The following is a 143,054-nucleotide window of genomic DNA, read 5'->3' as shown; positions in this document are numbered from 1 at the left end:
AAGATCATTCCTCCCTAAGGCAAACCCACCCAGAGGGACCTCAGGATGCAACTCACTCACCTTTGGGGAGACTAGGGAAACCACCCTCAGAGGGACTCCTTAAGAATGGCTAAGGAACCCTTCAGTAAGCGGTATGGGCCATGTCCTAGGTGGCTTGGCTAGCGGCTCTGAGTTCTCTCAAAGGGTTGTTAGTGAAGTCTGGGCCTGCTGTTCTAAGGGGTAAATTCTCCCCTCGCTAGGGATTTATGAGGTTTCCGCCCATTGTCTTGGCTGATCAGAACAGAGCACTGAGCATTCAATGTGGGAGCCTGCTCAGGGCAAGCCTGGCTAATTAAAGCAGTTAAGCATTAGGATGTTTCCCTCGCCTCAGACTCATCCCAATTAGTCAACTGATTTTAGAAATAAGCAAACTCTTCTCCACTGCTGCAGGTTCTCCCCAGACTCTGGATTAGTCAAAGGATTGAAATGCAAATATTAAGTTCTCCCTCCTCAGCCCCTATCCTGGCTAACCAACACTGATGCAAAGAGACTCATCACCCTCTTCCCTGCCCACCCCGACCTCGATGTGCAGAGCCCCTGCCTGACCTAAGATTCAACCAGTTGATGTAAAGACAAATAGACCCTGCTTCCCATTCCTCCAGCCCCAGCAGGTGCTGCCAGCTAGGAAGTAAGAACAAGCCCTTCTATGACGGGGAGGCGCTGGGTAGTGGGGAGCAGGATGGAAGTGCCAGGTGCTCCCAGTTTGGTTTTCAGTGTTGGAGTCATGTGGACCCAAAACCTGCAGTGAGGGGCTCCCAATCCGACACCCCCTATTCACAGGGGTTGCGGGACAGTCTCCAGATCAGAGTTTTACACTGATCTTCTCCATCAAGAGCCAGGCCAGACCCTCTGCTCCAAGCACCATCCACTTGTCCCCAGTTTCAGGGAAGTTTGGACCCCACCTTTTGTGCTCAGGCTTGTCTCAGAGAAACCTCCGTGAGAAGCTCAGGGGAAAGCAATGCATTTCGGTGGCATCAAACTGGCTGGTCTCAGGCAGACCTTTCCCCTCATGCCCCTTCTCTCTGCAGCCTTCTGTACCCAGAGAAGGAGCACTGGCTTCTGGGCAAGCCAGAGCTAGAAACCCCTCACTTTTAGGAGTTTTACATTCAGACACAGGGTAGGAAAAAATCTAGGGCTGAATCCTCAGCTGCTCCAAGTTCACCCTCCCTCTAGCTGAGTGGGGCAAGGCAAAGATGGTTCTAAACCAACTTTCTATTGCCTTCAGCCTTAGGGCTGAACAGGTCCTGGGCATTAGAGATGTAGGCATTGGCCTGCTCTAACCTATGCTGGCAGGACTGTTCTGCCAGGGATCTTTGGAGCACAGTTGCATTCTAGCTCTGCCCCGACACGCCGCCTCCTTACCCCCAACACGACCTCGATGCCAGAGCTAAGCGGGGGAGTAAAGGTTCCCCAGCACTGGGGTGAAGCCTCAGCTACATGATTGTAAGCACCTGGCAATTCCCCCTGCACTCTTGGAATGGCACAGAGGAGATTACACTGGGGCCAAGGTCCCTTAGTGTTTTCTTCTGTCCCTGCTAAGGAAAAGCTGCTTTAGCAAAGCAGGGTGATGGCCAAAGGTACGAGGCCACCCCATTGGCAAACTGCTCGGGGGAGGAGGAGACACATGCTGCGGCCGTGAGCAACGTCCAGCAGAGTCGTTGTGGCAGGACAACGGCGGGAAGGAGTCCGTTTTCCCCGGGAATCCGCTGCTGGGCTCCAGCCAAGAACACTCTGTTATCGATAGAGGAAGCAAAGTTCAGCAGAACCTTCCCCGGCGCTCTTGCTGTTATTTACTGAGCTATCCAGCCAGCGGAATGCAGTCAACATAAGCCCAGGCTGGTTACACCAGCAAGTGAGCTGCAGGAGGGCATGGCCTGACGGAGAGGAGCTGGGATGGGGGAGAAGGAGAGGGAGCCCAGGCAGGGAAGAGGAGGCCACTAGGTAAGAGAGATCCAGAGAATACAGACATATATAATGTGACACCAAACCAGGGATGTCCCAGGATGCACTTGTCTCTTACAGGAGTATCTAAAGAACAAATGCCTGAGCAGCACTCAAATCCTCTCCCCCTATTTGCCACAGGGGAGCAGGGGGCTATTGCTTCCTCTCCCGAATGGTGGCAGGGCTGGCGCTGGTCTCTCCCTCCAGCAGATGGGGCAGTTCCCGAGTGCCTGGGCAATGTGGTTTGGGAGCCATGTGCCCCAGGGTTCTAATCATGGCTCTGCCAGTGACCTGCTGAGCGACCGTGAGCCAATCACTTAGCCTCTGTGAGCCAAATCCATTCGGATCAGGAGCGTTTCATTGGGGATGAGTTTGGCCTTTGGAGCCTGTTTCTTCCTGTGAAGAACGAGGCACTTCCTGTGCCTCGATTTGGAAGGGGAAGGGTTCTATATCGAGTAGGTGCAGCTGGCACCTACTCTCCGCTGCTGAGTCTCCGAGGGCAGAGATAATCCTGCATCTACTGCTTACACACAGTGAAACGCATTCCCACCTAGACTGCAACAAACCTGTGGCCCGCCTGACTTCACGATTGTCAGTAGGCAGGACACCACTGGGAACATCGTGCGCAGCAGTGGGACGAGAGCTTGGCTCCGCTTGCTCCAAGAGCATGGGACCTCACCACTTGAGCAAAAGGGGAAGGTCAACTAGCTGTTAGCAGGTTAGGACCTATGATCCACAGTTGAACAGTCCCGACTCCATCCAGTAGAGGGCAGTGGTGCAAAATAGCCAGACGCTTGCAATAAACGCACAGAGACACGTACACCTTGCACATGGCAGTGAGACACATGTTCGCATAGACTGTGCCTATTACTCTGTATGCAAGACTGCAAGCATGCCCTTACCTGTGTGCGCATCACCAAATGCATTGGTGGACCTTCATAAACCATGCTTGCGTTTTGCAAAGGCTAGATTCTAGCGCGTTGCCACTGGATAACACTGTTGGCGAGAACCCTGCAGGATCTGTCTCCTGTCCCCTGAGTGCTTCAAGGTAACATTTTCTCACCGGTTTTACTGTGTATGTAGACCTGGAATTTGACAGGCAGGAAGGAAAAAAAAAAAAAAAAAGGGACTGTTCTGATGGCAAGAAATCAAACATCCCTCTGCACCCCTGACCTTCATTGTCTTAAAAATGAGACAACTCTGCTACTGAGAAAACCTGATAAGAATTGTCAACAGTGACCAGTGTGGCTGCTGCTAGCCCAGGTCATGGTGCTGCAGGGTTAGCGAGCTTTCTGCTGAGTGCTAACAGCCTTCTTACAGCAAGCTCTGCCATGGTTTATTTATCTGCTTTATCTTATCCTGTACGACCCAGCAGCCTGGTTCTCTCCCCTCATTCCACCTTCATGGATAAAATGGCTGGCATTCTAAAGCGTGGGTTGTTTCTGGCTTTTCTAAGACATACTCCACACTCAGATCTTCTGCGCGGATCCAGTGCCCTGTCTCAAACCATGGGCAAGCAGGGCTGGACAAAACAGTTTGGATACAGTATCACTCTCTTCTGCCTTCCCGCTGGGTGCAGATATGCCCACCTCTAGCTCATCTTTCCTCTGTCACAGCATAGGAATTGCTCTGTGGTGCCCTCATCATATCCACTCTGAAAGCAGGCATGCCTGGGAATGCCATCACATAGCAGGGCTGGCATGGCTACACCATTCCCTCCAGTGTCATTAGACAGTGCGAACACATGGTTTGATGGTACGGTGCCCTTGGCGATGGTGGAACAGGATCTACTGAGTTGGAGAGGACAAGATCCTAGGAGCCAGCTGAGATTGCTGCAATGATCCTCCTCACTCAGTGGCCTTTCTTTCCTCCATTCTGCAGGGATCTTGAGTGCTGGCTCCTTGGGCATCAGAATCCACTGACTGGAGGGAAGCAAACCTCTGGCCAAGTGATGAGCGGCCCAGTCATGTAAAAATAACACACTTCCCACAAAACCCAGCAAGATATATGAAGTGCCAACAACTGAGAGGGGCGATAAGCCCTTGGCAGAGCTGAGCAAGATAGGGAGCCTCAGATATAGGCCCTGCAGTGTGGGTGTTAGTGGAACACTCTATCAAATTAATAAAGCTCCATCATTTTCAGAGGGCAGTTACAGCCCCAGAAGGGAAAGCAGCAAAGTTACAGAAAAACTGAGCAAGGGCCGGGAGAGGCGAGAAAGTCTCTCTTCATGGCACCGTAGGCAATGCAGGTTTGATTGGGCTGCAAGGGTAATGGACTGAGTGTATGTGTGTGTGTGTGCGCGCACACCACTATCCCCTACTGGGTGGAATGTCTGATCTGTACCGCACCAAGCACACTGGGCACTTAGTGGATTATTATTAGCAGTGGTAACAGTTGATGTGAATGGGAGGATTTCTGGAGAGATGTCACAGCAGAAAGTCTCTCAACTGGGTGGCTGATTACAAAGGAGAAACGGAGTGACAGAGGATTTCAGAAATGGCTTTAGATACCAAAGCAGCAGAGGGATTATTTAGGGGCGGGGTACAAGAATAATAGGATGATATTGAAAAAAAGGTTGAATATCAGGAAAAACTTCCCGACGGGGAGGTGTGCCAGAGTGAGTGAAGAATCTCCCAGGAGAAGTGGTGGAAGCCTCATGGCTTAGGGCATTTAAAAATAGACCAAGCCCTTCAGAGAAAATTGCTGTCCAGCCCTCAGGGCCTGCCCCTGAGCCCACTGAAGTCTTTCTATCGACTGCAGTGCAGTCTAGATGACCTGCTGTATCTGTAGCCCTCATCCTCACGTGTTCTGAACATCTCCCATGTGTTCAGCCTGCTAATACCCCTGCAAGGTAGAGAAGCATTGTCCTGTTATATAGGGGAGTCTGGCGCACAGAGAGATGGAGTAACGTGCTCAGGAACACACACAAAGTCTGTGGCGGGGCTGGGAATTAAGCCCAGTACCACTGAGTCCTAGCCCAAGGCCGTCCTTCCTTGCGTGAGTCCCTGAACACAGATGCTAGACTTGATGGGAGATGCATGACAAAACAGGCGTTCTAAAGTACTCTGGCTCCTTGCTAAGATGGGAACTGGTTCACTTTCCATCTCCATCCTTCCACCTCTAGCCTGGGTTATGCCAAGTACAGTCATTCCACACCCATGGGGCAGATCCTCAGCTGGTGAAAATGGACTCCATTGATTTGGATGGAGCTATGCTGATGTACACCAGCACAGGATCTGGCTCATACTTCTGGTGCCATTTGGCATAGCAATGACTCAAAACCCCAGGCCAACCCATGTGACCCACAGTCATAGACTTTAAGGCCAGAATGAACCTAGTCTGACCCTCTGTATAACACAGGGCAGAGAATCCCACCCACGAATGAACCCAATAACATGTGCTTGACGAAAGCATAGCAGGGTTCTGCACAATTAGTAGAGCGGATACCCCATTATTGCCACGTGTGGGCAAAGTTACCCATCAGTCCAACCCATACTTAGACTAGATATACCAGGGGGATTTGGCTGTTGAGTCACTATTTAAAGTCCAGGGTAGTGGGGCTGGATTGTAGTCTGCTTTAGAACTTCAAACAATGTAATTAAGGCAAAAGCTTAACTGAGTGTGCTAATTTGACAGCTGGCAATTTGCTCAGGCTAGAGAAACTGTTTACATTCACCTTCCACTGTGTTTGGTTTCTGATATGAGCAGAACAGAAGGCGATGCTGTGGGTGTTTTGTTCTCATCAGGTTTATGGGGGGTTCCTATGAGAAAGAGAGAGATAGGGACCGAAACCCTGCCAGGAACACGGGCAGTGCTGATTTTTCCCCTGTTAGCTTTAATGCAACTCAAATAAAAAGAGTGATTTAAAAGTCTTGTAATAAAATAACTCAAACAGAAGCAAATCAGCACAGCGCTTTACAGTCAAGGGCTTGGTGTTGTGTTATGTAGGATCTATGATTACACTCCTTTGTTTGCCTAGTACTCATGGGTGAATTGTTCACAAATAACAGGTGAGTGTATTCAAGTCTGAAAAGGGACCCAAGTCTGGGATTAAAGCAAGAGGGCTCTAGGGTCATTCCTGGCTCCCTAGGTGACCTTGGGTAAGCTTCTCGTACCCATAACTCGAGCTGAGATGAGTAGCACCTTATGCTGCAGACAGTCCCCAGTGAAGTCAGTGGTGACAGGTGAAGCTGTAGAATGTAAGAGTATTGGAATCTGGTCCTCAGTGTCCCTGCCACTTAGCATTCCCAGATGTAAATCAGTGATAATAAGAAACTGTGGGGGCAAGTCTGATATTAGCCTGGGAGCAGACCTGCATTAAATTCCTGGCTCTGCCACACACTCCCTGTGTGACCTTGGTCAAGCCATTGAGCAGCTTTGTGCCTCAGTGCCCCATCTGTACAATGAGGATAACAGCACTGCCCTGCCACAGAGGGGTGGGTCAGGATAACATGGAAGATTGTGAGAGCTCAGATGCTAAGGTAACAGGGCTGCCCTAGATAGATAGATAGATGGATCCAAGCTTACATATCAAAGATTTACAAACCTTAACCTACATGGAGATCTTTTTATTTCTAATTTCAGGGAGCATTGTTTTTTGGTTAACCTTGTTCCTTAAACATCCTCAGCATCCTCTCTGCAGTGTTATGAGCCCAAACGCAACAGTACTGGGCCAGTGCATAAGCACCAGCGACATGAAACCAGCCGGATGCAGATATGAAATTAACCAGCTGGGTGTCAGTGTCCCAGCTGGGTGAAGTGCAGAAGATAAACACGCAGCATCAGTGGTGAAAGGTAAAGTTAGATGATGAAAATGTTCAAGGGATGTGCCTGGCGTATTCAACAGACATCAATGCAGAAGTGATTGGAACTGTTCAGAAGGTGACAATTGCTCCTCATGTCCCAGATGTTCAAAGATAGGCCAGGCCCCGCTTGTTATTTTGGTTGCCTAGACACATCTGACAGGGAAGCATCTGACAGATTGCAGTGAAGTCATATTTGCAATTGCACTCACTCATGGCATCAGTGGACTTGCCCCAGAGAATGGGCCAGGTCAGCACTGAATGACTGAGGAGTGAATCATGCAACACCCTCTTTATCTGGCCCCATCCTCTGGATTGCTGCCCTGCCAGTGTTCGCTCCAGTAGGTTGTGCCGGGGGGGGATATGGAGCCGGCAGAGTGCCATGCGGTGATTCCTTGCTGTTTCCCAAAGTGTGGGAAAAGTGTAATCATTCCAAACAATCAGAAACCAAACGTGCCAGCAACAAGCAATCAGCCGGTGAGGAATTCAGATGTGCATTCCAAAGGAGGGATGACAGAGTGGGCGTTGGCTGCGGCGGCTGGGAGCTTGGACCGTAGCTCTGGAACGTGCTCCAGTTTGTTCTCCCCTGTTGAATCCTCCGTACGGCTGCTGAGTACGGAGGGGGGGTGCAGTGCCTGGGTGGGGCTGGGAGATGGGCAGTTTAGAGGAAAACAGGAGCATAGCTAGGACGTCTCCTCCCTTCTTCCCGGTAAACTAGGACACCTGGTTATCCAAGGAGAGTCAGCATCGGGACCGAGGCCACCAATGCTAGAGGCCTCTGCATCCTGTTTGTTACAGCACTGTGGAGCTGTGTCCAGGCCAGAGCTTCTGCAGCACCGCCATGCGTGCGCCCCCCACACTCTCCAGGCTGCTGGCCCGTACTGGCGCAAGTGCGTTCAGGGGAAATCTGGCTTTCCCATAGTGCCTCAGGAAGGGGACAGAGCTGCCATTGAGCAGGTCCACAGAGCACCTCCAGCAACCTTTGGGGCATGGCCCTGTGGGACATTCGCTGCACGGAAGGGGAACGGAGGAGGACTAGCTAAACAGGTTATGAAGCAATGGTTGGAGGTGGGCGGTCCCGTTTACACCGCAGATAGCCTGGGCCATTGGCAGGGCGAGCAGCAAACTCCTGCTGTGACAGTTCCTAACCGGGCTCCCAAAAAGAGCCGTCATCGCCCCTCATGTCACCCAGACCAACAGCACAGATGCTGTGCCACGGTGCTAAGCCCCTTTTATCTCGGGAAGCTGCCACCCTTGCCCGTCCCATGGCCTAAGCAGGCGTGAGTGCGGGGCCATTGCTATCCCATCATGCAAAGCACGATGACTATCACAGACAGCCCCGCCCGCTGTACATATGCCCAGCTTTGGTCACTGTGAGAATGCATCCTCTGTGGGAGGGAAGGCGGAGACCAAGAGCCATTCCTGGGGATTGGATCAGGGGCCCGGGTGGGCGCCACAGGCCTGCAAACCTTCGAGGAGGGGTCAGGGAGCTCGCTTGGTCTCCACAGGGCTCATGGTGTGCAGTCTCAGCCCCTCGCTTCTCCGAGCATTAAACTCAAATGAACAACAACGAGCATCTTTTGTGCAACGTTGCCCCCCTGGCTGTTTGTGGATCCCTCCTCCTCCTCTCTCCTCTGTCACGTGGGGCCGTCCAATGGGCAGTGGCTCATTTCAAAGACACAAAATTAGGGCTACATGGCTACAGTGTGCCGTGTGCAGCGTGCCATCTTTCACTCATCGCTTCAGGCAGAGCAGCCAGCCGGGAGCTAGCCGCGTGCAATTGTTCACTGATGCTTTTCTTTGAAGCTCTCATTCATCCTCCAAGGTCTGCATTGATTGGGGACTCCAGGAAAGCATCTGCCTTCCTCCGCCTTCATCAATGACTTTCCCACATTAATCCACCTCTTCCCTTGATAACCACACTAATTACTCTCCGCTAAGTTGACTTCAGAAGATCAGTGGAGGCTGGGAAGATCAACATGTTCCATGTTCTGGCAGCATCTTAAAGCTACAGAAGAGCCCTGTCAGCAAATGGTCCTTTGGTGAAGGACAGGATTGGGCATACCTTATAGATGGGGAGAAAGGTATGTGTGCCTTGTGGAGCTAGCTAGGGTATTCAAAGGGGCATCATTTGAGCAGAGGAAAGACAATCTTGTGGTTAAGGCACTAAACAAGGATGCAGGAGATCTGGGAGGGGAATACAGATTCCTCACTGCATACAGACCTTGAGAATCGTTCAGTCACTGACAGCGTCACTTTGCCCACTGTAAACTGGGGATAATCTTCCTTTGGCTACTGAGATGGCAAGTTCTTTGGAACAGGGATTGTCCTTTAGGTCTGTCGAGACCAGAGTTTTTGGGCCCAACTTTACCACACCTTGAGGGGAGGTCTGGTGTGGCGATGGTTTTAAGAAAGTTACGGATTTGGTATTCCCGTTAGACGTGAGGAAGCCAGTTTCTTGTGCTATTTCTGTACATTGAGCAAAGCATCGGCTTCCAGGCAGATTAAGGAAAACAAGAGGAAGGAGCAAAAGTAAAGTCTCCAGGAAAGGGCACGGTGGTGTCTCTCTCCTTGGAATATGCTCCTGCCATTCTGAGGACAAAATGGCTGATGAGCTCTGAACTAAGGAAGAATTCTTAGAAATGTAAAGGTGCAGTAGACAGAGAAGAAAAAGCATCACAAGTTACAGAAGCTACATACCCCATATTTCTCTCTGTCTTTATTTACTCATGCATGATTGCGACATGGACTCCGCTGTGTGCCATCTGCTGAAAGCAGGCAATGTTGATCACACCGTGTTTGCTGGGTCTGTGCTGAATAATATAGGCGGGGTTTTGTGTGGGTGACGGACCTGCATGTCAGAGCTGAGCTGTACAGGACCATTGGGCTGCTCTACAAACAAATCACTTCAAAGCTTTTGGCTTGGTAAATACTGCCTGCATATCAACCCTGCCACTAGGGCAAACTTCCCTTTGCCTGGATTTCCCTCCAGCCTGAAAGGCTGAGATGTCGCTTGACAGCTGATACCTACAGAGTTAAAGGGTCTAATTCTCCCCCTCCTGCACCTTGTGCAGCTATCTTCACCTGAGCAAGATGGGGGTTAAAAGGCTGTGTTTGTACAGCTCCTAGCACAATGGGATCCTAGCCCACGACTGGAACTCCTGGGGCTATAGGAATACAAATACCCAGGCTATATTACACCCACTTTGCACAGGTGTCAATAACCAGACCTGCCTCAGAAAGAATCAGGGGCCAAGTCTCGTAATGTAGAGAATTACTGATACAGCGAGGGACAGTTCAGTCTCCTGGGCTCATTCAACCCTTGGCCTTTCCCTTTCATGGTGACTGCTGTGACGTAGCCACTTATCCATGGGGAAAACAGAGACCCACAAAACTCATTTCACAGCAAAGACCCATCAGGTGGTGTCAAGGCACCTTTCTCAGAGGCAGTATGGTCTAGTGGATACAGCACTGGACTGGGGCTGAGGAAACCTGAGCTGTGTTCCTGGCTCTGCCACTGGCCTGCTGGGTATCCTTGGTTAAGTCACTTCCCATCTCTGCTTCCCCTTCCACCTTTGTCTGTCTTGTTTATTTAGCCGGTGAGATCTTCAGCTGTGTGTACATACAGCGCCTAACGTAATGGGCCCCGATCTCAGTTGAGGTGCTATTGCAATACAAATAATAATAATTTTGAATCAAGAGCGCCATCCAGGAGGGTTAACTCTTATGAGAGGAGACCTCTGTCCAACAGCTGAATGTGAGCTCCCAGCTGCGGCCAAAAAGGCTGATGCGATCCCGGGCTGCATAAACAGGGGAAACTCAAGTAGGAGTAGAGAGGTTATTTTACCTCTGCACTTGGCCCTGGAATATTGTGTCCAGTTCTGGTGTCCAATTTCAAGAAAGACGTTGAAAAATTGGAGAGGGTTCGGAGAAGCACCGCAAGAATGAATAAGGGATTAGCCAGGATGGGCAGGGATGGTGTCTCTAGCCTCTGTTTGCCAGCAGCTGGAAATGGGCGACAGGGGATGGATCCCTTGGTGATACCGGTTCTCAGTGCCGGCTTGAGGTTTTTTGCCGTCCCAAGCTCCGAGAGCGCAACTGCCCAAGCGGAAAAGAAAAGGGGGGGCCGGAACGCCGCCCCTGGAATTGTGCAGCCCCAAGCACGTGCTGGCTTTGCTGGTGCCTGGAGCCGGTCCTGCCTTTCTGTTCACTCCCTCTGGGGCACCTGGCATTGGCCACTGTCGGAAGACAGGACACTGGGCTAAATGGACCATTGGTCTGACCCAGTAGGGCCTGTCTTATGTTCTTAAAGGATTAGAAAACATGCGTCAAGGAGCTCAATCTATTTAGCTCAAGAGGAGGTTAAGGGGTGACTTGGTCACAGTCTATAGGTACCTACATGGGGCACAAATATTTAATAATAGGCTCTTCAGTCTAGCAGAGAAAGGTATAACATGGACCAATAGCAGGAAGTTGAAGCTAGATACATTCAGAATGGAAATAAGGTGTAAATTTTTAACAGTGAGAGTAATTAACCAAAAAGAAAAGGAGTACTTGTGGCACCTTAGAGACTAACCAATTTATTTGAGCATAAGCTTTCGTGAGCTACAGCTCACTTCATCAGATGCATACTGTGGAAAGTACAGAAGAAGTTTTTATACACACAATAATTAATCACCCATTTTTTCATGGTTTGTGTGTATAAAAACTTCTTCTGTACTTTCCACAGTATGCATCTGATGAAGTGAGCTGTAGCTCACGAAAGCTTATGCTCAAATAAATTGGTTAGTCTCTAAGGTGCCACAAGTACTCATTTTCTTTTTGCAAATACAGACTAACACGGCTGTTACTCTGAAACCAGTAATTAACCATTGGAACAACTTACCAAGGGTCATGGCGGATTCTCCACCACTGGCCATTTAAAATCAAGATGGGATGTTTTTCTAACAGATCTCATCTAGGAATTATTGTGGGGGAAGTTCTGTGTTATCCAGGAGGTCAGACTAGACAATCACAATGGTCCCTTCTGGCCTTGGACTCTATGAATCCTGGATTAACCATCTTGTCATCTTCCACCTTTCCCTGAAACCTTTTCCTTTTCCCCACACTATGTCAATCACTGGTGCCAGAGATGGAAGCAGCCATTCCCGCCTGGGCATTTCCCTGCCCTACCCCCCATCCCTACTCGCCTTCAAACGAAAACAACTCTAGCTTGATAAAGCCCCTACCCGGTAACACAATTAGTCCTTTGTTTTCCTGTGGCAGCAAGATAGCGTTGGTGAGAGCCCCTCGCCCGGCACTTCCCCTTGGGCCTCCGGCTCCCTCCTGCTTTGTTCGGCTGCTGCATTGTTTGGGCGAGAGCGAGCAAGGAGTGACTGGAAAAGGCCAAGCGCTCTGCAAGTAGCCGTTGGCTTTACGGAGCTGCCATCTTGGCTTCCCCAGCTGAGCAGCCGGCGCTCCTCGCACCTCGCCTGCTCCCTCCCGGCCTGCCAGCCTCTGTGAAGCAAGCCTGGGAAATCGCCCCTTTGTGCCACTCGTGCTTTCGAGCCGGGTTGAAAATAATTAGGTCAGGTGGCTGGGTCACCCCGCGGGACTTTTAGGTCATGTTCCTCCCACCCGCCCTACCAAAAAGCCCCTTTTGTTCTGTCAAACGGGCTGTTTCCAGGAGGTTTGGGTGACTCAGCTGAGCTTTACCAGGCCCACTTTGAGCCCCTGTGAACTGCCTCAGAGCAACAATCCTCTCTGCCCAGCCCGTGGGCAGCAGCCACCCCCCGCCGTGTGCGCCAAAGCCAGGGCTGCAGAAGGCTCTGAACACAGCACAGCTGCCTTCAGTGGGGTTGCTCCTGATTTACACTGGTGTAATGATGGGAGGAGCAGGCCCCCCTTGTCCTGGGAAGCTGCTTCCCCCAGGGAGGGGGGTGTCTCACCAGGTCTGTAGGGGGCAAGTGGCAAAGGAGTTATAACCTTTGTTTTAAACATTGTCAATTCATATTTTAAATATAAACAATAATACCAAGAACCCATTCAAATGCTTCAGGTTCTAGCCTCTGGGGCAGCTACCGATCAGTTTCATTTAGTGGCGGACTGTGAATGACACAATGAACGACAGGCCGGAAGACTTTATTTAAAATAAGAGAATTAGTTCAAGCAAGCAGGCATTGCAACCTAATCTCATGCTGCATTTTGCACTCCCCTTCCAAGGCGAACGGGGCACCCGGGGGATCACTCCCTGGGTGGAAGAATGAGAATAGAATCCTTTCTCTAGCGGTACCTCGATGGTGGATGAGTGTGCTAATCTAAATTAGTGTACGACCCTGGTTATAATCCTTTATAATAGAACCCCCTAATTAATTAGCAGCAAGCCTGCCTTTTACCATATCTATATTTCTGTTACCCTCAGTAAAATACCTTTTACTCCCTCGTTGGCTGTTTAATATTAACCCTCACCTTAGTTATCAGCAGCATAAATGCCATTCCAATAACTATCAACATAGAGAGCATTCATCCTCAACATTCACATTTTGTTGAAAACTCTTATGAAAACCAGGTAGAACCAAGCATGTTTACAACATGTCCCGGGGAGATGTCTTCACTTATCTCTAACTTGCATCTTAGCTATCTCACTTCCGTTCACCCACAATTGACCAGGTCTCACTATTGTCCAGCCTAAATGTAAGGCAACCCCCACTCCTCCCCCATTCTCTACTTCCATTTCAGCACATTTCAAGTTAACGTAAATAAACACCACTTTTATAGGCTGAGCCCGTCTGGTGGATGCCCCAGCTAAGCCCTCCTCAATGGAAAAGACAAATCCTGCCAAGTTACTCTGTTCCTTAATAACCACATGGCTGCCAAGCAAGCTGGGTCTATTGAGGGATAGGCTGTGACACTGAATTGTCCCCATATGTCTGTAGGAACAGCCTTGCTAGATCTGACCAGTGGTCCATCTAGCCCAGTGGCCTGTCTCTGACAGTGGCCAGCACCAGCTGCTTCAGAGGAAGGTGCAGGAAATTCCACACTGGACAGTTATGGAATAACCTAGCCCTGGAACAGGTGGCGTTATGCAGCTAGGGGCACTGGCTGTGCCAATGGATGGTGCAGGGGGAAAGCACCTGCTGTGTTGATGCGTGTGTCATGTGGCGAGGGGAGCGCTATATGCTAACACCTCCGTTGGTCCTGCCAACTGAATGTCAACAGGGTGATGGAAGTACCAGTGGTGAAGGGAAAGAGATCCTGGCCCCCGCACCCAACCCTGCTTTGCACCTAGGTCTTAGCTGATGCTTCACCCATGTTTAATTCAAGCAGAAGTGCAGTGGAAACTCCAGCCCCTTTCCCTTCCAAGCAGGCTCCCAACTCACAGATGGGGACTATGGAGGGATGGAAATCAGACAGGCGTGTTACCGTGGATCAGCGTTACTGAGAGTCAGTGCCATTAGCCTCCTCCTGGACTAATTCCCACCACTCTGGCTTTAGGAGAAGATTTGCAGTGCGGGGTGGGGAGAAGCACTCGATTGCTAGGCAGAAAAATTGCTTTCTGGAAACAGGGGACTGCTCCTTTTTGGTGCCTCCAGGTATTCCCCATCCTGACTCCTGCGACAGGCAGCTATAGTCTGGCCTTCAGATCCAGGAACTGAATCAACAGGGGCCCTTGGCTAAATGTGTCCCAACTCCAGTGCTGAGCAACGTGCTCCATGGCTCATTGTTGCCCTCCTCCACTCCAGTGGCGGCTGCTGCATTTCTGTTGTAACTGTGTCATGCGAAGAGCTTTGGAATCCTTAGACACCCAGTACTATAATGACTTAGATGGGGAAACTGAGTCACAGAGCAGTGAAAGTAACTTGCCCAAGGTCACCCAGTGGTGACCAGAGATGGGAATAGAAGCCAGGCATCCTGCATCCCAGTCTGTTGTGCAGACCACTAGCTAACACTTCCTACTCAGACAGTAAGCTCTTGTTCCTGTGGTTAAGGTGATATGTAAAATATCAGAGACACTCCTGGATTTAAAAGATGAGAGAGCTGCTTCAAAACTGTGGTCTCCAGTTTGAAAAGTTTCTCCGGGCAGCTCCCCAGAGCAGCTCTGCGATAGGCAGGATGGGGAGATTTTTTTGAGCTTGTTCAGGTGGGGCAGGAAACTGAGACGCCCGAAACTTTCAAATCCATCCTTGGCCGTGCACAATCATTGTTTAAGCCACACTGCCATCTAATGGCCACTAATACCATGGCCACACAGAGCTCTGCCCAATCTTTCTGGGCGACGTCTGCACTAGGCTCTCTTTTGCTCCAAATTTCCTACTCTTGTTCTCCCCAGCGCAGGTTCATAAGTGGTAACAAGCAGCGGGTGTGCTAATGTAGACAGGCCTCCGGGCAGCCGCCGGCATTTTAAGCCCGCTTTGGACTAATGCTGCTCAAGGCAGGGCTCATCTACGATGAGGCTCCCCGGGCTGCTATTATAACTCACTAGCAAGTGGGTGTTATGCATTCTCCTCTGTGGCTGATCCCCACAGAGAATGTGAGTCTGTTACTGCCACAGTTAGGGAGCCTTGATTCCTTAGCTCAAGCTATAGCTGCTCCTGCTTTTAGCTCTGGAAATCCCTCTTTCCATCCCCGGCGTGTTGCCAGAATGGCAGCTGTCGCACTGCCCCAGGTGGAGTTGCATTGATGGAAACTGTAGCCTAATGCAGCCAGGGCTCCTGAAGTTGACGGCAGCCTCCATGTCTCTTTCCCAGAATTCAGATCCCAGTAGATCGAGTGACTTGTCAGTGCCATGCTGACGGTGGACTCTTTGGAGCAGGGGCTAGACTTTTGTTCTGGGCTTGTATAGCCCCAAGCCCCTCGGGGTCCTTGTGTCTGACTGGGTCTCTCAGATGCTATCGCAATACAAATACCGAATGCCAACGGTCTCTCTCTCCTGTACACTTGCACCGAAGGCAGCTCCCCCGAGCTCTCCCGGGGGAGCCTACAATTACAAACCTGTGTCTGAAAGCAGAAAGAGATTGGCCCATCAGCTGTCCCCAAGTTGGACTAAATCACCCCGGAATCCCTTCTGTCATTTCTGGAACCAGTGATGGCTGGTTGGGTGACCCCAGCTTGGGCTGTGCCACGTTTCTTTAGTCTGGGTCTCCTTTGCCACGCAGGTGTCACAGCCCAGCCACTCCTTGCTGCATGAAAGCACCAGCTCATCAGGTCTGCATGAGACACTAGGGCTCAGATCCTCAGTTAGGAGCCTAAGGACCTTTGAGGATCTGGGTCTAGCAGCCTAAAACAGGTGAAGCCAAGAGTCAATGAGATATGAGCCAATAGGGGGTGTCTGTTTGAACTGCCAGTGCTCTGATTGTAAACATTAGGCCCAGTGCTGTCTTCCTTGTGCACCTAACCCTGACCTCCACAGCCAAAGGCGTAAGGGACTCAGAATCATGCCCACTGCCCGTGAAAAGCAGCTGCCTGCCTGGCAGAATGGGCAAAAATTCTCAGACTCCTGCTGTGTGTTGGAACTGCACACTAGGGGGAAGCAGGTAGCCAGAAATTCTTGAGAGATGCAGTGGAAAGAAAGATCTGGTGTGAGATAGCTGTTGGGGTGAAAGAACGGGATAGCCTAGGGGAGAGACACATTCACTAGCTTGTAGGTGGGGTACAATTTTGCAGAAATCATTGGGGAAAATGCCTTGCTTTCTGCAGACATATTTGGATCAGATGCAATGGGCCAGATCCCCAGCAGGGGTATATGGGTGATCGCTCTATAGAAGTCAACAGAACTATATTGATTTACCTCAGTTGAAGATCCGGTCCTAAATTTCACGTGGAGAAAACGATCTAATCCATCTCCCTGCCCCCGCAGGGTTTCCTAGGACATTTTCTAGTGGTGGGAACATCATTCCTTCTCTTTGCATCGTTTCCCTTCTGTCCCTTTGCTAACACCTCTCTGTCCTTTTTCCCCATGGCTGTCCCTCCCACTTCTCGCCTTGCCCCCCACTGCCTCAGAGCCAGGCTTAGATTAAAGTGCACGGTGGCTTAGAGTTCTTTCAGAGCCAGTGGCTATTTATAATACATCTGAGAGGGCCTTGGGACTCATACTCACCAAATTAAAATCAAATTTGCAGCTCATATGCAAACATAATGTATCCTTATCCGAAGATTGTACTGGTTTGCAACGCAAATAAACAGTAACACATGGCTGAGCCTGGAAAAGTAATAACCTCGTTCAAAACCCAGAATCAAAGCCAGGAGTCAAAGCGTGTGGAGGGTTTTTAAAGTGAAGTAGTCAAACTCAAATGCAATGACCATGCTGGATAGTTTAGACCCAGGGCCATATCCCGAGCAGGTATTGAAGCTACACTGATCAACATCACATGAGGAGCTAGTCCCCAATATTTAGGTTTTCTACAGACTTTTAAAAAAGGTTTTGCAAAAGCTACTCTGAATGGAACTGTCTTCGTGACTAAAAACAATGTCAAGAGAATTCTTTCAAAATAATCATGTTCCCTGCTGTATTTTGCAGCCCAAACATTGCAGCATTGTGCTAGGGCATGAGAACCTGAAAGTGTGAAATTGACTGAAATAGACTTAAAAGTCTGATATTTGTCAGAGGTGCAGGGCATCACCAAACTCCTACTGAAGTCAAAGGGAACTGCAGGTTCTTCGACTCTGTCATAAGTACCTGTAAAGCTCCTGTCCCATCTGATTGCCTCCTAACAACCCTGTGAGGTAGGGCAGTGTTAGCATCACCATTTTATAGATGGGGGAACTGAGGCACAGGGAAGCTAAGTGACTTGCCTAAGGTCACACAGGAAGTCTGTGATGGACCAGGCCATTGCACCCATGTCTTGTCGTTCCCAGCATAGCACACGGACCATTGGGCCATCGTCCCCATTCTTCTTAAGCACCTTCCATCCTAGGTGTGGCCTGCGAGCCAAGCTCCTGGGTTTCTGTGATGCAGCGTGTCCGACTCCATCTTCACCATCTGGACGGGGGGCCACTCACGGAGACTGCAGGGCCCATCTCTCTTTGGTCCTTCCGCGCCCAGGAGGAGGCTAATGGTAGAACCCAGTTTGCAGGGTCAGATACACTCAGTGCAGGCAGGGACCATCTCGACAGTTAAGGAGGCTGCTCTAACGTACCCCAGGGGCCAGACAGCCCCCGCCCCCCACCAGCTCCGGAATACAGGGAGGGCAAAGGTGGCTGAAAGCCATCTTAACCTCGCTGCCCCATCCCTAGCATGAGCACCAGGAATGGATTAAATGAGCCCCAGGCCCCTGCTCTGAATTCTTCCATACCCAGTGTGTGGCCAGGCCTGAGACAATCTTGGCCGTTCGGAGCTGGCCACTACGGACAGCAGCTAGAGGAGGGAACAGCGCAAGTGACGCGGCTGCCTCGTCCCCGGGGAAGGTGGAATTCAGCCCCCAATTCCCCGAGTGGTGAAAGGTGCTGGACTGAGCGCCCTGGAGCCCTGGCTCCACACCACAGGAACGGCACCAGAGCAAGCTTCTGAGCCAAAGGCCCAGATGGGCCATGTCGGAAGGTGAGAGCATATGCGGAGCAGAGCTGGATTGGGGCTCACCCCACCCCCTGCTTTTCCATCCCGCTTCAACCTGCATCTAACCCATGGTGTGTGACAGCATCATACCCCAGGGGCACAGGGGACTCTATGTAGTGATATCTAGTGGTTAGAGCAATGGACTGGGAGCCAGGACTCCTAGGATCTATGCCTGGCTCTGCTTGATGTGTGACATCGGCAAATCACCTCATCTCCCTGTCCCTCGGATTGCCCATCTGTAAAATGGGGATAATGATGCTTAGCCACCCTGCAGGGGAGCTGTGAACCCCACATGTGCAGAGGGCATTGCGGTCACCAGAGGGAACAAAATAGAAGAGAGCAAAGTATCATGGTCTGGGCACCTTTCTTACTCTCTGTGTGCTGGCTGCCATTATTAATGTTAGGGGCCTTGGCTACTGAATATAATAAAGGTAAAGGGCTCTGGTGATAGGAATGAATAAAAACAGGAATCAGTTCAAGATCTGATCTATTATTATATTTACTGTGTAGCACCCAGAGGCCCCAACCGGGATGAAAGTCCTATTGTGCTAGGTTCTTATAGACACAAAATGCACCCAAATGGTTTACAGTGTAAACTGACAAGACACCCCCCACACACACACACACTCTTTGCCACAGATCTCCCCCAGCTCTAAAAATGACTCTCCCCAATGAGCTGGAACAGGAAATTAGGGGGTAAGTTGAGCCCCTTTCTGTTCCTAATGAAATCGGTTGATTAAAATGCCTCCAGGGGAATATAAAGATGAGGCATGATGAATAATAGTTTCTTCTAAGACGGAGTTCTCAAGGGTTGCCCTTAAGAGATGGGGCCCTTCCTAAGGGGTCTGAACGGATCTATGGATCTACACTTTGCCTAGCTCTCCTCCTCCATCAGCTGGAAATAGGCAGCAACAGCCTTGGGAAGGCTGGAAGCTACTGCTTGGGCATTGCTGTCCCTACCCCGCTGCGGCTCCAGTCCAGCAGCGTATCCTTCACGGCGGCATGAGAGAGGTGGGAGAGCTTGCTGCCTATGACTCTTGGCTGGGCTGCAGGCATTGTTATATGCGCTACAGATGGCGAGGATTAACTCTACACGTCACTATAGCCATAAAGGGAGAGGAGGAAAGCCGTTGACAGAACACAGATGGTAGCGATAAGGCCTAAAACGCTTGCTATTGCCTTAATGATCACTCCCATAGCGGGTGGTTTTCTGTCAAGATGATGGGCACACAGCTGTGCCGACCTGCATGGGCAGCTCTCTATTATCTGGGTACCAGAGCAACTTGTTCAGGAGAATGTCTTCCTTTCCGATTGACAATACCATGGATGTGATGTACTGGTCACGTCACCGGTTCCTTCCTACTCAGAGGCTCTGAAAGCCTTTGTGATGGGTACCCTGGAAAGTCTCTCTCTTTCCAAGGGTTAACACAACAAACTAGGTTTCAAACTCTGGCTTAGGACCCAGGTGCACGCAAGTTTGGTGAGCCCAATGGTGGATGTTAAGTCACATCACAAAGTTGTTGTGCTTGGAGTAAAACAGAGCGAGTCCAGAGAGGAATCAGGAAAATAAGTGCCTTGGAAGAAAGCTTAGCTGAACGGACTGGCATGAGCAAAGTGAAAAGCAACCAGTTCCAATTCTAGATAGCACCAGAGAAAGTCCACTCGCAAGGTACGGAGTGGCAACTCGCTCAACCAATGAAACACCAGCTCAAAGCATTGCATCATCAGAGCAGCTCTCATTGGCTGAGCATAGGACGGGCTTACTTAGGCACCTCTATCAAACTGTCAGACCATCCAGCATTATTGTGGGGTGTGCGCAGGAGAAACCCAGGGCTGGTGTCACAGATGCATGGGGTCCCAGCACTCATCTGCCATGTGGTTGGCTCTTGCACAATGCAATTAGCCTCTCATTTCCCTGCCCCTTAAATTCACCCACAGGAAAAAAATACGAGCAAAATTCTGTCTCTGTCCTGGTCTTTGTTCTTCCCATCTCTTTCAAGGCACCCTGCAGCTCTAAGTACAACTCTGAATCTTTATTTTCATCTAATTAACAACCTGCTGCTTGCTCTCCTCTGGACCTGTTGCAGAGAATCTGCATAAGAAAGGAAGGCTGGAAGCTGACATCTATTTGCAGTGGCATCTCCAGCCCACGGGGCTTATACTTCCAGTGCCACATAGGGTACGGGTGGGGCCGGCATCAGGGAAAATGGCACCGTGGGCAAACTTGTATTTTGGCACCTTTCTTTGAGTTTGAGAACAGCGGCCGGGCTGCACAGGGAGGAGTTTCTGTGCCCAGGGGTTCCCCTGGCTATACACCCCTTGACCACCTAGCAGGAGGAGAGCGAGTGAATAGCCGCTGCCAGTGCCCAGGGGAAGGGGAGACCCAGGGGCTGGCCCGCTGGCTCGGCAGGGATGAGCCCTGCTGCCTGCATTGCCCACCCAGCTGGCCAAGGGCTCCAACCCCGGGTTCACCCGCACTCACCACCACTCCAGCAGCCCAGGCCCACCAGCTTGCGGCACTAGGATGACACCCCCCCCCCGAGTAGGGTGCCCTGGGTGGTTGCCCACAGGGCCTAACCCTAAGGCCAGTCCTGATTATGGGAAGTCAGTCGTGTCTGAATTTCCCTGCGATGGTTCTGGAGTGAGTCCCAGGCAGAAGAAAGGAGGGGGAAAAGAGGAGGGAGGGTGAATGCAAAGAAGGGGAACAGCTCTCAGCGCTCAGCAACACAAAAGCGGGAGCGGAAGTGAGGTTTGGGAAACCTCCTCCTTCTGCAATTAGGACAATGCACTTTGTGTCCCCTGCGTTAGCAGCCGATCCCCTGTGATGAGACTCTAATGTGCACCACTTGGAAACGCGGAGAGGGAGAGAGAGACTAGGTACCTGGGCAAACACTGCAGCTGATTCCACGGACAAGTGTCTGTTTCCGTCTTGGGTGCAGTGTTGTTGTAGCCAGGTCGCTCCCAGGATATTGGTGACACAGGGTGGGTTAGGTGATATCGTTGATTGCACCAACTTTTGTTGGGGAGAGAGACAAGCTTCTCATCTGGGGAAATTAACTTCATAGGCATCTGGGGCATGTCCTGGCCTGTTCCAGCAGGTGTCACTAGGGAGCTCCACACCCCAGAGAAATTAACGCTGACCCCCCAGGAAGAGCGTTCTCCCTGGCTGTGGTGGGCCCTGAGTGCTCTGTTGTTTAGAGATGGATTTTTGCCTCCCTCCTTGATGGCCTTTTTATCATCAGGGCCCCAGCAGCGGCTCCGATAAGGGCAGCATTAGCTGCTTCATCAGTATTGTGGGTCTTCTATGTAGGGGCAGTGACAGAGTGCAGAGACGTTTCCCAGATAACGCCTCCCATGCCGTCCTCTGTCTTGGGACCTGGGGAGACAGAGCTTCTGATCGGAGGCTGAGCTTCTACAGCTGGAGCCCCCCTCCCCCAAACTGGGCAGCTTGCCCGGAGACCCAGGGCCCTGGCTTCTGTCATTTTTGCACCAATAGTCATGGATGTCAAGGCCAGAAGGGACCATTTCGTCTCACCAGCGTAACGGTGGCTGTGGAATTCCCCACAGCGAGCCCGATAACGAGACCAAAGCTGGCTGGTAAAGCCCGGTCCAAAAGGTGTTGGAGAAGAAACAGGAACAGATCCGTCTCCATTTTCCAAACGGACCAGTGGCCAGGGCTGGCTCGAGGTTTTTTGCTGCCCCAAGCTCCGAGAGCGCAACTGCCCAAGCAAAAAAAGAAAGAAAAAAAAAAAGGGGGGGGGGGGCGGAACGCCGCCCCAGGAATTGTGCCGCCCCACGCACGTGCTGGCTTTGTTGGTGCCTGGAGCCGGTCCTGCCCGTGGCTGGCAACACCAGCTCAGCCACAGTGGCATCACTAGCCACACTTAGCGCCTGGGTGGGAGCGCCGGGGGTCAGCAGCAGCTAGCTCACAGGGGTGGATTTTAGCCCCTATATTCACATGGAAGGCTACTGATGCAGTGTGGTGGGCCGGGACGGGACAACCCCGGTGCAGGGCTGTCGTCAGTGTAGGTACGCCTCCTCCCCGAGAGGCTGTAGCTAGGACGACAGGAGAATTCTCCCATCGGTCTGACGCTGTCTACACTGGGGGTCAGGGCGGTTTAACTGCGCCGCTCAGGGGGTGGATTTTTCACACTCCCGAGTGACATAGTTATACCGACCTCATTTCCTGGTGTAGGCCAGTCTTTGGTTGGCGGCTGTACCCCCATAGCCATCGCTAGATTGAACACGTGCCATACAAGCGGGTCTGTTTGACAGCTTTCTTGTGTTGTTCAGAGGCGGGGGAGGTCTTTCTACTTCCCTTACCAGCACACCCATCCCTGTTGTGTCTGGGTGCTGTTGGTGGACAGAGGCTGCTGGGGTAACCACAGCTAATGGGTGTCTCTCCAAGGCTGAATCCAGGCAGCAGAAATAAGATGAATAAGTGTTGGGGAGAAGGAAATTGTCTGGTGCTGGACTCTCGCTCGGTGCCTATTAGAAGGAAAGTGAATTGTGGCGGGGGGGGTTAAAAGTCAACTTCTTTCCCATTCACACCTCTCTCCTCCCGGCTCTTCCTCTCCCCAGGCCCCAGGCAGAGAGCAGGGGGCATTTCCAAGGTTATCAGTGAAGGTCAGCGGCTTGGACTGAGCAGGAGAAACAGCCAGGATTGCAGTGTCGATGCGGCTGTGAGAGACTGAGGGAGAGGAGAAGGCTGGTGCAGTGGTTGGTGGGATAGCCAGAGGCTTAAGTTTAATTCCTGCTCTGCCACAAATTGCCTATGTGACGTTGGGTGAGTTATTTGGTGTCTCTGTGCCTCAGGTCCCCATCTGTACAATGGGGTTAATAGCACAGCCCTGCCTCACGGGGGGCGGTCTGAGAAGCTAAATTCCTAAGATTCTGAGGTGCTCAGATGCTATCAGGAACTCTATAAATGCCTTCAAGGAACGGAGGAACCTCGCTGTATTACGTACACCAGCGACCTTTCAGAATAGCACCCGGCTGCCAGAGCAGCTCGATGCTGCCTGAGGGTTCCTCACCACAAAGGGAATCAGCCAGGGGCTTGTCAAGCGCTAATTTGTGCCAGGGCTGTTAGTTCACCAGAACTAAATCCCCTTTGAAAAGAGCTGGAAGGGTATTTCTCCAATTCTTCTCCCCTACCCGTAACTCAGCTTGGCGGACATAGTTACAGACACTGTGAAGCTTTAACCCTATTAGTGCCCGGATGTGAGATGCCGTCCCAACAAAATTGTCATCAAAAGCGATACATTTCCATGAAATGTTTTGATCTGAATGCAACAGTACTTCGATGGGGGGGAAAATTCATCACATTCTTTTCAACCCACTCTGCCTCCTGCTGTCCTTTAATTTCAAATTGAGCATAGTTAACTCCTTAATGCAGCATCTTAGACTACATCTACACTGCGAGCTCGGGGTGTGATTCTCCTGCTTACGTTCACACTCGCGCTTGCTCTCATCGGGCTAGTGTGCGTGTAAACAGCCGTATAGCATGGGTAGAAGCAAGGCTAAGCTGTACCGAGTACGTACCCACTGGCTTAGGTACTCGGCCTGGCTCAGCCATGCTGCCATTACCTGGCCACTGTGGCTACGTGGCTGTTTCTGCTCCTGAGCTCAATGAGAGAGCACACGAGCCAGGGAACCACTCCCCCAGCTCGTAGTGTAGACGTAGCCGCAGAAGCTGCTGCCCTCTGCACAGACAAATGGAGCAGAGGCTGCCTTTATTGATCTGTATTTAGAAATATGAACAGTTATTTGTAAAGATCACCCAAAGCGCTCTCTTCTCTCCTGTCCTCGTGGGTTTTGCTGTGCGACTTTGATCTGACTTTGCAAAGCCAAAGCAATCCATCCTCACCTGGAGCCACCGCCAATCTGTGCAAGAAAAGGCAGCTCTAATTTTAGCCCTGGACAAGGTTGTGTTTTAGCCCCCAGATGGCACTGACCGTGCCATGTAAAGTCCAGCCAGCCAGCAGCATTCAAAGGGCCTTGTGTTCTCATGGGGAATCTCAGCAGGAGATCCTGTCCGTCCTGCTGACCTGTCAGCTTGGCGAGTGGCAGGCACCTGACAGAACCCTTCACAGCCATAGGTGTGAGACTCCCGTTTCCATCTGACTCCGGATGGTCTAGACTCTGAAGAGTTGATGAGCCTCATAAGTGCTGCATCAACCCTGTGATGGCCCCAGCACAGGGGTGGAATTCACCCCTTTCTAGGAGCAGGGCAGCGTACGTGCATAGCTTCTCTTTCACACCAGCCGATGGTGTTCACCATTCTTCAACTCTAGGCTGGAGTCTGCACTTCGTGTAGAGGGGACTTTGAGATGCCTCCCTCACTAACTTGCTGAGAGTGATCCATTACCACACTGCCCTGGAACAGTCTCTCGGAAAAGGTACAGAAAATAAATTGATGCACTAATATAGAGGGGGAACCATCCAGCAGCAGGGGAAGGGAGTCCACTAAGCTTAAGTTATTAGTGGTAAACATTATGGTAAGTGTCCAAAGCCCCAGCTGATATGAGGGCCCCATTATACCAACACAGAAAAGACCAAATCTTTAGAATGGCCTTAGTGACAGAGCTCGGGGGAAGTGAAACTTTTGTTTCCCCATTTCCTTTGTTACGATGAGTCTTGCCGCCACTGGGCCCAATTCTGCAAGGTCCGCCACCCCCATTTGGCTCCCGCTGGAGCTGAGAGCACTCATCAGCTTCTAGGATCAGCCCCTTCATTGAGTGTAAGCATGATGGACACTGAGGCTAGTAGGGTCTTGAGTCTTTCCCCTTAAGTCAGAAATAAGTCACACTCCCCAGCTCGAAGAGTGCAAAGAGACTAAGTCTTTTAGAGCCAGCGACTCCGAGGTGATTTGATTAATCTGGCAGTAGGAGAGATCTGGCTGTGCTGCCTTGTAACATCTGGAAGGCATTTCAGGCTTGCTGCATGCTACACGGCAGTCCCCCACCGTGGTTTATCTTTGGAGGGAGAGAGAGAGATTACAAAATCAAACCACACTGCTGCATTAACACCACACGGCGAAATACCCTTCGGGCCCGCGTGAGCCAGCAGTGCTATAGGGCGCTAACCCAGCCAACGTTTCACTGTAATGTGTATAACCAGTTAACATCCATTGGCATGTACCTGAGCAGGGCCTTCCCACTTCAAAGGCTGTGTGACAAACAGGCAGGGAACACTGCAGACAATTCAGGTGCTGTCATTCAATAATAACAACACCTAGCTCTCGTATAGCACTTTACAAAGGAGTTTAGTACCATCAGCCCCATTGTACAGATGGGGAAACCGAGGCACAGTGAGGTGAAATGACTTCCCCAAGGTCACCCAGCAAACCAGTGGCAGAGTCAGGAATAGACCCCCCCCCCCAAGTCTTCAGAATCCCATTACAATGCCCTAGCCACTAGATGACACTGCCTGCCAGCCTGGTTTCTTCCCTTATTCCTGACTTTCTTTCACTCTGGCCGGTTTGATACTGGCATCGCTCCATGACAGCGGGTGGGAGAAGATCAAGTAGTTTCATGGGAAATTGTTAATTTTTTTCAGTTTTAAAAATTTCTCATGACAAAAAAATGTAAACAAAAAACCCTGTTTTTTTTTTAACTGAAAATGTTTTTTTTTTGTTTTTTTTTAAGTTACCTGGAGTTATTTGGTTTTTCATCTAAAAACTGGAAAAAAATTGACCAAAATAAAAGGTGTTTTTTTTGGTCAAAGCCCTTTTTATTAAAAACTGCATCGATTCAGGGTCACTGAAAGCAGGACCAATTTTTGCTCTAAGTTCATGATTTGATTGGTTTCTTTCCTCACTGGCATCATAAGGAGCTTTTCATTCCTCCCTTTGGTTATTCTCATATCTTGTATTCTTGCAAAGTGCAACATAGAATCATAGAATCTGCATCTGCATCATTGCCCTTGTCTTCACTGCAAAGTTAACTCGAGTGTTGCTTCTAACTCCCGTCCCATCCACACACAATACCCCGTCACTCTAGTGAGGTGCTTTTATCTGAAGCTGGCTGGGCTGAGAGGGGATACAGGCCAAACCTGGATTTAGCTCAACTCAGCAGCTGCTAACACTACCATTCTGTAGTGTGGACACAAGCTAGCGCCACTCAAGTGCTGATGGTCCTCCAAGGCCCACCTAGAACTCACAAAAAGGATAAACAAATTCTCCCACAATTCACTGGGAAAGAATTCATAGAGTGGCTCAGCTTAAAGCCATGCTAGGAGCCCTGGGTTATGCCCCCAAAAGCCATGTGCCACACAGGAGTGAGCCCAGCACCAGTGTGGACACAGCCACTGGAGTGTTACTTTGCAGGGTGGCTGCTCTACTCAATGGGGTAGCTTGAGCTAACTCTGCAGTGAAGATAGACCCAGAGACTTCTCCTTTCCCCCTCCTGATCCTGTTTATGAACATCCAACATCTAAATCCTCAGCTGGTGACACTTAATGTGGCTCCACAGAATTCAATGCAGACTTGGCGATTTATGCCAGCTGAGGATCTGGCCCTTATTCTTTGGTGACTGGATGAATAAACCATGTGAGCTTGTCTGTTGATCTCCTACTCTTTTTGATGTCCCTTCTCACCAGCACCATCTGCTATCATCAGATCAGCACTGCTCCTGTCTTTTCCCCAGATGGACACTACAGCCTTTGAGAGATGTGCCTGGGATAGTCATAAGAACTTAAAAACGGCCATCCTGGCTCAGATCAATGGTCCATCTAGCCCAGTATCCAGTCTTCTCACAGTGACCAATGCCCGGTGCTTCAGAGGGAATGAACAGAAGAGGGCATGTTCCTACTATCAGCACCATCCCTTAGTTAATTATTTGGCTAAGATGATCAAGTTTATTATGATACTTGTGAATTTTTAAAAAAACAACCCTTTAATTAATTACAAATATTTTGCTAGGCCCATTCATTTCCCCAGCTCTGATGTTTAGAGATAGTTGTAATGCTGGAGATCTGGTTGCTGCTGCTTGAGAGGGTAGGTGTAGCGAGAGGGTAAGTGTAAGTTTCTGAGGTCCTGCTGGCCTAAAATGTGTACCTTCCTTTTCCCACCCACACTTGACTGGTGCAAATCGCGGGACGTGCTACTTTAACTACAACTAGCATCCACAGGCAGGAGGGTAGAAGAACCAGGACTGAGATTTTTGTGCCACGATTCAACCACGTTTGCCAACTTGCAGGTGCATTTTCTGGGTGCAGAGGTATCCCTGCAAAAAGAAAGCCCCTTCCATTCTGAAAATGCACCCCCTAAAGGCTAGCATTTGTGCTTGCAGTCAAGTGCCCCAGCAATTCTCCACCTGCAGTTGATTTCTGGCATGAAGTGGTGGGTGCAATAGACAGTTGTTGTTTTTAAAGTGTGGCCCTTTCTTTGCCTACCTATTTCAGAGCTCTTCTGCTGTCCAGAGGAAATGCCTGAGTAGGGCCTGAAGCAGCGACTGCTGCCGTTGCTGGTTAAATTCCCGTTGGCAGCCGTTATGCAGATCAGGCTCCTTCTCCCAGACATGCACTGGTCCTAAGGGGGACCCTGGTTGCATTTACCCTGTTTTGATGATGATGTTGTTCCTGTGATCAACTGAATTGATTAAGTGTGTTTGGAGAAAGCTCCAGAATTCCTCCCATTTCAAGTGCTTTCTGCTTCAAAGGAAAGGAATCTCCCTGGCTTAGGTGACACCATAGGTCAGTCCAACTCGCCAGCGATCCTAGCCCTGAAACACCTCCCATCCGCGCCACAGAGCCAGAAATAAATCAAACGCACAGGAGTCATTTATTTCCTTAGACTTTCAAAGGTGCGTAGGCAAGATCAGGTCAGAGGGTGAGGAGATAATTACACGGGTCACTTAAAGCTTTGGAAAGAAGCCGGTATTCTGTGGTCCTGTTCTCTAACCCCCCCACTTTATAAACAGCAGGCTGTTTGTTGACGCTCTGGCTCTTACCAGCTGTGAGCCCATGATACCATCCCGTGGAACGTTATTTGCCCATGCATGGCCTCGCGCGTTATGTCCCAGCATCACCGATACCGGCACAAAAAGCCGAGCTCCATATTTCTGTCCGGAGTCAATGGGAGTGTTCTCTTTATTATTATTTGTATTGCAACAGTGCTCATAGGCTACCAACCAAGGATCAGGGCCCCCTTATGCTAGGTGCTGTGTACAGCCCCTACCCAAACTGGTTAGAGTTTTACCAAGCTGTTTCCCTTCAGTTTTGTTCAGTCTGGGTTTCCAGATAGGCTGGTGGCCATGTGGAACGTGAGCCACAAGCCCAGTGTAATTTCCTTTGGTTTATTTGGTTTAGAGCACTATTTTCTGAAAATATTTGTGCTGGGTGGCAGCCCATTTTCGGAAGTTTATTAAGCAGTCTCATAGGAAGAGAACGTGCAATGGCAGTTTTGGGGAGCTAGAACTGCGCCCCCATCCCAGCAGATGTAGTGTTGTGCTGGATTCTCATACCTGCAACATGCTCTGCTATTCAGGGGAGGAGGCTCAAGGACACCTGAGTTTTAGTCCTGTCTCTGCATCTCTCTGTGTCTCAACATCTTCATCGATGTAGAAAGAGGGTAATAGTTACTCACCTTTATAAAGTGTGTTAAGATCTTCAAGTTAACTCTGAGGTATTATTGTTACGTCGTTTCCTTTTCACAATGCAGTCTGAGATGGGGCATTTCAAGCCAACTGGGCCACTTTACAGCTTGGTCTAAAAATATTGCAGACATGGTGAATGTGCCGGCTACAGGGTGTGCTGGTCCCTTAAGGCAGGCGACAAACCCGACACAGCCCTGTTCCAGCCCAGAACCAAGGTATCTTGGGGGTTCACAAAGAAACCACACATTCAGCTAACTTTCCCCTCTCCCAGAGCCCCTTCCTCTTGGGCACTCTCCTTCTTCTGAGGGAAGGCTGCCTCTTATGTCCCCCACTATCCTTCCCAGCATGCCTAGAAAGACCCTACAGTTCCCTCAGCCCCTCTGGGGACTATGGCCTCCAGAATGCCTGGGCTCTGGGCTGAAGTGGCAACTGGGCCGGTAGCTTGCCTTACAGGGCTAGCGCAACCTGCTGCTGTGTCATTGCTTCGTGAAACCAGATGGAGTTCAGTGGCTTCCTCCAAAATTTAAGGTGATTCTGGTTCCATTCAAATCCAAACCCCAAAGTAAGCCTGGGCTGCATGAACCACATCTCCTTCTTCCCCTTATCCCATCGTTACAGGTCGGGTCGTCATGCAAGCGTCCACCATCTTTATCGGAGGCAGCGTGAAGGTCCACCTGCTTATCATCTTTGGTGAAATCCTGCCATTTCTTCCTTGGCTTTCTTTGTGGTCTCTTTCTTACCACCGTCTGTTGCCAGGCTATCTTCACCAGGCCCTCTTGGTTCATCCTCTGCATGAGCCACATTCGGACAGAAAATGTTCACACAAATGTCTGCAAACTGGAGCTGCCCCTATTCACCTTTCTGATCCTGAACTGGGCTTGAAAGTGCTGTGAGAAGTCAGTGCTTGACAAAAACCGCTGATGCTGGCAGGATATGAACAAGTCTACAAACCACCCTTCCACATTCTCTGTTGTGTCTGCTGCTGTCTTCTATGCGGGAATAGAAAGCTTCCCCCAGGCAGCTACTCTTGTAGTGGCTGAGTTTGATCAGAAACATCTCCGGCTCCTGGGCGATAGATTAAATGGATAGACAAGGAAGGAAATAAAGGATGTTGCTTTGGGCCCATGGTTGCATGGTTTTCTGCTCTGTCCGGCTACACTAATACACACACTGCAGCACATGAGTCCTCCCCATCTTTCCATGCGGGTAGATGTCCGGGTTTATTGAAAAGGGGGTTTTCAACTGTTGGCTTTTGCACCAATATTTTCCTTTCTCTCTCCAAGGGTGACCAGACTGCTGGGGAAAGATGCACAAGGGATAGCACTGGAGTCTCAAGTCTTCTCCTGAGCCACAAAATGGGTACAAGGACAGCAGCTTTCACACACACATACGTCTTTGCAAATGTTCCTCCACCCTGTCTTGGAAGACAGTCTACCAGTGCATAATGCTGGTACCGTTCCATGGACTAGCACCTTGCTCCCTGGGTGACATAACTGACATAACTCCCACTGACATAACTCAACATCAGAATCCAGCCCTCTGGTTTTATAGCGCAATATTCTATGTATTGTGACAGGGTCAGGCCAGATGGCTACAGGAGAGTGATAGATGGCAGATATATTAGCCCCAGGTTAAGTAGGTCACTTTTCCCTGGGTAAGGTAACAGGGAAGGTTCCAGAACAATCAGGAACTTTCTGGAAACAATTAAGGCAGGCTAATCAGGGCACCTGGGTTTAAAAAGGAGCTCACTTCAGTTTGTGGTGTGCGTGTGAGGAGCTGAGAGCAAGAGGCACTAGGAGCTGAGAGTGAGAACGCGGACTGCTGGAGGACTGAGGAGTCCAAGCGTTATCAGACACCAGGAGGAAGGTCCTATGGTGAGGATAAAGAAGGTGTTTGGAGGAGGCCATGGGGAAGTAGCCCAGGCAGTTGTAGCTGTCGCACAGCTGTTCCAGGAGGCTCTCGAGACAGCTGCATTCCACAGGGCCCTGGGCTGGAACCTGGAGTCGAGACCAGGCCCGGGTTCCCCCCAAACCTCCCAACTCCTGGTCAGACACAGGAGGAGCTGACCTGGACAGTGGGTTCTCGAAAACGGCCAAACTGAGGGCTGCCGTGAATCTCCGAGGCGAGCAAATCCACCAATAAGCGCAAGACCCACCAGGGTAGAGGAGGAACTTTGTCACAGTATATACAGCGCTCGTAGTATCATATTGCCAATAAAATACCCATGCAATAGCCGGGACAAGTACCAGCAGCAGAGTGTGCACTGGGTTTGAATCCTTATTGTACACAGACTGGACCCACGTTTTAAAAGGAGGACCAGGTATGCTTCACATTAAAGTCACATTCATAATACTTTATAAACTGTTGTGAAATGATTCGCAGATGGTTTAATAAATGGCTAATCAACTGTTCTAGATTGTTATAGCCTCTACCAGGACACTAGGTTGATGCGTTCACCACCATCTACAACACACATGGCTTACGTCTGAAACGTGCTTCCGGTGCATAGTAATCCGCTATTAACCTGAAACCATTTACAAATGCCCCCTTAATAGAAAGTGTGACTGGAGGGTCTTTACTTGGATTATCCAATATATTTAGGATTTTTTGTAAGTATCCGTTGAATAGGTCCAGCTCATTAGCAGGAGTGCTCTACATGATATGTTACCTTCCAGAAATATATTCTTTCCACAGGCAGAATTGTGTCTTTATCACACATCCATTAGAAAGCCTGGCTCTGTATTTATCTATGTGTCTGATGCAACACCAGAACCGACATGGTTTAGCGTGGACTCCGCTGGGTACAAACGTCTTTGGAATCTAATCAGCTCTCGCTTTGTTCTTGAGACGTGAGCTATTACACTCCCATACAATGTGTGGGGTCCAGCCCGTTAGCCTGTCAGACCTTTGGAGGCCTGTGTTCTAATCTGGACGAGGTGACAAACCGAGCGGCTTTGCTGGACTCAGCTGAGCTGAATGCCGCTCTCGACCGGAGCAGGCTTTGGAGCAACGCTCAGGAAGATCTGCCAGGAGCACAGCAGAGGGAGCTGTTGGTCAGGTTTGGCCCTCGTTTTGCAAGGCCCAACTGGCAATTTAGTTACGCCCAAGTCTCAGTCCTTCATTTTTGTGATTTTAGGTATTAATCGCACTTGCCCAGAAAGGTCCAAAGAAAGAAATGTCTGGAGAAGACAATGAAGGCAATCAACTTAACCAAGAGGTGCTGCTGATCTGGGGATCCCAAGCCCCTGGTCAGTGCTGGGAAAGTGGATCCACTGGATCTAACTCAACCAGAAAGCATTGTTCTTAGACCTACAATATCTCATCACGTTGACAAACCATTGTATCTTTTTAGGTGTTACAGCACATCCCAGACAGGCAAACTGCAGGAGGCCCAAAGGTCTGGAGTCAGTTCAGAGCAGCTCTCAAGAATGTGGATGCTGATTCCAAACATGACTTGGGTTTCCAACCCTGGGATAGGTGATAGCACAAGAACAGGCTTACTGAGAGATCCCCTCGCCTCCCTGCTTCCCAGCACACTGAGAGGAAGGATGGCCCAGTGGATAGGGCGCCAGATTAGGAGACCTGAGTTCAAGTTTTCATTCATCCTGTGTGACCTTGAGAAAGTCACTCAGACTCCCTGTGCCTCAGTTCCCCTGCGGTGCAATGGGGAAAACAGCACTGCCCCACCTCACAGGGGTGTGGTGCGGGGGAACGACATTAAAAATTGTGAGGTGCTCAGATACCCGGTAACAGGGGTCAGCGAAGTACTTTATATGGAGGACAGAGAGAACATCATGCAGCCCCAGCTATCCTTGTGGTATTTTGGTCTCAGGTTATAGCAGAGGTACATGAAAAAATAATTGTAAAACAAGATGGACCCAAGCCCTGCTCAGATGCATTTAGGGCTCAGTCTGGTGTGGCGCTGAGCATCCACCAGATCCATTTCAGATCACTCAGCATGCCACAGGAGTGCTCGCCGCCTTGCAAGGGGCAGTTCTTACGCACCATGGTGGTGAGCACATTAGAGGTACACAGGTGTGTAGACTGATAGGCTCTGCGGCTTTGGTTCTATCTTCCCTGAACTCTGGGGGAAATTCAGCTCTTTGATCTGGATCACAATATTGTGACTTGTGTACGCTGAAATAAATATACAGGGCCCAATCCTCCCCAGGTGCCAACAGGTGTTGTTCCATTGAGCTATGTTGATTGACATCATCTGAGCATCTGACCCATAATCTGAAAAGTTCTGAATTAGTTGCTGGTTCTGGCTTGGACATGGGTTTGGGTTGGTTCTCATTTCACCCATGCCCAGTCATGTCTACAGTGTCCTTGTGACCATCAAAGGCTGAGGCAGAGTGTCAGACATTTTCACATCCCTGACAACACCATGGCTCCTAAACTCAGGCCTGTGCAAACGGTTTTTTGGGGTGGGGGAGGTTTACAATATACTTTTACCTCTCCTCCTGCTAGAAACCTGCAGACATTTGGGGCAAAGTTCTGCTCTCAGATCAGCATGGCAGATTCCAGCTCTGAATTCTGCCTTTCTTCCATCTGTAGATTTCATTGTTCGGGTTGGTAGAAAGTCTGCATGTGGATCTGGGTCCAGCCCTGAGCTTCACGAATGTTTCTCGGTGTTTGGTGCTGTGGTTCTGGCTCAATCTCGTCTCTAATTAACACCAGTATGAAACCCAGGCATCACAAGTGAAGGTGGAACTGAGATCTGGCATGCAGGTCCGAGAGCAGAATTTTGCCCTTCAGTTGGAGAGTGAATGCCTGACCCTTACCATGAATAGTGATTGCCATTTTTTTGGTGAAATCCATAGCCGCAGAAAAGGCCGTTTTGCAAGCTGGGTGCTGATCTGCTCCTAGGCATTTAAGATCACAAATGCACCTTCTCAAGACCACGGTTACGCTAGGGAGAGCAAATTTAGCTCCATCCTGCAAGGGGCCCAGCACCCTGAACTCCCATTGACTTTGTGTTGAGCTGACATTCACTTTGTACTTTCCAAGTCCAGACCTATAGTGAGTGAAGCAATATAAACCCCAGTTACAGTAAGTGCTTTTCTTCTTGCTAACAGATTATTCTGATGACTCTTGTCAAAATCTCCCTGGATGCTCAGGCCTGAAACGTCCTTTAGAACAAAGGTCAGACCCCGCTCCCCCAAAAGATGCAGAACTGCCTTTTGGGGGAGTTTGTCCAAGCTCTCAGAAAGCACCAGTTGTGAAGGTATCATTTTAAACCCATTTGTGTGCGAGTGCTAGTCATGTTTTAGTGCTCTAAACAAAATAATAAACCTAATGACAAGGCCTTTCCCATCTGTTTCCTCTGCTTATATATCTTTCAGTGCACGCTTGCACCAATTTGCTGATTCTCTTTGCGTATCCTCAGACACCATTCCCAGAGGGGGCTGCAGCTGTGCTGGAAAAGCACCACTTGTCTGCAAGAGGAGGTGTTTCTAGACCTGGCGGGCAAGACATACTATTTATAATTTGTATCATTGTAGCGCTTAGAGGCATGATCCAAACACACAGAGAGAGGCAGTTCCTGCCCCAAAGAGCTTACAGTCTAAATATACAAAGGTTGGGATGGGCAAGAGAGCGACAGTGAATAGATGGGAATAGACCTTAGGTTTCCTGACACAGTTCAGTGCCCTAACCATTAGACCATGCTGTCTCCTCTGGGCTGAATTTGGATCTCCATTGCATTCCCTTCAGTGGAGCTACTTCGGCGTTATCTCAGTGTACCAGCCCTATTTGCTTTGAACTGATCTTAAGGAGACATTCTTTAAATCCTGTGTTTTTATGTTTTTCCATATGCAATCAGCCTAAATTGTTTTGGGTTAAGGACAACAACAAGAAAGGACAAAAGTAAAGTCCGTGTGAGGGAGAGCGCAGTGTGTGTTTTCTCTATGAACAAAATGGCTGTGGAATTCTACCTGCAGGGAGAGTCCTTAAAAGTTAAAAGTCACACTACCCAGAAAACAGAAGGCAGTGCAGCATCGTCAATCCAGAGAGCCCATCATGAAATGCAAAGTTTTTTAAAAATATGGGACATTTTCTTTCCATGCTGCTCTGAAATAATCAACATGGTGAAACAGAACTATTTTTTTAAAGTATCACTTTCGTCTAATTCCATTTCCTTGCTGGACACTGTTCCATGTCGCTGAGCCAGCCAGTATCGCCACTCAGTGCCCTGCTCTGAGATCCCACTATGAACAAGATGCAACTTAAATGCAAGATTTAACAACATCCAGTCGATATGCTCTGGCAGGTCACTTGAAACTCCATCAAGGCAAAGGGAATTACTTGGCAGAGACTAGGTGAACCATGACACAAAATTACATTGCTGAAGAATGCAATGAACCGCTCTCTTAAATGACCATGGCAGCAAGGGAGAGCTGAGAAGGCAAAGCAGAACTCAGCTGGCCCAGAATCCAGCTCACTCTCTTATGGCTGTAATGGCTCCTACAGGGCTAAGAAGAGTAAAAGACATTGCAGAACCAGCCTTTGCGGTTTTGGACCAGGATAACATAACAATTTGTGTATGAGAGACAATGGTAACTGATTACTGCCCACCATGCTCCTCCTCCCATACACCGGGCCAGGGGAGGGGGTAATTAGATCTGAAACAGATCAATTTTAAATAAAGCATGTGTGTATGATGGGGGAAAATCCCTCCCAGTTTTGTGCATCAGGAGTAGAACCTGGCTTATTTCTTTCAGCCCTAGTCATCAGTCAACAGTGAGTCAACATGAGTCAACAGTGTGCCCTTGTTGCCAAGAAGGCCAGTGGCATTTTGGGATGTATAAGTAGGGGCATTGCCAGCAGATCGAGGGACGTGATCGTTCCCCTCTATTCGACATTGGTGAGGCCTCATCTGGAGTACTGTGTCCAGTTTTGGGCCCCACACTACAAGAAGGATGTGGAAAAATTGGAAAGAGTCCAGCGGAGGGCAACAAAAATGATTAGGGGACTGGAACACGTGACTTATGAGGAGAGGCTGAGGGAACTGGGGATGTTTAGTCTTCAGAAGAGAAGAATGAGGGGGGATTTGATAGCTGCTTTCAACTACCTGAAAGGGGGTTCCAAAGAGGATGGCTCTAGACTGTTCTCAGTGGTAGCTGATGACAGAACAAGGAGTAATGGTCTCAAGTTGCAGTGGGGGAGATTTAGGTTGGATATTAGGAAAAACTTTTTCACTATGAGGGTGGTGAAACACTGGAATGCGTTACCTAGGGAGGTGGTGGAACTTCCTTCCCTAGAAGTTTTTAAGGTCAGGCTTGACAAAGCCCTGGCTGGGATGATTTAGTCGAGGATCGGTCCTGCTTTGAGCAGGGGGTTGGACTAGATGACTTCCTGAGGTCCCTTCCAACCCTGATATTCTATGATTCTATGATCAACTTACATCAGTTTGTTTTCAAGGCTGTTCACAAGGAAAAGGCGTAGGAACTGTCCTTTTAAAATGAGAGCTGGATGGTGTTACGATGTCTTTCCTGAGGTGCCAGGGCGATCCTGGCATGTCCAGTAGTTATTTTAACAGACATCGGCCATGTGACAAGACATTAAACTGTTTTCTATGTTTACCAGTGACTGCTTTGTCTCTTTCATTAGACTATCTCTTGATAGATTCCCATTCTGTTGTATTTGGACCTGTTTTGAATAAAGATAAGGATTTGTATTTCTGCTGGACTGTGCCACTGCATTGTGCTTGGCTGTAAAAAAGTTTTAAAAAATCATAAACAAACCAAACTGGCTCTGGTTTGATCTGAGTGGGGAGTGTGGTCTTGGGAACCAGGAGAGCGGGGTCCATTCCTTGGCTAGCCACCGACTTACTACGTGACCGTGAGCAAGTCACTTATCCTCTTTTCCGTCAATCTCCTCATCTGATAACGAGGCTGATGATAACCATACTGACCTAGCTCACCAGGGGGGTTGTGAGCATTAACTCGTTTAGTGCTCGCAAAGCGCTTTGAGATGCTCTGATGGAAGGTGCTATAGAAATGCAAAATATTCTTAATTATTTGCATCACAAGAGTGCCTCAAGACCCCAGTCTGGGACTGGGCCCCATTATTGCAGGCACTGCACACACCTGTATTAAAAAAGACAGCACTTGCCTCAAACAGCTTATACTCCTTGCTTCTGGAGTACACTGGGAATGGCATGAGGTTGGGTTTCTGCACCTTTAACTGGGCCTTTAATCAGCTCCCCTAAATAATCTTGGGATGGATCATTCCGGCAGGGATTTGAGGGGCAAAAGGCAGGGAGCAAAATGTTTGGAAATCAGGTTATATTGGCATCTCTTAAGTCTGCAGGCCTGACCTGGAATCTCCCGAGAAGACACTTTCTCTAGGGATTCCCTTCCTTTCCTCTGCTGATCCTCGCTGGATCCCAGTTTAAAAATGAGCAGAGGGGGGAATGTTATTTGACTGTGTCCGAGCCCACGGGAGGCAGTGTGCTGTAACTGGTAGCACACGGAACGCTGGGTCAGGAGACTTGTGGGCAAGTCACTGAGCACCAGATTGGCAAGTGCTCAGCACCCACCAATGAGGATGGATTTTCAAGAACTCAGCTTCCAATTAGGCACCTAAATAAATGATAGATTTCCCAAAGGGCTGTGTACGCAGTGGGTGGAGCAGCTCTGAGAACATGGCCTCTCGTCTGGGTGTCTCAATGGGTGCGGAGTGTTTTTGAAAACCCAACACCGGGGGCCTCTCTGCACTATAAAAATAACTTACCCAGGGGTCCAGTTACAGCACATTGAAAAGTTGAGTTTCAATGGGGCCTAGCTGTCTCCAACCTGTCGTGTAATCAAGCTAAAGCCTTGTAAGTCTAACCGGTTGAGAGGTTAAATGTGTTGTAAGTGGGTCCCGTAGTAGGGCTGTTTTTGGAGAGGGAGACTTTTAGCTCATCCTGGCAGCAATGCTGCTGTCCTGCCTTTGCAAAGCACTTTGCAATTCATGGAGGAACGATATCAAGTCGAGCAGGTCAGAAGATTTTCGATGAAACGTATTTTCAACAAAATATGATTTTTTTTTGTCAAAGCCAAAATGTTTTGTGGAGACGCATCGATTTCAATGAGGTTTTCAACTGGAGGGTTGTCTGGCCACTTCTGATCAGAGAGACCCGAATTGAAAACCTGATCTTTTAAAGCCAAAACGTCCCATTTTGATCCAATTGCATGTCAGGACAACATTCAAAAGGTGTGTGTTTCATTGCAATGTGGAACAAAAACAAATTTTGAAAACTTGCGGAATGGACTTGTCATGCTTTGGCCAGCTCTAGTGTTAAGCGTGAACCTTCAGGTGCCCAGATACCAGAGTGATGGGCATGGTCTAAGAACCTCAATATCAAAGAATAGATTAATTATTTGTGTTGATGTTAACAATGGACACAGGATTAGGGGAGCTAGTTCACTGTTATTTGCTGTCAGGTGTGCTGGGGTATTTTGTAACCAGGTTTCGGTGCACAATTTGGCTAGGATGTACAGGGAGGGCTGGATTCTGACCACAGCGTGGCAAGAATTGGACTTTGAGTTTCAGGGCCAATTTTGTGATTTTTGAAATTCCTTTTGCTCCACAATGGAATGAAAATGAAAAAAAAAAATTCAAAATTTCCTGTGAACCAAAATTCTAAAAAAAATATTCATTTTGGATTGATTTAAACATTTGTTTTGACAAAGTGGCAACGTTTTGTTCCTATTTAAACTTTTTCCCACTCTATAGTACATTTTATAATATAGAATTTAAAAAAATGTAAACACAAATTTGTTTTGAAACAGAAAATTGAAATGTCACAATTACAAAAAGGTCAAAACCAACCCACTTATCAAAACGCTTCTCTTACGTTTTGTCTCTAAATGCATTTTCATCAAAGACGACACGTTTCTGGGAAACTTCTCAGTTTTGACAAGTGGGCATTTTCCGATGGAAAAACATTCGATCAGAAAATACTCCCCCCCAGCTCTAATTCTGACCTTAGGTGCTGCCCTGAGGAGGGGGGTGTAAGCTCCCACCCCACCCCAGCAGTAGCCTCAGGATGCAAAGTATCTGAGATACCCCACTGAGGCAGAATGCCTGCTCATTCTTCCCCTTGGCATGGGTTATTGTTGGCTCTATCAGCACCAGCTTGTGCACCCTCCATGCGTCAATGAGAAGAGAGGGTGCAGCCCAGTCCCTGCATGATTTCCACCAACTCCCTGCCCAGAAACTCCAGAGATGGTGTAAGCTGGCAAGTGGCCCCATTGCTCCTATGCACCTGGACCTAGGGGTGAGGTGAAAGGGAGGTTTTTCCTCCCTAGGTGTGTGCATAGTTCAAGTCACCATCTAACCCTCTATTTCCTAGTGGATTCGGCCTAGAGAGTATTGCTTTGCGCGTTCCAGGCCTCGCCCTGATTTCCTGAGTCCTTGACTCTATGAGGTCAGGAGATGACTCGTTCTCACTGCCTGTGGCTCCCCACGTTCTCCGGCCGTGACTCCTGCATTCTATTCTGTGCAACCGCGGTGGGAATAGCTGGGCCTCCTGGACCGGCTCGTGTTGTCCGGGAGGGCGACGGGCCTGCTGGGGGTTCGCCGGCGCGCCGGGAGGCCGAGCGGCTGAACTCGGCTTTCCGCCAAGTAACAAGACAGGGGCACTTTGAAATTATCCACCGTGGAAAAAGGCTTAATTATCTGCCTCTTCAGAGTCTCTGTGCTCTCGAGGGCGCCATTGGAATGTGCCTTGTGGATGCCGCACCAGGCAGCTGACAGGAAGCGCCCCGCTCTCTGACAGGAACGCAGCGAGACTCTCGCTGCGCCATTGTTCCCTGGCAGGCTTTCAAGGAGCAACTGAACTGTAAAAATGAGAAGATGGAGGGAGGGGGGAAGTACAGAAGAAGGTGGATCTCCCTCTCACCCCCCATTGCTTTTAAAGGCACCCCACTGTTCTCATCCCTTGGTCACTCAATTTGCTAAGCCTGGTGGCTCTCCTAGTACAGCATCCATTGCCTTAGGTGGCACCAAAGGGGGGATCCGTCCATTGCCTTCCTATTCCTTAGCTTGAGAGGGGGGAGACAGCAAAGGCCCAGGGCGGCCTCCCCCTCCTCCCGTCTGCTCTCTCAAAGGCTTCCCCTGCCATGGGACAAAGTGAGCCATTTGCAGGGGAGGGAGGTTTCTTCATTAGCAGCCCTTCAAAAGCGCCACCTGCCAGGGTTCAGTGCTCGTGGCAGATTTCGGAGCTGCTCTTTCTGGCTCAAGAAGCTGGGCAGGTCCTTGTGTAGGAATCCACTCCCTTTACTCACCTCTCCACCAAGGTCTGGCGGTGGACCCTGGATTTGGGGTCCTTCCTCTTTGTAGGTGCTGCAGGGCCATGCTGAACTCTGGAGAGTCCCATTCCCAGCGGGAAGTACGGCCAGTAACGCCCGGCAGCTCTGCCAGGAGCTGCCCCCGATCAGAACCACTTCTGGAAGTTCTGAGATTGTTGAGCTCGGCATTTTTGCTTCTGCTTTCCAGACAGGGCCAGGAAGCTGGCTTCGGGGCATCGGTTTGGTAGGGTGACTGACTTTTCAAAATGCAAAACCGGAACACCTGCAGGAGCCCTGCCCCCTTCGGTGGCCCCGCCCCTGCTTCTCCTCAAGACCCCACCCCCTGGCCAGGCTGGAAGCCAGAGACAGGCAGTGGTCAGAGCTGCCCAGGGAGCCTGGGCAGCTGTGAAGAGCCTTGGACCCTCCACCTGTCCTGGGTGGGGTGCCCAAGAGCATCCCCTGGCCCGTATCCCCACTACCCAAGGCACACTGCCCAGGGCAGGTGGAGGGTCTGGCGCTCCACACAGTCATTCAGCCTGGGACTGGGACTTGACCTCTGCATTTCGGGATGGCCAGTCACCCTACTGTTTGGGCCTGTAGTGTGGCCAGCAAGTCCCTTCCAGGACTGCTGACGCCAGGCCAGGACTTGAGAAGAGCCTAGGCCTGATTCGTCTCTCATTTACACTGGTGTAAATCAGGAATACTTGCAGTGATGCAAATGGAAAGACAGTGGTGTTAGTGGGAGGAGAATCAAGCCTACCATGTGGTGGCTTTAGAATAAGGCCTAGCTCTTTTCATCCCTAGCTCTCCAAGCGCTCACAAAGGAGGAAGGGTAAGTACCAACATCACCATTTTTACATCTGGGGAAACTGATGCACAGAAAGTTGAAGCGGCTTGCCCAGGGTCAGAGCTAGGAATAGAACCCAGGTCTCCTGACTCCCAGTCCAGTCTCTTATCAGCTGGACCAACAGCACAGGCCATGTTAGTTGGTCTGGGACGTAGAAGACAGTGAGAATCAGAGGGTCTAGTTGGGTCCAGCAGACTTAATTAAAAAACCCCCCCTATATATTTCATAACAAAGCCCTGTTTCTGCTCTGCTGTGAGGGGCCCATCTCTGCCTTGGAGACACACCCATTACTGCTCCCAATGCAAATCCACCAGCTGATGTTTCCTCCATTTCTTTTGTTCTCTACAAAGACCTGAATTGGTTAGTCTCTAAGGTGCCACAAGTACTCCTTTTCTTTTTGCGAATACAGACTAACACGGCTGTTACTCTGAAATTCCCAGTACAGGCTCTTCAGACTTCCTGGTGTGATTTTCAAATGTTCGAGTAGGATTCTCTGTGTCAAAATATTTCCCGGAGATCCTCTGCTATTTCCCTTGATCTTTATTTCTGTCTCACGTCTGCTGTTAAGAGAGAGAACCAGGAGACCCGATAATTAAAGTCCAGACACAATATAAACTCTGAGTGGTGGTTTTCACTCAGCTGATAGTGGGTTTCATGAAGCAGCCTTGACTTTTCGTTTGTTTCCATTTAGACCACCATTTTCTAGCAATGATTTCTTTCTCCTCTCTCTTCATCCCCCACATCTAGCTGACCAGGTGCAGCACTGCTGGATTTAGTTATCAAGCATAAAAAAAAAAAAAAAAAGAAACTAAAAATACCTAAGCTTTTACCATTGTGGAGAGAAAAGATGCAAAGGAAATAAACCCAGCAGGCAAATGCTGTCATCCTTCCATCAGCATGAGCTCTGTAGGCGTGGGTACCATGACAAAAAGGGCAATACAGACAAGGATATCGCCAGCACAGCGCTTTGGCATCTCTCCGTTTATTTGATAGGGAAGTAGACAATCCCCAGGTATCCCCTAGGCAGCGCTGTAGTGTGGAGGAGGAAAGTGAGGTCAGAAATGTCTCCATCTGCTGGCGAGAAGGTCAAGGTGATCCAAAAGATATAAGGCCTGGCCCTTTAATAAGGGAGCCAGTCTTGTAACTCCACCCTCTACAGAGGCGAGCAGACCTATACATGGGAGCATCGGCTGTCCTGCTTTCCTGGTGGGAAGACTTCACTTGGACAGAATGTGCTGCAGTGTGACCTGGGGCCAAGTCACTTCCCTTCTCTGTGTGCTTTGAAATCTATGGAAAGTGCTAGGTATTGTTATCACAACCCTTCCCGTGAAGCCAGCTCCTCACCCTCTCAATTAAGAGGACACTCCCCTTCCCTAGCCCCTGGGGAAAACTGGTGGGGTCTGGCAACAAGGGGAGGCCTGGCTGCATGTGGCCAGTGCAAGGATCTTGGATGGGGATGTTCTCCAGGGCTCTTGCTAGCTCATGGACAGTTCATGGAAGGAGCCTGCTCTCAGGTGACACACACAATAGGGCTGGACCCAAGAAATAGACCCAGGATTTCAGGCAATGCGATTAGCAAACTGGAAGGCAAATTAACACACACATACGATCCTATATTCAGCAGCAGCTTCCATTACCTCTGTGCACCCAAACTTTTCCCCTCTCTCTCATCTAATCCCCTGGTTTTGCTTAGCCTCGCTGCAGTCATCTTCTCTGATGCTGCCTGCTCCCATGCTGGAACCAGATAGTATGAGCTCAGCAGTGCAAACCTTGACTTGTCCACATGCCTGGGACTGCTGTATTTGTTTTGATGGGCAAGTCGAATATTGTCACCACCATGAACAAGATCATTGTGTAGCATCTTGGACCCGGCGCTGGTATATTTTGTGGTGAAATTTTGCAAGCCTGGTTGGTGTTTATGGTGGGGTAATCACACGTGCGACTGCAAATTCCTTTGAGCAAGGACTGCAGCGATCAATGGGGCAGCCCCACTTCTGCCAGGATTGTCTTGCACAAAGGTACAGGTGCTTGTAAGAAAGAGGGGCCTGATCCAAACCCCGTTGAAAACAATGGGAGACTTCTACTGTGTTTCTAGGAGCTTTGGGATCAGGTTTTATATCGGACTCTTTGGGATCAAAAGTAGTCCTGGAGGAATCCAACTTGCATTAAGCAAGTGAATGGAAAGATCCTGCAATTCTGGAAAACCAATGCAATTTAAATCACAGTGGCAGCTTAGATTTTCCTTTCCATTGTTCTGCTTCTCTGCCTGGCCCTCTCAGACGCTCCTTGCCTTTCTTCAGAGGAAACTGGCAGCTACGCCTGGGCTTAAGGCATGGCAAGGCTATTGTGTCTAGGCAGATGTACAAATAAATCGGCAGCCTCTGGTATACGTTCCTGCCACCTAGCCCAGCTTAGGAATGTGCCTTTGTGTATGTGTATTTCCATCACATCCTCTCTAACATTGTCTCACCAGGGTCAAGGGCTCTGGTTAAGCACCATCCCTTTTTAACGGGAAAACAGGAAATGGAGTCGATTGCAGGGATTTGTTTTATTACCAAGCTAACGTTACGGCTTTTTACAAAGTAGGCCTGGGCTGGGGCACCGTCGCGTCATGCACAGCTTAAAGCAGGGACCCAGAGCCTGGGCAAGGCTGCTGTGGTTCTTGATCTCGTCTGTTCCAGAAATCAGCACAGCTTAGTGTCCAGTGCATTGGTATACCCCAGGCACACTTCATACTGGGCTTTGGTCACTGAGCTGGGTGCTGTGATATGGTGACTCAGCTGGGAGAGATGTGGTTGATGAAGCATGATGGGAAATGCGGCCTGCAGGACCCCAACCCGCACTCCACTTTGAGCAGGTCAAATCCAGCGTAGCTACTAGAGGCTGGAGAAATTCACAGCTGGCCTGCGCCGTGTGTCTTCATTTACACCCAGTGCAAAGTGACTGGGTGGCTTTGCACACTTGCTCTTCCTGGGTGTAAACAGCTACAAAACGCGCAGGGCAGCAGGATACTGAGCGCTGAGGTTACGTTCGGGCTGGCCAGCTGGATGGGGATCGGAGGGAGCGAACGGTGGGCAAGGGCCATGAGCAAAGTCAGTTGTTTGAACAGGGATGGGTGGGAGGAAGTGGGGAGGGAACCAGGTGGCTTTTGAAATTTAAAAAAATGGCTTCAAAACGTTCCTCAAACTTCCCCCAAGTGCCAAGCCTCTCCGAGGCCAAAGCTGCTGTATGAAAGAGATGATCATTGCATGATAGGGCCAGCTGGTGTAAATTGGCCCAGAACTATGCTGATTTACACCAGCTAAGAGTCTGGTCCTTGGACACTCTAGAAAAGCGGCCTAAAGACACCCTTATATCGCATAACCCCATCTATCCCCACCCTTCTCTCTCCAGGCACTCCCCCATCACAGGCGTTAATGTCTTTAGCCTCACTACACCCCCATGAAGCAGACTCATCACTCAGGGCAGGATTGTTCCCCATAGCACATTTTCTATGTCAGGGCATGACACAGCAAGAAACGACGGGCAATGCTGATTCTTGGGGTAACTCAGTGGAGTTCGGTTTGCGGGGGCTGACTTTGCTCCAGCATCTTACAAAGTCGCAGTTACAAACGTGCCATGAAAGTACCAAAGTTCAAACGGATGGGGAAACTGAGGCACAGAGAGACTGACCAAGATCACGCAAGACCAGGGTTAGACTGGATGACCCTTAGGGTCCCTTCTAACAGTATGAGTCATGATTCCGCCGCTCCCCACAAACTCAGGCGAAGGGGTTTACTGGACAGAGCAAACTGTTAGCAAACATACCACCTTCCTTCGTAGGACACCAACCCATTTCGCACCTCTCCCTGAAACCCGGAGATAGTCACTGCTGTAATTTAGTCAGCTAAATTTGATGTCCGATTAGGGGTTTGTTTGTTTCTTTGCAGCTCTGTTTGTAATTTTCAAGGTGATATTTTAAAGTGCAAAGGTTCAGATGCTTTACTAGTGGATCAGAAAGAGCTTTTGGGCACTGGCTCCAGTTCCCCCCTCACCCGCCCTCCTCCCATCAATCCTGCTGACACATTAGACTAATAGTTGAACATGCCTCAGGTCCAGAGGGACTCCCTTATGTTATCTGTGTAGAAACATCTGTAAGTGATCCCGCTGTGCCGTTTTACCAATGTTTACACAGTAAAGATACACCACGGCAGACAGACTCAGGGGGCAGTGTTTGCTCTAGGATCTCTTCCTGCAAAAGTATACGGGTGCCGGATTTCCAAGCTGGAAATTCCACCCCTGATTCACTGATTTGCTTCAAGGGGCTGCGTTGGCACCGCATTAAACTAGTGGGCTGGTTTTGTAGTTTAAGGGCCTGATTCACCCCTGCGTTACTAGCCTGGAGCTTGCCACTGCTGCAATGCTCTGGGAACCCAACTGCAAGAAGGCAGGAGGGACTCAGCCCCTCAGTACTGGGTGGAGGGCTAGCATGGGCCATGGGTGACCTGGATTCCATCCCTCCCCTGCCATGGACCATCTTGTGTGATCATGGTCAGCCTCTCAATTCTCCATATGGACAGTAGCCCTGCCCTGTCTCACAGGGATGTTGCCAGGTTAAATACATTAACAATGGCGACGGGGGTGCACCTAGAGAGATAAAAGTGAGGCTACGTGGGGGTATAAGATAACCGGATGTAGTTAGATAGAAACGGGTGGGGAAAGGAATAAGAATATCCGGTTTAGTGGCTAAAGCTGTGGATTGTGAAATTTAAAATGAGAAGTGATCTCTTTATTATTTCATATCCAAGACGGACCAAAAAATGCATCTCCTCTGCCCTCTTCTAATGCTGGAGCCCTGAGCAGAGCCCAGGGCAGCATTGTAAAGTGGGCGTGAGCCCTGCACAGCTGCGATTGTGCAAGGGGAGATTTGCTCGGGTGTCTCTTTCCACGGTTAGCTGCGCAGGATCCTTTGTTCTTTCATTTTCCCATGAAGGGGTGGGGGGGGGGGAGTGAATGAGGACTGTCAAAGGCACCCCAGTTAGAGCAGGGGCCTGGGAGTCAGAACTCCTGACTTCTTTCCCCTGCTCTGCTCCTGGCCCACTGTGCGTGCTTGAGCAAAAATCACCTGGCCTCTCTGAGCATCCACTTCTCTTTCCATGCAAGGGGGATAATAGCACCTCACCATCTGGCTAGGAAGGTGGAGAATTAATCGTCCAAGTGCTGGGAGACCCTTGTCTGGAAGGGAGTAAAGAAGCGGTTTCTGACCAAGCCCCTGGGCTGGGGTCCGGCAAGTCGCTGGCTGCTCCCATCTAACCATCAGCCCAGCTGCAGGCACGTTCCGGTTTGTATCAGACCTCGCCCGAGGCTGGAAAACGCAGCCAACGCCCCGAAAAAACTCTCTTCGCTCTCCAGTTCGCTCTGATAACCGGCATGGCTGAAGTGGCCCTTCTCCAAACTAGGTTTGTTTTCCCAAAGAAACAGTGAGGTTTGGATGCTGCTTGCGTTGGTTAGGGGTGGGGTGAAGGGTCCCGCAGAGACTCGGACTGTTTGCTTTCAGTATATAAAGGCAGCTGAAGAAGTGGGGTTTTTACCCACGAAAGCTTATGCCCAGATAAACCTGCTAGTCTTGAAGGTGCCACCGGACTCCGCGTTGTTTTTGTGGATACAGACTAACACGGATACCCCCTGATGAAAGGCAGCTGAGGAGGGGAAGGCACCCTCTGAGCAAATGACAGAGAACAGCTTCCCACCTGGGGCTGGGCCATGCCACGTTGAGCTGCTCGCGGCACGCGGAAGTCTGGGTTTGAAGGGAACGAGGATAGTAACAGGGGTGGGGGGGCAATGAGACTCATTTACTGCTGGGCACCTGCGGCTGCTGATGCTCAATTAGGTGCAAATGGGCGCCAACGTGGGGGCATCTCCATCCAGCGCTGCTCAAAGTAAGCAGAAGAAAGATGATTTCAATTCTCCCTGAGCTCCTAGAGGGAGCTTCCTTCCACCCAGGAGGTTGTATCTGTTCCCTTCAGGTTTGCAGCATTCACTCGGACACCAGAGGCACTCCACTACTAAAGGGGGCATCTGAAACCTTTGTGAAGTGGGGGCGGGGGGCACTCAGGAGCTTCAGTTTGGCAGAGCTCCTAAACTCGCAGCTAAGCAGAACTTTGCTAATGAGCAATTTAGCATGTAACCTGAAGGACTTCAGAAATCCATGTGAAGCTAGGCTCCTGTGGAGCTCCTAAGCAGGAGGTGACCTTCCGGCAAGGGGCATAAGAAATAGGGCTGGCCAGAAAGCAACGATCTTGTTTTGCAAAAAAATGCCAAGGTTACGGAATGTTTTGGTTCCAGTGCGGAATGAAGTGGAGACCTTTTGAAAATATTTGTGAAAAATACAGGACAGAGAGACTAGCCTACCCAGCCCAGAATGGCCTGGTACTTAGGGTCCTCCTAGGAGAGAGGGTATATCCTGGTTCAAGTCCCTCTTTTGAATAAAATTTCTTAACCAGCAGGCTACACTGAGGTGGCTCTTGCTCCCTCTCACATTTCTCTGATGGAAAAAAAGTTTTCTTGAATTTTTTTCAACCAGCTCTAATAATAAATAATGGTCGTACTCAAAGGTTATCAGAGGTTTGCTGTCACACTGGGATGAGGTTTCTAGTGGGGTCCCATGGGGGTCTGTCCTGGACCTGGCACTATTCAACATTTTCATTAATGATTGGATACTGGAATGGAGACTATGCTTATAAAACTTGCAGATGGCTCCAAGCTGGGAGGGGTTGCAAGCACTTTGGAGGACAGGATTAGAATTCAAAACAACCTTGACAAATTGGAGAACTGGTCTGAAATCAACACAATGAAATTCAATAAAGACAAATGCAAAGTATTATACTTAGGATGGAAAAATCAAATGCACAACTACAAAATGGGGGAAAACAACTGAAAAGGATCTGGGGGTGATAGTGGATCACAAACTGCGTATGGGTCAACAATGTGATGCAGTTGTGAAAAGGGTTAATATCATTCTGGGGTGTACCAACAGGAGTGTTCTGTGTAAGACACTGGCAGTAATTGTCCCGCTCTACTCAGCACTGGTGAGGCCTAAACTGGAATAATGTGTCCAGTTTTGGGAGCTACCCTTTAGAAAAAGATGTGGACAAATTAGGGAGTCCAGAGGAGAGAAACAAAAGTGATAAAAGGCTTCGAAAACCTGACCTATGAGGGAAGGTTACAAAAAACTGGACATGTTTAGTCTTGACAAAAAAATGTTGAGGAAAGACCTGAGAACAGTCTTCAAATATGCTCAGGGCTGTTAGAAAGGGGGAAGTGATCAACTGTTCTCCATGGCTACTGAAGGCAGGACTAGAAGTAATGAGCTTAATCGGCAGCAAGGGAGATTTAGGTTAGATATTAGGAAAATCTTCATAGCTATAAGGACAGTTAAGTACTGGAATAGGTTCCCAAGGGAGGTTGTGGAATCCCCATTATTGAAGGCTTTAAGAACAGGTTAGACAAAAATCGCTCAAGGATGGTTTGTGTTTACTTGATCCTACCTCAGCAAAAGGGGCTGGACTAGAAAACCTCTCAAGGTCCTTTCCAGCACTACATTTGAATAATGCAGGGCTTGAAAAACTCAGGGCTTAACTCTCTCATGCCTTTCATCTGAAGCTCTCAAGGGATTTTATAAATATGAATTCAATTAAATCAACATCTCTACCCCCCTGAAAGGTAGGCAAGAGAGCTCTCATTTCACTCACCAATGAAATGCAACCCCCTCTGGGGTATGACATGGCAGCTGTTTATCTGCACACTGCAAGCTAGCCCAAGAAATAAGGAGAACAGCGTATCCAAATGGAACCGTGGGGATTTTTCAAGACTTGAAATTTTTAGCCTGCATCTTGAATCAACTAGTATTCACAAACCCACAACATGTGGGGGTAAAGGGCTGTATAATGTGAACTTGCAAAAAACAAGAACACTCAACTATAAAATTGCATAGGGAGTTTAGGAAAACTGTATGCCTTACGTGAGCTAAACGTGTTGAAGCACAGCCAGGTCAGAATTGAATGGCTTCTGTAAATTATTCTCCAGCAAACATAATATGTTTAATCTTACTGTAACCGCAGAAAGTGGCAACTCAGATCTGGTAGGACCAGTTTTTATAATTGCTTAGAGAAGGCCATATCTTGTATCCGTCACCCTCAGAAGCATATCCGTGATATAGGGAATGGAATGCAGATGGACCAGCATACATTGGATGAGCCCTGGACTGGGGACAAAAGAGACTTAAAGCCACCTTTACATTCCCACTCCTGCTACACCATGGCATTAGGGCCATGCTTAGCGCATTCATCTGGTAGGAATCAGTATTGGAATCCAGGGGAGAGCGTTTGTTTCAGAGTAAATGGGCTCCTTCCCGTCTGTGCTGTATCCTGCATACAGGGCATCCAGCTTGTGAGGCATCGCCGGCGGCTCTTCTGTCCTGTCTATACATAAGCTGCACTTGAGCAAGAAGAACATCTTTGTGTTGGCTGTCGTTGTTTGTGAATTGTCCAGGAGAGGGGTGTGTGTGCTGGGACTGGGGTTGGAAGGGGTGGGGGAGATAGGTGTAAATTACAGGGAAAAATAGTTTCCAAAGCAAACTAGTTCTGCAGATTCCAAAAGTTGTTTGAGGGTTTATAACGCCTTGAACCACTTGGGGTTTATCCCATCTCTTGTGGGTATCAGCTACTGTCGTAATTTCTTTATTACATCATCAGCTCTTTCTGGTGCTAATGTCCCTTTCCCTTTCCCTAAGCGCATCCTGCAATCCAGCCCTTCAATCGCTGCCCAGCCTGCGTCTTTGTGGTTCCTGAAGCACCCGTTGTGTCAAAACTGACTGTGAGTGTGTTCGCTGGAAACAAAATGAGCTTCCTGACCCAGGCCTCTGTGACGCCAGGGCTCCCGCTGCTGTGACTCCTTCATGGCTGAGCTAGACGCATCCTGATCCTGAGGCTTCCGACTAGAAATGCTGACACAGCCTTGACGAGTGAGTGCAGCATGAACCGTCCCTAATCAGTGCTCCTCCTTCTCCTCCGTTCGTCAAAGCAGAGGAGGGGGAGGGCTGCAACCTGCTGGGCCACACCTGACAACTGGCAAGCCTGTGAATTTATTGGTAGGACACCACTGTGAGGAAGCTCGCCACGTGTCACAGCCTGGTGGGTTATCTGATGGAGGGATAAAAAGGGAGCCACTAGAGAAGGGCACTCAGAAGGGATCTTTATCGCCTGCAGATTCTCACTTGTTCCGAGGATTGCCATGGTCTATGAGTAAAGGGTTTGCCATGGTCTATGAGTAAAAGGGATTGCCATGGTCTATGAGTAAAGATCTGTTATGTCATGAGCCAGTCAGAGTTACTGGCACGAGGACGGGTCTCAAACACCTGTAAACCCCTTTCTAGGAAGAAGCACCAAGGGTTTTGTTTCTCTGTGTGGAGCTGGTTGTAACACACACACGCTCTCATCCACACTCGCACAGGTTCCTCTTTCCTCTCCAAGGCCAGCCACAGGCAGGCGGGATTAGTGATTTATTAATGAAGCAGAATAAAAGTGCAGCGGAAATGTCTGCTCCGAGAGATTGGATAACATTCCGACCCACGGCCCTCTGTAGCCTCCAAACGGCTGCAGCTCCGAGAAGCGTGATATCCTTTTCCTTTCGGGCTGGCCAGCTCCCTCCCTCCAGCAGCCTGGCTGTCAGGGTCTGGCAGATGAGTTACTCCTCACCTAGCGGGGGGCAGAGGGAGCTGCTTTACACACAGAGTGGGAAAACCTACAGTGCAAGCTGCTTAGCTAAGAGTCAGGTCCTTGAGCCAGGCTCAGAGGTGATGCATCAGGTGGTGTTCTTGGGACTCTCAGGGTACGTCTACACGGCCATAGAAAACTGAGGCATGAGTCTCAGAGCCCAGGTCAATTGACTGAGGCTCGCAAGGGTTGGGCTGCGGGGCTGCTGTAGTGTAGGCATTTGGACTCAGGCTGGAGCCTGGGCTCCGAGATCCTCCCGCGTTGTGGGGTCTGAGAGCCCGGGTTCCAGCCTGAGCCCAAATGTCTATGCTGCAATTTGTAGCCCCGCAGCCTGATCCCCACTATCCCAAATCAGCTGGCCCAGGCAGGCCGTGGCTGTGCTGCAGGGCTGAGCCATACCCTCATGCTCCCTTACACCCGCTGAACCCATGCATGAGGGGAGCTAAGTTGTTGCAAGGGGCTCCGCCTTCTACATCACCCAGAACTTGGCCCTCTCTCTGCAACAAAGGGGAAGGAAAGTCTGGGCTACCTCCCCGAGGGAGTGATTCAAAGCTCCTGAGTCAATGGAAAGACGCTGACTTCAATGGGCTGAGAGTCAGACCCTTAGAGCTGTGAGATGGTGCTGTAACAAAGCCATGGGCTCTCAGTTCTTTACAGTTGCATCTCAGACCCTCACCCAAAAGCACTGAGTAAATTCACTCTGCTTTACAGGCTGCGTTGAACTCATGGGCGTGTGCCTTAGACTCAGTGTCATGTTGGGATCTGAGGTGTGTGCTAACTCACATGACCAACACTGAAGAACAATGTTTGTGTGGGGCTCCAGAAGCCGGAGATGGGCCTGACCCCAGACCTGAATCTGAGCAGCCCTGAATTCTATGGAAAGGCCTATTTGTCCAATGGAAACCATCACGTTTCATGCAGTGAGTTTCAATGCAGTGGAAATGTGCAAATTGCAGTGTGTGTGTGTGTGTGTGTGTGTGTGTGTCTGGTGGGGGAGTACAGAAGGGGACCTCTTCTAGGACCAGCTTCTCCTCTGCACTGCAGCTATGTGCATCCTGCTCTCTTTCCTCATGCTGAGCATCCACTGATATCGATGGGTGTCTCCTACCTGGGAACAGAATGCGAACATGCAATAAAGATAGCCGCAGAGACTGCAGAGGTGTTTCCATTGTTCGTATCACACACCCGCAGGGCAGATCCCCCGCAGTCGCCACCCACTGAAGATCTGGCCCCAAAACTCCATTACAAATAGCACTGAGAGCAGAGATGGTCCCAGGCTGTCAAGCTGGAAGTCCAGGGCTTTGTTTTGGGCCTAGCTGCCTGAAAACAACAAGACAATACCCAGATTCCCGGTTAGCGCTGGCAACTTGTGAAGTCATTGGCAAAGTCCCCAGCGTAGCACAAGGCGAAGAGCCGAGTCAGGCTTTGTTTGAACTGCTGGGACAGCATGAGTCAAACCACCGTTTTTGGCTTTTGATTTCCATAGTCCTTAAAAAAAACCCAACAAAGGGAGCCATCAGGGACTTACTATTATTACATTTAGAATGAAGGCATTTTTAACTGATGGGAGGATTAAAAGTAAACATCCAGAGTAAGATTGTTTCAAACAAAAATTGTTCTCAGGCTAAGATCTCGCCTAGGAAATCTGCAAATATTTATGGCTGAGTTGTAAGCGAGAAAGGCTTTTCTAATGGAAAAGCTTAGCCAGGGCAGCTCATGCAGCGATGCTCCCATGTGTGGGCTGGGGGCTGTGTATACAAGAATCTGTCTACGACAGGCCTGGGCCCCCTATTTATGATAAACATTTTGAATGGTAGAAAGAGGTCGTGTTACAACAAAGATCCATCACCTGGCGGTCCCTGGAGTTGAGAGATGCGGACCAGCAGCAGTATAGTGTGGCAGGGTCTATGTCAGAACAAAAAGGCCAGGAGAGCCGAAAGGGGGAAAGAATGTATAGAGATGACAGACGTGCGCACACATGTCCGCCATTAAACTTCATCCAAAGGGCCGGTTATCTCTAAGTAGTAATTTCTTACTGGAAATTAGATCGGACCAGAGGGGACGATAATTGCTAACAAAGGACCCCAGGATGGAAATGCCATTCTAAAATATTCAGACTTTCTGTCCTTACAGGGGAGTCCGGGGAGAACAATATAAAAGACTAATATTCTGGATTGCTCTTTGGGAATATTGATGCTGCCCTTTTCTAGGGCCCAATTCTGCAAGATGCAAGATGGCAGGAACCCTCCACCCCCACATACTCACAGCTCTGCATCTGGCAGGATCAGGCCCTTAATTTCCCTGTGCTGCTTTGAAAGCCGGTATCGGCTCTGCAGCTCTCCCAAAGACGTGAAATGCTCTAGTAGTCTCTTAATCTCCCCTGTGATGCTTCCTAATTCAGGGATCTTTGGCGACAGGCCTTGCCTCATAGGGACCGGGTGTAAAATCTGGGCCACAAATCCGGTTTTGCTTCTGAACCAAACCAAAGCTCAGGGCTATTTACAATTATTATTTGCCATGTGCAGAGCCTGGTGGCGCCAGCTGAGACCAGAGCCCCTTGGGCCAAGCACTGGACAGTGACATAGGAAGACACGGTCACTGCCTCAGAGTCCATCAAGAGTCGTAGAGTTTCAGGCCAGAAGGAACCACTAAAGCATCTAGGTTGATCTCCTGAATATCACAGGCCACCACCAGCACCCAGCACCCTCACGCTGAACCCAACAATGGAAACGAGACCCAAGTATCACAGCCCACAGGAGACTAGCCCATGATGTGCCGCGGGCGGAGAAGATGAGGGACTGAGGGGCACCGGGCCTGAGACCCCTGCAATGGCAGGGAAATGATTGCATGCGATAGATTCAGATAATCCTGGCAAGCGACCCCCACTGCACGCTGCAAAGGAAGGTGAAAACCCCCCAAGGCCACTGCTAATCTGATCTGGGGGAAATTCCTTCACCAACCCATGTATGGCATTTGTGATCGAAGGGCCAGATTTTTTAAGGTATTTAGGTGCCGAATGCCCATTGATTTCAAGGGGGTGGTGAGGCACCTAAACCCCTTCAGAAGTCTGGCTCTGAGTAAACAAGTTGGAGGAAGGGTCAGAGCCAGAAAGGGTCATTATGCCCATTTTACATAAGGGGAACTGAAGCACGGAGGGATTAATTGACTCGCCCAAGGGCATACAGGGAGCGGTGGCAGAGCCAGGATATGAATTCAGATCCCCCATAGTTCCAGTCCAGTGCCTTAAACCACACATTCATCCTTCCAGGATTTAGGGTCAGGCGCGTTGCTGTCTGTGAGGAGCAACTCACAGCTGAGGTCTTTCTGATCCGAGTCTTTTGAGAACAATCCAAACTCTTTGAAACGTAATTTTTCTTCGGCATATAGTTTGGTCATAACAAATAAATATTTTAGCATCTCCCATCTGAGGCGCTCAGAGACCTTTCCATGCACGGATTAACACAGCCTCCTAACGATCCTGACATCGGGAAGCACTATCCCATTGTACAGAGGAAGGAGCAAAGAGGTAGAGAGAGGCTAGCAGCTTCTAATTTGGGGTACACACCTTTAGACACCGTATGGGCTCAATTGTCAAGGTGCAAAGCAACCCGTGGCTTCCACTGGCTTCAAATGGAATAGTGGGTGCTCAGCACCTCTGAAAATCAGCCCCCAAAACTGAGGAACTTAAAAGGGGAGGCCACTTTTGAAACTGTGTCCCAGCCTCCTACAGGGAGGCCAAGCTTCCTGCTCTCACCATTGGATTCCAGACTCATCGATCACCCCCTTTAATATGAGACCAGCTCCGCTCACTCCCAAAGATGTGACAGCCAGGGCCTCGTGACTATCAAGGTCGATGGGGTTAATGGGAACTCCACCCCCCTGTGCCGAGATATTAACTGTTAATTGTTCTCTTTCATCTAAAGAGGAAGTGGCATTTATTTAGTTCATTACTTCAATAGAAGAGACGTCTCAGGATAATTTGGATTCAAAATAGCTCACAGCAGGGCCATTAAATGTAGGTGGACAACACCTGGCAGCCGGTTTGGAACAGGAACCTGGAAAAAGCTAATGTAGGAGGTGGAAATACTGTCTGCTTTCAAAGGCGTGGGGAAATTCGACTTGTGGAGAACACAGCTCCTCGCCGGGGCCAGAGTCTGGACTGACTTACATTGGCTGTGACTCCATTTGCTACGGCTATGTCTACCCCACTAGGGCGGTGTGTGGGCCACCGGACAAGCACGTGCGCTGTCTCCTTGGGCTAGCACAAGCGTAACTAGCAGCATAGTCAGGGTAGCACAAGGAGGCACAGCTCAGCCATGCTTCCGCTGCCGCTATCTGTATTACCATGGCCACCCTGCTATTTCTATTGATGCTAACTCAGTGAGACCTGGGGGGAGTCTGTGTATGCCAGCCGGGGAACCACACCCCGCACTGGTAGTGTAGACAGAGCTTTATGCCTGATTGACACTGGAGTCCGGGAAATCAGTCAGAGCACCAGTAATGCAATGCAAACAGCGTGCTCCCCCGCTCTCGATCTGGAAGCGCTTTAAAATGCAGGGAAGCGTTGTTATCAAACCGGGAAACTGAGGTGCAGAGAGGTCAGTTGCAAAGAGACTGCGAGGCACAGAACCCAAATAGTCTAACGCCTAGCTCAGTGCTTCTCCTCTAAACTGGGCTGCCTCCCATATAATGGGCTATGACAGGACTGGAGCTGAAAAAGGGATTTCCATAGAAGCATGTGGCTTTGCAAAGACTTCCAGAGACCCCTCTGATGATCCAGTCTATCCCCTAGCATAATGGCTGGACAGCTTCCATTAAATTTGGTTTTCAGTGTCCTCTAGATAGAAGATGCTTGGTTTACACCTATCCCATCCTCTAGAGAGTGGTGACTGCTGGGTACATGAGAAATAAGGGGCATGGTCCTTCTTGCATCAACAAATACTGAATTGCATCTACTTTCCGGGAAGTATCAAAAGAACCCAGAGCACCCTAAATCCTGTCACAAAGTTCTATGCAATTGACAAGGAGGATGCTTTCAGGGACCGATAATTTTAGAATCTCCTGACCCTGGTGCATGTTAAATCCCTGCGGCAGTGCTGCATTCACATGTTTTATTTGGGGGAGTGGCATCTTTAATCGGAACCTCCGGGCACTCCTGTCAAATCTGTAGCAGACGGAGCCACCGATCCACCTCCTGGGAGAGCTCCCCACTGACTCAAATGGGCACCATCTGATGGCTGCTTGGTGGCCTGTGTGAAATGAATGAGTGGCCTCCGTCCCGTCGCCACATCACAAAACCCACCAGCAAAGGGATCACTAAGTGTGTTTTCGCTGAGAGGCCTGGGCTATGGAATGGACACGGGTGTCGTCTTCACAGCCGGAGGCAGGTCCACGCACGTTGGTGGGGTGTGTGTGTGGCGGGTGGGGTGGGCGGTGACAGGGCTGAGTGTTTGCACGGTAGGTACCAAGTGCTGTCCCTGTCCTGTGGGTCAGTAGAAGGCTTTTTTGTCTGTGGGTGCCTCTCTCTGAACTATTTATCGGGATGGGCACAGTCTGGGCCACCGGAGCACCTGCAGCCTTCACACGGATCTGCCCTGTTGCAGAGCCAGTCTGGGAACAGCAGTGAATGGGACACAGCATCATCTATGCTAAATTTCTCCCACATTTTTTTGAGTGGGGCTATTCCCTTGAGGGACCCCATGAGAGTCGCGACTAACTGTCCTTCACCTCGGAAATGTGTAACAACGAAGGTCAGGAATGGAAAGGCCATGCCGTTTTTACCCAGTTTTAAGTGTCACAGGTCACTTGTCCAGCATCCTGCTAAACGGCAAATCAACTGATGGTAAATTTCCAGACATCTCCCATGAAATCGCGCCCCACCAGTTTGCCTCGGATGGTTTAGTCTGTTTAATGTGCCCTGGAGCAAAGGTGCCTGAGCAAAGGATCCATGAGACAACAATGGATTGTAAAGGACATGCATGCCCGCATGCGTGTGCTCGCCCCAAGTGAAAAGAAAAGCACAGGACAAGGTGGCTGCTGGGAGTTGAATGAACAGCTTGCCTGCTGGTGGAAACAACATTCCTTCAGAGACGGAACGCTCCTCGTCAGGAAGGCCTGAAAAAAGCCAGGGACAAAAGGCGGAAGTGATGCCTGCTGTATCTGAAGTTATCTTGCCATTGCACTTGGGGGACTGTTGACTGACTGCTCTTTTCTGTTTCACTCCAGAGAAGCAGGAAACACTCATCTCCGCCTGGTCTCTTCCTGCCTTGACTTAACATTAGAACTGTGGTTTACCATACGCGAGAGTGAGGGAGTCGACCCCATGAACCTGCTGCTAACGGGGGTTGCCTGAGCAATCGTCTGACAGCACCACCTGGAGAGCTACTGAGGGGTGGTGGAGCCCAGCCCAAGGAGCAGCTCCATAGCCAAATGGCGGTGCAAATGCATTTATAATGCCGATAGCTCTCAGCAGAGCTAGAAGCTCTGTTATGCCTGGGGAGGTGCTTGTACTGGTTATGTCCACGGTCCCAACAGGGTCAGGGTCAGCTTTACTGGGCTGTGGGTGTTTAAATAACTCAGTGCAAGCTGTGAAATGACTGGTGTTAATTAAAAGTCATTAACGGACAAAGCTAGTGCCTGTGATGCAGGGTTACACGATACCTGCCTCTCTCTGGGCATCGTCACGGCTCGCCCAGTGTGGTATACAGCGTAATAAGGGTGTTTACCAGGCCCCAGACCCTTTTGCTTCTGAGTCACTAGTCCCAGTGCTGCCCAGGTCAGTAGCACATGAAAGTCATCCCCACCTGAAGGCTATTTGGTGCCCTATATAAAATGAACTCCATGGTCTCACTCCAGTTCCCCATTGATAATCATCCACATCACAGCCCCGATTAGCACGAATTGGTTCCCCGTTAGGACTGAATGGTTAGTGAGACTGAAAACCCCTTTGGAGCGCTAGGTTAGGCTGGCAGTACGCTGGTATGGCGTGATGTCGGGGAACTTCATGCTTCTGCTGCTGGCCAGGCTGGACCTGGGCTGTGGTTTTCCTTCCATGAAAGCTGCCTAAGGGATTTTGACCACATCCCATTAAAACTAAATGTCTTGGAAGCTGGGTATCTAAATCTCCTACTCTGGAGTATGCAAAATCCTAGCATCTGATGTGTGGAGCTGCCTTTCTCGATCTCGTCACAGCTCATAATCTAGCAATGATAATAAATAGTAAGACCCAACTGCAGTTAGAGCTGGTGATAAACAAATAAGACTGCTGATTTACGGAAGAGGGGGAATTCATTTGCTTACCCGTCATTTCATTTTAATTCAAGCCTCACACTCATAGTTCCTGCTATATTTGCTCAGAGGTCGCATGTCTCTAGAGGGCTTGTGTGAAGGACCCCAGGACAAGAACCTCTTGTGCTGTTAACAACTCTTCCAGCATGTGGAAGTCCCCAGTGGCAATAGCTAATGGCACAGGCCTCCTGTGCCCTCTCAAAATAGTAGCACTCAGCTCAGGATTCTGGAAACAGCGGAGAGGTCTAATGTAAATAAAGGCCATTGTTTAAGGAGAGGTGCCGTCCTGCGGGTGGGGAGGCTGAAGTCTGGCAGAATTTGTCAGGGCTGATGGTTCTGCACTGGAATGTTTCAAATAGTTTTTATTAATGAAGGTTCTCTGCCTACCGGTACACTTTTTTTAACATATGCTCTGTGTACTGTCGGCTCCATATACGCTGGAGAAAGACCCACACCAGGGCACCTGATTCAACACAGCCATCCCCCGCTATGATTTAAGCTTGAATTTGCAGCATAGATGGGAGCTGAATCATAGTTCAACTGTTTGTGCTACACCCCTGCAAAGCCCACGGCTGAGGCACGCTATAGGAACTTGTTTGCCCCATCTGCTCTGCAAGACCATGCCAGGCTTTAAATGTGGTTGGGGATGGCTGTGTATCATGGGTCCCCCAACACAGCATTTCTACAGGGCAGACAGGATCGTTGAATCATTGGCTTGGAAGTGCCAGTTCTGTGCTGAAAGGACTGAAAGGACATTCAGCTTGCCTCTGTCTTCAGTTCGGGCCTGGGGCTATCCTCTGCTGAACTGCACCTTTGTATCTTCTTCCAGGGTTACGGCTCTGTAAATTCCAGCAGCGACACCTGCACCTTCTAGAGTGACCCTATTTTCTCCCTGGTGGTAGGCATGGAAGAAACACAAAGATATGCTCAATCAGACCACCCGCCTTTCTACGTTGTAGAAATGCTTCCTCTACACTAATAATACTTAGTTCTTTAATCAACTTCATTGGCTGAATTTCACTCATTAATCAATTATCTCAGTACTACTATGAAGTTGGTACTTTCATCACAGAGAGATAACTTGCCCTACTTAGTGCCACAGAGCGGACTGTGTTAGCCAGGGGATTAGAACTGACGAATTCCTGTCTGCTGCGCAGGTCACTAGAATGTACTTCTCTCTCTACAGGACCTGACGCTGAAGGACCTAAAGTGAGGTGGTTTCATTTGGTGTGTTAAACCCATCAAGCTAAATTTGATCTGAGTTGGGTTTCTTACAGGAGGATTTTCAACATTCAGTCAGATTGTGCTTTGTAGCAATCCACCTTTCCCCACATTTGTTAGGCTTCAGTCGGGTATGGTCAAAAGTCCATTTTTATGAGCCATTCGATAGCCAAACCATTTGCCAGCACTGCCATTAGCATTGTGTAGTTCCCCCCCGGCCTGTGAGGGGTTTCTGGTTCCTTTATCTAGTTTTACAACCCCCTCACACCGCCTCCACCCCTATATAACTTGGTTTGTTATTGTAAACAGCATTTTTATGATATATCATTTGTAGCTGTTTTTCCTGCATGTGTGAGAAAGAGCAAAAAAGGTGGAAACCCTTAAAACATGCTTAGAAAATAACTGAAATACTCTAAACCCTGAGCTCTGTCAGAGAAGGAAAACAACAGGGACTAAGAAGTTGGGTTAAAAATATGTAACAATCAACAAGCTAGCCTGATGCTTTCCCACTGAAAAATTTGGAGCCCACCTTAATGTGGGATATCTGAGAATCTGGACTGAATTTAATTTCAGGTGTGAAGAATGCCGCTGAAAATGCAGCTCTTGTACTACGATCCTGTGGTCTACATTTTTTAAAGTGACTAGAGATTTTGAGTGCCTCAGTTTTACAGGGCCCAACTTGAGACCCTTTAAAGATGGGCCTGATTTTCAGATAGGGCTGAGCACTCATTTAAGTGCTCATTAAATCATCATTTAAGGCATTTCATGTTGGTCACCTGAAAATGGAGGCATCCGGAATCAGTGGTCGCTTTTGAAAAACGTAGCCCTCCAAGTTTTAAATCAACGTTACAGATTTAAATGTCCGGGACATTTCAGATGAGAATTAAGACATCTCCAGTTGAGATGAGCCCAGGATCCACAGTTTGGAGCTGAACCTAAACTTTCCCAAAGTTCAGAGGAGTATGGATCTAGGGTTTCAGACTCTTCTTTGTTTGTTAGTACAGGACAATGTAAACATTCACCAAACATTACACTGGCATCCGTTTTGCGTGATGATCATGTCAACAGCACCTTAAAGTGCTTTTGTTTTTTTCTGGAAAAGAGAAAGAGCGAGACAGCCCTGGGCTGAGCAGTGTTATGTTGACAAAAAATTTTCTAGGGCCCAGTTCCTAAACTCTCTTGAAAACAGGACTTCGTAATGGAAATGCTGAGCCAACAGTAATGGTGGTGTCCTGAACACAATGCTAATTAAGGAGAGGAAGGAGAACTGAAGCAGGATGTCCTGTTTGGCTGCCCAGCCTGGAAAATTTGTCACAAATAAAGAGCTTTCTCGTTCTTTGTCTTTATCCTTTTGCACAAGGGCCTCCCAGATGCTGCAAAAATGCATTTTCTTATCTTTCGCACATTCTTTCCCAGTGTTTCTTCTTGAAAATAGCTCCTGACAAGCATGTTGTTTCTCTGCCATATTCCCTGGCAGGCTATAAACAATGCCAATTGGGAAATGAATGTCATCTCCCTGAACACCAAGCCAGTGTGCTGTTATCCCCTGTACAAAATCACTTGGGTGCAAAGGGCTGCTTAGCTCCGTGCACAGTGACTCCCAGAGCGAATTGTTCTCACAACAACCTGCAGCAAGCACAAAGGGACAAGCAAATCAGAATGCTGGCTCTCAAAACAGTGTCATGAAATGTGTCCTTGCCAAAATACACTTGCCACTGAACTAGCTCTAGGGTGTGTTGCTAGCTGCGTTAGATCTGAGAATAGGAAAATAAAAACAAAGCAAAGAAAAACAATGAGATGAAATACATATTTAATCTGTTCCACTGTATTCCAGTGATTTTCATCATACATAATCTGTTAGAGAACAGTCCTAGGACTGCAGGGCGTTCGGCAGCTGTGGGCATAGGGCTATAGCAGCAATCGTGCTGGGCTTGAGGTACGGCTCTTGCTCTGGAGATAATGGTCTCCTGCCGCTACCCTCCCCAAAATCTGAGAGAAAACTTGATGCATTTATGGAAAATAAATGTGTCGAAACTGAAAATGTTTATTTCCAAAGCAGGAGGCACTGGTCATGTGACAATGTTCTGGCCCAATGGGTTGGTCTCTATTCCATCAACCCACTGGTATAGATGTTATCACTTTGTCTATGACATTAACTCACTGTGCCTTTACTGACCTTCAAAGTCCTCATTGGCTTAGAGAACAGACCCATTGTGCCCTTCAGCCAGTGAGAGAGCAGCTTTTCACAAGAGTCTGATTCGTTAAAGGATGTTGCATTTTATGAATAAAGAGGCTAAAGGGTTATTTTTCTTTCTGCCAATAAATATTGGCCCCGGCCTTCCAGCAATCTCTTTGGCTGGCACAGGTTCCATTGCGTTTCATTGAGTAAGAAAGATCCTATAGCAGTGGAGAGAAAACCTTCACATCTTCAGACTGTCCATGGAACGCACTAAAAGCTGTATCTGCTTCTAGCATGTACGCTCTCCTCTCAGTGCAAGCGTTTAATGCATATAGATGGCACTTGCAAAGGTAGATCAAAGTCTACTCTTGAGGTCCTTTCTTTCCCCTGTTTTCTCCCAATCCTTCTCCTAGCTAAATCCCATTGATTTCAGTGAAAGCCTGAGTAAGGACTGAGTATCAAATGAGCAGGACCTCTGTGCTGAAAGAAACCTATGGAGCTCTCTGGACCATATTGACATCAGTGCTTGTCAAGCGGACCCATGTTGCCCCTGGCTTTTCTAATATCCCCTGCCTTGTCCAGCTGCTTGTCATCTTCACACAGTCACCTCCACCCCTTCTTCCGCCAGCCCCCTGTGTACAGTACAACCTCCCTGAGCTCATCACAGAGCCCTCCTACAGCACCTTCCTTCCAAGCATCTCAGAGCGCTTTAGGAGCAGTAAGAAATTTGGTCTCTCTTAGGATATAGGTATTAGCCCCACTTTACTGAGGGAAAACCGAGGCGCAGAGGGTTTAAGTGACATGTCTGAGGTAGTTGAACTAAGTCTGTAGCAGGGTTGGGAAGGGAACCCAGATTCACAAGTCCAGTGCTGTGACTCCCCACTCCTTTGTGGAAGATAAAATATATACTGGGTATCCATGCTGTGGAGCATTCTGCCTTCTAGCCAGAACAAAGCCAATTCCTTGCCCTTCAAAGAACTGTTTGCTAAGTGTTATGTTACACCAGTGGTTTTCAACCTTTTTTCATTAGTGGAGCCCTAAAAAATTTTGAATGGAGGTGCGGACCCCTTTGGAAATTTTAGACGTAGTCTGCGGACCCCAGGGGTCCACAGATCTTAGGTTGAAAACCACTGTTTTATGGTAACAACAACCTTTCATGGACCCCTGAGACATAACCTGTGGACCTCCAAGGGTCTGTGGTCCACAGGTTGAAAACCACTGTGCTACACAATGTAAATAGCCACAATCCAAAGTGGGGAGGAAACCCAGGCTCCTCTTATTTAGCAGTTTACATCGTCAAAAGCTCTATCTCAGATGATGGGGGAGAATCCCATGATAGAATTTCACCCCAGGTGACCGCGCTCATTTTTCAGGTGTGTGTTTTCTCCATGGACGTGTCAGCCAATTAGTTCTTTCTCAGAGTAGTCCATCAACTCTCTCTCTCTTTATCCGTCTCGCTGTCTTTCCCTTTTTGCTCTAGCCCTTCAGGCCACAGGCTGCATTCCTGATAGGCTATTTGCGCATTCTCTTACAGTGGGCCAAGTTCATTGTGAAGCTCTGTAGTCTGAATGACTAGGTGAGAGTCTGGAGAGTTTAATGCCAGGCTGACCAGGATTTCAGATAACCCAGAAATATGAACGGAACACAGTTGAGCCTGATCCTGAACATTCTTACTCAGGTGTGGAAACTATACTTATATACGTAGTCTCGTTATCCTCAGTGGCCTCAGGGCTTAATATGTTAAAGAGACAGCTTAATACATAAGGGGAGAAATCCTGGCCCCATTGAAGTCAATGGGAGTTTTGCCCTTGTCCTAAAGGGAGCAAGAATTTCACCCTTGAACTCTAATAAATTCTGTCTTGTTGCTGTAGGTTGATTGGCTACATTCGTTAGGCCTTGGGTGAAATGAATCAGCTAATAAGGTAAAAGATGTAAATTCCGAGCAGCCTAGAGGTTAACACTGGCAATGAAACTGCAGAAGACAGAGCAGTTGACACCATTTCCTGATATACGGTGACTAATAACAATAGAGGCCACTTCCAGACGCACCTTTGTCCAGCACAAGGCTCAGATGACACATAGTTTTGACAAAGGTGATGCCCACTCCATTCACAAACAATTACATCTTTCACTAAGCTCCTCTGTGATCTATGGTTGTGTGTTTCCAAGTGCTGGACGGATGGTGATGTGACTCCAGCTGCATGCCAATTGAATCCTGGTCCTCAGGACAAGGAATGTGAATGCCTGCCAAGATATGGTTGGAGGATGGCAGTTTTAGCATCGGGAGCGGATTTCCCTGGTCGGGTTTTTTTATTCTATGCAGCGTTGTTGCAGCTGAGTCGGTCTCGGGATATTAGCAAGACAAGGTGGGTGAGGTACTACCTTTGGTTGGACCATCTTTACCCAGAGCTCTGGGTTTGGTCTCTCTCACCACACCAGTTGATCCAATAAAAGATATTCCCTCACCCAGGTTTTCATTGATGTACTTTTCGAAAACGCTCCTCTCTGTCGTATTTGCCCACTGATTACACGTACCCCAAAGTAGCAATCATTAGTTTAAGAGATGGCAGGCATTCGCTCTCCCAGCCCATGGGCAGATGTAAGCTGTCATGCAGGAGGAATCAGACCTAGGAGGTACATTCCCGAGAGTCCACAGCGTGGGCCGTCCTTCCGGGCAGATACGGGAGAGAAGGTTTGCAGAAAAAGAGCAGTGCTGCCGACAAGTAGCAAAGCTTAGGCTCAGTCCAGTTGCCTTGGCTGTGAATGCCTTGGCCAAGACCCCCTTGCTGAGCACTGTGTGGACCTTCTCCCTCAGAGTTTGAATCTGGGTTCCACCAGCCTTAGCTTCCCCCTCAAATGCAGCTATCTCCCAAGGGTGTATCTTCATGTTGCAAGGCCCTAGCCTATTTAGGGCTTGCGAGACAAAGACCAGGGTCCAAAACCTATGTCAATGCCCGACGACTTCAGTGAGTCCAGCACTTGTCCCCAGAACCTTAAAACCTGGTATTTGCTAGGTAGCCAGTGCAGATCACACAGAATAAATCAGTATAGTCATAGGGCCGAATTCTGATCTCAGTGAGTTCATTTGGAAAGGGATTGGGCACTAAGAAGCTGGTTCTGCTGCGCATGGCGATCAATGGGACTGCCTGCCTGAGTGAAGCCTGTTCATGTAGGAAGGGAGCAAAAAAATCATGGATTTACTTATTGGGCCAAATTCAATTTCCTGGTGTGCCTGCACGGATTTCAACAGAGTTCTCCCAGGGAGGAATCTGGCTCCTTTTGTCTAATTAGTTTCTGTTCCTTCCACTGACACTTCACCAACATTCACTGCTGACATTGCCCAGCTGTGGTTTCATGGGCTGAACAAATATTTTGCTTGGAGGAGAGGAAACCTGCTCGGGACTAGCTTGTTTAAATATGTGGGAAGAATGATTCTTGCAACATCCCAAAGGCCCTCAATCAACCATCCCCTATAAATTACCTACAACACGTGTGGCAAGCGTGACAGGGAAAATGATGCTCTAGCTGCAGCAGCCAAAAGGGAGCTGAAAAGCGGAACATCAGTTTCAGGCAGCGGGTCCTCAGCCGGTGAGAACTGTGGCATGGCCCCGTGGTAGCCGATGGAGCGCGGCGGAGTTACTCCAGCTGAGGATCTGACCCAAGGGGTCCCGTAATTAGAGCCGGTAGCCAGGAGTCAGGACTCTTGGGTTCTCGTCTTGACTCTTTCACCAGTGCCTCAGCTGTCCCACCTGTACAGCGAGTTTAACAGCCCCTACCTCAGGGGGCCATTGTGAAGTCTAATTAATACTTGTGAAGTGCTTTGAGATCTCCAGGAAAGAGACACCAGAAGGAGGTGAAACGTGCGATTTCCTTGTGTTTAGTTACATTGGGCCAAGATCTGAAGTCATGTTACAAGGGCTTATCCTGCCCGGTGCGGCACAGCATTGACTTTAGTGGGAATTCAGGGTGCTTGGTACCCGCAGCCTCAGGCTCTCCATTCGTACACGGTCAGAACTTCCATTGGCTTCATCTCCAATGGGAACCTGGCCTGAGTAAGTAAGTTAGTTCGTTAGTACCCGTTACGCCTCTGGTGTTTAGGGTAGCAATGAAGCGCCTCCAAACCTGTCTATTTCTGGCAAGTCTTTCAATGGTTCCCTAGCTGTGCCCAAGATTTTTCAGCTCGGCTTCCACAGCTCTTCGCTGTGTTGTTTTCAGGTGGCCTGGTTTTCGCTTGCCTTCACGTGTCCATTTGATTGCTGTTCTGGTGGTGGACTCAGTGTCCATCCGAAGCACATGGCCAATCCATCTCCAACGCATCCTGGCAATGATGGTGCTCAGATCCTCTTGGCTGCACTGTGTGAATACGTCTTGGTTTGAGATTGTTCTGGGCCAAAGGATAGAGGATTTTTTGGAGGCAGGTTGTATGGAATGAAGACATTTTGGATGTGTCATACTTTGTCAGTCCCCAGCATTCTGCACTATAAAGTAGTGTTGGAAGTATGCAGCTCTGATAAATCCTGAGTTTGGTCTGGATGTTGTACTTTGATGATTTCCAGACTGTATTTAAGCTGAGTAAGGTATGGGCACAAAATGAATAAGAACTTGACCCAACATATATATAAGTCTCTTAAAATGGACCCCATTTGCTAATTAAGGGCTCCCTTCAACAGCCAGTGAAGTCGATAGAAACACTCTTATTAATTTCATTGGGGGGTGGATCAGGGCTATAGGGCACAATCCTTCACTGAGGAAGTTCAATGAGAGTTTTGTCATTAACTTTAAAGAGAGCAGCTTTGGCTGTTCCACTGTTAATTCTTGTCTCGGGGGCAGGTTGTACTGAAGTCCTACCTGCCAGCACTGGAGAGCTATCAATAGGGATATTTGGGAAGGAAGATAAGGACAGTTCTCTAAAGTCTGTTGAAGTGCCTTGGGCAGGGAAAGCTTTTGGAAGGGCTGCAGTAACAAATGGGAAATATTTTGCTAAAAAAACAGGGACTGTCCCTCCGAAACAGGGATAGTCGGTTGGTCTGGGCGACACCCTTCACCTGGAATAGTAAGTCAGGGCGTTTTCAGTAAGGACCCACCACTCCAGCCAGTATGAACCACTTGAACAAAGTCACTTGTGGCTGCTGGAATCATTACATCAGGAAAAGGCCTTTATGACTCTATTTGTGCAGGCAGCTCTAAATGCCTCGGCTTTTTATTCTTCCCGGCTTTTAAACTAAAGGTCAGTCTCTCTTCCCTTCCAAAAAAAGGTGAATTCCTTTTGACGCAGATCCCTTTCCCCTCTGGAGGAGAGTTTAATTGTTCTTAGGAGCAAACTCCAAATCTCCCCCTTGCATTCACTTCCTGTTTCCTGCCAGAGAGGAAACAGAGATTTCGGACTGTGTGAACCAGCGTCCTTTATTTGAGGATACGAGAAAATAAGCAAACACTAATTCAGTGCAACTCCGTGCACTTTACCAGGGGCTTACAATACAAAAGAAAGAGAAACACATCTCCACCCTTTATCCATTGCATTGTGAACTGTGTAGTGAGTTGAGCATAATGGGTTTTTATTAAACTTGCACTGAAATATTCAGTAAAGCCCAGTGCATGCAGAAAACCCTCCGCCCAGGAAGTTTTAGCTACCAAAAATAATCATTAGATCTAGTTAATATTTTTAACGAACACACATTCTTGGGAATTTCCTCTTCCTTTGGCTGAGATAAGTGCTTCAACAAAATACATGGCTGTGGCCATTTTGATTCACGTCAAATTTCAAAGAAAAACCCCATCAACAGTTCTTTTTTGTTGTTCTTCCTATTTCCTAAGTTTGGACTTCTGCATTCATTGCATGACTTTTGGGACTGAATTCTGCTTCTCTGCTACATTGGGGCAAATCCAGTCAAGTCAGAAGGAAAGGCAGGAAAGGATAGCTCAGTGGTTTGAGCATTAGCCTGCTAAAACAAGGGTTGTGAGTTCAATCCTTGAGGGGGCCATTTAGGGATCTGGGGCAAAAATTGGGGATTGGCCCTGCTTTGAGCAGGGGGTTGGACTACATGATTTGCTGAGGTACCTTCTGACCATGATATTCTATGAAAGACAGAGAGCCTCTTTTGTATAGAGTCTTTAAAGCAATGGAGAGAATTTGCTGACAGGGGTATAATTCTCTATTCCACACTACAGGTGGCTTTAATAATTCTATAGAAAAAGATCATGCTCCATTCAATTCTGTAGGTTTTTGAATAATATCTATAGCTCTCTAGTTCATTTCTATAGAACCCTACTGGTTTAGTGTCTATTGAATTCTATAGACTGCTCCAGAAGGAAAGTTAATCTGGATTTACACCTGTGCAACCAAGATCAGAGTTAGGTCCTTAGAGTATATTTTTCACTGCGACAAGGTTTTCAATAAGGAAAACTCTTCATTGCTCAGTACTGTTCTATTAATCAGTAATAGATCTCATCCTGCAAAGCGTTTCTTGTTGACTTATTATGACCACATCATTATCGAATATCAAGCCTCTGTCTACCCATGGTGTTTATTCCTTTCTTCTGTGCTTCCGAATTTGTCTTTTCTTTTGCAGTTTTTCTATATCTTTATTAAGATATTTGGAATCGGATGCTCAGTGATGTGCATGCTATCACTGCTGAGATTGAGGGACGTGTCGCACAGAAACAGCCTCTAGGATTCTAATCCCATCTTGTGCCATTCATAAAAGGGCTCTGTTTTGAGGAGGTGAGGAAAATACTTGCCTTCTCTTTGTAAGGTCTCTTCATATGGGGTCAAATCCACTTCTGTGCGGAGAGCCAACACAAACGTACCACTGAAGGCCTACTTCAGCCCTATGGTGAGTAATCCCTATGTATCATTTAAGTCCCACTTACTCATCCAACTTGTCCTATGGGCTGGTGTAGAACTTAAATGATGCATGGGCTTTTTGCTGCACAGGGATGAATTTCATTCTCTGTACCCTTTTTCGATGACCTATCTCCTTTTTGGAGCCATACCTCACAGTGCTACGTAGAGGCCCAACCTTGAAGGGATTTTAAGTCATTGGAGTCAACGGCAGAAGGCAGCTTTCATTAACCTGCATAATCATCAGGTTCCCTATATGAGAAGCAATGGCAACACACTGATTTTTAAACATTTAAACTTGATTTACTTCTAAAAATATTCAGACACCAGACAAGCAGATCATTAAGGTTGGAAACGGGGGGGCAGGGGAATGTTTCTTTGCTGCATTCACACAGTGTAGGAAGTGTCTGGGATTTATTTATACTCATTTGATCATTTAATGTCATTTACTACAGAACATTCCACACGTATATTTTATTTATTTGCTGAAAGAGGAGCTCGGCTTTTAGGAGTTACACTTTGTTGGCAAGTGGTTACTAAAAAAAAAAAAAGGAAGAATGATGCATGTAATTCAAGACAGCATGCAGCAGATATCAACCATTAGGTAATGATCTGTTGACATATCCTGTGCTGATATAAAACTAAGGGGAAATGAAAAAAAAAGAAAGAGACAAACATTAAGGTCTATTTGCTTCCAAAAACATTAGTGGGGTGATTATGGAAGTCATGGTTAACTGTTTGTACAGAACCTTCTAATGGAAATGAAAGATAGGTGAAACTAACTGCATGAAATTAATGACTGGATTTATGTATGTTTTTATAATATAAGAGTTCCTCACTACAGACCTTATCCAAAGCCCGCTGACGTCAATGAGAGTTTTACTTCTCTGAGTTTTTGATCAGGTGGAGGTAAATTCAAGGATCTAATCTTTTTACATTCAACGAATAGATGTATAATGCACACACACTGCCCTATCTTCAACCAATGTAAACTGGCAAATGTAAATAATTTGGGACGAAATACTCAGGTTCTTGTTCAGGCTTCGGCAGTCCTTTTTATCATAGACTTCAGTGAAAGATGAGAACTAGGTTAGGTCTTCAGAGCCCAATCCTACAAGTTGCTAAGCCCTGGAAAAAAGCTATTTACCTTGGTGTGTATCATGCCTCTTCTGAACACAGCCCATTAGTGCCCAGCCGTACAAAGAGAAACATCTGAAACCACAAATGTGATTTGCCCCACCTTCCATTTCTTTCCTTTCTCTGGTTTCAGAGTAACAGCCGTGTTAGTCTGTATTCACAAAAAGAAAAGGAGGACTTGTGGCACCTTAGCCCCAACAAGGGAGATATCTTTGAGATAAGGGAAAACTCTTTCTGGCAAGACAAACATGAACCATTATCCCACACCAAAGAGAAGATAAAGAAAACCACCAGGAAACTTTTATTGAGTCAGCTTGGCTCAAGAGTGGCTGTGAAATTACTGCCACGGATTTTCTCTTTTCCATCCCAGGCCCTATCACTCTACAAATAAGAATACCAAGGGCTGACCACCGAGAATATAGCTTGAAGATGAGTTCATTCCCTTCCCAGCCACTTCATCAAATGCATATCAGCTGAATCATCAGTGCTGCGTCATTTGTTACATTCATGACATTTGTTTCCATTTTACAGACATTTTGGAGAATGCATGATATTAGAAAGTTCAAATAAAGGATGATTATTTCTATGCTGCCAAAGGGATTGGGGCACCTACTTCCTGCTAAAATGAATGGGAATTAGGGATCTGAATCTCCTAGGCAGCATTCAAAGATCTCAGCCACCATTTCTCTGATAACTCACTCTGCCCCGCTTTCCTACTCTGTGTTTGTTGCTAGACCCAGTGTCACGGGGCAGCGACTGACCGGCGCGGCGGCGCCTCCTGTTGGTCGTCCTGGGAATTACCTCTTCCGGCCAGGAGCGCCCTCTGCAGGCTGGTGTCTCGCCCACCGCTGTCCCCCGTGTCCCTCCCGGACCCCGGTGCCCTTTACCCAGGGGTGCTGCCCACCGCAGCAACCCACAATCTGAGTCTCCCCACTCAGAGGAACCCCCAACCCTCTATCCCCACCTTACCTAAGGGGCTACTGCTGGTCATCATCTAGCCCCTGCTCCTTGGGGCAGACTGCTGTCTGTAATAGCCACTCATCATCAGCAAGGAGGTTGGACCAGCTGCCTCTGCCTATTTCTGGGCTGCCCCAGGACCCTTTCATAGGACTTTCACGAGGCCTGCAGCCCGGGGCTTTGCTAGGCTGGAGCTCCCCAGCACCCTCTGCCCTTCCCCAGCCTTGCTCCACCTTAGATACCCTTCTCAGGTCCTTCTCTCTCTAGGAAGGTAGAGAGAGTATCTGTCTTTGCTTCTGGCCCACAGCCCTCTTATAAGGGCCAGCTGGACCCTGATTAAGCTGGCCCCAGCCGTGGCTGCTTTCCCAATGAGCCTGCTTTTCCCATTCACAGCCCTCTGCAGGGCTGCTTTAACCCCTTCAGGGGAGGAGAGGGGTAGTCACCCTGCTACACCCAGATTTCCCAGCCTGCGAGAAAGACATTACTTTGCAAAGCTCTTCTGTAGCCTTCCCTCTCTCTTGTATCTGGTTTCCCTGGAACTCTCATTTGAGATCAGCAACATACCAGAAGCAAGAGGCAAGGTTAATAGCACGTGGGGGTCTGATTTGGCAACAGCCACCTTGAACTTAATACATTAGCTACACAGAGCCTGGCTCTATGGAGAGTCATTGTCGGTGCAGAGAATGCTGCTGTACAATTTCCACTGTGGTGTGGCAGCAGGGAGAATGCAGTCGAGCACTTTCCACGGCATATCGTTCTCACCTGGGTCCTGATTCAGAAAAGCCATTTAGCATGTGCTCCAGTCCCTCCCTTTTCGAGACAGCACATGAGCACATATCTAATTTTAAGCACGTGCTCAACAACAGAGATATTTTCCTGAATAGGGGCCTTAAATCCAGGCTCTGTGAACCCTTAGCTACCCAAGTAGTCCTTAGCTGAGCAAGTCATTCTGCTAAAGTCAATGGGACCATTTGCTCACGCAAGGACTGCTCATGCAAGTCAGCATTGGTGGGATCAGATCCTCAGGCTGCCGTTGGTCAAAACCCTTATCACTTCCAACGTGAGACTGGGCCCAGGGAGTTTAATGTTTTAAATAATAAATCAATAATGATTAGCTCATGGTGTTAAATTAGGAGATGTAGCAATAAAAGGCTTGATCCAAATGGAAGGATTCACACTGATTTCAGTGCAGCTGGATCAGACTATTAATGAATCCTTTCTTTATTTATATTCTGCTGGCATCTAGATGGCCCAGTTAGGGCTCAGGGCCCCATTTTGCTAGGTGCTGTACAAGCAGAGATGAGAGATGGTTCCTGCCCCAAGAAGTGCTAAACTTGAATTCTGAATGAGATGGGGTAAAATCTGATATTTCTAGCTATTTCCTTTGGTATGTAAAGGTGCAGCTTTGATCTTGGAACTTAGAAACCCTTTCTAATTCATATCTTCAGACAGCTCGGAAGCACCTCCTGGGAACTATGAATTGATAACAAGAATCAGGCAAGTTGAAACAATATGGGAAAGAACAGAGTTTCCAGAATGTTTATTTTAAAAAAGTTTGTTTGAGATCGGCTCTTTAAAATAAGAGCATTAAAAAAAACCCCACCACAAACACCAATGACATGCAGCCAAATAGTCCAAAAGTGACTTCTCCTTCTGGTCCTTCCAGTTGTTTGGTTCCCAATGTGAAATACCTCCTGTGCCCTGACTTGGGACACCCACAGGCTGAGGCAACCCAAATCATTAGCCATTTTGACGCTCTTGGCCATGTTATAAATCCCTCAGACAGATAGATTAGACAGATTAATTGACATGTCCTCCATTCCCCATCACCTTAGTACCTGAGTGCATTGTGCGGTTTCCTGCTGAGAAAAGCTGGGAAATGTTGTTCAGACCTGGCTGAAATTCTTCACTGAAACATTTTTTGTTTGTTGTTTCATTTTGTTTGATGTTATTTCATTATTTTCTTAACAAAACATGGCTGTTTCATCAAAACAAATTGCCATGGGAAATGTCTGATGTCAATTACTCTTTTTGTTTTCAAAGCCAATTGTTGGTTGCTTTTTTTCACCCCACAGTTTTCAGATTTTCTGTGAAAGCCCCCAAACTTCTGATGAGAAAAGTTGGCAAAATCTTTTTCATTTTTGTCCAATATTTTGTCCAAACTTTCATTTTTGCCAGGCTTCCCCCCGCCCCCATTTTTTGACCAGCTGTACTGTGGGGCACCAGGTTCACTGTGGTAGCTCCTTTCCTCAAAGCGCTCTATTAACCATGTCTGCTCCGCATGGGTAGTTACCCAGCACTCCCTAAACTCCCAAAGTTCTGGCCTAGCATGTGCTAGGTTCATTGTAAAATCTGGGATGGATTCTCAGACTCTGCCTTGTTTGTTCCACTGTGATTGTCAGAAGGAATGTCTCTGGGACAGCTGGGATTCCCCTGTGCAATTATTGAGCAGTGTGCATAGAAATCCCAGAGGTGGCTTTAATCATAACCCACCAGTGCATCCCTGGCTATATCCACTATGAGAATCCTAGTAAAGAAAAGACAAAGATAAGAATAGCTGCAGTTCAACTCAGGGCAAGTAGCATGTATCAGACACAGGATGTACTCTAGGGGTGAAGTTTTGTGTGATGCACTGGGCCCAGGTTCTTGGATGTGCACGTGTGGCTATGAATTCAGTGGGAGCAACATGGGCATATTGGAGCCCAGCATTCATGTCAGTGTTTTCTATTCACTCCAGGCACTCCTAGGTGATGAACACCTGCTGTGCTGCTGGCTGACAGGTGTGCCCCCCCAGCAAATCAATGAGGCATGAAAGGATGAGAGCCGCTAGCCAGGTGCCATGGAGGCCCAGCGCGGAAAGATTTTGTTTTTTCCCAGGGTCCCCAAAGCGTTTCAGGTTTAAAATCCCATTTCCAGCCACCTTTTCCAGCTCAGGTAAGTATCTGATTTCTTTTTTTAACACGGGAAAGAAAACCAGTGGGGTTCCATGTCATCTGGAATAAAAGGAGTCACCTTTACGTAGCACATTTCATGCGTTAATCTAAAAAAAGCTTTATAGACTTCACTTGGTTAAGCATCACAACACCCCCGTGATTGCACTGTAGGTTTTATTATCCCTGGATGAGAAAATGGAGGCACGAAGATTAAATACCTTTCCCAAGATCACACAAGAAATCACCGAACTAGAACACAGGAAACCAAGGCCCAAGCCCAATCACTAGCTAATCCTCCCAAATTCAACGTGTTGCCATAGAAGCCTGCAAAGGATTTACATTGCACCCTAGCTACTGTTTAATTCACTGGCAAGGTTTCTGTAAACCTAGCAAAGCTCAATGCTAAAGAATCACAAGCCAGATCCTCAGCTGGTGTAAGTCAGCATAGCGCTACTGAAGCGAATGGAACTATTCTGATTTACACCAATTGAGGATGTGGCCCTACACAGGTGCCTGAAGCAAATGTGAGATGAGCAAGGACAAGTGGCATAAAAGGAGTTGCAAGAGTGGAAATCTTGTAAATTAAAGCTCCATGGCATGCAACGGTGCTTTTGCCATCTGCTTTAGTTTGCTCCCTGCTTCTTTTAATACGACATTGCAGACGTTAATTAAAATGTCACACCTTTTTATGGAATAATATTCTCCCAGAAAATCATTCAGGTTGTTGATTAAAATGCGAGCAAACAGAATCTTGCGGCAAGTATATCCTACTGGGGACCAGCTGCATTCGTGCCAATAGCTTCCAAAAACTAAAAGTTCAAACCAGGCAGAATTCAGCTTCACTGCAAAAGAGATGAGACTTTGGAGTTAGGGGGAATAAACATTTATGAGCAAATGGATCTCCTGTAGTGGGACAATAACAGAACAAATTAGCTAGTGGTTCTTCTACGTCAGCTGCCACCAGAGACAAAGGATCAGGACCGTGGAGTGTCGCTGAGATAGAACACAGCCACAGGGGCAAGGAAAACAAATGTCCTGGCTTCTATCTCTCTCTCTTAGGGTTTTTCTGTCGTGCCCATCAGCGTAGCATATGAGTGCTGAGCTGATAGATTTGATCTCCATGCCAATGCCTAGTGGACTTCCTAGGGGGCCACATGGAAACCTTTGGGTGCAGGGTGTAAGGACTGCCCCTGCATGTGCCCCGGGACCCAAACTGTCCCAACAGGGGGTGGGGTGCCTGAGGAGAGCAGGCTAAACGATCCTAAAGGTTTATCTTCCTAAGCGCCGTACGCCCTGCTCAAGACAGATGAAATGGCAGAGTTTGGCCCACAGCATTTTGCTCATTGTCCTTCCCATGGGCTAGGAAGCCCTGCTTCTTTGTTGTCTTCATTTTCTTCAGCACTCATTATTTCCCACAAGTGCCCTAGCCTGAGCACCTCCAACAGGGGACCTTCTCTGCCCCGCCATTCGCTCAGCTTGCACCGGGCTGCCCCTTCTTGCAGGTATAGCATGCGCCTCCCTTCAAACCAAGGAGCACCTCCCAAGCAGCAGCTCAGCCCGGCACTGTACACACATGTGGACTGCGGTCCCGAGTAGCTCCAGTCAATACAGGACTGTGAATGTACACACCCACCCACCACTTCGAATGCACCCACACAGACACACACACACGGATTGCAGGACTATCTACAATCAATACAGCACTTTGAATGTATACACACACACGCACACGCGCACACACCCCCCCCCAAAGTCCTGACCTCCACAAAAGGATAACAAATCTCTTGGAGATGAAGTGTCATTATTTCGAATTTAAAAATACACAATGTTGTGGCCTCTTGTGACCATTTCCTGCCTCACCAGCTAACGTGAACGGTACATTTCAGTAAACAGGAAATGTTTTCCACACATCACATTTTCATTCCCGCTGGCTTGAACGAAGAGGTCAGAAGAAGAGTTCTCCACTTGTCTCCCTGTGATCTGTTGCTGGGTGGGTGGCTGATAGGCTCTCAGCAATGGACTGTGACCTATTGCTATGAGTAAGCGAGAAGACGTGGGAAAGGATGGGTTAGAGCTAGAGGTAGTTGCTGGAGCTGAGTCTGGATCGGATCTTTCCCAAAACTCGGGGGGGGGGGGGGGGTTGTGTTTGGTGACCTGGGGATCTTGGGACATGAGATTGCTCAGCACTTCACATGCGTACTCAGCACCTTGCAGAACTGAACCCATGACTGCACATTATAGAGCATTAGATGAACTCTGGATCTGAACTTCCCAGTGTGCGGGGTCTCTGATCTGACATTATGCTGTCCTCCTAGCTCTGGTTAGCTTCAATTCTGTATTGCTTTCAGTGTATAATGCCTCTGCCTTAGCCTGATCCAAAGGCCACGCAGGTCAATGGAAGTCATTCCAGGGATTTCAATGGACTTTGGAAAAGGCCGTAAATACACTATTCGGGACAACATGCACTACGCAATAGGCACCCAGATACCATGGTGATGGGTGACAAATAAATGCTTTGGAAAACAATGCTAATAATAATAATGAATTGTACACAGTTTGAAATGACATATTGTTAAAAATATCAGATTAAAATGATGGTAGTAAAAATAACAGTGAAAAGGCTCCCACTAAGGAAAATAAGTAAATCTGGGAAATAAACAGTCAGCTGATTCAGCTAAGGTTAAGTTCACGCTTAAGTGCTTTGCCAAATAGGGATGGGGTCACTTGTGTGCTTAAAGTTAAGCACATGCTAAAGTGTTTTGCTATCTCAAGGCCTTAAAACACTGAAGTATGCACCTAACTTTAGACATGCGCATAGTTGCTGTGATTTCAATGAGCCTGTTCACATGAGTAAATGCTGCACTGAATGGGGGTGTCTGGACATGCTTATGTGTGTGACTGAATCAAGATGTAAATGAGCACAGGTATAAGTAAAGATCTCACCCCTACCAGCACAGAGAAAGGGAGGCAGCGCAGCTGTAAAGACATGTGCTGTGTTTTCGGATTCTTACCTTTCAGGTGGATTAGGTAAAATGAGCAACAGTTTCAAATATCTTACAAGGCATAGCATGGTTTTCAAAATGTCATTTCTTTTAATCCAAGCTGTGAATTTCAGTATTTTTAAAAAGGGAAAAATACATGAATTTCTACCCCCTCCCCCCAGTCTTCGACCGGCTACGACTGGTAGTTGTACCAGCCGTGGTAGTTGAACTTTGATTGTGGAGAATTTTGAAATCCTGACAAAATATTGATGAAAATATTGGTGGGTTGCCCTGGGGACAAAATTCCCATGTTCTGATGGGCTATTATATTATGCATCCCAATGTTTTCTTCTTCTGTTTCCCAATGAATGTAGAGCGGATGCTAAAGTGCCAGATGGCGATCTCTAGACTAAATGCTAAGGGAGGAAGGATGACCTGTTAGGTTCAGTTCCCAGCTTGACTATAGACTTCCTGTGTGATCTGGGACAAGTCACTTATTCTACCCTAAAAGAACAGGAGGAATTCACTTCAGGAATACATCCGATGAAGTGAGCTGTAGCTCACGAAAGCTTATGCTCAAATAAATTGGTTAGTCTCTAAGGTGCCACTAGTACTCCTTTTCTTTTTGCGAATACAGACTAACACGGCTGCTGCTCTGAAACCTGTTATTCTACCCTGTAGCTCAGTTCCCCATCTGTAAAATGGGATTAACACGTCTCTACCTCGCAGGGGGTATTGTGAGAATTTTAAAAAATCCCTTAATGATTGTGATGTATAATTCCATACTTAGATATGAATAGATGCAGTAATTAATAATAGATATAATTAGATATTAATCCAAATCCAGGCACAGCATAGACTGTGCAAGCTTCTCCCACCAGCGTGCCCTGAACTAAACCTGGAGAGGCCATGTGAGAGCATTGACTTCCAGCAAGCCACCAGCTGGGGACATGCATGCCTCCCCCTTGGGAACTTGACTGAGACTCATTTTGTGTAGGCTGCCGGACAGCCAGCAGATGCTACTGGCTTTCAGTCACTGCTGCCCTGGGATGAGTTCCAACTGATGAAGCAGATAGGAAAGGCTCATTATCTTCTGTCCAACGCAGTTGTAGCTTGGCCAGGGTTTTCTGGCTCACCAGGTGTTTAGGGGTGGGTAGGTTTTCTTCACCCATCAGCCACTTGAGAGCCCGTGTGTTTAAATATCTCAGTGCGGTGGGAGTGAAAGGGATGCTATGTTCCGGGCGGGGTTTAACACTTCTAGAAAGAGTCCCACTTGGTCTTGGCCTGAATGCAGCCAGAATGTCCATGGAAAGCATCGGGGTGTGCTCCGGGATGGAGGGCGGGGGGGGGTCAGTTCCACTCGGCGCACAAGTGGTGCCCAGCTCTCCCCCCAGCGCCAATCCCAAAGCCGTGTGACGGGACCTTGTTTTTTAGGCAGCGGGTCTGGGTTTAACACAGAGCCGGAGGGGCAGCCAGGCTCATTGCTAAAAGCTAAGACATGCCAGCGTCTCTGAAAAGCTCCCCCCATCTATCTGCCCGGTCTGAGGGTGACCCTCAGAGTAGCTTGGGGAGCTCCAGAGAGGGGCTCTCACTGCAGCCACTTGGAGCTGTCCGTGTTCTGTCAGTCTGTGGGTCCTAGCACCACACGGCTTGGAAGTGGCCTAGAGAGGCTCTTAGCCCCCCCCCTCGCTATGACTGGGGTGTCACGGGGGAGCCCACGAGGGCTGCTAGCTCTGCCTTGTCCCTAGGCCCTGTCCTTCTCTCGGCCCGCTGTGAGCTGTCCGCTGTGTTTGTTCTGTTCTCTGAGCTCGTTATCAGCGAGCAACACACACAGGAAGTCCTGTCTGGGATTGTCCATTCCAATCCTGATTTATACAGGAAGAAAAGCATAAAAAGCCTCCCTTCCACCGCTAAAGGGACCTCCTGCCTGCCTGCAGCACCAGTGACCAGCCACGCCAGGGAGGCACAGGAGAGGAGCAGATGCAGCCAGCTGGGGAGGAGAGGCTTTGGCCATGCAGCAGCGGCAAACAGCAGAGGAGGTGGTGGCTGGGTTGTGGAGAGTTGCTTGGAGCAGAAGAAGGTGGCCCATTTCCCATGGCCGCTGCAGAGGGGCACAGAGAGGAGGAGAGGACGTAGCAGGTACTGTATGCCAGAGTGGGCATAGTGCCCAAGGGCTGCAGGTGCTGGGGATGGGTAGGAAAGCCAGCACATGAGGGTTAAAAGAGATGCCAATCAGAGCCTACTTTATCCCAGTAGCAACAGGCCAGTTCCTGAGGTCTCTCTCCAGTGGCTTCAACAGGGCTTTGAACATCAGAGAACATGAGACCAGAGAAAGGAACTAAGAACCTCAGGGTCTGGCTCAATAAATAAAATAAAAAATGATCCTTACAGCAAAGCAGTTTTTTAAAGCAACTGTTGGCTTCTTTTGAGATGAGCCCAGTGTGCTCACATAGGGCAACTCCGCTCTCCGTTACACTGGGGTAAATCCGGAGGAATTCCTTTGTCTTCAGCATTGCTGAGGGCAGAATCCAGCCCTTCGTGCAAATTTTTAATTTCACTTCGCCATCTCTCAAGCTGTTTGTCTTGAAAAGAGGAGTGATGGAAGTCAAATATAAGAAGTTTAATTTATGTACTGTCCATGTACAGGTCAAAGTCTGGGTTTTAAGGCTGTGGGAGCAAACAGAGACAGTGGCAAGAACTATACAGGTAGAGCTCATTGGTTTCCATGAAGTTACTTTCTTTCACTTTCCCCTCTACCCCATATTGGTACAATGATTAAGATTGCTATTGGTACTGCATATGATACAGGCATGTTGGTCCATAGCTCTACAGTGCAAATATGCACCACTCTCTCCTCCCCTCATCACCCACGTAACAATGATTCAAAGAGCTCTAATGCAAAGCTTATTACTAATCAGATCCAGTTGTTTTCGATTACCAATGCTAAAAAAGTCATTAGGCAAAATACAGCGCTGAATGATCCCCAGGGGCTGGGAACGTCCCAGAAATCTCAGATAGGGGCAGCATATCCTGGATATTTACTGTGCTTCTATTTGCTGAGAATTATCTGATTCTGGCAAGCAAGAAGTCAAAGATCATCTGAAGTTACAGCTATATAGCTGGGTGATTTCCATACTTTCTGCCCTGATTCCCTGAACTGACCTGAGGAGTTCTGTGTGCTGTTAAAGAGCTGTCACATTTCACCCCAGAGGGGGCTGCATTTCAGGGGTAGGTGATGTTACATCTCTGCAGTGTGTGTGTAGCCATATACTGCCCTCAATCCAGGGCAGAACACAATGTGGGTGGGCGGTCTGTCTTTTGTCCTTAGTTTGGAGGGTACTTTGGGTGTCAGTTATTGTGATACTCAAAAGGTGGCTGGCACTGGAGATAGAGGATATACAGAAGTAAAATGTTAGGGAATGCTTTCTCATTGGGCATTTTTTTCTGAGTGAAAAGACGATTTTGTCATGGTAATCGGATTAATTCACTAAGCAAAGAATAAAAGAACAAGGAATTGTAGGTGATGAGCTGATGGGCAAGCTTCTGACACTCTCTTCATTGGCCCTGGGAAGCTGATTGCATGAGTCAGCGACACAGATGTAGTGGCTGGACTCAGACCCCGTCCCCCATCATTAAATCTGGATCTACTGTGGATCACAGCGGAATTAGCAGTGGGGTAAGAAAACGCTGACTGTAACTGGAGTGTATATTTGTTTGACTTTTTAAACATTGTTCCCTGTGACACACAGTCTAATTCTGGGATCAGAATTTGCACCCCTCAGTAATATCTGAGACCCAACTCCAGTGGGTTCCCCCACAGCTAATGAAGAGAAATTGAATCTCAGAAGCTTGCTCATTTTGACATATTTCTTTATAATATGGATTTTGTGGAGGGGCAGGAGATTTACAAATTGCAGCAAAATAAATCTAAGTCTCAATCAATATACATGGACAATGTGACAGTAAGTCAATTCGGAGCATAAGGGGGGAGATTTAATGTGTGCCTTCAAAATAGACACAAAAGAACAAAAAAAGGGAATGAGGGGAGGGGAGAGAACGGATGGCAGAAAAAACAAACTGGAGAAATTAAAATGTTCCCATATTCAATCTCTCTCTGCCCTCCTCTCCCACTACAATACCCACCCTACAGTAATGGGAATTCCAGTATTCCTCGCTGGTCTGCTTCTTGTAAAGCCGATAAGCTAGAAAAGCTCTACTTTGGTCCATGCTTATGTGCAATCACTTTTGAACCAGAAACGGTCTCTTAGAATCAAAGGATCATAAGAGAAAAATGATCTATTTTAAAACGATTTCTTCTTGAAGCAACTATTTGTTGGCAGAGGTGTGATTTAAGGACCAATTTAATCCATGCATGCAACTCAGCTTGATTCCCACAATGGATTGAGGGCAGTATATTTCCTTAGGGAGTAATTTGCTGGGTGAATGTACAGGAAAAAACATGGGGGCTGATTTCTCTCCTGACTTACGCTCATTTTACACTAGTGTAATTCCATTGAAGTTAATAGCTTGACTCTTGATTGATGCAGGTGCAATAGAGACCCGTGTTTTGTAAGTTTCTCTCTCTTGACTTTTATACAGTGACCATCACTGTCTCATCTAAATGTTGTGCAAATAATATGCAAGCATAAGTAATAATATATAAAAAACCTGGCTAAATAATAAACAATATTAATGTTGCTCATACATTTTCTTTATGGTGGAGAAAATTAGACTGCAGTGAATTATTGCCATAGTATTTAATTATAAGAGGCCAGTCCTGAGGTCCTCACTCAGTGTTTGTCTTTACACCAGCAAAACATTTACCTATTTGCCTGAATAATGACTGTAGACTTTGGATCAGAGGTGCCCACAGCACCGGGCGATAGGTGAGCAGACAGGCTAAAGGCTATGGGCCAGGTTCTTATCTCAATTTCACTTGCTTTAAGTTGCACTGACTTCAGTGGAGCTACTCTGGTTTTACACCGTGTAACTGAGATCAGAGTCTGGTCCACAGCAAGTGCAATAGAGAACAGAATGGTGGGCAGTCTTTTTTCTTAGCAAACTTTGTGAAATAGGGGTTGCTCCTCTGTTTCCTTCATTTAAAAGATCCCTTTAAAAGTCTTCCAAGCATTCCAATTGGAAAGGTTTTCCCTAAAAAAAATGAAATGCTTGGTATGTTAAAAAAGAAGCACTAAAGAATCATTGTTACTTTAGGTATCTGCTCCTGGAGCTATGCTGCATACAAACCCCCCACTGCAGTCCAGGAGAGGTCATTGTGTAGAACAGCTTCTGGGTCAGTCCTGATTTTGTAGCAAAATTGTTGCAAATATGTTTTAAGAATTTGCTTTTCTATCTATCTATCTATCTATCTATCTATCTATCTATCTATCTATCTATCTATCTATCTATCTATCCTGCCCTTTACTGCCTCTAAGGCCCCAGTTCAGGAAAGCACTTAAGCACGTGTTTAAGTCCCATTGACTTTGTTGGGACTAGATGATCGGGGATGGATCATTTGATAAATTGCCCTGTTCGGTTCATTCCCGAACAGGGCAATTCCCTGAAAGACCTGGCACTGGCCACTGTCGGAAGACAGGACACTGGGCTACATGGACCATCGGTCTGACTCCAGTGTGGCTGTTCGTATTCTCTTATGTTCTTGCCTTCCTGAATAGGGATAGTTTCCTGAATCAGGGCTTTAGTACTGCGTCTCCTATTGTGTCCCCTCTGTTAGTCATTCCTATCCATTTTTCATATATACAGGGTACCATTTTCTTTCAGAGCCGCAAGTCCCTTGTGGACCTAGAGCCAAAGCCTGTACTCCTCCCTCAGGGCCCTACTGCAGCATTTGCTGCACACCCAAAACTCTAATGTCACTGGGAACTGGGTGTGCAAGGAATCCAGGATCCTATCTTTATCCCACACTCAGCCTTCAGTGCCTAGGATCTCATGTCAGCTCTGCTGACATCAGTGGGTTTATGTGAAGCAGTGTGCCTAGCATATTGCAGCACATGCTGGAAGAATCTGCACTGCAGGTGACATGAGGATGAGGGTGTGATAGAAGAATTTTACCCTTAAAATTTAACCTGGCTTTTAATTTAGAACTGATGCTGTAAAGCATTTGGAGTGTGGAATAATTAACTTTTTAGTCTGCGGGGAAAGCAGCGTTGCTGTTCTAATACTCTGCATTGGCAGACAGATTTCAACTTTTTTACAAATAAGAAGAGATGATGCAGGAACGTTTCCTTCTTGGTCTTGAGCCAAACAATAATATTAGACATAGCAGGAATCCACTTTTAGTGTCTGACGGGGTGCACCATGGGTGAATCATCCAGACTATCAGTGTAGGGATGGTATCAAATTCAGATAGACTTAAACTCAAGAACTAAAAGACATGAACATTCTTTTCAGAAATCCTATAGCATTAACGGAGCAATAGGACAGATTTTCAGTGGTGTAAATTACCACAGCTCCATTTAAATTACGGGAGAGATCCCAGTTTACACCAGTTGAGGATTTGTGCCCAGATACTCAGTGGTATTTAAATAACTTTGAAGATCTGGGCGTTGGCCCGGTGAAGTGAATATTACAGTCCTGGGCACTGAATGCTTCCCCACAGACAGGGGATCAAATAGACTTTTATCAGTTTATCCTCAGTCCTTCCCTAGGTGACACTGATGTCAGTGAGAGTTTGCTTGACTAAAGATTTGTCCTAGAAAAAGGAGCAAAAATTCAAACATTTTAGCAATTAAAATAATTGCAAAATTATAAATTGCTGCAATGCACTTCAGAAATAATTAAGCAATAAGATAACAGAGAGCTTGAATTATGGTGTATTTATTCCTACCTAGTGTGTTGTTATTAGATGTGAAGCTAAACGCTGTGTGCCGTGAATGCAGTTAGGTGTGAATTAATCCACCCTCATTCACACATTGGTATCTGAGTATGATTTTACACTTATGTTACATAACTAAGGAATAATCCTGCAAAGCTGAGCACCTGCTACTCATTGACTTGAGGCTGAAGGTGCTTGGAACCTTGCAGGATTGGGCCCCGAATTTTCCAGTCAAATGTTTCACCTTAAATTCAGATGCAGTTTGGCAAAGAGTGGTGTAGTGTAGTGGGTTGAGCACAGGCCAGGGCACCAGCAATTCCTGAATTCTATGCCTAGCTCTGACACTAACTTTTCCTGTGGCCTTTGGTGAGTCGCATAACCGCTCTGCCTCCATTTCCCCATCAGTAGAGCGGGGATAATATCGCTGACCTCCCTCCAAGGGATGAGATGAGGATTCATTGTGCAATGTTGATAGAGCATTATACGCCCTAGGAATTCAAAGACAACTGAAATATTTGTCCATGGAGTTGTGTTTCTGTGTTTGTTGGCAGATTTTGAACACGTCTGAAAGTACTGCGGCTGGTATAACATAGTGTTTAGCGATGGGCACTGAGTATGTATAACATTGCTCAGGGATGAGTATTAGGGGTGGGATAACACTCGGTTTGCGGATGACATAGCATATTCTTAGAGGTGGACCACTGAGAATGGCATAACATGCTGCATGGGGAAGCTATTGTGAAATAAACTAGGGTGTGCTCTTATTCCACTCGGGGGGGGGGGGGGGGGGGGGGCTTTTTGTTTCCAAAGGGGATTAAGCTAAACTGCCCAAAGGCAGTGCAGAATAAGAGCATACACATGGAGAGCTAGTGTAGAATGGCTATTCCGGGCTATTCCTCCATGCAGACGAGCCCTGGGGATGGGATAACACACTGCTTGGGGCTGTGTACTGATGCTTTAAAACTGGGATTTTCAAACGAGTTTAAGGAAGATGGGAATTAAGCACCTAATTCAGCCTCACATATTGCTTTGGAATGACTATTGGATACAGCATAACATAGTGCTTGGGGGATGAATACCAGCTCTGAGTTAGATGGTCCCACCTGGAGTTCTTTTGAATCAACACGTTCATTTTCCTGCCTATTTTATAACTGGACTTTGGAACAATCTAAAGTCACACCGGACCGGATTTTCCTCTTGTGCCAGGTTTAAACCAATGGCGCTCCACTGACTTTGGTGGGGATACTCCCAATTTCTACCAGTGTAAAGGATCATGCTCATGCAAACCCCACAGTGAAAATGTGTCCTCCAGGACTTGCGTTGCACAGAAAGAAAATGTACCATCCCAAGGACGGACGCTGTCCTACAACAGCGCCAGTCACTTCTTTCCATCCGTTGGCCACCAAGACATGGTTGCATTTTTGTAGTGTGGTTCCATTATAAATATTCGCTAAAAGTGTGCATTGAGATTGGGCCTGATCCTGTACTCCTGCTGCCCCACCCAAATAGTCCGGAGGGAGAGTTGGGTGCACAAGGAATCCAAAAGCAGGCCCAGATTGATCAAGATCTGACTCAAGGAAATCATACGTCAGGAGAATGGCAGTGCATAACCGTGGTTTTATTTGTTCCAACAGTAAGAAATCATGGTGCCGTTTAAAGGAAGCATCCTCCGTTCATGACAAATGACTGATTTCAACAGATCAGGTGAGTGACACAGCAGTGAAATGAAATCCAACACCTTTATGGACAAGCTTTTCACTTGGCTAATAGAAATATCTTTGGAAGCAGAGTTCCATAGCGGGCACTGTTCATTTCCCCCAGGCAGTCGAGCTGCAATAATAGACTGTGCATTAAGGTTATTACTGTCCCTGTGAGGCTCTCGGGAAGGGCTGTCTGTGCGTTGAGTTTATGAGATTAAATGAGTTTAAATAATTCCCCAGGGGTAGATGGATCCAGACGGAGGAATAAAACAATTCCTGTTTCGTGCTTACATAATGCGAGATGCTACACAAAGGGGAGCTGCCTTTTCAATCAGAGCCAATCACCTTTTCCTTTGATGGGGTTGGTTATCACCTTTGCCTCTGGGGATCCGGACTCCTCTCCTGTGCTCGCTCCCTCCCATCACACGCATGGCATCTCATTCTCCACTCCCCTGCTCCTTGTCATTTACACCAGGCCAAAGGGGGGATAACATGCTCTCAGGACACAACGGCGGGGCGAGTGCCTCGGCGGATGGAGCGAGGGCGCCAGCCGAGGATCTGGCTCGTTGTGTTTCACGCTCACTTGGCACGGGTGTAAATGAATGCACAGCAGCGGAGAATCAGCCCCAGTGCATCGTGAGCTTCGCTCGGGCTTTAGCTCCAACCTTCAGCTGGTGTCACTGTGGACAGGGGGCAGCTGGGCTTAAATCAGCAGCCTGCACAACTCCCAGACAGTAGAAGTGCCAGCAATTTCTGAGCTGCTGTTGTCTAATTATTTCCCCTAAATGTCCATGTGCTAAAAAAACCCAACCCAAGCTAGAGGGTAACAAATATTCCCATGTGGACCATATCCTGACCTTCCTTCACACACCAGGCTCCTGCTGGCTTTGGGGGAAATTCTGTGGACGGCCAGGTGGCAGGAGACTGCGCTAAGTTGTTTTAGGAACAATAGCGCGACTTTGCTCTAATTCCTTATGAGGAAAGACAGAAACAAAGCAAATCCTGGTTTGCACAAAGGGACTGAACAATTGTCTTTGATAATTGACCAACACGTCTAACAAAATAACATGCAAAGTGAGGAAGTCTGTGGACAGCTGGGCCATTAGGCTTGATGTGTTCCTTGTAGTGAAACTGGGTTAGAGGAAATGAAAATGCACCAGGGACACATTTGGGCCTTAGCATTTACGCTTTTATCTTATTCTGTTGTGTAACGTCATGTGTAAGGAGCTGATCCTGCGAACGGCTGAGCACCACTGTCTTCGCTAGAACTGGGCCCTATGCCCTTGAGCTTCAGATTTATAGGTAAAAATTAGATCGACCTAGCTACGTGGCTCAGGGCTGTGAAAAATTTCGCGCCTTGTGCGACACTGTTAAGTTGACTCTTTGTAGACATGCCTAAGTTGAAGGAAGAATTCTAGCATCGACTTAGTTACTACGTCTTGTAGAGATGGATCAACCATGTAGGTGGAAAAAGCCCTTCCGACACTACCGCACTACAGTGGCCGCAGTCCTGGCTGTCCTGTAGACATACCCTGAGATGTGTTGGTAATTTGGAGAGTTCTGAAGGCTATTTCACTGACTCTTAGACGAGAATTCAAATTCACTTTAACTCATTCCTGGTGTACAAGACACTCCGATTAATAATGGCATTCCTCAGTCATGCACCTGAGACATCCAGACCTTCACTGCTGCTTTGGGGTACCGCAAAAACCACTAGAAAGAGTTTTCCAAAGTTTTGCGAAGAGAAACAAATTGGCTTCTGAGCCTAACCCCTTGTGCATTGAGTCTCAGCCTACACTGAACTGAGTTATAAACCTCTGGAAAGAGAGTTTGCAAGTTAGACTGAAAAAAAAAACAAACACCCACAACCCAACCCTTTAATCACAATGACATAATTGGGACCACTTGGAAATAAAAGGCAGAATTAACACCCCCCACAAAACAAAACAAACAAAAACACCCCGCCCTGCTATTTCCATGAAGTAGGGGGCAAACATTGCTCTAAAGTGCATTGAGAACACATGTGACAAACACATGGTTTAGTTTTGCATTCTGCGGGGGAACATGTTAACCCGAAAAAGCCCCACCCCACCACGGGATGAACTCTTCTCTCTGGGGAAGCAGCAGTTTACACACCAGGCAACTCGGTCGGGTTGGATGGGGAGCAATTTAACCCACCCAAGGAAACAGAACCGGGGGGTGGGGAAACTAACCCCCAGAGCTTTCAAATTGCGATTGGGTTTGAGGTGGGTGGTTTGCTTGGCGCCCCCTAGCGAGCACGACAGGCAGGTGAGCAGTGTGGGTTTGGACACTCCGTGGCATGCTGGAGACCTAATCCTCGAGCCACCCTCACGCCCGTGTCCGTGCAAGGCGGCTGGGTGTGCTGTAGAGCTTGGCACTGGCAGGCTGGCTAGTAGCTGTGTTGAGGGGACCCTAGACAGGGCTGATGGTTGACAGAGGAGCCAGGAAGCGCTCACGAGCCCAGAATTCAGCCTCATTCGCCACCCCCTTGTGCAATCCGCAGCGAGGGGTGCGCTGGCTGGATCGGAGCGCGCGTTGCTTCCCTGGGAAGGGGGTGATTTTAGAAACCAGTTCAGGGTACCACGCGTGGGGGGGGGGGCCCCGCGGAACACGCACCCCGCTGGGATCCCCCTTCACCCTGCTCCTCTTTGCACGGCCCGGCCCCGCTGCGATGGGTAAGCAGTCACCCCCAGGGCACGATCCGGATTCCGGACCCTTGCTGAGACTACCCAGACAGGTAACCCCGGAGGTGACTATTAGGCGCAGGTGCAAAGGCGAGGGAGGATTTCCCCTTCCCCTGGGGGGGTCGGGAGAGGCTGCAGGTGGACCCCCCCCGGTAGGGGGTGTTTCCAGCCGCAGGGGGAAGGGGAGGCTGGGTCTTCCTTGGTGCAACGTGGATTCTCCCCCTAACTGCTTTGTGGGTTTCACGCCCGCGGTGCAGGGCTCGGCTCTGATCCTTCCCACGAGCTCATTGGATTAAGAGGCGAGGGACGCGGCACAGCCCCGGGGGGAAGGACATGCAAAGGGGCTACAGACCGCGGGCTGGTCCGACAAGGAGGCAAAAGCTGGGGGCAGGGGCTCCTGCGTGTGCGCAGCTACGGTGGGGCAGGCGAGCTCCGGGGAGTTCGCGCTCTCTCCCTCTCTGCAAATTCGCCTTCCTCGGAGCGGCAGGGAAAGTAAGTAGGCTGGAAATCGGAGATTGTAACTTCGTGGCTGAGCCCCGGGTTTGCAAACCGCTCTGACCAGGGGGCTGCAAAGTTTCGACTCACGTGCGTTGGTGTCCCCCCCCGTCCCCCCCGGTTGCTTTGCAATTCGGATTGCTTTGCACGCGCTGTGTCTGCTGGGTCTAACTTTGTGGGGGAAGCCTCCTCCTTGCAAAAAGGCAGCGATGGTGGTTGGGAGGGAATGGGTGCACTGAGTTATTTGCAAAATTTTGACGCCTTTCGGCAGGAGGGGTTCCCAAAGCGGCAGGAGCAGACCCGAAAGGGGCGATCATAGGGGCCAGGTGGGGGGGGGGGTTGCAGAGATGCAAAGGTAGCAGCATCAGGACCTGCGCCGGCATCACAGATGCCCCTGCACCCAGTCATCCCAGACGCGTGGCTGGATCAGCCGGAAAGAAACTGAGCTGGTGACTTGGCCTGCCCTGATGGAGCCCCTAACATGGGGTCCCCCCCAGCAGGGTTACCCTGGGTCACTGGGTCCGCAGCGTGCGCCCACCCCGGCAACAGTTGGCTTGTCTTTTGCAGGGGAGCTCGGAATAGCTCCAGGGGTCTGTTTGACCCTTAGGAAAGGCCCCCCTCTAGCGGCTCTGAGACTGAAATGCCCAAAGGAGGGGAGGCAGCGAGATGGACAACTCCCTCGTTCAGGAAGTTGATGGTTGTTGACAGTTGTCTTAAGTGGGTGACTGACCTTCAGGGTTGACAATCTTAGCAGAATCCTGTAGCGCTTGCAGAAGGAGACACGTCTTCCCTGTGCGCCACAAGGGCAGACGTTGGCGTCATCTCTGTTTTTAAAAAATGGTTAATTTAGAAAAAGATTCATTCAAATTCTTAACCAGACACCCCAAAGTTTGGCAAAGTTTGGATCTGAGCTGGGGCTCATCTGAAATTTTTGTCTGTCTATCTATCTGTCTATCCATCTATCTAACCCCATCCACCCCATCTATCTAATCTTATCTATCTATCTATCCCCATCCACCCCATCCATCTATCCCCATCCATCCCCCCATCTATCTATCCATCCCCATCCACCCTCTCTCTCTCTCTCTCTCTCTCTCTCTCTCTCTCTCTCTCTCTCTATCCCCATCCACCCCTTCTATCTGTTGATCTAATCTTTAGCACCACGACTGCAGGATCTTGTCGTAATATGCTTACTGAATATGACATTTCAGCTGCGCAGTACCCTACTGCAGAGGCTTGTGGAATACTAATGAGCCCCAGCGCCTGTCCTGGCAGACTGGAGGAAGAATTGCCGTGAGTAGTTTGGGGGTCCCTGAGAAAGTTGCTCTGTCTCTTGCTCAAGTCCAGAAGAGTTTGAATTACACATCTCCAGGTAGGTCGGGGCACTCCCGTGACGGGGACATGACTCCCAGAAGTCCCACATGACGAATGTCAGAATGGATCCTTCAGGAACGTTTTCACGCCCGGAGGTGAATGGGAGCTGGGGGGGCTGAACCCTCCTGCGCCACTTAGAAAATAGTCCCCGACACAATGATTCAATAATAGACTTTAGCCGGTTCTTGGGTTTCAGCTACAGAGCTGGCGAAAGTAGGACAGCTGACACACAACATGTGATAATGTTTTCTGTTGGCTCCTGCAGTAGCTTAGGGACCAGCTCTGAGGGCAGGAGTTTTAGCGTATATTTTTGGATAGAAGTCAGATGCAACCACTGGAATCATATTTGACTACAGACGCTCATATTACAAGGCTTTGGTGCTTCCTAGCATTTCAGGAGCATAGAGCTACATACAGTAGCTTTATATGAACAGAGGAACATACTTTACATTATAAAACTTGAGGCACTGTTGAGATTAGAGAGAGTGTGCAAAAATGTATTGTGTTGGGGTTTTGTTCTTGTCACACACAGATTTTTCTGGGACGTAAACAAGAAAAGCATTGTTATCGCTGCCAATCATTTTAGAAAAGAGATCAGAGAAAAGACAGCGCTAAATTACAATTTGACAAACAAGCATTAGCAGCTTCTGCAGCTCTCAGGGGTCCTGGCTTCCTATGTGCATTAAAATGTGTAGAACAGCTCTAATTTGATCAAGATCGGATCTTGAGCTGACGTTGAACAACCCTGATTTTAAAACACCGTGGAGGCGGAGATACAGTCTGACGGGTGAGGGGCAAAACAATCCTGTTTTAGAGTCTTTGATTTTTAAAAACAGAACAAAACAAATTGTCCTTCTGGACCCAGGCCTCTTTGCCACCCCCACGCAGGCAAAACTCCTACCTCTGCCAGTGGAGTTCGGTCGAGATGATCTTCGGGGTTTGATTTCGAACGCGGAATTCAGTCTCGTTGAAGAAATACCATTGGCATGGAGGATTATGGTTTCACTGAGAATTTGCACCGTGCTCTAGCCTAGGTGAGGTTGGAGGGAATTAGGAGGGTCATCAGACCACCCAAGCCGTTCTAAGATGTCTCCCTGTGCGCTGAGGTGTGCAAAAGCGTTTTCTTTCCTTTCCATTGGTGGTTGACGTTCTTATTTCTGTAAATGAACCTAAGCTTGATTCCTTGTGGAGGCCAGCACCACAAATTACTAACTAGAGGGTGAATTCGGTGTAGACAGCCAGCGCAAGGTCTGTGCAGCATCTGAGCAGGTGTTTTGTCACCCAGGATGGAAAAGATTTTTGGCCCCTTTCCTTCCCCCCACCCAAAAGGGGCAACAAAACAACTTGGTGGTGATTTGGCACCAGTAACGGGGTGGCTTGCCCCATGGGCTGGAGAGCCTAGGGCTAAGCCAGCCCTGAATACAGGATGAGCCCCACCTGAATGGGATCAAGTAATTCCCTATAAAGAGCAGCAGGGGGCTGCAGTGAAGTGGGGGGATTCCTTGGGCAACAGAAGATGAAGGAGCTGCAGCTGGCTTGAAGAGGCTGCTGTTGGGAGCAAGTTTGGTTCCTGGGAAGCCATTGAACTGTCCTGGGGTTGGGTCAGAATGTGTTTAAGGAGTGAACACATACATTCAGCTCCCAGGTGGGGAATGTTTTAATTTTCTTTGGAATGGTGATTGTTTACGGAGTCCTGGAGAAGGGGAAAACAGAGCCAGGGCACTGCACATGCCCTTCCCCCCCCTCCCCCAGGCCACAAAGGGGCGCATGGGAAGCAGCCAACACTATCAATGATCCTAAATACAAACTATTTAGGATTAATCAGACCAAATAGGGTGATGTGATGGCAGCCTCTGTGCCTTTACAAGAAGAGGGAGGTTTGCTCGTCAGCCTTCTGATGGAGTCTGCGGTGCTTTTTTGGGGCCAGGTGACTGTAAAGTCCTTTCTGGCCTTCAAATGCATGGATCTAGTCCACGGAACTGTCAGGGGTGAAACTGAGCTCAGGATTTTAACCAGCTTCAAGCCATCCGTCTCTTTCTCAATTGCTTCTGTGGGCTGTTTCCCTCATGTTCTCTAGGGGCCCAATCCCGTGCCTGGGCATCACTGCATTTGTCCTCTTCAAGGATACAACCTGCCTGCTAATATGGGTCCCCTCATTGGCTGTAGATGACCTAATCCAGCCATACCTTGAGCAAGAGTGTTTGAAGCGAGGGCCCGTGTTATCTTTTCTATAGCTCTTCCTCCTCTGTTCTGGACCTCACTTCCCCCTCTTCTCCAGACCTTCCTCGCTGCTTCTGACCTCTTCCACGGTACCTCTGGACATAGGATCCAATCCACGAGGAGTTGGTTTGTGTCCCATCACCATTATTAGCCATGTGGCCGCCTTGCTCTGCTTTGAACGAGATGCTCAGCTGGCATTGCATCGGGCTTCAGTGAAGCTATACCAGCTGGAGAGCTGGAAATTCTTCTAAAGAAGTGCCGTGACATGAGCCTGGATCATTCCAACTCTATTTCCAGCCTTGATTTCCCCTTTAACAAGCTTTTCACTATATCAGTGTGATATCGCATTTCCATGGGGTTGTTTCTTATTAAGCTTGTGACTCCCAATAAAAGTGATTTGTTTCAGAAGGTACAGTCAGAAAGGCTGACCCTCTTTCATTGTCATGTATTTGATTTGTTGTTTTTCTCCCTTTAACTTCCATCACCTGGAGGTCAACGGATTGTTTAAATTAGATATCGTTATTGACCCGCTCAACGCTGCCTTGTGTATTTGCCTTCTGCAAGCAGAATCAATGCCTCTTTGTTCCCAACTTGGTTAGTATTGGCTTTGCAGAGAAAAGATTCAGCCTTCTAAAGCCCTGGAGAGGACCCTTGTGTTTAAGAGGGAATGAGACCTGATTTCACTATTTCATTTAGTGAGACACGTGCGGCTTTGTGATGCCATATATATTGCAGACCTTTGTATTGGCTTCCCTGTCTGGCACTAGTTTCATTCTGAAATATGCCACAGCTCAACAAGCCATTTACTCTATTCCTCGAAAAAGAAAAGCTTCTTAAACTTGTGGGTTTAGAAACTTGTGAGGCCAGATTTTCAGAGGGTGTAGATCAGCGTAACTTCACTGGCTTCATTGGAGCGATGTAGGTTTTTATGCCAGCAGAAGATTTGACCCAGAAGTATTTAATGTGAATCAGATGTGAAATAACAATAACCCTCTCTAACTTTTTTAAGCACTTTTACATGGAACACCCTTCAGGCTCAGCTCTGTTGCTTTCTTTTCTTATCCTTGCTGGTACATGCACAATGGTTTGGTATCGGAAGGCTGCAGTACATGCTGGGTTGTTAGTGCAGAGTGACTTGTGAGCTGCAGGCTGCACGGGTGCTTTGTTATTGTAGGGTTGGTTGTGAGCGTTGGCCGGACATACTGGTTTGTTATTACAGGGCGACTCGCTCGTGAGGGCTGGGCTGCACATGCTCCGTTGTCGTTGTAGGGTTACTTGTGAACAGTGGGTGGCTGGCATTAGTGAGGTTTGTTTATTTTAAAACCCGTCAGTGGGACTGCTATCCTAATGTTACTAATAGTGCAGTAACAACGAGGCCGTGCTAGAGGCTGTACAGACAAATAAGAACTGCCAGTCCCTGCCCCAAAATGCTTAAGGTCTAACGAGACAAAGGAAATATTTTTATCCCCAGTGCCAGATGGGCACCTAAAGTGATTTGCCCCAGGTCACACAGGGAGATTTTGGCTGAGCTGGGTATTGAACTCAGATCGCATGAGTCCCAAGCCAGAAACAACACCATGAAATTATTGTTTTTGCTGCTTCACTTTTAAAACCTACTTAGCTCCCACTGCATCCTTGTAAGAGCATATCCCGCATTGCTGTGCGCTAGCACACAGCAGGGAAATTCCTAGTCCCTTGGAGTGAAAGCAGCAAAACACCTTGCTCCCCTGTGCTGTCTTTTTCGATAGGCCCAAAGGGGGCTATTGAAATGTCACCGTCCCAGAAAGGACGCTGCTTGGTAAGGTCATTATTCTTTTGGTTCCAGGGTTCCCCACTGAAGAGAGACATGCAGTAAGAGCCAGTGCTTCCCACTGAAGAGTGACACCCCTTCATGCCACACAATATCGCACAGCAGGAAAGAAAGAGCCAGCAGAGGACAGGAAATGCAGAGAATCAGCTGCCTCCTCACGGGATTTGTCTTAATCCTTGGTGTGACCAGCTCTGAGCGTTTTGCCCAGTCAGGGTAAGCCTCTTCTTTGTCCATCCTTCAGAAGTCTGGCTTGCCGCATGCATACCGCTGGGCTTCTCTGCAAGCCACAATAAGGATTGGCCTTTCAGGGGGCCAGGCTCAAGGAGACATGAAAGGCCAAGTTCAGCCAGTCTGCTGCACATGAATGAGCCGCTTTCTAGGTGTGGGGACAGGCAAGAGGCAACCTTGAAGATGCTTCTGGGGGAAGTGTAGGTGTTAGCAAGCTTTTGTGGTGTTTGTTGCTGCGTCCATAAAGCAGAAAGCCATCCAAATACATTCAAGCATATTGGTCTAGGTCCATGCAGCATATACAAAGAGAGTATTTTTGCCACTTGACTTGGGGAGTCAAAAAGCTAAATAGAGCACACACAGCTAAAGATTTCTTATTGTGTCTTTAGTGCACACTCCTGCATGCATACACCCCCTTCAAGCATAAGTGCAAACACACCACCAACACACCCACCCACATGCATTCACACACACGTACACATTCCAGATGCACCCCCCCCGCCCGTACACATGTATATATGCACGCACACACAAATGACTGGTTCACCACGTTCAATATCCTGCCACAAGTAGCAGCCAATATCGAGAGGCATCAAACTAGGGCAACATCTCATACCCCTAAGTCAGCAATGCTGTAGATGGTGGAACAATTCCTTCCTGACCACCGTGTCAATCAGTTTGTGCCTTGAAGCATGGGATTTGATGTCCCCTATCTGATCATGCATAACTGCTATTATTATTGTTATTAGAGATGGGTTTGAACCAAACCCCTTTGAACTGGGGGGAAATTCAGATTTGGATATAAGCTGGGCAACGAGCCCTCAGCTCTCTAATGGGTCAAAACAGCATCCCAGCTCCAAAGCAAAACTTCCCCTTGACTGCCATCTTAAAATTTAGGGAAGTCTGGATTTGACTCCCCTCCCCCCCGAGTTAACTCATTTCCCACTAACTTTGGAAATATTGATATCTGGACCCCAGTTTTGTAGTTCTGACCTATCTCGTATGGTTTTACAGTGAATGACCCAGCCCATTGCTACAGTATTGAACCTTTTGCAGTCCTGTAGTAAGGAAGTCCACAAGCTGAATCTCTCTGTCTTGTGCACATGCACGTGTGTGCGCACACACACACCACACACACACCACACAAATACACACACACAAAAGGCTGGCTGCTGATATACATACACACACCCAGAGTAGATAGATCTTTATAATAATGTCAGCAAAACTGCCTCTTTCATACCATTAATCCAGCAGGATGAAATGAGTTATCCTGAGTTAATGGAAGGCATCTGGTGTCAGTGTTAATTTTCAGCACTTTAGTTCAAGTTTCTAATTTGTCTGGGAAGCTGACACAAATAATCGGGTTTCTTAATGGGCTTCTACTCCAGAGGCTAAGATCTGTGCCAGACAACATCCAGCTGAACAGAACCTCGCAAGCTGGCAAAGGGGTGCAAAAATCTTTAACCAAGAACTCTTTGGATGTGAATTTCATGAAACTTTTACATTGTGTGTGTGTGGGGGGGGGGGGGGGGGGGGGGGGAAGATCCTGATCTCAGCAACCCCGGTGCAAATTTAGAGCTACTTAGTGGAAGGGATTTTACCACACTGAACAGAATCTGGTCCTTGCTGTTGATTTTTGTCATCACCTAGGTGTTGTTTTTCAGTGCTGTCACAGTCTCGGAACGAAAACAAATCAAAGGCCAGCTAAAAAATAAATGATTTTTCTTACAGCGTTGACATGTCCCCTTTAATCTGCTGTTCAGGGGAAAATGATTCCCCCTACTAATGGATTTGGATTCCTCTCCTTTGTACGGTAATTTTACAGCAGCCTGTGTAGGCCTCTGTTCTGAGACCTTGCATGGCAGTCATCCAGCAGCCCGTTCGCTGCGGATTCCTGTTCCCGACATTGGAGTGAGTGGCATTGTTTTCAGGGAGATTGGAGATGGCCAGCCAGGGTGCCTGGATGCAAACTGTAGAGGTAGCCTTGCAGCTTTGAGGGGAGAAGGGAGCGCACCTGCGGGTGTAGAACCTCGTCGAGATATGTGTAGAATATAAGCTCTCAGTTGCGTGAGGCCTGCTGCAGTGGGGCAGGATATAGAGCTGATATTCAAGGGATTTACTCGTGTTAGGTTTTGGAAGCCCCTATCAGCTCCTCTTCCCAACTGCACCCCAATAACTCTGCTCCAGTAAATGAGGAATTACGGGGGCCTTAGCAATTGCATCTTAACTGACCCTCTGTGAGGTTCTTGGCCAGAATCTCTGCTAGTGGAAATTGGCACAGCTCCATTGGAGGCATGGGGCCATTGACACTAGCTGAGAATCAGGTCCCACATGGGCCAAATGCAGCCATGGAGTAAGAGGGCACAGTTGCACAGACGGCAGTGGCTTTGCAACCTCTTGCACTGGAGCTGGATTTGGCCCCATGGAGGGGTTTTCCGAGCACATTCCTTACCCGCATTCCTACCCCTGCCTTCGGGCCTGATTCCCCGTTGCTTTATGCCTGCCGCTTTCGCTTTGTGTGGGACACGATGCCGTCTGTCCAGCCGCAGGGTGTGCTCTGTAGAGATGCAGAAGGGAGCCGCCTCGTATGTGGAGTCCCACGTGCAGCCTGTCTACCAGCCCTACCTCACAACGTGCCAGGGACACTGGCTCTGCAGTTCGTACAGGTGAGGAGAGCAGCCTGCTTCCGGGAATGGCGGGCGCCATCGCTGCAGACAGACAGGTGGCATCTGGCATAGCCAGTCTGCTCCAGGGTTGGATTACAGTCTCCGGGGAAGCTGAGGACAAGGATTCGCCCTGAGACACAGCATCTCCTCGGGGTGCTTGTTCAGAGGTGTATAAGGAGCGATCACCCCTGCACACTAAAGGGAGGAAGACCATTCCCCGGTACCCCTGTTGGGAAAGACAGCAGTACTTGAATCTTGGGTGCGGGCATGGCCCCTACTCCTGGGAGCATGTGGGCAGGGAGGGATAGGGAGTCGGCAGAGCCAGGCTGGCACAACACGGGAAGTAAGTGGCAAAGGGATGACCTGGTTGACTCCCTAACCCTAGGAGCAAGGCAGGGGAAGGAGGGTGAAGCAGTCGGCTCTTTCCGCACCCCATATGGGCTCAGTCCCTAACTCCTTTCCTGAACCTTATTGCAGAACCACATACAAGGTTGTCTATCGCCTGGCCTACAGGAGGTTTTCCCAGCCCATGTATATGTGCTGCCCCGGATGGAGACGGGCAAATGCCCACGCAGTCGGATGCAGCAAAGGTAAATGAGTGGCAGAGGGAGAAGAATATGGATTGTGATGAGATTGCAGCATCTCCCCTTTGGTGCCTTGGTCCTGCTCTCCCTTACACTGGTTTTACACCTGTCTTTTTTCATTGATGTCGGTGGCTTTCTGCCTGATCTACACTGGTGTAAAAAAGAGCAGAATCAGTCCCATAGCCTTGAGAGGGACAGCTACAGCCTGGCTTGAGCACCGACCTGGAAGTCCGGAGATGGGGATTTTGTTCCTGACTTTGCCATTGACTTGGCAGGGGCCAATCACACCCTCTTGGAGCCTGAGCTCACCCATCCGTAACACAGGGATTGTACCTACTACCCCCACGTTGGCAAAAGGCTTTGTGCTTTGAGATCTCTGAATGAAAAGTATGGGAGTGGCTCTCCTAGTACAGAATGCTGGTGAGAAGGAAACACAGTGCAGCTGGTGGAAAGGAAATACAGCGCAGACAGGGGCTGTTAACACCCTGCCGAGGGCTCTCAGCGCCTCTCTGATCACGACCTCTGTGTGCCTCAAAAGCCTATCCAGTCACTGCCCTTGTTACCAGATCTGTCTGAAATTAGTGTAATTCGCTCTTGTACTAGGCAGGCGATTTTCCTTCCAACATCCGCCTGTGAGAACAAATCGGTTTCAATTAGCCATTCATTTATAGCCTTGCTTTGCTTGCCTTGTGCATATATCGCTTTATTAGCTTGGCGTGTATCAGAGGAGAAATTAATAAACCCTTTCCACATAAATCAGCAGTAATGGAACAGCTCTGCTTTTCGGGGGAAATAGTGATGAACAGCGCAAAGGGAATGCCAAGCACATCAGAGGCTGATCTCTTACTAGATCAAACCAGACTGCGATATACTAACGCTTCCCAGAGCCTGTCACTGATTGAGAGCTGCTGCAGGCCCCCTCTTCACCCCCCTCCCCCCGCCCCACTCCCTTCGCAGACTCTCAAGATGTCTTCCTCTTTCCAGGGCTGGAATGGGTTAAGCTACAAATGAAGGACTGTTTATTGCACAAGTGGAAAGGCTTTCCAGGCATCACCTCAGTGCCATTCAGGACACCGTCCTAGATCTGTTGCTTCATTTGATGAGCTCCCGGAGTTATTAGAAGGCTGTATGAAAATACTGAGTTAGGCTGACCAGACAGCAAGTGTGAAAAATCGGGACGGGGTGGGGGATGTGTGTGTGTGTAATAGGAGACGATAGAAGAAAAAGCCCCAAATATCAGGACTGTCCCTATAAAAGCGGGACATCTGGTCACCCTATACTGAGTTTCTGGGGCTGACTCCTCCTTTCTGATCTGCTCAGGGATCTCTGACCAACTCTGGGCCGGATTGCGAACCTCTTACATCCACTGGGAGCAGCTATTTGCACACATCGTCTCGTTGCTGGCCCATGGGAGCGGGGCATTCACAGCCTTTGCCCTCTGTGAGTCACGGTGGTGTATTCTACCGCTTGTCTCACGCAGAACGCCCGTCAGCCTCGCTGGACGTGCTGAGCGCAATACAGATCTGATTCACATGGAGGCTGTGGCATTCACGGGGTGGGGTCCTCAGCTGGTGGCAAGGGGCCGCGCGACACTGATCTTAACGGAGCTATGGGTATTGACAGCAGCTGAGGATCCGGCGCCATGGTTTCACTCCCCTTTAACAGTCTCCTGACTTCTGCTGGTGGCACAAAGGCATGGACAGGAGTTCACAAGTGTGTAATAAAATCTCCCCGACAACAGGAATCCGCAACGGTGGGAGCTGCATGTGGCGGAGGCCCAGACATTTGCCTCGGCAACATGGTGACCGTGCGTTACTGTTTTACAGCCATTTGCAGGGTGCCCTGTCAAAATGGAGGGAGCTGCGCAGCCCCAGACAGATGCACCTGTCCCCCAGGCTGGAGGGGGAAATCCTGCCAGACAGGTAACAGCTCTGGTTTCCCTGTTTTGTATTTCAGTATCTTCCCTGGGATTCCCTTTGCCGGGGCGATGGGAGCGGGGCAGCGGAATATAGCAGGTGACCCGTAGACGGTGATTTGCTGTGGCTGCCCACATTCTCCTGGATGGGCCGGTGGCACTGTGAAGCGCACCCAGGCCTCATGGTTTCCTCTGTTGGCTCTCAGCAGGGAGTGAACCTGAGCCATGCACCACCAACGTCCCAGGCCCGTGGGCTGAGAGAGTAACTCCATGCTCTGTTAGCTGTCAGAGAGTCTTTACACGGACCTGCCTGCAAAGGTGGACCCAGCACGCTTACCCCACCCGTGACACCAGCTGCATGGTGCCTCCATTCCATGCTTTGGGTCAGCCACTCCGCGAGGCATCAGCACTGGACCCGACGCACGTAATGGGCCATCAGGCATCTTCAGCAGCTTAGTGCTGCCCTAGCCCTTGTGCCTTCCCCAATGGTCAGGCCAGGTGCTTGTGCAAAAGACGCTCCCTGCTTCCTCATGGGTGAGCCCCGTCATTTAGAACAAGGGCTGCCTTCCCAGGGCCGTGGGCATTGTCGAGCGTGGGCAGCGCTTGGGGAGGGATGATAGGACTGGCTCACGGATCTGGGCTCTGGCACGGGGTGACTTTGGGCAGGTCACTGAACTTCTTGCTGACAGCAAAGGTCTGGGGGCAGCGTGGGGAGGGGAAGCACTGTTTCGTGCCCCCAGCTCCCACAGACCAGCAGGGAGGGCTTGGATGGCGTAACAATGTTGACCCAGCAGAGGGAGGCAGAAGCTAGCTTGTAGCTGGCAGATTGGGGTAAGGCATTCGGGCTGCTCGGTGGATTGGGGGTGTGTGGGGGGGTGCTAGCTGTGGGAGAGGCGCGGGAGGCCTTCCCTCCATTCCCTCCCCCTTCTGCGAGTGCTGCGGCTGGATGCCATTGAAAAGCAAACAGGCCAGAGCCTCAGCTGGGGTAAATGGGTGAGGCGCCCATGATGGTGGGGGTGCTCGGCTGCTTTACACCACTTGAGAATCTCTCCCTAAATGGCCTTTCCTGCTCACTTTATTCGAGAAGCCTCATTTTGGGGGGCTTCATGGTACACACCTGGAGCAGGCACAGGCCTGCCCAGCCCCAGCCCAGGAATTCAGTCCTGTCGTAGCCTTTCCATGGGCACCGCTCGGGCAAGCTGTGTGCCAGGCCGTGTCTCATGTGGGTGGGAGTCGCTCAGCCTTAGCAGCGACCCACCAGAATCGTGAGCTAGTCCCACAATTGCTGCGAATCGGCCTGGCTCCGGGGACGGCAAGGGAGCGCGGCTGAGTTACACCCCCGGAGGCCTGCAAGGTGTTGCCACCGTTCTAGGTACAGCGCAGCTCAATAAAATCTGTTCGTGGTGCAGGTGGCGATTTTGCAGCCCACTCCCCAGTGGAGCTGGGGCTCCTCTCGCTTACCACAGTGTAACGCTGGAGTAACTGTGGATTCAAATGGTGTAAAAACCTGTCCCAGGCTAAATCAGAGGCCCAATAAGTCCAGTTCATGGTTGGAGGCAGATGCCTGACAGGTGTAAATCAGCTCTCTTGAAGCCGGTGAAGCGGCACGAATGTCCAGCTGAGGATCTGGCGCATTTGTAAGTCCAAAGCATGTGTGTGGAGTAGGCATGACTCACTGGCAGGCTGTAGTGACAGCTTGGAGCCCAGCTCAAGAGATTTTCCTGGTGCCTAGAACAGCCTTGCTCAGGCACGGGGGGGGGGAGCTGTCATGTTCATTTCACTTTGTGGGCGCGGCTTTAATAACTGCCCCCGTGTGGGGCAAGGCTGTTGGGCTTTGCACACATGCACGCGAAAGGCTAACAGCACCTCACCAGAGGTGGGCTGGTGCGTGGCCAGAGCCAGCGGTGAACCGTGCTCCCCCGATCGGGGAGCAGGTGGATCCATTTCCAGAATTAGGGAGCGTTCAGCTCAGGGGCTTTGCTTTTGCCCTTTTTAGACGTACTGGGCCTGATGCGTCACGGGGCTACTCCCGTTTTACCTGGTGCAGCATCAGTGGCGTAAAAATGGGAGTAACACAGTGGCGAATTAGGGCCATGAAATTTAGCTCCTGCTAGAAGAGAGACCCGAGCTGGCTGCATTGATAGCAAAAGAGATTCTTTACTGGGGCAGCCTGGGTATGGACAGACCCTGGGAGGTGCCCTCTAACTAATCCAGCCTGCTGTCACCGCACAGGTCTCCCCAACTTGTAGCCTCCGTCTCACAAGGGACGGCTGACTGCTCTCTAGTCTTAGCTGTCCCCTGTACGCTCTTTGTGCGGGGCCCATGTCTTGTTTGGTGGTGTCAATCTGCCACGCTCTGGGCTCACCCTGTCTTCACAAGGGCTGCTTCCTGATGGCCCGCGCTCACCCGAGCCGCTGCGAGTGTAACCTCTGTACTTTCAGATGTGGATGAATGCGCTGGCCCGTGCCACGGCTGCAGCCAGCATTGTGTCAACACGCCTGGGAGCTATGGCTGTGCCTGTCGGGCTGGGCACAGGCTCTCTGCCGATGGGAAATCATGCCATGCTTCGGCACCACCCACTGAGACAGAGGCGTCTGCCTTCCCCGCCCTCAATCGATCAGGTAACAGCCACCCCTGCGTGGGCTGGAGCTAGGCCCTGGGCATTTGACTGCTTGGCTGGATGTTAATTGCATAGCCTTAACCAAAGGGTGTGAGGCAGTGGGGGTCTCTAGGAGCTAGAGCAGGGGTCTGGAAGCCTGGATTCCTGGGTTTGATTCTGACCTGTGACCTGGGCCAGTCGCCCACCCACTCTGTGCCTCGGCTGCAAAATGGGGCTAATGGCTTGTGGTGAGGTTTAACCGATCACTGGGCGAGACCACCCCCCCCTCGCTGGTGGGACTTCGGCCTGGCCAGCAGCTGGCTTCCAAAGCCCCTGAGACACCATGATCAGCGTGGGGACAATGGGGTCAGCACACCGTCGCCTTTTCTCTGCGTGTGACTCCAGCGCCACGAGGACGGGAGTGGCGGCGACGCTGGTGCCGGCCCATTATTACTTTTGGTACGCGCTGTGACACTTCAAACTCGTACCGTGAGTAATAATGCGCTGCGGCCAGCGCTGGCGACGGACAGGAGCAGCGCGGGGCGGAAGGGCTGCGCCGGCGCGTATGGCTGTGGACGTGATCCCCCGGGGCCTGCCCTCTCGGCTTTTTTCTCTCCAGAGCCGCCGGGGCAGGGCACCTTTCCGCACTTGGGGCAGTCTTGGCCGTCTCCTCCTGCATCACGGCAGCATGTTTAGCAGGAAGGCTAAGGTTTGGTCACGGTTATTTTTAGTAAACGTGACGCACGGGTCGTGGGCAGCAAACAAAAATTCACAGGACCCTGTGAGCTGTCTGTGACGTTAGGGCTAGGTGGTGGGGAGGAATGAGAGCTGGAGTCCCGGAGGGATGGGAGGGACTGACCATCTGAACCCTACTGCCACTGGGGGAAGGTGGGGGCACAGCCCCGGATCCAGCAGCTGCAACCATGGGGTGGGGAGTAGCCACAGGGCATGGGGCGCACAGCCCCGGCTCTGGAGCTGGCTGCAGCTGGGGGGTAGGGGCACACAGTCCCAGATCCAGCTGCAGGCGCACAGCCTTGGCCACAGCCACAGGGGGGAGGGGGTGCAACAGCCCTGGAAAGCCAGGAGGGGGGCGCATGGCCCCGGCCCCCAGTGGAAGCTGGAGGATGGGGCACATGGCCCCAACCGCAGCCCCCGGAGGAAGCCCCAGGGCAGGGGCACACAGCCCCGGTTCCAGCCCCAGCTACGGGGCAGGGGAGCGCACGGTCCGGGTTCCAGCTGCAGGGCAGGGGCGCTGAAGCCAGAGAAGTCACGGAGGTCCGGTAAAGTCATGGAATCTGTGACGGCCGTGACCTCCGTGACTGAATCGTAGCCTTCTTTGTCAATAATTCTGTCGTGGTACAAGGGGCACAGTTCCACCCACGGCCCCGGCTTTATCGCTAGCGCTATGCAGGAGGCAGAGGGCTGAACGGGATAGAGTCCCACTCTCTAGAGCAAATTCTTTGCTACCCCAGCTGCCCAGCCCTGAGGACAGCAGCAGCATGGCGGACGGTGCTCGAGGAAGGGTGCAGGTGCCCTTTTACTCTTCACACTGGGTAGATACAGCCCACTGAAGTCAATGGAGCTGGGCCGGCTCGCCTCTGCTGTGGATCCAACCCGTGTTGCTGTCGTCCAAGCCCATGGAAGGGTAGGACAGACCATGCATACACCACAGCCCAGCCTAGCAACACCTGCGCCGTTCAGCAGACCATCAGGGGCTAGTTGTTTGGGCTTTGCGGACGGGGAGCAGGCTCCAGCGAGCTCATTAAGTGAAAGCAAGGCCCTGCTCAATCGCGTATGCACAAGGACAATTGCTAGCACGGGGCAATGAGGCATCCCATTGCTAATTGCACCTTGCTGCAGCCCACTGTTGTGGGCCGGGCGTCAGACCCTTCCTGCTTTGCCAGAGGAGTGCAGCTCTAGGGCCCTGTGGATCCCAGACCCCAAACTGCCTTTTGAAAACCTGCCAAAGCCAAGGAATGAAAATGATTCACTTTCTAAATATCGTTGGCACCTGAGCCTCTCTAAGGAACAGTGTCAGAGGCTGACGGCCTTCTCTTAATTAATATCCTTTGGCCCTGGAGTAACCTCCTGTGTTTCCACCCAATTAGTTGCAGCCAGGCAATAATTCTAAACATTCATCTCTTTCCTGTTCAGAACAAAGGTAGTCCCATCCCCTCCCCGAATCACACACACATTTTGGACCCATGCTTTGCTACCCTGTGAGGGGGAAAAAGGTGAACTGATCTCAGCCTGAAGAGCCAAGGCTGGTTGTAGTTTGTGGGGTAATGTGCCCATCAGGATTAGGGTCAGAGGCTGGGGCTTGGACAGCTTTCTGTGTTTCAATGCCTTGTGATTTGCTACAGTGCAAAGAACCACGTTCTTCAGTAAGAACCGGCCCTCCTCGGGGGCTCAGCTGAGGGCAGTTGTGTGTTTTCAGTCAGCCACTGGTGTCCTGGCTGGTCATTCCTGCACAAACCGCTTGCCAAAGTTCCTGGATTAGCTGCTGGTAAACTCTCGGCGGGGATGTCTAGCTCGTACGTAGATTGATAGGGGGGAAGCCGGAACTGTCGCTTGTTTTCATTCCTGTAGCTGGTCAATGAACAGCGAAGGGAGCATCCTGGTCTTAACAAGCATGTCAGAGGGCGGCATTTGGGGTGGTAGAGCACAGCCAGCTCATTCCCTCAGTCCGGCAGACCGCCAGGTTAACCCTTCGGCTGCTGCTCCGCCTAGGGTTGCCAGTGGCACCTGTCCAGGTTTTCCCAGGATGGCTGGGAAATCCATCAGGGGGCTCAGTCCACAGTGCCAACTCCGCCCTTTTAGGGGCTCCTGGGTTTTTTGTGCCTCAGAGGTGGCCGCCCTTGCTCCACCATCACAGCCCGATTTTGAGGATGACGGTTCACTCTGAGGGATTTTATTAATTCCTGTGGTGTTTTGCTCATGGCAGGCGCCTCCAGTGAAATGAAGGAAGAAATGCAAGCCCTCAGGAGCCGGGTGGAAGTGCTGGAGCAGGTGAGCTCCCGTCAGCGAGCGCAGACAGAGACGCAGGCGCTCGTACTTCAGCCTTTTTTTGATGCGCTTGTAATTCACAGTCAGAAGATTTGGCTCCAGCGCGTCATTGCACAGCTGTTCACATCCAGAATTTTTGCCCTTCGACGGCTCTATTTTTAATTTCGCCACCTAATCTAGTCTTGCCTTCTGGTATTAGCATTCCCAGCTGCGTCGCCCACCGCTTGCAGCGAACACTGTAACAGCTCTCCCCGCCAGGAGCCCTCTTAGCACTAGTCGACTACCCCAACCCTCAGCTCTGCCAGCCCTGGAGATGGCCGAGCTGGCCGTATCAGCTGTTGGCAGGTCACGCTGGAGGGGTCTGATAGTTTTCATCCCTCTCTGTTACACTAACAGCTCCTCTCTTTTTCTCGCTCTCAAAAGAAACTCCAGTTACTCTTGGCTCCATTCCATAACCTCATGCCATCGGCAGCGGATGACGTCAGCACCGACCCCATCAGCCAGCTGTTCTACGCCCTGCGGCAGCTGGATAGAATTGAGTCCCTGAGTGAGCAGATCTCTTTCCTGGAGGAGCGACTGGAGACGTGTAAGTAGCAAGGGTAGTTTGGCAGTGCTCAGCAAGGAGAAGGCCCTTGGTTCTGGTTATTGCTAGAGATTGTACCGGTGAGTTCTCTTCTCCCCCTGCACCTATTACAGTGACACTGCCATAGACACCGGGGCTGTAAGGCAGACATGGTCCTGCTGCTGAATTCTAATCGCTGGGTAGCGCTTCACCTCCTCTGCCTATGAGAAGCCCTTGTTTTTAAACAGTAATCACCATCTGCATTTTGGTAGAACACTCTGGGAATGTCACTCCAGTTCATTATCTAGACAAGCTCACTTCAAAAAGCCACATCACTAACTTGAGGGGAGCAGGTGGAGCCGTGACATGCTCTGATTTACCCCTTAGGAATGCACAAAAAAAATGGGCCATTTAAAGTACAAATGCCAGACTGCTTCCCTCTTGTAAAGCAGATCTAAGAAGTAGAATGGCAGACATACCCTGCATGTGCAGACCAACTGGAGCGGTTATGTCTATGCCACAGTTAATCTACTTCCATGCCAACTCCAAACCCATCAGCTTGTAATTAATAAAAAATGGTCACAGACAGGCACAGTTTCATTTCAAAGCTGTTTGTGCGGGTGCTGAACCCGATCCGTTAGTGCAGCATCCAAAGACAACAAACAGCTGCATGGAGATCACATGTTTTTGGGTGGTGGCAAGGGTACAGATTATCTCAGCTCGTTTTCATGCCACTGCTGTTCAGGGGCCATAAGCATCTACATCAGAAACTGCCTCGGATTCTAGGGTTTGTGGGTGCAGTGTCAGAACTCACTCCTTAGTGAAACACAGTACAAAAGTTAACAGTCCAAGTAAGTTTGGTGAGTACAGAACTAGTTCAGATCATGAGTACAGGGAACACTGGGGGAAGTTGCTCCTAAAATTCTACAATTTTTTTTTCTGCAGTGCAGCAAATCAGTGCTGTTTAGAACAGGCAGAATTGCTCCACAACTTTGAACAAAAGCATTTGATGAAAACTTTCGCTTCTGAAAAAGTAGAACTAGCTGAATAATGACCAGGCATGGGGCTTAATTTCCCACCACCATGTTCACGTCAGCTGTAGTTATCCAGCTAGTATGTGGGTCATGGAAATTAACAGCAAGCTTTATGCTGATACTTATTTCACCAAGCTTTGTTAATTTCAGCATGCAGCCTTGTATAGGTTTGGTGTTTTCACACAGCTGCATTAATTTCAATGTACAGAGCCCCCAGTTGAGCACTGCTACTTGGGATAGTATAATGTTTTATTCCCCATTACGATTTTAGTGTGTTTTGTTTTAGTATGTAATTTGCCAGCCGTTTACAACTTTTGCATTTGAAAGCCTTGTTTGCCATTAAATGCTTTTGATCAAACTTGCGGAGAAACCCAATCATTTGTCCACTCAGGAATTGGTGCTCAGCAACAATACAGCTTAATTCCTGATTAGTTACTCTGCCTCTAACTGGTGGAGGAAGTCCTACAATATACCTAGTTCCAATAGAGTTGCTTGTGTATGTGTAAAAACACAGGCCCTACAAGACAAAGTCAGTTTTCAGCTGGTTCCTATTATAAAGGGGCAAAGCTTTTTCTGTTATTTGCTTAAAAAAAACACCAACCAACCACCTTATATGTTTGTGGGAAAATGTTACAGAGGCTGCACTGTAGTGACATTTTTTGAAATAGGCTCACTCGGTCTTTTAAGTACACATTCTTATCACCAGCACGACCTAGAATGTGGTGCTGTAAACTGGAATATTGACACACGACCTTGTGATGTTGCTTACAGTTCACACCTGTCACTAATTTGTGCCAGGTCACATCCTACCAGATGGATGTTTTTGCCCTTTGAAAACAAGAATGTTGAAAAATTAAGACGGAAACTAAGACCCATCACACTCAATTAAAGAGTATTGATGGTGCAAAACCTGCCCCTGAACAGGGCTTAGAAAGGTAGCTGGAATTCCCTTCCTTCCATCCTCAGCAGGACTCCAGTTTTTTAAAAAGTGGTGTCCAAAGGCTTCATTTGCAGGCACAGCTTTTCTTCCACACTGTTCTATGTACGGGGTGCTCGGCTGTCTGCATGGGAAGTAATCAGCAGTCACAAATAGAAAAATGCAGCTGTTCTTGGTTTAGAATCAGGCCTGTCGTAGCTTAGTGACCCTACAGCACTGAGATAAGAGTGACTTTTGGATACCCCAACTGTACTGTGGCCTGAAAAATCTGAGCCCCCTGGGGAGTGGAATAGATGCATTAAATGGTGAAATGCTTTGTGGATAAAAGACAAAATAACGAGGCCCTTAAAATCCTCTAGCTTCAACTAACATTGTGTGGTTTGGAAGGGTTATTTTGCTATGGTTTAATAGTTTAGCATTTGATGTTACTAGACGGTTGGGTTTAAATTCATTCGCAGACTGACTCTGTAAGGGTTCTACCCATAAATGTCTAGGACCTTCCCTGAAATCTGGGACTTGATCAGCTGTGCTGGTCAAAAGTTACCCCCTTTACAAACACCCTCAGATTGGCTGAGCTTGTGAAGCTTTACACCCAATTTAAAACATAAAGTCCAGTCACACCCAGGAAGTTATACTAAAACAAAATCAGTGTGTAGACCAGGCCCCAGCCCCATCACTAACACTAGCTCTGGAATTGTCTGGTTTCAGGTTCATGTAAGAACGAACGCTAATAACAACAAGAGAAGCAGTACTTCATTATGGGAGCAGAGTGAATTTGTAACCCTGGATTTCCTGTCTCAGCACCTCTTGACCCAGCCTGGCGAAAGAGGCCACGACGCCTTCAGGACGATGTGGGATGGAGGCATAAAGAGCTTATTTTGATACGAAGGGCCCTAGTGTGTTTTTCTAAGAATTGAGCTGCTTGGAGACTGATTTTAAATTGGATTTATTTTTTGCCCCTATGGCAAAGTTGTATGAGATGCTCAGGGTTATAACACTTTCTTCCAAGCACTTGGCCAGCTGGCACAGCATCAGCCAGTGCCACACAAGACTTGCTAAAAGCAAAACCATTTGGTGCTTAATTTGTTTGTGATGGAGAGTGAGGTGAAATCCTGGGCCAACAATTAATTGTGTGGTACCGCAGAATGAGATGATCTGTGCAAGCTGCAGCTTGCTTAGCTTAAAAGTCTACGTTGTTAAGAGCCTATATAGCCAGACCATGCTATTGCTAGTACCCAGGGGGAAAGTTTTGCCAAACCACACATTGCTTCACTGTTAGAGCAGCGGATAGAGATACAGGAGGGCTGGATTCTGCTCCTTGGCTTTTCCACCACCTCCTTTTTACACATACCTGAAATTCACACAGATTCAAAATGGACCAAGTCAAATCTGGTCACTAAAACCTTGCCCCTGAGAGAACTAGTATATATTCTCCATTTGAAATGCTAGAGGGCGTGGCAAGAGGAGAGGGATAATCCCTTTGCTTCTTAAAAATTGGCATCATTTACACACTGAAGCCTGGCACACTTGCTTGCCTATGTGTCAAAATAACCAGCCAGTTTTGCCAGCTAAACCAGCCTTGGCTCAGACTGGAAGTAGGAGTTGCAGAATAGTTGTATTTAAAGTAGGAACAGATGCACATTGCCAGGTTGCTGTGGGCAAAGCCTGCAGTGCTCATGCCTCTTCGCATGGTTATCTTAAGGCTGCTGGAGGAAGGGTCCTAATGTTTCAGAAAACTAATGAGTCTTCTATGGTACAATGCTTTTCTACTTATAAACAGCTGGAGACTTGAGGTCTATTAGCCGAGCACTGTGTAGGGTGGTGCAGTTTTTGTATTAAAGTTATGGCCTGTACAGCTCTTGAGCATGGGCTTGTCATTGGTGGGTCAAGATGCTGAGCCATGAAGGAGGCCCAGTGGAATCCAGTTATTCTGCCCTAGGTCATGATTTCACTCATGGAAGCTTAAGGGCACAGTTACTGCTGAAGCAGAGTCAGGCTGAGGAGGGTAGCAGCTTCCTTTTGCTTGTAGCCAAGGTGCAACTTGATTTAAATGCACACACCCAGGTAGGAAGCTGCAGGTAGAGAGGTGTGCATCTCTCCCCACCTCCTGCCTCTGGAAGGGGGAACATCGTCATGGTAACCATGGGGAAGGGTTGCAGTAGCATCTCTCTTCTTCACTGCCTGAAGGGGGCAACGGGGTCCAGCAGGAAGCGGAGGGTACAAACAGCTGCCTAGGGAACATGACCAGCCCCTCCACACATACATAGGAGCATGGCCCCTAGAAGCCCTGAAGTTACTGGAACCCTTTAGCGTGGTCGCCGGCTCTGCTTGATCCTAGTGGAGGGCCTGCTGCTGGGAAATAGGGGAGCAGAAGGGAAGGGCTGGTAAGGAAGCTACTCAAGACCAGCAGATCTTTGCTGCTCATCTCTCCTTCTGGTGCTTTTGTGGGGAGGAGCAGGTACTTACCTTTGGGTTAAGAGGAAGGGAGCCCAGGCTGTGTTCCCAGAACCTCAGCCACACTTGGGTGAAAAGGATTGTATGCCAGGCAGTACTCGGGCACCCAGTGCTCTGTAGCTATGTCCATACAGCATGTTACTATATAGCACATACAGAGCCCCACCCGTCTGCAGATACTGGATTTATATCCACAGATCTCTGCAGTTGTGGATGGCAGAGCGGATGCAAATCCAAAATTTGGATCTGTAGGGCTCCACACACTACCCTGTTTAAACAAATCCTCCCTGCAAAGCTTGGACAAAAGCACTCCTTATGCAGGAGTCATTCAGTCCAGCTTGTTAGCAGCAGGAAGCTCACTTGGCCAACCTCACCCAAGCTGTTCAGTGCTTGGTTGTGAGAACACTAAAGATTTTCTACAAAATTGGTAGTGAGGGCAGGATCTCTGCAGTGAGCCCTACGGTTATGCAATCTTTGACATGTATTGTGCACAAACTAACAGCGATGCATTTGAGAGTGGAAGTGGCAGAACCTGCCTACAGATTTGGTCCAGACACAGCTCTCTTCACCCACTACCTCACCACACTCACAGGGGGCAAAAGTGTGGGTAGCGACAGATTCTCAGATACCAAAGGGGAAACTGACAATATTGGGTACACTCCCCCACCCCCAGGAAAAGCTCCTCCAGTCAATAAGTTCAACCCAACCTGGGTTCGAATAAACCCCACACAAGACTTTCTATTTAAATAACTGCTTTATAAGAATGTACATTGATCAAACATACATTTAAACACAACTAAAAGAATGGAACAGCAGACAACTGCTTTTGTGCACACTCAAGCTCTTTTCCCACCTCCGTCATAAACAGACAGACTTAGATTTATACATCTGATACAGAGTCATCATTGGCCAAAGAAAAATATCCACCCGTTACGACTTTACCATCCCAACTGCTCACTCCGGACCGGAGCTGCTGGGCAGGAGGGTATGAAATCTCCACAAGAACTGGATGTTTGCCTCAATTACATAGCCACATCGTCTGCCGTTCTTATGGAAGGGGAAAAGTGCTGCTTTGATTTCAGTACAGAACCAGTGGAAGAAGAAAACCCTCCTGCTTTTCAGTTCTGAAATCTGGATTGTACCAGATTGATGCTCCAATATTCATTTGTAAACACAGCTCTAGCTACAGCTTTGAACCATGTGGAGCTACCTACCCCCAGCATCCTCTCTTTGGTTTCTCCCAGTTCTGCATTAGTGCTTTTTAAGCATTAGATTTGGTGTCCTTTATAGGAAGAAAAAACAGGAATTCAGTGATTGAGACAGCATCATCTCCACTGCCACCCACTGAGCAGGAGGCTTGGGGACAATACATTGCACAAGATTACTTTACAAGAAGAGATGCACTGTCTTTGTGGGAATGTTGCCTCAAGCTGACAAGGCCTCTCATCAAATCCCTGGGAATTTTCATGGCTAAGGCCTGCTCCCCCAGAGAGCATAAACATCTCTGCTGTTACTCCCTTTGAGAGGGGCTCTACATTTCTACTGCTGGGTGAGGAGAGTCTGAAACTCAGTTTCTGGGAATCCCTCCAGGTACTGTTTCCCAGCTGGTAAATTCAGACCAAAGGAAACACTGGTTCAGGGCCATCATACCCCTCTCCCATCCAGCATATTTTACATCTCCAACACCATGGCTTTTGCAACTGACACGAACAGTCCTAGTAAGGCGAACGTTCCAAGACGTGTTTGTATGGCAGGCACTGTCTTTTGGTCAATGCTTCAGATGTGCAATGTGTCGAACAGCACAGGATAGCCCTTAGGAAGCAAGAGCAGCAACAAAGAATCTAGGTACAAAACCTAGATTAAAAACAATTTAAAAAAAAACAAAAACAAACATTTGAGCACTGAAAGTGTTGCAACAAATACCAAGGAAGTGCCACATCTACCCTTCCCTCAGCCCATCATACCTGGCACTATGCTAAAAGCAAGCCATCAGGTGGAGTAAGAGACTCTATACTAAGTCAGGGATGCTGGCTGTAATGCAAAACAATGGGGATGAGCAGAGACGAGTCCCTGTCTCTTTGTGGGTTGTCTCATTCTTTTAGTTTAGTTCTTGGCATGTTCATGCATCACTTACAAACCCCAGGGATTTTGTTTAGAGATAGCCTGATGGCTGCCGTAAAGCAAACCTCTATGGGGATGCTAAGTGTTTGGATAAAACCTACTAAGACACTATACAGCAGGTTTGGTTGGGTTTTTTAGGTCTCCACATTTCCCGCTCCTGCCCCACCCCTAAATAAGTCCACATGGAGCTTGTCCACTCAGTGGACATGGAAACTTGACTTCATTAAGGGACAGCATCAAGAGTAGCTGGCCCCATAAGGCACACCTGTCCTAGCCCAGCAGAGCCCAAAGGAAGCACGTGTAGAGGCCCACCTAAAGAAAGCCTTAGGCTGCAAGATTGCTAGAAGTACTGGTGGGGAATTCACTCTGTCTGGAGAGCAAATAAGGGACTGACATCTGTCTAAAGCTTGCCCCAGGACTTCTGGTAAGAGAATCCTGGACATTTCAGTTCCCTGCTACGTCCTAGGACTTGGCCATTCCATCAGGAAGGGGTGAGCGGTTGGTCTCCCATCTTTGTCTGAGCAGAATCACAGATGCTTAGTGGGTCTTTAAACAACCACCCAACCGGTTGATTCAGCAAAAAACAAGTTGTGTCGGAGGCGAGAAAGAATGAAACTGAGTGCTGGGCAGAGACCTCAGAAGTTGAATTTCAGGGGTGAGCAAGACTTCTCACTAGGGCATCAGTCTCTGCCCGTAAGCACTGGGAATGTACTAGTGCAGTGCAGCCGCATGAAGAGCGCTGTCTGAGTAACTGCTCCCACCCTCATCTCCTCAAGCACCAACAGCTAGGGACAGGATGAAAGCAAGTTTTAATCCTTTGGAGGCTGCAAAGATGTACCTAACACGGTCTTCGGCAGCCAGTGGATTGGCTCTGGCAAGTGTCAGGCTCACAGCATCAATGCCAGGACCTTAACGTGGTGTTCTGCAACACCTGCTGTCCAAGCTGCATGGCCTGAGCTTGCAGAAGAGTTCAGAGTGGTCACTGCACTGGGCATCAGGACAGGAGCGCTTCACTAGCACTTGAAGGGTGTTTGAGAAACTGAGTGCAGGAGACACTTCCCCATGGGAGATAACGAACCCACCAAGAGATTCACCGAACAGTAGAACTGGCCCAACAAATGGTGTTTGTCAACTAAGGTTACCCTAAGCAGAGGCTTAGGATTTGCCCAAACCTGCTGCAAACGACGGGGAGAAACCCCTTGGATATTTTGGCAATTGAAATAAGTCCTTTCAGTCCCTGCTATTTGGGAATACTATTGTTGAGGGCCCTGCCCTGAGCCGTTCGCCTCATTCGCCATGCCAGACAGTCTGAAAAAGGTCTCCCGCATGGTGCAGTAGCATCTCTCCGTGAGGTCCGTGACATCCTCAGCCTTCAGGCCCTTGGTCTCAATTGGCTGGAGCACTTCAACCCGGATTTTACCTAGGAACAGGAGAAGGAACTTAAGTTCTGCATTTGGCCATTAGATGGCCATTCTCCACCCTCCCTATAACTAAGACACCAGTTATAATCCCCACCTTCACAACTCCCGGTAGCCCAGCAGACATGGCCAGAGCAGACAGCATAGCAAAGCTCGCATGTGCTAGTTACCAGGATCCAGTCTTAGTGCACCATTACACCAGCTGTAACAGCCATTAGTGGGGACAGCTCATTTTCATCTGTGTCACAAGGCTGTGTACAAGTTCCTGGCAGCAGGCACCCAGACTCCAAGCGTTCATGGCTTCCTATTGCAGGAAATGCTGCAAACAGACTAGCCCGGCAGAACTTGCAACTCCTTTCCCTGTCCCCACCAGGCTAGTGGCAGAGTCCGTAAGAGCCTCCAATTAGAGTCCATTGCAAAAGGTCACCGGTGTGACTTTTTAGAAAGCAGGGTAATTTTTGTAGCTGTTACTAACAAAGATTCTAGAGAGGATTCTGACAGCATAACCCACTTACATACACAAGCAAGTGGCAATTAGCATTCAACAGAGCAGATTTTCTTGGACCTGTGTTGTGTCATGAGCATCAACATTACGCAACATACAAGGCCTGTGACACCCAGGGTTTTGCATTTCTACATTCAATACCCAAGTGTGTCTTAGGCCTCACCCTAGGGAGTGAATTGAACCACCTGGAACAAGATCTTACTCTCTGGGAACCTTTAGATCCTTGGAGGTATTTGGTGGGATCATAGGGGTAAGTTAAATACATACACAGTAAGAGCATGGTCTGAAACAAGATACTTCCACTCGATCTTTAAAGCTTTGCTTCTGCAAGTAAACTACTTCTGCTCCTTAATTGAGCTACACACCCTCTGGCCTATCTAATCTGCTCAGGTCCCGGTCATTGAAAGCCACAATCAAGCCAAGGTGCTTCACTTGAGGCCAGGCCACTTGGCTCTCAGAGTTGAAGTCATCACATTTTTGATTTGGCTAGGTGATATTTCCCCCTTAACCCTCCCACCCATGGGGGCACACATTCATTTGGAACCCATGCAATCCTGTTTGGATTTCCCCAGACTGTAAGAAGTGCCAGCAACCCTCCCCATGGCTGCCCAGCAGTACAGTTCTCTGGTGGTGGTTTTTGCTGTGCAGAGCAAGATTTTTTTGGATAATTAAACCAACAGACCCTGCTGTTGCAACAAGCCTGCTAGAGCAAGCCACATACCCCCCAGATTCTCTTCTGAAGCAGCAGGAACCACTCTGGCATGCAATGGCATTTAGGGGACTCAACAGGACTGCTAAGTACCCACTCAAGAAAAGTAACAAATAGCCACTTCTGAAAGAAGTTCCTAGTTACTCAGTTCTCAGGGTGCCCTTTACTGTCACAAGGGCTGGGTGCAGCCGTCAGGCAGAGCAGGTGCTGCCAAACCCAGCTAGGACAACACTCAGGAAGTCCTTGGGGAGAGAATTACAATTCATTCCTTTGAAGCCAAAAGCTCCTGAGCGATCAGTTAAAGAAACTCCAGCCTCACCTTGCAAGAGTGTGTTTAGGAGGCAGCAGGAGCCCTTCAGGTGCTGTCTCTTACAGGACCAGGTGCATTTGATATTCTTGAGATAACAGGTCAGCCAAAAAGCCAACCCAGTGACCTAGCCTGCTCGTGCTGGGGAAGCAGTCCGGAGCACAGGAACCATCTGCTGATTACGACAGCCTAGGACATTGCCGACTGTGCACAACACAATAGTGTCAGGTGCTTTGTTCACACGTTCCCTTTTTGTCCATCATCTACTGCAAGTATGGGCCAGACGAGAGTTAACCGGTCCATGCCTCAGCCAATTCTCTAGTGCAGCAGAGTGCTTACCCCTCTCCCTATGCCCCAATTTCTGTAGAGATATTTCTACCACAGGTCCAGAGCTGCCTCTTTAGGTAATAAGACCACAGCCTAGCTCTTACATAGCACTTTCCATCCAAAGATCTCCTTTTGAAAAAGCACTTTGTAAAATGGAGAGGACACTGACCTCAGATGGGGAAACTGAGGCAGAGAGCAGGGAAGTGACTTGCCTGAGATCACCCAGTAGCCGAGTCAGGCATAGAACCCAGGTCTCTCAAATCCCAGTGCAGTGCTCTAAACACTGGGCCACAATGCCTGCCTGAAGAGCAACTGCCTAGATCTCGTAATCAGGGTTTCCCCCTAGCCCAAGGCTCATCACCTCTGGAGGACAAGCCCAGCAGGGCGATTACTAAACCTGCAGACAATGGGAGAAGAATTGAGACGCCAGATGAGTGACACTGGGACAGGAGTGGCCTGGCGGTAAGCGAAAAGAGCAAGGAGACAGAAGCAGATGATTTTCTCCCCAAAGATTATCTTAAAAAGCTTCTAGTTGCTGCTGTCACTGCCTCCTTACTGGATTTGCTCATTGAAGCGAGGAGCTGAAAGGAACCAGGCATACGATATGCTGCCAGAGCGAACTGTGACCCACCGACAGCATCCCCTGACATTCTATCCCTGGGCCTCTCTACCCCCCCCAGGGGAGACTGCCTGTTGAGCCAAGTAATCTGGGGGGCTTTGGAAGGTTAGCAGCTGCTTAAGACGCTTGTAAGATGCAAGAATTTGATCCCTGGTCCCCAGAGGTGCCTAAATGCACCCTGCTTTTCATCTTAGAGCAGCTGGCCCAACACAGCACATAGAAACAATCCTGGCCCAGCACCAAGCATTGCCCCCTCTCGCCCATATGCTATTCTCACCACTGGGGTCAGGGTGCAACAGTTTAAGTGAAGGAGATTTGGAGGCTGCTTTTCAGAAGAGCTGAGCTCCTATTTGGGCACCTAAGGGCCAGATGGTCAAGAGAGCTCAATTGACTGAGCACTGTCTGAGATGAGCTCTGCTGGGAAAAAAAAACAAAAAACCCACCACAAACCGTCTAGCCCTGATCATAACTACTGAGTGCCTTGGACAATCTGGCTCTGGAAGACTCCAAGAAACTGAACAAACACAACTTAGTAAGAGGACAGCCACTGTGACAGGAATGCCCAAATAAAGGTGTCTCAACAACTCTGCCTTGAGCCCAGCTTTTCTTCTGCTGGGAGACGAGAAACACAGAGTCCACCCATAAACAAGAGGGGTTCAAAGCAGTACAGTACCTGATGTAAATAGCTTCTTGGCTGGATTGTAAAATGAAGAGAACGAGGAATACACCACAGGAATAATTGGAACCTTGAAAGGGGAGGAAAAAAGTATCAGAAAGTTAAAGAGGTTTTTTGTATTACAATAGCATGGCACCCACCAACACTGAGCCCGCATTGTGCTAGGTTGTCTACAAATACAGAGCAGAGTCCTAACTCTGATGAGCCTACAGTCCCCAAAGCCAAAGAACACAGAGGGTAGGAGACAGTTACTCTCTCCATTCCCATATGTAAAATGGAGTAAAAGATTAAGGCCCGGATCTTCAGAATGGTATTAGGAGCTTAACTCCCATTGAAATCAATGAAAATTAGACACTGCCACACCTTTGTGGAGCCCAAGTGATTTTCCTAAGGTCACAGGGAGCTTGCAGCAGTGCTGGGAATTGACCTGAGGTCTCAGGCCAGTGTTTTAGCCACAAAGTTACTCTCCCAATTCAAAGCTTCCTCAAGCCACCATCCTCCTCAGCCACGTTTAACCCTGCAACTCCCTAGGTTGAAAAGCAGCTCGAACATGCACCGCAAATGCCTCTGAGCACACAAGAGGGGGCAGGCCAGCTAGTGCTGGTTAAACATTTAGGAACAGGAATCACTGTTTGCAATCATTTATGAGCAAGGCAATGCCTCTCAGAGAAAGATGGAGAAGAAAAGGCAGTTATTTTTAATCCGGCACAATACGGAAGATCTATCATTGGCGACTTACTGAGAATGTAAATGAAGTCAGCCACACTGTCAGATGTTGTCCTTAGCCCAGTCTCTAGAAATCCATCTTTAATGACTTGTTACTGGATGGTTAATTTGTACATTGATTTGTAGTCTTTAGCTGCAATTGGCTTAAATCAAGTCACAGGCTCCACACTGGGTTTGATCTGCCCATTAGAGATCAAGGAGGTTGAGACAAATATACAGGAAATAGATTAAGAGCTACAATCTCAATATTTTCTGCTTCACTGTCAGTTATGGTCCCTTCTGCTCCTGGTATATTGAAGCTTGTTTACGTACAAACATCATGCCCTCCACAAACACAGAATAGACCTGAGATAGCAAGCAGTACAGTGTTTGGTTTTCAGAGTCTGGTAGGACTTCCTAAGCCTGAAGAAATCTGGGAGAAAACGGCCTAGCTACTCCGCTTCAAGTGAACTTCATAAAGTTCCAAAGTAGTGGCCTGGGAAACTAGAATCCTCCATGTATCTGCTCAGCAGGCCACTGCACCACTGCAAGCGTTATCCGCTTCCAGTGTGCTGGTGACCATTTAAATTGTATTTAAAAAGAAAAAAGAAAGAAAGAATTGGGTAAAGAGAAAAATGGTCACAGTACAATGGTCACAAAAGATAACTACTTTAGATGACAGACAGGAGTGGATCTTCAGCTGTAGAACCTACCATGTTACAGTTTAATAAACTCCTCTAACCAACCACTACAGAGTTGGAAATTAAACGATCCAGACCACAGCCTGTATAAGTTGTGCATCCTGGGGAAACAGCCACAACAGAGAGCGGGACGGATGCCCTCTGCGCTGGAGCGTAGTCTACGCTACAAAGTTTTGGGCTATATTGGCTAGCAGCATGCAACGAAAAAAAGTCTCACCCCCTCAGCCGACTTAGCTATGCTGGCAAAAGTGTACAGCGTAGAACCCAGCTGTGTCAATAAAAGAGCGCTTCTGTCAACACAGCTAGCGTTGTTCAGGAAGGGGGTTTAGCTACACCAGCAGACAGCTCCTTCTGCCACCTCACTGTGTCTACACTGCGGGTAGCGTTAGCCTAGCTATACTGGCAAAGCATTTGGAGGGTTGACAAGGCCTGAGGAATGGCTGACTAGAATCACATGCTCCCTGTGTGTCATTGGGGTTTGGGAGGAATACATAAGCATTCAAAATACAGGGCTGTCAGATGCTTAGCAGCAGCCATTTCAGAATGAAGGGGTGGCAACTAGCATATAAAGCCCCAGGAAGTATTCGGTTTCTAGGGCTGCAGACAAGTTTCTCCTGGGAGATAGCGGCTGTAAGTTGGCACGGCTGCTGCCTGCACCACACCCACTGGAGATCGAAAAGGATACTTTCCCTGGGCTGTGGTGCTGCATCTTTCACCAGCATGGAGCTTAAAAGCTTTAAAAAAAAAAAAAAAAGCCCAGAGATTTAAGATCAGATGAATGGTCAGCAACTAGGCTGGGGCCACTAAAGGATTCTGCTTTGGGAGTGGCGAGAAATCAGACACCTGTACGTCTCAGAGAGCACCAAATGTTCAGCCCTCAAGTGGCACAGCTTCTGAAACATGCCTCGTTTCTAGTGCAGCAGAGAGTAACACTCACTGGTGGTTAATCCGCCCTCCACAAATGAGACCGGAACAATTGTTGGTTTTGGAGGTTCAGATCAGTTCAGCAGCCAAGAAGGGCTTGCAGAGACACCTCCATAAGCCAGCAATGGTTAAGCCAGCAAGACTGAAGTTCATTTGCCCAAAGCGCCGAAGTCTTATGGTTTCTCCCTGGAACCTACCACTGTAGTATCTGAGCTTGAGATCTTTATATGCAAAGAAAAAAACCCGAGAGTACAGCATGTCTGGCTATGGAGCCAGTGTCACACTGTGGAGGTTTGGTGTGTCTAAACCAGGATATGCATGCCTACCTGCTCCCAAAGCTTTGGAGAGGTTGCGGTTTGTGGTTTGGGGGCCTGTTTTGGATACAAGAGAGCTGGTGCAAGACCAAAGCACGACCAAGAAGAGGAGAACTAACGCAGTCCAAGATTTTGTCCTCCCAATCTCTACCAGCCTAAATCTAGGCCAAACTCTTGTCTCTTTAGGTTCAGGTCCAACTTCTGCAGAATACCTGCCAAGAGCCATTTCTTGGATTAAGACAGGGAAGCAAGGCTGCCTGCAAGTCACGCAAGTTCAAGGATTTCCCCATGGCCTGTCTATGTGCTAAGGGAAACCCCAATTTTAAGATGCAAGTCACACTGTTCGCACTGTCTGGCGAGGCAGTAACTGATGGCTATCCAAATTAGGATAATTTAGGCCAAAAATCTGGTCTAAATTATCCTCTGTGGCATCACCTAAAATATTTAAGCCTTTTTAGGGGAAGAGTTAACAGATTTGGGGAGGGTGGGCAGGGAACACAGTTGCTCAAGCTAAATCATGCATCTCTCCCAAGCAGCTGAGTACTCTGGCAAAAAATTCAGATCGGGAAGTTCACCTCTGGCTTGCCCCAGCCGGGTGTTAGAGTTAGGTCCACATGTATGGGCAGATATCGCTGAGAGAAAGTCAAGTGGCTAGTGGATAGAGTTACAGAATAAGCTACACTGCTGGGCCCCAGTTAATAGCAGAACTGCAGTATGGTGCTAGCTTGAGACAACATCCTTGTGGCATGGCCTTAGGGCTTAGAGGTGAGGTCGACACTGGAATCTACTGAGAGACCTTTAGCTTACTGCAATTGGTCCCCATTCAGCAGAATGGAATCCTCCCAGGTCCTCAAAATTCCCCTAAACCCACCTTTGCTGCAGCATCTGCTCCACAGTGGTAGGCCAGACCCCATCCTAGGGTGACCAGATGTCCCAATTTTATAGGGACAGTCCCAATTTTGGGGGCTTTTTCTTATATAGGCACCTATTACCCCCGACCCCCTGTCCTGATCTTTTTACTCTTGCTATCTGGTCACTCTACCCCACCCACTCAGCAATTCTAGAAAACAACAACAATTAAGATAAGGAGCTGTTCTGGGTGCTCCCTTGTTAGCCACTCAAGGATCTTGTCATTTTAAGAAAGAGACGGCATTGAAGACCCTATAAAACAATGCCACAGGCTACACAGGAAGGACCAGCCATTTCCATTGAAATGGAGTCCAGAAGCTGCTTTAAAGGAACAAGCACTAACAATGACTCCAGTATTAAGGACTTGGATTCATTTCTTTACCCCTGAGGTTGTATTAAATCTTATAGGAGCCCCACACTGACAAGCTTGCAAGATGGGGCATCCAATGCTCTCCTTGCCCCGGTGCTCGCTAGATCACACCCTGCAGTAGGGGCTCTCGTCCTCATAGTAACTCATCCCCAGGAAGGAGGTAGCCATTGGCACAAACAAATTTAAATATACAAGAGGAACGATGCTCCCAGAAGCAACTGCTTGTCCTATCTATAGATCTGCAAACCCATCCCAGATGCTTTTAAATGGTTTGGCTCATCTAGGGCTGAGGGGGAAATACATTTTGCTGCATGTAGAGCCTAAGGTTTAGTGCACTGAAGCCTGTGCTCAGTCACCATTAAGTCTGATGGATCTGGTAGAGGCGGGGGTTTAAAGCCATGGTTTTCAACCAGGGGTACACGTACCCCTGGGGGGTACCTCAACTCATCTAGAGATTTGCCTAGTTTTACCACAGGCTACATAAAAACCACTAGCAAAGTCAGTACAAACTAAATTTTCATACAGACAATGACTTGTTTATACTGCTCTATGTACTACCCACTGAAACGCAAGTACAATATTTATATTCTAATTGATTTTATAATTATATGGTAAAAAAGTAAGAAAGTATTTTTATGTCTGATTTGCTAAGCAAGTGGTTTTTAAGTGAGGTGAAACTTGGGGGTACGCAAGACAAATCAGACACCTGAAAGGGGTAGTCGTTGGGAAGGGTTGAGAGCCACTGGTTTAAAGCCACCATAGTTCGCCATATTTAACAGCTACTCCAAGGTGCCTTTTATTTCAAGTTTCAGGCTTGCCCCACAGGAGTACTCTGCTGGAGGGCCACCAAGAGGCAGCACCTGCACCTTCTGCGGGATCACTCAAGAAACGTTGCAGCCTTCAGCACTGTTGGACAAGCTGCTTCCCCAGACCTCCCAGTACAGGGCTGTTCTCCAGAACCTGCTGAGTCACCAGTTCTGGTACTTGCAGGAACACGGAGAAGGCCTTAAACCCGGTTATGCAGCATTTGTATGTAGCGAAGCACATTTTAATCTTGGTTTCTTCCAAGATATGGCACTAATCAATCAGTCCCATCCTGCACTGTGCTAAACAACGCAGACACCACAGCACCTGCCGGGTCACCGTGCACTGTAGAGCAGGCAACACCGAGGAAGTGATTCAATTGGCTAAAGGAGGGATCTAACTGACAAAGGCGGGTTCTAACCCAAGTTATTGCAGGCTAGATGTGTGACTTAGAACTATGACTTTAGAAGCTATAATGCAAGCCAGTAGTAGAAGGAGCCAAGTTAGCCAGAATTTGATCACGTTTCATGGGATTGTCCTGGAGGAGAACGTTAGCTACGCCATGGTATTGGCTGGCCATCATCTCCTCCCCATGCACCAAGGAGGGCAGTCCCCACCAACCCATTTATCTGAAAAAGTTTCAGGTGCCATTTTCAAAGGAGACTCCCATACTTCTGGGAGCCCGGTGAGAAAGCTGCTTCTCTCTGCAACTTATTATCTTGGGTGCTCTGAAGACAGTGTTCACTTCAAAGGGTGTCTTTTATCATGGTCACATTTTGGACCGCTAAAGAACCCCGTGTTGCCAGTATCTGGTCACCATAGGTAGAGCTTTCACTGGAAGGCCCGTTTAGTGCTTTGGCCTGTGAAAGAAGCTGACCAGCATTACCTGTGCCTGTATAGCGAGATGAAAAGCTCCTTTCTTGAACGGTAACAAGTCACCATTCCCGTTCCTCGTGCCCTCCGGGTATATCCACACCTTCACCTGTAAGACAGTGAGATAAACCATGAAGTCCATTTGTTGGCACACCAAAAGTTAGCTGTAGAATTAACCCACAACCTCTCTAGAAAGGTTCTGTCGGATCATAGATAGCATGCCTCTGTTCCTAGTTGTTTGGAACCCCCCCAGAAGATTTTGCTGCAGGATATAGCTATAGCCAAGGCTGGCATTTGAAGTTTACACTAGCCACCAGGTACTACAGGTCAGACAATAGTTCTCATAGTATCCCACCCTCCCGCATCCTTAATCCAGTGTCCGACTAATATTCCGGCACATGCAGCCCTCTACTTGGTAACAAATGCAAGCTGTGCCCAGCACTCACAAAGCCTATTGGCATATACTGTACTCACGTTCTCATCCAGCATGGTCTGGGCAACCCGGGCCATCACTATCTTGGCATTGCTCGTACTCTTCCTGTTGATGAAGACAACCCCACCCAGGTACATTATCAGGCCCACAGGGCCCATGTACAGCAGCTCCTTCTTGCCGATCTGAACACAGTTATCTGGGAGGATTTCCATCAACCCTAAGCCCAGGGCGAAGGGAGAGAGTGTAAGAAGCCCACCCACAATAAGCCATGACAACAAGAACACCCTTCTCTCCACCCACAAACCAGATTGGCAGTGTACGCGTGACCCAACCCAGGCTTGCTGCCAAGCACCCAAAGTGAATGGGTGCAAGAGGCTGCATGTACAGGAAGGGCAGCAGCAGCCAGAGAGCTTTGCAAAGATGATCCCTTGCTGATTCAGAAGCATCGCTAGCTCGCAAACCACCACGTGTCTTTCAGCAGCTTTCAGGCATTAGACACCGAAGAGACTTAGTCATAAGAGGATGGAATGAGAAGGGGGCGTGGGCGGGAAGAGACATTGTAAAATAACCACCTGTTCAACAGCTCTGCCGCAGGGGCTTCCTAGGTTCTGCAGCAGGAGCATGGCAGAAGGGACCCATGTGCTTGCCATGGCTAGGGGAGCCTCTTCCTCTCTAACAGGGGCTGCAGCCCAGAAAGGCAATTTTTTTTACGTTTTACACTTACAGGGTGGCAGCAGGAGCCAATGGCTGGAGCAACGCGCTGCGATGGAGGAAACTGCGGTTTTATTCCCAACTCTGCCATCACTCCTCACTTTGCCTTAGACCCTCCCTGCTTACTCCCCTGTCTGCAAGATGGGGTTACAACACCACCACCTTTGGAAGAAACAGGTGATCCTAGACTCTAGTTGTGTTTGTACAGCACCTGCACAATGGCTTCCTGGTCCATGACAGGCTAAGGCACTATGATAAATAAAATAATAATAATAATAATAATAATGTCGTCTCAATTGCTGAGCCACCAGACAGGTTGCAGCTAGAAAGTAGGTGTACCACAGTCTCCTCCCTTGTTTGAAGGGCTCCATTAGCTTATTTTCTGGTGGTTTTTTGTTAAAACCCTTTCACTACCCCTGTCATGCTAACGTTATCTATTAAGATGAACAAACCTTTGGGACGTACCCAAGCGAGCCAGACAGTGCAACAAGAGGCATTCCAGCTGGCATATCTACCCATGGAAGGATGATGCACAGGATCCAATTACTGTCCCAACCTGGAGAAAGTGGAAGTATGGCCTCCAGGTGTCACTCCACATACCTCACTGCCTGGCTGGCCTTTTCTGTCTTTGCAGGACAGAGGGCTGCAAGCCAACCTTCCTAATAGGACAGTCTTCAAGTTCTGAATGAAGTAACAGACCCTAAGCCATGGGGAGACCTTGGCCTTTATTTCAGGGCAAGGGCAGAAGAACCTTTCCACTCAACTGAAGGCTAAGACTTGACCCATGCCTGCCATGGGTCAGTAATTGGGGTGGTACAGCTAAACCTGTTCAGAGCCTCAGCGAGCTGTAGTAACAAGTATCCTGCAGAGGATCACTAGAGAGCATGGGCAGAAGGAAAAAGGGGGGGCAGCCACATTCTTCTCCCGAGGGGGCACGAAGCCAGTCAGTGACCATTCAAACTAGGACTCTCATACCCCTGCTGTAAGCCACACTGAGTCCCTCTTGTGTGCCTGTGTTTGATTATCCCACTGCTGTTCTTACATCTGCCTCTGAAGCATCTAGCAGTGATCACTGTCATGGACTGGATACTGGACTAGATGGACCTTGGGTCTGATCCAGTCTGGCAATACCTAGATCACTACGTACCAGGCTACAGAGCTCAGCACTTCCACTGCTCTGTGGGGAGAGCCCAACCGCAAGTATACCCCTCCCTGCTCACCCAGTACCCCATTACACTGTGCATCTCCCCACTCCAAACACTGCTGTAGCTTTCAACATCGTAAATGGCAATTCCTGTAGGCAGAACTGACCAATGCACTGTGTGACATACAGACAGGTCTCCTGGAGCCTCTTCTACTACAAGGCTTGGAGACTCCCCAAATCAGGGGCAAGCGCAGGATTTCCCCAACAGCAAAGCTAGGTGCACCCAACAGTTCACTTTCAAATGAGACAGCTTCTTTCCCAACCCAAGCAACTCACCGATCATGTCCAGGATGCTCTGATGATTTGACACGATGACACATGGCTCCTCGATCTGGAAGTTCTCCAGACCTGTTGTCTCAAACCTCAGGCCATAAATATACTTGAAGCTCTTGACGATATTTTTGATGATTCTGCATAGAGAAAAAAAAAGAGGAGAGAGGTCAGGGCAGCAGGTCTCATGGAGTCGATAGTGTCTGCATCACGGTGTGGAAGATGCAGCACTAGTGCAGGAGAAAGAATCTGTTAAGGCAGATTCTCATTTACCTGCTCTCACACATGTCCTGGGATATCCCTGCATGAGCTGGAAGCTGCCTCATTTGCCCTGTAGTTTATTAGGAGGGGCAGGAGGATGTAACGTCCTTCAATTCCTGTCCCAAACAGTTGTCACATAACCCCACCCTCATCGACAGCCTCCCCGCACAAGGTCTTACACAAGGGTACCTTTGGACCAGCTCCTTCTGTGCAGTACAGCACACTGCTCCGCAGAACAGTCGCCCTCCCAGATCAGAGGTGTGCAGAGAAGCAGTGAACCCCTCATAGGACACTTCAGTGCCAAGGCAAGTCAATCAAACTACCATTTGCTCGCCCCCTGACGCCAGCACTCTGCCACAGGCCTGCTGTGCTCCAAAAAGGTGTGACATTCTTCCCCAGTCTGGGAAATTGCTTTGACTTTCTCAGTCCAAGCTACATAACTGAAAGGCCCATATAAGCAAAGGGCAAACAAGTTATCTACTGAGCTCAATGATCAAACACACAAACTACAGGATTTTGTAGACCTCTCCCTGGAAGTCATATTTGTTTATTTCTCTTCACATCTATCTGCACCATCATTGTAAGACACCGCCATCTGCAGGGGGAAAGCTTTGTCTAGTGAAACAGCCCACTACAGGAACCAGGTCAGTAGATTCACCACCTGCCATCTTCCAGCATGCAAGAATGCTAGACACGGTACATTAGCCATTATGTAATGCTACTTGAGATATCTGCCTAATGCAACTTATTTGGAGAGATGCTCACTCCAAAGAGCTTTGTGGGAAGGCACAGAGCAGCTTGGGATCCTTCTCAGTGCCATCTTTACCAGTTATTCTTTACAAAGAAGCAAGGGTACAATCCCCCAATGAACTCAGAGGAGAGCTCTGTATCTGTAGGGAGCACCACTGGCTTCAGTGGGGCTCCCCACACAAGTACTGGGGTCCAGCCGCATTGCCCATTGCTACACTAAGAAGAGCTGCTTCAGAAGTTCTGGCAAGAGAAAAGTTGTTTCCTGAACCTGTTGGAGATGGGCCATGCTAGCCCCACTGTTGGGTTTCCCCAACACACTCAGTCTTGCCTACTGAGTTAGGCTGCGGGCTCTTTGGGCAGGAGCCACGTTTTCAGGAGAGCTCAGCACCCAGTGACAAGACATTGGGCTGAGCACTGACGATGTGACTCAGTTTTGGGCTCAGCGCCCTACAGCACAAGCAGTCATTGTTTCTGAAACCAAGGGAGCCAATTTACAGCAATCTGGAAACAGCTGGATTAGTTTCTAGTAAAGAAAGTGAGAGTTTGGCTATTTGCTGAGGGAATTCCATGGAACAGAGACAGGATGACTGGTGCAGACTCAAGAACCAAGACCCCACCCTGTACAAGGATGCACACAAGCTTCCTGCCAGCAAGCAGAGATTAGGGTGCTGCTCCTACCACCCACACAGCTGGGTGGAGCCCTTATGGAATTAAGTGCCAAGTGAGAGTTTCATTTAAATTAAGGTTAGCAGTTAAAAACCAGAACTTCCAACTGCAAGCCTCCCATCCCTCTTCCCGGCATGCCACAGCGCTGGGACGAACAGAGCAATGACACAGGGCCAGGGGCATTCAGCAGCTACCAGAGATAAACTGCCCATACATTTCTAGCACCTATGCAAAGAGCCTGCTGTGCTGGATAAAACCCACATTTCACTGCTCCAACGCTCAGCCCTTCACCTCCTGCATGCTAACAGCTATGGGGGGGCAGGGGATGGCGCAGCCAGTAGGCGTCCCCATCGGAGAGGCAGAGGAAGCAAGCGCGTATGCTGGGAGTGTGCTGGAAGCTAACAGCCTCCCTCAGCAGATGTAGGGGATAAGAGAGATGGGGTGTGTGTGTAAAACACTTGAACACGAGCTGATTTTGTTTTCTGTGCTTAAGTGCCAGAGAATCTCACTGTAACACGCACGCTGTTTAAGACAAAAGACTTGATCTAATAAGAGAAGAGTGTGTGTTTGGATCTGCGCTTAGAAGCCATAGTGGTGGGACAGGGTCCCCCGAGCACAGAATTGGAGTGTGGGGCCCAGAGATCAGCTGGCCAGCGCATACTGGCTGTTTCAGGTGTGCGTGAGCGTGTACAGCTACTGCCACCTACAGGGGAGGATGATGAAGATGAAGGTGTGACAGCACATCTGGAACCTGGGAAGGTTAATGAGGAATCCGAGTATTTCATGCTCCCCTAATGCTGGCAGGGGAAGGAGAGGGAGGGGTGTCTTGTTAAAGCGGCTCTCAGCTTGGGGGCAGAAGGAGCGAACACCCTAACCAGACCTTCTCACACCACGGGCAGCAGCAGCTCTCTCCCACCTTTCCACATGAACATGCCAGACAGCCAGGCACAGCCCCGCTTGCCGAGACGGAAGTTCCCCCCACCTCCCCTGCACCAGGCTTGAGACTGCCTGGGTTGAGCATTTTCACTCTCCAATAAGCCCCCCAGCAAAAGAGATGGCCATTTCCGAAGCTCCCACTGTTGCCAACTCTCCATGGGCAGGGAGCAGCAATTCTGTAGCCAGACAGGGCAAAGGCTGCAGTTTCGTTTTCGCCCACATGGCAGCTTCTGCCAGCACAACTGTTTGTGCAGCTGCGCCCACCTCCCCACGTACCTTGGCTCAATGCATTTGATTTCACACAGCACCTCAGCGTGAGCCAGCATGTCCAGGGGCATTCACACAGAGCAGCAGTCTCCCGGATGCTTTACCTCCCAGCTCTGCACAGAGGCTGGCTAAAGCAGATCATCAACATGGTTAGAGATTCCTACCATCCATAGGAAACAAAACATAGGCGCACACACCCATGTCCCAAGCTAGGCCTCGGTTAGGGGGCAGACATGGTCAGCTGCCCTGGTTACTAGCAGAGTTTTAGCCACACAAGCCAGCATGCCTGCAGTTGGTCACAAGCACTCTTGTCCATACTACAAGTTAGGGTTTTCTCTCCTCCCTATCATCTCCACCTAGCTCTTATACGGCACTTTTCATCTGCAGACCTCAGAACACTTTAAAGGAGGTAAGTGTTATCCTTATTTTATAGATAGGGAAACTGAGGCCCAAGCCCAGCAGAAGAGGGACAGAGCCAGGTATAGAACCCAGTTCTCCCAAGTCCCCATCCTCTATCCACTAGGACACCCCTCCAAGCATTTCTCCTGCTCTACCTGGATTCTCTTCATTACAGCATGGCTTCTGGGAGGGGACCACTTAGTTCTTCCCAAGCCCTGCACGCTCAGGATGGTACAGTCTCCTCAAAAGCCCAACTAAATTTGAGAGAACTCTGCAAGTAGTTTTGGTTTGGACTGAACAGACTGGGGCTTTTACAGCCAGCTGAGTGGCATGCCAGAGGTGGACAACACCCACACCCAAGGGAGAATACATGGGGCACTGTGCCAGCACTAGGGCTGGTCAGGACCGGTTCTTCCCCTGCAGAAAATGGATGAAAATTGACAATTTTTCACATGTTCAAGTTTTCCCACAGGAAGAGTTCAACTGGTCAAAACACCAGATTCAGGCAAAGCCATTTCTGACAAAACAAAAAAACGAGAGTGAGAAAAGCAGCAGCTTTCTGCAAAGATTCTCATTTTGTCAAAAAACGATTTGCTATTAACAAAGTTGATCAAAGCGTCTGACTAGCCCGACTCAGCAGCTACTTGTTTTCCTAGACAGAAGCAAGGTCAGGAGAGGGCAACTTTTCCTCCTGGATCATTACTAAATCCTATTGATTTAGGGTTACTAGAGAGATGCTGAGCGAGCCAGCGGGAGTCACTGACAGGACAGCACTCACTCCCCAAACTAGTCAGGTCAGCAGAATACCAGACGTGGTTTGATATCGGCAGGACTGGTGCTAGAAGACTCAAGTCCTCTATCTACCAGACACAGCCCAGGTAATGCAACGTGAGCACCTCTGCATAGCACTGATCACAACACAGCAGGGCCGGTCAGTCCGGATGACTGTGGCCTACCCCGCACAGTGTCTACGCCAAGACTTGGGAGAAAGCCCCACTTCCTCCAGCTGCAGGAGTGGTTTGCACCAGGGACACTGACCCACAGAGAAGGGGACTGAGATAAGATTCATTTAAGTCAGTAAAAAGAAAAGGAGTACTTGTGGCACCTTGGAGACTAACCAATTTATCTGAGCATAAGCTTTCGTGAGCTACAGCTCACTTCATCGGATGCATTCAGTGGAGCTGTAGCTCACGAAAGCTTACGCTCAGATAAATTGGTTAGTCTCCAAGGTGCCACAAGTCCTCCTTTTCTTTTTGCAAATACAGACTAACACAGCTGCTACTCTGAAACCTGTCATTTAATTCAGTGAATCGCAGCCCATGGACTGGCCTGCAGGAGACCAACTGGCCTCCAGGGTGAAGCTAATGGCTCCTGTCTGGTGTGACAAAGTTCCTGCTCTACCTTGGTGGGTCTTGCGCTTATTGGTGGATTTGCTCGCCTCGGAGACTCACGGCAGCCCTCAGTTTGGCCGTTTTTGTGAACCCACAGTCCAGGTCAGCTCCTCCTGTGTCTGACCAGGAGTTGGGAGGTTTGGGGGGAACCCGGGCCTGGTCTCGACTCCAGGTTCCAGCCCAGGGCCCTGTGGAATGCAGCTGTCTCGAGTTCCTCCTGGAACAGCTGTGCGACAGCTACAACTCCCTGGGCTACTTCCCCATGGCCTCCTCCCAACACCTTCTTTATCCTCACCACAGGACCTTCCTCCTGGTGTCTAATAATGCTTGTACTCCTCAGTCCTCCAACAGTCCGCGTTCTCACTCTCAGCTCCCCGCGCCTCTTGCTCCCAGCTCCCCACACGTGCCCCACAAACTGAAGTGAGCTCCTTTTTAAACCCAGGTGCCCTGATTAGCCTGCCTTAATTGATTCTAGCAGCTTCTTGATTGGCTGCAGGTGTTCTAATCAGCCTGTCTGCCTTAATTGTTTCCAGAAAGTTCCTGATTGTTCAGAAACCTTCCGTTACCTTACCCAGGGAAAAAGAACCTACTTAACCTGGGGCTACTATATCTGCCAGGTGGAAATCAAGCCCGAGATGATTGGCCACTACCTGCGTGAGTTTTCCATCACTTACAAGCCAGTGAAACACCTGGCAGACCTGGTATCAGTGCCACCCACTCATCTAGGTTCATTCCTCTGAAGTAAATGACGCTTCGGGAAAATATTTTCTATATGTAAATAAAGAAAATGCTCCTGCAAAAAACCAAACCCCCACCCCCAAAAACAAACAAAAAATTCTCCTGTAGCCATCCGGCCTGACCCTGTCACACTGAGAAACTACAAATAAAGTTTCCTTTTTTCTGGTTCTCAAGGTGTCCGAATGAGCCAGTGCTCCACACACTCAAATAGAAACCTCCAGTGATTACCAACCCAGGCTGCATGCAAGTCTGCATCTTGACAGATCATTTTACTATAAGAGCAACGAACAGGAGACTGGCAATTGCTCAGAACTAGCATGCACAAACACACACACCAATTCGTTCTTTGCAGGAATCGGAGGCAGAGGTTTAGCCCATTTTGTCTCACTCCAGGCACAAAGTCAAAAGGATTGCGTGGTGGGGTTACGAGAGTCAATGTGACTAAGTCAGCACAAGGATCACCAGTATCCTAGCCATGAGAATGACCCAATTTCCAACTCCACCTCCCTTCCCTCGCCAAACCAGAGGAGAGGTCACTGCTCGGGAAACTAGGGCTCTGCAGAAAGCAGCAGGAGGAGCTGGTTACATATTAACCAAGAGCACATACTGGCAAGAATGAGGGAATGGCTTGATGTTGTAAGAGGAAGGTCCAGGTTGCACAACATGTGAGGGAGTTGTCCTGAAACTGCTCAGACCATAAAGGGTGAAGTACTGATCAGGAACAGAGCCAGAGCATACAGGGACTGACTCATTCAGCTACACTAACTGGGCAAGAGGAGGGGCATTGCAGCTAGGATTTCCTCCAGTACATGTGGTGACAGTATTACAAAGGTCATAAGCCTCATGCTTGTGAGAGAGTCTGCAGGGGACAGGAGGAAACGGCATTCCTTTACCTCCCTGGTTACTCAGCTGGGGCAACTAGAGGTTTCTACCGGCATAGCTACACTGTCCAGGCTTTGTAGTCTGTAGTACAGATAAATCCTGTCTGTCTTCCTACAGTTCCTGACCCTACTGCTGCTCAGTCTTATGGAGTAGCAGCTGTACTAAACTGACCTAGCTGACGGTTTTCATGGCTGCCCACAGGGTTAGAAAGAGCAGCCAACCTGCTGCAGCTTTGTCAGATCCCAGATGTCACTCCAGGGCCTCTGCTCTGTGTGTGTAAACAACACTGGCTCAGCTGTGCTCGCTTCATGTTTGTAAGGTTCTTTTCAACACTACATGCCAGAGGCCAAGTTCTTATTTTAAAACGAGACACTTACGTTCCGTACAAGTCACAGGCCCTCACCTGAGAGAGCTTCCTGACCACCAGACTGGATTTCACAACCCTCCACAAGCCACACTTGATTGTTAAACTAAAACATTAAGTCTAATTAATCAACCAACATGTTATCAGAGACCTAAGAATGTATTTCCAAGGGCATGTCTACACAGCAACTAAAACCCCCACAGTTGGCCTGTGCCAGCTGACTCAGACTCACAACGCTTGCGTTGTGGGGCTGTTTAACTGCAGTGTAAACGCTGGTGCCTGGAATCTAGGACCCTGTGAGGTGGGAGGGTCCCAGAGCTCTGGCTGCAGCCCAAGCCAGACATTCTGGTGTAGACCTTCCACACCACAATTAAAACATCCCCACAGCCTGAGCCCTGTGTGCCTGTGTCAGCTGGCACAGGCCAGCTGCGGGTGTCTAACTGCAGTGCACCCCCCCCCCCCCCCCCCGCACCAAAATATATTGTCAATGCAGGGTGCATTTCATGCTTCTGAAGTTCTAATGGGGCAGGCTACATGTTGGCAGCTTTAATGGGATTTCACAATCGGCTGTGTGTAACGAGTGACATCTGAGCCTCACGTTGGCATACAGTGACCTCTTCTCGGTCATGTTGGGTTTGACGTTATGGAGCCAGGAGTTGAATCAGCGGCAGGGGCAAGGATCTCTGTACCAGGTCATAAAGCCTGCCATGGGTATCTCTAAGCTGTGTGCATCATTCATTTAGTCAACTTTCATCAGTGCAGGTTAAACCTTAATCCACCAGTCTAGGTGCAGAGACCAGAGAATGGAGCCAGGGTGACATGCCCAGAGACTGGTGCTAAGGGTTAAAAGCCAAAATCTACACACTTACTCCTCATACCATGACCCCCACCCTCCCAGATGTGTGTGCAGGTGTACACACACACACCCACCCACCCTCTACCCTTCCTACCACCTTTGGAGATAGACTGAGAATAAACTGCACTGACTTCAGTGATGCTACCTGAAGACAACAGTAGGGGAATCACTGGCACCCGAGTACGGAATTAACCCAGCCAACATTTGGGTCCCATAACTCAAAGTTTGAATCCAGAACTTCTGCAGGTGCACAGCTCACATTTCAATTCAGCTGGATCAGAGCTGAAACACAAAGCTGAATTAGGCACTAACTGGTTACAGAAATACCAAGGCACAACACTATTTCAAGTACACACACACACACACACACACAGAGTCACAGGCAGTTCCGCTGTGCTCAAAACACCAGCCCCCAAAACTAACCGTCAGCTCTGCTGTAAAGCCTGGCACCTGTCCTTCCTGGAAAAGGCAGGGTCAGCCCAGCCCAGCCCAGCCCCGCCCCTTATCTACAGCAATAGAGTATTCTGTACCAAACAGAAAAGGAGTACTTGTGGCACCTTAGAGACTAACCAATTTATTTGAGCATAAGCTTTCGTGAGCTACAGCTCACTTCATCGGATGCATTCAGTGGAGCTGTAGCTCACGAAAGCTTATGCTCAAATAAATTGGTTAGTCTCCAAGGTGCCACAAGTACTCCTTTTCTTTTTGCGAATACAGACTAACACGGCTGTTACTCTGAAACCTGTACCAAACAGGAGATGCAACATGGATACTCTCCCCCTCCCAGCAGGGGACTTGGCTCACAGACAATCCAGGAAGCGGCTATGCCAGAAAGTCTCTCATTCAGCATGTGCAATCCCGCCACAGTGGAGCTGGACTTTAAAATAACTTGACCTTTGTTCTAACCAGAACAAGTTGAAGCCAGGAGCGCCCACCACCAGCTTTCCTCAGGAGGCAGTTTGCCTCTAGGCAGGCCCAGCACTATCTGCCACCCCGGGTGGTAATTGGCCCAGGACTCCTGGAAGGTTGTTTAACTAGTAATACCCAGGGGCACCAAAATACCAGCTTACCTTCCCCCTTCCCCCCCCCCCCCCCCCCGCCCAATATTGAGACCCCAGAACCAGCACTGCCTCGAGGCATAGCATTACGACAGGCCAGCTGCAGGTTTTTAATTGCAGTGCAGACATATCCTTTGTGGCCCTGAGAGCCTCCGCACCTTGATGCCCCACATCTATAAAAAGTGTGATACTTTGGATGAAAAGACTAAGCACAATGATGAGAATTACTATCATGCACAATCAGAGGGCCGGGGTATTGGCACGTCTCAGAGGGAACGATCCTGCTAACATGGCACAATACATGCAGAGTTCATAGACTGCAAAGCAAGTCATCATACGCCTGCCAGGATGAATGACCACCACAGAGCAGCACTAGGTAGGCAGCTAGTGCAGCGGTTGCGTTACACAAGCAGCATGCTGGTACAACACACATTTACAGTTAAAGGGGCACGGTTTAGTTTAACACCAAGATAGAGAGAGTTCTACAACCCTCTGAATCTTAATGAAATCATTTCCACTGGACTTTTAATTCCATGAAAGACAGTTCTACTTGGATCATTTCCCGGGGCGTTTGTAACTGCAGAACTGTGTTAGGTCAGTTGCGTATAACCTTTGCAGCACGCAGGGCCATGCTGGCAATATCCCAGGAAGTGGAGGACGGTGGCTTATTTGTATGTATTTACATGCACTGAGTCACTGCATTCCCCATCCCAAAAAACTCATTTTGAGGAAGTACAATACCTGGTTATCAGAATAGTTACATCTTGCATCTGACGAAGTGGGTTCTAACCACAAAAGCTTATGCCCAAATAAATTTGTTAGTCTCTAAGGTGCCACAAGGACTCCTCGTTATTTTTGCTGATACAGACTAACATAGCTACCACTCTAAAATCTTATCTTCAGTTTCCCCATCTGCCACATCAGTCCTCTGCTCACTCTCTTGCCTGCAGTCCCTCTACACAAGTCACTATTCTTGCTGGTCTCAACTCCCCACCCACTCTGGTGAAAAATCCTTCAGACCCACCCCTCACGCAGGAGGGCCAAACCTATCACTCCAGTGATCCAGGCTCTTGACTCTCCCACCACACTTCTACTGCAGTTTTGCTTCCCTACCCCCCCCCGTGCGCGCCCCCCCCCCCGCCACACACACGTAGGCAAGGGAAAGGAGACCAGAGTAGTTGAGATGTCTGGGTGGTGATATAGGGAGAACTAATTTAAAAAACAGACAGCCAGCAGAGCCAAACAAGGACAAGTCAGTCAGCTCTCCAAAGAATGCTTGCTGGAGAAGGGAAAGCCCTTGAATACTGTTCTCTTTCTGAAGTGAAAAAGTCTTCAGACCAAGTGTTGCAACTACAAACGCTATGATACCATAAAGACAATTTCCCCAACGTGCCGATATTTTTTACCCACGGCTACAGAACCCTTTTGGCTGTTTATCAAGGCAACAGAATTTCTGACAGATCAACAAAACAAAAAGACTCAATGGTCCACACAGAAGGCAAGATCTCAAGAAATATACACATCGGAAAGTGATGAAAGATTCAGAGTTCTCAGTGAATGACCCAAGGAAATTTTTAAACATCTCACTGTAGCAGGACTTTCCCTTCAAGTACAGCGGTTGCTTTGACAACATTAGAACACCGCCTCGGAGGTCAAATGAAGTACAATTAGATTTTTCTTCCTTCCTCCAGATCTAAAGAGAGGTCATGGTAGCGAGATCAACAGCTAGAGCCCAGGAGAAGAAGTTTTTGCTTTTATAAAAGTACTTTTACATCAAGCACACTTTCGGCCTGCTTTGAAAGGACAGTTGTATAGTCTCAATAGATTGAGGTGTCTTTCAGTTTTGTGGTGGTTCCTACAAGCCCTTCTGTATCCTCAGCTGAAGTATGTTGTATATACTTTGCAGAAATATTCTTTAGCACAATAATACTGGTTCCTGTTAGACTAGTGTTCTGTAAGAGACAGCTGTATATGTAAACAGCCAATAGATAGGTCAGGTACAAGTAGATAACATGCAGTGCGGTTCCTGAGTTTTGAGAGATCAGTATCTGTTGTTGTGCACTACGAATGGCTTAAGAGGTGGACACAAAGATGCAGGGATTGTTGCATGCAGCTCAAGGGAAAACTAGGTAGACTATTCCTATCTCTGGCCATGGCAGGCCACTGCTCTCAAAAGGTACACAGCAGTACCAGGGCACTGTTTTGACAGCTACACCTTTGCATTTAAAATATAGATTTGAAGCATGCAGGGAAACAGCCATTCTGAATCAATTCATTTTGCTCATGTGCAAGCTCAACACAGAGTTGCTGGCTTCTGCATCCCAGATTACATCATGTACCAATAGAAGTCACACTCTAGCTACTAAACTTCCACAACAGGATTATTACCACTGCACTGTAGTGAGACTACAAAAATCACTCGCTTGTCTCAGACCATCTTTATTTACTATCCAGGGGCATGTCATTCCACCTACCACTAACACATAGCTACCTCCAGGGTGGTACACAGAAGCTGCTTAATAGCACACAGCTACAATTAGAGATGGGACATGAATAAGGATGTCAGACCATGGAAACCATCCAAGGAATTTACAGATGTAAAACCACAACTGGGATTTGGCTAGGACTCGAAAAGGTTAACATCCCTACACTTCAGAAGAGGGTCAGCTTAGATACCTACCGGTCAGCCCCCTGTTTTCACATCTTATTCAAAAGACAGCACCTCCAGCTACACACTTGAGAGTTAATAGACAAAGCTGACAGTTTTATGCGTCAGGATAGATCTGTGTTTTCTCTTTGAAAACCCCTTTGGTTGCTCACAAGATTATAATTAACCTCATATGACCCCAATGCAGAAGCACCCTCATGCTGAACTAACCCATAATCACTGCTGTTTCAAACTACTTTTTGAGGAGTGGGGAGGCATGGGGAAAGAGGACCGTGGCAGCGGACATGAACATGAAGCTGCCACATGTGCACTGTGCGTAGAGAGAACAGAAGCAGAATCTGGTAGCCATGCTCCAACATACAGACAAGAGCAAAGGGACACACCGCTTTCAGAAGCGACAGCTATAACTGTAGATAGACATATCTGGGGAATAAAGAGGTTTAACCTTGCTCTGAGCAGGGATCCCAAGGATGGTTTAAAAAGCCATTGACAGGAAGGCTCCCAATACAGCCAAGTGGCATCAGCATGGAGTGAGCAACAGCATTTCCCAGTTGAGGGAGAGGCTTTACAGTCCTGCTCCAGTTCAATACAGTCCTGTCAGTTATAGGACTAGCGGCACCTCTGAATGCTTGCTGGTCTGAGTGCACCTCTCACGCCTTATCACGCCTTAACCTCTCCTGGGGTGGAATGCCACAGTTCTCCCACTCTTACCTAGGGGCCGGCATATCAGCCATTCTTATCCCGCAGGTTTGACTGCGTTTTTGGCTGGACTCCGAAGGGGTCTGACCAATAGTCTACAGATTCTACAGTGACAAAACAGCCTTCTTAAAACCAAGTATTGTTTATATTGCAGTAGGAACAAGGCATTTAGATGTTAAAAAAAAGTCTACCAGCATGTCTATCTTACCTAAAAATCCTCTGATGGTAACCTAGGCAGGCCTAGCTTCTACAGACACCTTAGCAGGTTCCTGCATCGCAGTCTGACTTGCCAAAATACACCTCATCGCCCATAGTGTTCCTTTTTAAACCTGCCACCACTCTTCTGATGGCCTGTATTCCGAGGCCCTTTCCTGTCCTGGCATCATCTCCTAATTCTCAAGTGTTTGCTGAGCAGTGGCTTGTCTTGAGCCATTTTCTCCCCACCCCAGCCCTCCATTAAACTAAACCAATACAGTCATACAGTAAGCATCCCAATAACCTGGGCAACATACAGTATTCATTAATTATTGCACAGCCATTCTAAATCAGGGTTCGTCAATAGGCAAACCAGCACCAAATCTGGACAGCCAGACGCTTTTGAACAGACCTCAAAAATATGTACTTATTTTTTTGTCCCCCCCAGTTCCAGCAAGACACTTTTGTTTAGTCAGGGGATCTATCTCCCAGGACAGTGACAGGAAATTCTACAGCCATCTTCAGCTTGCCTGGACTCTATACAACACCACTTTCAGTAGTGCCAGAGCCAGCATGATCAAGATACTACAGCTGTGAAAGTCCCAAGTGTTCTCAAAAAAAGTGCTCTTGTGTGACTAAGCGATTTCCCGAAGATCCTCACCCCAACCAGGACTGAACATTGTCAGAATCAGAGCAACATAACCTCTAAATGTAGCAATACAAACAGAAGTCTTATCTTTTCCACCAACAGAAGTTGGTCCAATAAAGTACAAGCTTTTGAGCTACACAGAGCTCTTCTTCAGGTCTGGAGAAGGAAGCGGAGTATCTGAGCTAAATGTGAGTTGGGACAGATTGTTAAGCAGAGGCAAAACAAGTCAGGGCTCCAACTGGAACAGGTTACCTAGGCCCGAATACAGCTCACTACCTTTCTTTTACGTTAAGTGACTTCCAAGCTTTCACATCCTCCTCTGGAGATTTCAGTAAGCAGGTGCATTATTGCGTAAGCGACAAGTTACTCAATCTAACAGATCACCCCACTTAGCCTGCTGTGTTTGACTCTAGGCAATGGGGTGGATAAAAAACTGAACAGATTAAAACTGCTTGAGTCATACAGTATTTAAAAAACCTCTGTCCAACTAATACATGTCCTCCAACTAGCAACTGAATGCATTAAACCTATAGAAAATCCACACTCCCACTTCAAAACAAAACTACACACCTAAGAAGCAGAAAGGAGGACATTCTAATAATAAAGAGTCCCAAGGATGTTTATGGGGCAGATCACATCTTAACAGAAACTTCATGAAGACCTCTCCTTCATAAGGACACAGGTCACCTCCCTGCCAATTTGCAATAGGTTTAACATCTGTGGCCTGCGCTGTGCAGGAGGTCGGACTAGATGATCATAATGGTCCCTTCTGACCTTAGTATCTATGAATCCTTGGGGCTGCAACAGCAACTGGATACAGGGACAAACAAGGTTAGGAAAGTATTTAATGTATTTTTAGCCACCGCACCTTCTAATGCAGGTTAACAACTGGAAAGGAAGAGAGCCAGCACCCTGTGGCCTGACATCCCTTGGCAAGCTACTCGTGGTAAATGGGCCACAGTTCCATAGCTTACAGTACCTAACCACCAGAGTTAAAAGCCGTCAGTGCTTTGGTTGTAAGCCTCTAAGGAGGTGTGTCGTTTCTGGGTGGTGGGGTGAGGGGGGGCCCCATTAACATCCTATCTCTTCCTCCTCCTAGTGTTGCCTGCTACCAAGGCCTGCAAGCCAACAGAAAGCAGTTACCTGTTTTAGCCTCCTATTGCTCAAGTCATTCAGAGCTGTCACAACACAGCATTTGTGACCTAGCTGTTGCGTTGACAGCAAAGGATTGCAGCACCGTGACTACTGGATGGGGCCATCACTGAAGGAAGGGCGAGTCCAGCCGGGCTATCACGAGGACAACGCTGGGGTTACAACACAAGACTCGTTTCGGGGTGCGGAGCCTTTCCACACTGGCTAACGGCAGGGCCGAGCGGCACAGAGGCGTGTTCACAAGCGGCCCCAGGACCCAGCGACCGCCCTGTCACACCCAGCTGGCAAACAAGCCCCCCTTTAAAGCGCTGAGCGCCCCCCCCCCCCCAGCCCGGGAGCGCAGGGGCCAAAGCGAGTCCGTGGAGCTGGCGGGTCCCCAGGGGGGCACACGAGTGAGCAGCACCCCGAAGGGCCCAGCCAAGGCCCCCCTCGCTCAGCAGGTTCACCCCCTCCCCCCCAGTTTCCCCACAGGCTGCCCGGGGGGCTCGGCCGCCCGGCTCCCCACCGGAGACCGCGCCCGGGGGGCGCTTCCCAAGCCGGCTCAGCCGCTCGCGGGGCCGGAGGCGGAGCGGGGCCGCCGGGCTCCTGCCGGGGCCGGGGCCGGGGCCGGGGCCCCCCGCTCCCGCCGCACTCGCCTCATGTTGCGCACGGTGCGGCCGCCGTGCCGCAGCAGGCAGAGCGGGACGGCCAGCGCCGAGGCCGCCAGGCACAGGACGCAGTAGACGCCGATCTTGAGCTGGAAGTGGGCGGCGGGGCTGAGCGCCAGCAGCGCGGGCAGCAGCAGGAGCAGCAGCAGCAGCAGGGCTGCGCCCCCCAGCAGCCAGCTCGGCTCCATGCTGCCCGGGACCCTCGTGGCCGGGCTGCGCCTCCGCGGCCGGCCGGGGACGCGGCGAAGTCAGCCCCGAACTCAGCCCGGTCGGCCGAGGGGCGGCCCCCGCCGCCCTTAAGGGGCGGTTCGCGCACCCCGCCCGGGGGAGGGGATCGGCCGGGCCCGCCCCGCCTGGCCTGGCCTGGCCTGGCCTGGCCTCGCCTCGCCTCGCCTCGCCTCGCCGGCCCGCCCGTCCGCCCTGCGGCCGGGGCTCCGCTCCCCGGGCCCGCCCCGCGCGCTTTCCTTCCTCACCCCTTCCTCCCCTGACACACTTCCCCCTTCCTCCCCTGACACACTCACGGTCTCTTCCTCCCTTGACACACTTCCCCCTTCCTCCCCCCGACACACTCACTGACTCTTCCTCCCTTGACACACTTCCCCCTTCCTCCCCTGACACACTTCCCCCTTCCTCCCCCCTGACACACTCACTGACTCTTCCTCCCCTGACACACTCCCCCCTTCCTCCCCCCCCGACACACTGACTCTTCCTGCCTCCTGACACACTCACTGACTCTTCCTGCCCCCCCCCGACACACTCCTCACTCACTTTTCTCCCACTCAGCCGGACACACTCACTCTTTCCTTCCCCTGCTAAGCCTGACACACTCTTCCCTGTGCTCACCCTGACCCACTCACTCTTCCCTTCCCCCTGACACACTCACTCTTCTCCGGCTCAGCCTGACACACTCTTCCCCATGCTCACCCTGACACATTCACTGACTCCTCTCCCGGTCACCCTGACCCACTCACTATTTCCTTCTCCTTGACACACTCACTGACTCTTCCCCCGCTCACCCTGACACTCATTCACTCTTCCCCTTCTTACCCCAACGCTCTTTCTTTCCCTCTTACCCCCACACACTCACTCTTCCCCTTCTCACCCCAACACACTCACTCACTCTTCCCCCGCTCACCCTGACACACTCACTCACTCTGACACTCACTCTTTCCTTTCATCGCACCCCAACACACTCACTCTTGCCTCCCCTTCATCCTGACACACTCACTCTTTCCCCCCTGCTCACCGTGACACACCCACTCTTTCCCCTCTCTGTGACACTCACCCTTTCTACCCAACACACACTTACTTTTCCCCTCCCTGGCATTCGAGCACCAACAGACACTTCCCAGCCAAGGATATTATTGGGCAAGACCCTCTGGGGGTCTTTCCCTGCTCCCCCACCATCCAGCTCACCTGGCCCAGGCCCTGCGCTATCCAGCATTGGCATTCCCTTCCCGCAATATTGAATGAGACTTTGTCAGCACCACAAGCTAGGCAAGTGATGCTAACGGGCAAGGAAAAGGCAGGCCCCCGTGGTGTCCATCGGGGAGGAGGGTCTGACCTGCCCAAGAGCGCGCCACATGATGAGTCCTGGGTTTGATTCCCTGTGTCCATTTGTCAGCACGGTCCATTCTGTATCCCAGGGCAAGCTGCTATGTGGTGTGATACTGACTCTCTCCTTTCTCCCAGGGTCAGGCACTGGTTTTCTTCGTCTCTTTTTGAAGAGGCAGCTTTTAGGGCTCCTGATCATTTGAGGAAATCTCAGGAAACCCCGTCTTTCAGACACTGGAGGGGAAAGCATCTCTGTGCTTCCATCTCTCTGTCACAGTGGTGGCAGAGTCGCTGCTCTCTGGGTTTAGACTGTGGTTTGTATCTGCCAGTGTCCATCTATGGTTTGTGGTCACTGGAGACCGGGGACTGAGGATACAGAGGAACGATTGTTTTTCATTTTCAACCAGTGTTTTATCCTCTAGTGCTTTGCAGTGGAGAGAACATTGCTGCATGGGTTGAAGTGGCACCAGGAGCTGAATTTTCTTTCCTGCACGTGGATTAGCAGGAGGGATTGACCCAGTTCTGCTGTGAGGATTGCCCAGTGGAGGTGGCAGTTGGATTGTAGTCACAGTCCAAAGTGACAACAATTGAGAAGTCAGCAAGCTTTGCCAAATGTTTATTATGGAAAGAGACCAACTCTTCCCATTGTACACACCCGCTACCCATTATAGAGCCGCTCCTGCAATGCATGAGTAATCCTTACTCATGCAAGTGACCATATTGGGCATTATTCTGATCTCACGCTGGTGTAAATTGGAGCAACTCCCTTGAAGGCAATGGAGTTACACCACTAAAAACCCCGTCAAGGTGAGGGGGGAATCACGCTCGACTGCAGTGGGACTACTCAAGTGAGTAAGGCCAAGTCTATCCTTGGAGTGCTTTACCATTCTAGGAATATCAGTATGCTTTATGGGCAAAACGCGTCTAGTGTTGTTGCAGCTCATACTGGCAAAGCATGCTTTTACCAGGGTAGCTTATTCCAGCCACCCCAAGCCAAACAAGCTATACTGCTAAAAGCTCAGTTTTGCTGGTATAACTTTGTCTACACTAGAGATGTCAGCTGTCACAGGTGTGTTGGTTGGGGACTATACCTCTTCACACGCTGACCGATGTAATTATATGAGAGAAGTCTGTAGTGTAGATATGGTCCAAGGGTTAGCAGGATCAGAAGTAAACACTGACTAACACAAACACAAAGATTTGGGGGCATTTAAAGAGAAAAGGAGAAAAAGGTTAAAATAATTACTAAGGCGTGGTCTACACTAGAAACTTTTGCTGGAATAGTAATGTCACTTAAAGGTGTGATTTTTACACCAGTGATATACTTGCAAAAGCACGACTGTAGACAGTTATACTGGCAAAAAAGCATTTTGCCACTATAGCTTATTTCATTTGGGGAACTGGCCTAAGCTATACTGGCAAAAACATTATTTTGCCTCTATAAGCTGCGTCTAATTGTCTATGCTGGTATTAGCCATACCAGCAAGCCCTTTCCAGTGGAGACAAGGCCTTTCAGTTCCACTTGCACAAGTTGCTCTGCAAGTGGGCTCTACATCTGCACAGAGCCCTGATGAAGTCACAGCAGGACTCTGTGTGGATATAGAAATCTGCCTGTGTAGGACAGTTTGCACAATTGGCACTTAAATGTCTGTAAAGAATTCAGGAAAAAATAAGATCAAGTGAATAAAATAAATACAAGCTTACACGTAATTCCTGCAACTGATTCCATGCAAGTCGCCTCCTGCTCCTGTGCTGAGCCCTGGGGAAGTCTGGGGTTGGGGCTATTGTACAAGTCAACTCAAGCACCTTCAATCTGCAATCTCATGTCTGAGGGACACCCTGCAAGAAAATGTCATGGCTCTCATACACAGGCAGTCAAGGAGCCAGTCTCCACCTGGCTGTAAGTGGACTGAGGATTTGTTTGTTTTTTAAGTTTCCGTGGAGTTTTATTTTGCCCCTAATTCATAAGAACATTTCTACTGGACTTAGGTTTTCTAAAAGCTTGTTTGTACAAAATCAGAATTTGGTGGGCAAACGTTAAATTGATCTTGTCCCTTTAACACAAGGTGAGCCTTTGCTTTATAGAATTTGTACCCATTCAACTGCATAATTTCTGAATATAGACATGTAAATGTTTTCCAAAGGGCTACAGTTTTTCAAATTCTAAACACATCCCCAATATCTCACGCAGCTCTGATTTTCGGATGCACCCTGACATTGTGCATCACCTCTTTATTCCTTTTCAGCTTGATAACACTGCTCACAGAGGTCTGGAATTTCTACCAAACAGAGAGCTCCCTTGGTTCAAGGGTGTTCTAAATTTTCACCGCTCTCTGCCAGGTTTATACATTGTTGGAGAGGGACAGTACACAGCAATTTACTAAGCTATGTGTACAGCAGAAACAATACGAAATGAAACCCTTGCTCCCAGAAATCCACTAAGGGCTCAGACCTGCCAACAGTTAGTACCAGGTGATGTGCTGATGATTGTGAATGAACCACTGAGCTTTACCGCTTTCACTTTACACTGGTATAAATCCATTGTCTGTGGTGGAGTTACTCCTGATTTACACC

General features: G+C 48.9%; 2 protein-coding genes across 12 annotated transcripts; one reads left to right on the top strand and one right to left on the bottom strand.

Annotated features, from left to right (window-relative positions):
- Positions 1–78,139: 78,139 nt before the first annotated feature.
- Positions 78,140–108,847, top strand: EGFL7 (EGF like domain multiple 7). Of its 9 annotated transcripts, none has more exons than XM_043530748.1 (11): positions 78,140–78,460; positions 84,791–84,860; positions 87,819–88,053; positions 93,476–93,673; positions 96,235–96,357; positions 96,835–96,947; positions 98,768–98,863; positions 101,298–101,477; positions 104,400–104,464; positions 104,885–105,047; positions 107,703–108,847. In XM_043530748.1, exons 4-11 carry the CDS (start codon positions 93,594–93,596, stop codon positions 107,723–107,725), a joined length of 843 nt encoding a protein of 280 aa, XP_043386683.1. In that variant the 5' UTR covers positions 78,140–78,460; positions 84,791–84,860; positions 87,819–88,053; positions 93,476–93,593; the 3' UTR covers positions 107,726–108,847. The 9 variants fall into 9 exon arrangements, with proteins under 9 accessions (XP_043386683.1, XP_037735711.1, XP_037735709.1 ...); XM_037879783.2 differs by lacking the exon at positions 87,819–88,053 and adding an exon at positions 78,968–79,027 and having other exon boundaries at positions 78,141–78,460; XM_037879781.2 differs by lacking the exon at positions 87,819–88,053 and having other exon boundaries at positions 78,141–78,460.
- Positions 108,848–110,183: 1,336 nt separating this feature from the next.
- AGPAT2 (1-acylglycerol-3-phosphate O-acyltransferase 2) lies at positions 110,184–139,244 on the bottom strand. Of its 3 annotated transcripts, XM_043530750.1 has the most exons (7): positions 124,799–127,935; positions 124,622–124,679; positions 124,355–124,488; positions 122,205–122,380; positions 121,744–121,839; positions 116,128–116,200; positions 110,184–112,989 (listed from the first exon to the last, which is right to left on the bottom strand). In XM_043530750.1, the coding sequence occupies exons 1-7, from the start codon at positions 124,893–124,895 to the stop codon at positions 112,823–112,825; spliced, it is 801 nt and encodes a 266-aa protein (XP_043386685.1). In that variant the 5' UTR covers positions 124,896–127,935; the 3' UTR covers positions 110,184–112,822. The 3 variants fall into 3 exon arrangements, with proteins under 3 accessions (XP_043386685.1, XP_037735547.1, XP_027679348.2); XM_037879619.2 differs by lacking the exons at positions 124,622–124,679; positions 124,799–127,935 and adding an exon at positions 138,915–139,244; XM_027823547.3 differs by having other exon boundaries at positions 124,622–127,935.
- Between the last annotated feature and the right edge of the window lie 3,810 nt (positions 139,245–143,054).

Source organism: Chelonia mydas, chromosome 16 (genome assembly GCF_015237465.2).
Source record: "Chelonia mydas isolate rCheMyd1 chromosome 16, rCheMyd1.pri.v2, whole genome shotgun sequence".
Classification (NCBI taxonomy): Eukaryota; Metazoa; Chordata; order Testudines; family Cheloniidae; genus Chelonia; species Chelonia mydas.
This window is presented reverse-complemented; position numbering and strand designations above follow the sequence as displayed.

Coding starts and splice junctions, on each gene's coding strand:
- EGFL7 (XM_043530744.1), top strand. CDS start 96,023: ATGGGCCAAATGCAGCCATGGAGTAAGAGGGCACAGTTGCACAGACGG. Junction 101,478..104,399: donor CCCCGCCCTCAATCGATCAG/GTAACAGCCACC, acceptor TGCTCATGGCAG/GCGCCTCCAGTGAAATGAAG. Junction 105,048..107,702: donor GGAGGAGCGACTGGAGACGT/GTAAGTAGCAAG, acceptor GTCTGGTTTCAG/GTTCATGTAAGAACGAACGC.
- AGPAT2 (XM_037879619.2), bottom strand. CDS start 139,114: ATGGAGCCGAGCTGGCTGCTGGGGGGCGCAGCCCTGCTGCTGCTGCTG. Junction 121,840..122,204: donor AGACCATGCTGGATGAGAAC/GTGAGTACAGTA, acceptor ACTGTCTTACAG/GTGAAGGTGTGGATATACCC. Junction 116,201..121,743: donor ATCTCGCTATACAGGCACAG/GTAATGCTGGTC, acceptor TCCCCTTTCAAG/GTTCCAATTATTCCTGTGGT.